Here is a 137,291-nt window from a genome sequence, read left to right as displayed (position 1 = left end):
AGCAGGGAGCCACGCGTCGGCGAACTTCGGCAGGTGCCGACCAGCCACCCTCTGGTAGGTGGATTCGGACGTCGTCCCCAGGCGCCAGGGCGGGAAGATCAGTTGCCCGTGTGTCATGTGCCACCTTCTGGCGAACGCGCTGCTGTCGCATCCTGTGCAGTACTGGAGCATAGTTGGTTGCGGGGACCAGAATGGATGGCACAGTGGTCCTGAGGGCACGACCCATCAACAGCTGGGCAGGTGAGAGGCCAGTGGCTAGTGGGGCCGAGCGATAGGCCAGCAGGGCTAAGCAGAAATTGGACCTGGCAGCAGCAGCCTTGCAGAGGAGCCGCTTGACGATGTGAACGCCCTTCTCCGCCTTTCCATTGGACTGGGGATGCAGAGGGCTGGACGTCACGTGTGTGAAGCCATAGGAAGCAGCAAAAGAAGACCATTCCTGGCTGGCAAAACAGGGCCCATCGTCTGACATGAAAGTAATCGGAATGCTGTGGCGAGCGAAGGTGTCTTTGCAGGCCCTTATGACAGCGAACGATGTCAAGTCGTGTAGGCGTTTAACCTCTGGATAGTTTGAAAAGTAATCTATGACGATTACGCAGTCCCTGCCGAGCGCATGAAAACGGTCCACACCCACCTTCGCCCAGGGGGGCGTCACCAGCTCATGGGGCTGAAGCGTCTCAGGAGGTTGCGCCGGCTGAAACCTTTGGCAGGTGGGGCAGTTGAGCACCATATTGACAATGTCATCACTGATGCCCGGCCAGTATACCGCCTTTCGGGCCCTCCGTCTGCACTTCTCGACCCCCAGATGGCCTTTGTGTAGTTGGTCGAGGACCAGCTTATGCATGCTGTGTGGAATCACAATCCGGTCCAGCTTTAGGAGCACACCATCAATGACGGCCAAGTCGTCCCGGACATTGTAGAACTGCGGGCACTGTCCTTTGAGCCACCCTCCCGTCATGTGGCACATCACACATTGTAGAAGGGGGTCAGCCACAGTCTACCGGCGAATAAGGGCCATACTTGAGTCATCAGCTGGCAGATTTGCCGATGTGAAGGCCACCTGCGCTTCGACCTGACAGACGAACCCCTCCGAGTCGGGCGGTGTGCTCACTGCTCTAGATAGGGCATCCGCAATGATAAGGTCCTTTCCCGGGGTGGAGACTAGTTGGAAGTCGTACCTCCTGAGCTTGAGTAGGATGCGCTGGAGGCGAGGGGTCATCTCGTTCAGGTCCTTATGTATGATGCTGACCAGGCGGTGATGGTCGGTTTCAACGGTAAACTGGGGGAGACCATGCACGTAGTCATGAAACGTGTCTATTCCGGTTAGCAAACCCAGGCATTCCTTCTCGATCTGCGCGTAGCGCTGTTCTGTGGGGGTCATGGCCCGCGAGGCATAGGCGACCGGGGCCCATGACGCAGTGACATCCCGTTGCAGGAGTACCGCCCCAATGCCGGACTGGCTGGCATCAGTCGAAATTTTCGTATCACGAGAGGTGTCAAGAAACGCCAATACCGGGGCTGTGGTGAGCTTAATTTTGAGCTCCTCCCATTCCTTCTGGTGTGCGGGCAGCCACTGGAACTCCGTGGACTTCTTTACTAGGTGGCGAAGAGCCGTCGTGTGGGAGGCAAGGTTGGGAATGAACTTCCCCAGGAAGTTGACCATGCCTAGGAAGCACTGCTTTCTTGTCTGCCGGCTGCGGCATGGCTGTAATGGCGCTAACCTTGTCTGCATCCGGACGTACTCCTGACCGGGATATGTGGTCCCCCAGAAACTTTAGCTCCGTTTGGCCGAAAGAACACTTGGCTCGGTTGAGGCGCAGGCCGTTTTCCCGTATCCGCGCAAAGACGCGCTGGAGACGACTGATGTGCTCCTGTGGTGTGGTGGACCAGATGGTGACGTTGTCAACGTGGACGCGCACCCCTTCGATGCCCTCCATCATCTGTTCCATGATCCTGTGAAATACCTCGGATGCCGAGATGATGCCAAACGGCATTCTGTTATAGCAGAACCTGCCGAAAGGAGTGTTGAAGGTGCACAGCTTCCGGCTGGGCTGGTCCAGTTGGATCTGCCAAAAACGCTTTGAGGCATCCAGCTTTGTAAAGATTTTAGCCCGGGCCATTTCGCTTGTTATCTCTTCCGGGTCAATGCAGATCCGGAGTTCGCCAGAGGGCTTCTTAACACACACCATGGAGCTGACCCATGGCGTGGGCTCCATGACCCGGGATAGCACCCCTTGGTCCTGGAGATCCTGCAGCTGCTGCTTGAGGCGGTCCCTGAGTGGCGCTGGGACCCTGCGAGGTCCGTGAATGACCGGGGTGGCGTCCGGTTTGAGCCGTATTCTGTAGGCATAGGGCAGTGTGCCCATGCCCTCGAATGCCTCCTGGTTGTGGGCGAGGAGCGAGTGGAGCTGTGCCCTAAATTCTGCATCCGGGAAGTCTGATGTGCCTTCTGGAGACAGAGCGTGGACCCGCTGCACGAGGTGGAGAACCTTGCATGCCTGTGCGCCTAGCAGGAGGTCCTTTGTTGATCCGACTATTTTGAAGGACAATGTGGCCGTGTATGTGTTGTGTCACCTGGAGCTGGCAGGATCCCATGGCCGGGATAACGTTTCCGTTGTAGTCGACCATCTTGCAACGGGATGGCCGAATTGGTGGTCTGACCTTCAAGGCGTAGAAGGTTGACCATGCTATTAGGTTGGCGGAGGCACCAGTGTCCAAACGGAATGTTATCGGTGATCGGTTGACCGTTAGGGTGGCACACCATTCATCACCCGGATTGACACTGTTCACTGGCATGGCTGGTGGGTCCTGCTTGGAGACATCCGGTTCCTATCAATGACCGCAACACGGAAGGCATCCCGGTCGTCTGTGTCACTGGTTTGGATATCGTCTGGGTACGACTCGTAGTACGGAGGTATGAATGGTCCGCACGTCCCTGCGAGGCTGTCGGAATTGGGGAGCGTTGGCAGGTTGAGCTGCTCGACAGCAGGCAGCGTAGTGGCCCATCTTGCCACAGCGGAGGCATTGTCGGTTCTTTGCCGGACATTGCCGCTTTAAATGTGCGGCTCCACAGTTACCGCACGTCGTGACGTCATGGCATTCATTGCGCCACCACGCATGCTGCAGTTCGGTCTTGCATCGGGCGCGCCTGCGCAACACGTCCCTCTGCGTCAACGGCTTTTTTGGCGCGCACAAACGCGGGAGGCCGCGGAAAGCGCGCGAAATGGCCTCCCTCGTCCGGGCCGCGGGCCGGGAGGAACTCGAACGCCTGGACCCGCTTGGCCTCGTAGGACCCCTGCCTTGCCGATTCGGCCGCGTAGGATCCCTGCCGTGCCGATTCGGCCGCTTGAAATTGGGCGTAGCGGCTGGTCGCGTTTTCATGAAGGGCGCAGGCTTCGATGGCGGAGGCTAGGGCGAGGCCTTTAATTTTGAGGAGCTGCTGGCGTAGGGTGCCCGAGGTAGCCCCAAAAACAATCTGGTCCCGAATCATTGAATCGGAGGTGGCGTCGTAACCGCAGGACTGCACGAGGATACGGAGGTGTGTAAGGAAAGATTGAAAGGGCTCATCCTTACCCTGCAGGCGCTGCTGGAAGAGATACCTCTCGAAACTCTCATTTACCTCGACGCTGAAGTGTTGCTCGAGTTTGAGAAGGACCGTCTTGTACTTGGTCTTGTCCTCACCTTCCGCGAACACCAGGGAGTTGTAGACATGGATGGCATGTTGCCCTGCCATGGAGAGGAGGAGGGCGATTTTCCTGGTGTCTGAAGCGCTCTCCCTTTCGGTGGCTTCCAGGAAGAACTGGAAGCGCTGTTTGAACAGCTTCCAGTTAACGCCGAGGTTTCCAGCGATTTGGAGCGGCTGCGGCGTGCTGACGGTGTCCATGGCGCAGGATGGCAGATTCCTTAGGATGCGTAGGTAGGTCTCACAGTTACCGGGTTCCAGTCCTGGTACTATGTCGTGTTGGGTGCTCTGCTACATAGACGAACCAACACGGTTGCAGATGGTACAACTCAGTTTTATTACTAACAATATTAACAATGGTAAACTGGTTACTGTGGTTCGTTCATTACCCTTGAATCTGTGGACCTAGCCCGAACACTATCTTGGAGAAGCACTCAGCACATGGTGAATGTCTGAGTCGCTTGCTGTGAGCTCTGTGCCCTGAGCTGTCTCCTGCTGGAATGAACTGGAAGTGTCGTGTTCCCCGTTTTATAGTGTGTATGCTCTTGCCTGTGATTGGCTGTGGTGTTGTGTGTGTATTGATTGGTCCGTTGATCTGTCCATCAGTGTGTCTGTATGTTTGTACCATGATGTTTACCTGAATATCATGACAATTGCTGTACATAATCTGCTGTGGGTTGACACTCTATTAATCTAAACTGATAACCTCTGTCTGGCTTGACCAGACGGGCTCTCTGTCACATGGAGACGGTGCTCACTGCACTGTGCACCCTGACTATCTCTGTAGCTGTATCCAGTGAGAAGAGGCAGAGTCTTGATGCTTCATGTGTTTTATGGTGGTGGTGTCCCCTGCAGTGTCCTGTCTGGTGATTGGTTGTTCTGTGTCCTGTGTGTTTATTGGTTATTCTGTGTGTCAGTCACTGCCTGTCTGTATCTCATTATATATATACATGAGTGGATATTATGACATCTCTCCTTTTTGAAATAAATTTTTGTTTTTTGAATGTGGCTGTATATACATGTATGACTATGTACAAATGGTGAGTGAATGAACATATGTACATGGGAAGGTGTCTAGTGTGCAGACACAGAGCAAACTGAACAAAATTTACAGGATTCAAGTCTATAGATTCAGTCTTTGTGGTTGGCGACGGATTCTTGTTGACCTCCTCAGAGGTGGAGGGGGGGGACGCCGGCACCTGGACAGGCGGGCTTGCTGCCAGATCGGTGGTGACATGCGGAAAGGTGTGGTCAGGTGGTGGGCAGGCAACATTGCACAGTGCTTTCCTGTTGCACCGTAGAATGGAGCCATCAGCCATTTGAACAACGAAAGACCTGGGGGCAGCCTGTCTGACGACAACAGCTGGGGCTGACCAGCCTCCCTCAGGCAACTGGATGCGAACAACATCTTCTGGAGCCAGCGCAGGCAAATCAGTGGTATGAGCATCATACGTGATCTTCTACTGGTCCCTGGATCGCTGCACTTTCTGCAGCACCGTGAGGTGGTCAAGGTCTTGAACATGGATGGCTGGAACAGTCATCCGCAGGGTGTGGTTCATGAGTAGCTGAGCCGGAGACAAACCAGTCGACAGAGGGGTTGCCCTGTATACCAACAGCGCAAGATGAAAATCAGATGTTGAGTCTGCAGCCTTGCAAAGCAGTCGCTTGACAATGTGGACCCCTTTCTTGGCCTTCCCGTTTGATTGCGGGTGATGGGGACTGGATGTGACATGCCTGAAGTGGTAGGATTGTGCAAAATTGAACCACTCTTGGCTGTAGAAACATGGACCATTGTCACTCATTACTGTGAGTGGTATACCGTGTCTGGCAAATGTCTCCTTGCAGGCCTTGATGACTGACTTTGACGTGAGGTCCGACAGTTTCACCACTTCCGGGTAGCTGGAGAAGTAGTCGATTAAAAGCACGTAATCACGCCCATTTGCGTGAAAGAGGTCTATCCCCACCTTAGACCACGGAGAGGTCACGATCTCATGCTGTTGCACTGTTTCCTTGGGCTGGGATGGTTGGAATTTTTTGGCATGTGGTGCAGTTGAAGACCATGTTTGTAATGTCTTGGCTGATGCCAGGCCAGTAAACTGCCTGCCAAGCTCTGCGTCTACATTTCTCGACCCCAAGGTGACCCTCATGGATCTGTTTGAGCACCATGGTTTGCATGCTTTGGGGAATGACGATTCTATCCAGTTTAAGAAGGATCCCCTCAACAACCGTTGACTCGTCCTTAACGTTGAAGAACTGGGGGCATTGCCCCTTTTGCCAGCCATGTGCGAGGTGCTGCATCACGCGCTGCAGTAAAGGATCTTTGGCCGTTTCTTCGCGTATTTGGACAACTCGTTCATCAGTGGCTGGTGTTGCTAACTTTTGCCTTAGTTTAATTGCTCTGTTTTATCACCTTTGCTCTTGAGTCGCCAGGTATCTTTATGATACCGCCACGTGGTTCAAGTCCAAGTAACGATCAATAATCCAATACACCGATTAGTAAGATTTAAATCAAAGCACATTTATTATACACAGTAATCACTACTCATGTACAAATTCTACGTCTAAGCTACTTCTACAGCTAACAGGCCAATACTTAACTTGGAACTGGCCCATCAGGTCAGGGAAACGAATGGTCTTTCGTTCGGGTTCTGAGCCTGCGGGATTCGAAGTTGGTACAGATTGGTAGCTAGGAGCGCCTATCTCGTAGCGAGCGTTGAAGTAAGACTTACAGTTTTTGAGCGGCTGTTGAAGAGTTACGAGAGCTGGAAGAGCGAGCGCCTTGTATCTGGGGCTCAATTCTTATAGTCCCCAGGGGCTTCCTGCCTTTCGGGGCGGATCCTGCACCTGGTCCCAAGTGATTGGACTTTGTCCCAATCACTTGGTTCGATTTTCTCCAATGCTGGAGCGGTCCCCTGATCGATGGGCGGTCTTGAGGTGGTTGTTCACCTCCCATTGTGTAGGCTTCTGCTGGCGCCGAAAAGTCTGGTTTTTCTTTATGTGTCTAAATGTTGCTCATTGTTCCCGGGAATTGCTCATTAATATGCAGATGGCTGGTGTTTTGTTATGCTGATGGTTGCTGGTATCGATCTTGTCTGGCCTTTCCAGAGGTAAATACACAGTCAACCTGCAGCTGCTCGTTTTTGTCCTGTTGGCCGATTTTCCCATCAGCCTTAGAACCTTAGTTAGGCCACACTTGGAGTATAGTGTTCAATTCTGGTCGCCACACTACCAGAAGGATATGGAGGCTTTAGAGAGGGTGCAGAAGAGATTTACCAGAATGTTGCCTGGTATGGAGGGCATTAGCTATGAGGAGAGGTTGAATAAACTCGGTTTGTTCTCACTGGAACGAAGGAGGTTGAGGGGCGACCTGATAGAGGTATACAAAATTATGAGGGGCATAGACAGAGTGGATAGTCAGAGGCTTTTCCCCAGGGTAGAGGGGTCAATTACTAGGGGGCATAGGTTTAAGGTGAGAGGGGCAAGGTTTAGAGTAGATGTAGGAGGCAAGTTTTTTACGCAGAGGGTAGTGGGTGCCTGGAACTCACTACCGGAGGAGGTAGTGGAAGCAGGGACGATAGGGACATTTAAGGGGCATCTTGACAAATATATGAATAGGATGGGAATAGAAGGATACGGACCCAGGAAGTGTAGAAGATTGTAGTTTAGTCGGGCAGTATGGTCGGCACGGGCTTGGAGGGCCGAAGGGCCTGTTCCTGTGCTGTACATTTCTTTGTTCTTTGTTGTTTGTTCGCCATTTTAAGACGTTCGCCATTTTAAATCGGGAGTTAGCCATTTTAAGTGGCTGCACTGGGAGGCTGCTGGCACACAACTGTACCTGTGCCTCAATGTGGTGAATGAAGTCAACCTGTTCACACGTCGTGGTGAATGATCAGGATAGGGCACCCACGATTACCAACTCCTTACCCGGTGTGTAGACGAGTTCAAAGTCATAACGGCGGAGATGAAGAAGAATTTGCTGAAGCCGAGGTGTCATATCGTTTAAATCCTTCTGGATTATGTGAACTAAGGGCCTGTGGTCCGTTTCCACCGTGAACTTTGGCAGACCGTATACGTAGTCATGAAACTTGACTATTCCTGTCGGGAGACCCAAGCACTCTTTTTCGATCTGGGCATACCGTTGTTCGGTCGGAGTCATGGCCCTGGATGCATATGCCACTGGAGCCCAGGACGAGGAGTCGTCTTTCTGGAGGAGCACCGTACCAATGCTGTCCTGGCTTGCGTCTGTGGATATTTTAGTATCCTTGGTCGGGTCAAAGACGCCAGTACTGGGGCTGTGGTGAGCTTCGCCTTCAGCTCAAGCCACTCCGCTTGATGCGCGGGAAGCCACTGGAATATTGTGGGCTTTTTTACGAGATGCCGGAGGGCTGTGGTGTGGGATGCCATGTTAGGAATGAATTTTCAAGACTTCCGGTTGCGGCTATGCGGAGCTAAGTCACACGTTCGGCAGCTCCCGCTAAAAACGGACTTTTGGGCTCTTTTTAGGGCCCGTAACGGCGCTTGTTTGACGTTTCCCGGTGTGGGAAGGGGACAGCAACATTTCCCCGATAGTGTATGGATTGGACCAGGAGCGGGGTGATTAGAAAAGTGGCATTGAAGCAAAGAAAGGTGCGAGGGAGGAGGACCAAGATGGCGGCAGGCGGAGACCAGGCAGCGTGGAGGCAGTGGGCGCAAGAGCAGCAGGAGCTTCTCCAGCGCTGTTTTAAGGAATTGAAAGCAGAGCTGCTGGAGCCGATGAAGGCTTCAATCGATAAGCTGCTGGAGACCCAGACGGCCCAAGGGGCGGCGATCCGGGAGGTCCGGCAGAACGTCTCGGAGAACGAGGACGAGATCCTGGGCCTGGCGGTGAAGGTGGAGGCGCATGAGGTGCTCCACAAGAAATGGCAGGCAAGGTTCGAGGAGATAGAGAACCGGTCGAGGCGGAAAAACCTGCGGATCCTGGGTCTCCCGGAGGGGCTGGAGGGATCGGACGTGGGGGCCTACGTGGTCACCATGCTGAATTCGCTGATGGGAGTGGGGGCCTTTCAGGGGCCCTTGGTGCTGGAGGGGGCCCACCGAGTGCTGGCGAGGAGGGCCACGCCCAGCGATCCGCCGCGGGCGGTGCTGGTGCGGTTTCACCGGTTTGCTGATCGAGAGTGTGTGTTAAGGTGGGCCAAGAAGGAGCGGAGCAGCAGGTGGGAGAACGCGGAGGTCCGGATCTACCAGGATTGGAGCGCAGAGGTGGCAAAGAAGAGGGCCAGTTACAACCGGGCGAAGGCAGTGCTGCACAGGAATGGGGTGAAGTTCGGTATGCTGCAGCCGGCGCGTCTGTGGGTCACCTATAAGGATCAACACCATTATTTTGAGTCCCCGGAGGAGACAATGGCCTTTTTTCAGGCCGAAAAACTGGACTCAGACTAAAGGTCGGGGACGAGGGGTCGCGGTGGAGGGATGGTTGGGGATTGTTGGCTTGTGTTTCGAGGGGGGGTTCTTTGTTTTTTGGGGGTTGATTGGGCATTGTTTTGTTTAGGTCCGCCGGGTGGGCTCGTGGGGGGGTAGGTAAACTGCTTGTGGGGTTGATGGTCGTTCGGGGAGATGGGCCCCCGCGGGGGGGGGGGGGGGGGGGAAGAGGCCTGAGTTGGGGGAAGTGGGACCGGGCCTGGAAAAGGAGCTGTGCCAGGGGAGGCGGGGCCGGGCGAGTGGAAAGCACGGGCTTTTTCCCGCGTTTAGGGATGAAGGGGCGGGGCCGGAGCTGGGAAGCGGGGGCTTTTTCTCCCGCGCTGGGAGTGGAATGGATGAGATCCTGCTGGTGGACAAGTGGGGGGAGGGGAAGTTCCACACTGGGGGGGGGGGTCCGATGGAGCGGCGGGAGTGGCCGAGGTCAGCAGGACTCAGCTGACTTACGGGAGTGCAATGGGGGGAGCAATGCAGCGAGGGGGGGTGATGCACGATCAATTGCACAAAGACTAAAATTGGGTACAACTGTGGCTTTATTACAGTCAGATGCGTGGCCTCCTGCTGCAGCTGGCGAAATGACAGGGCACTGGAGGTCATGCATATTTATACAGTTCTCTGTGGGCGGAGCCAGCCAGCAGGAGCTACCGGTGAACCTGTAGAGCAGGTCCGACCTTACATCTCCTATTACAGTGGTTCACCACATTCACCCCCTGTTAAAAATGAGTCCGGCGGGGGTGACGTGAAACTATATACAATTAGTGCAATTATGTACAGTGGTAGGGAAAGAAAAGTCCATGTTGACGGTCCTGAGTCCGTCAAAGGTTCAGCCGATCCGGTGCTTTGGTGCTTCGTTGGGAACGGCATAAGGTGGCGGCGAAGTCGGTTCTGGCGGTGGTGGAGGTGGCACCGATGGCGATGGTGGCGGTGCTGATGCTGGCCCGTCATCGGGGAACTCCGGGAGCATGCAGAAGTCCTCTTCGTCCTCTTGTGCGGAAAAGGGTGTGGTCTGGTGGGGTCAATATTGGCGGCGTGGTGGGAGGTGGGGGGGGGGTGCATTGGTGGGGGTGTGGGTTGAGGTGGAACCTGACGGTGCCAGGTCCCTGAGTGAGACAGTATCTTGGCGGCCGTCGGGGAACTCAACATAGGCATATTGAGGGTTGGCGTGGAGCAGGTGAACCCTGTCCACCAAGGGGTCCGCCTTGTGGAGTCGGACGTGCCTACGGAGAAGGACTGGTCCTGGAGCAGCAAGCCAAGTCGGGAGCGACACCCCGGATGTGGACTTCCTGGGGAAGGTAAAAACACGTTCATGGTGTGTGTTATTAGTGGCGGTGCACAATATTGACCGGATGGAGTGCAGAGTGTCAGGGCGGACCTCCTGCCAGCGAGAGACTGGGAGGTTCCTGGACCATAGGGCCAGCTGCACGGCCCTCCAAACCGTCCCATTCTCCCGTTCTACTTGCCCGTTTCCCCGGGGGATGTAGCTGGTCATCCTTCTGGAGGCGATACCCCTGCTGAGCAGGAACTGACACAGCTCATCGCTCATGAATGAGAATCCCCTGTCACTGTGGATGTAGGCGGGGAAACCAAACAGAGCGAAGATGGTGCTGAGGGCTTTGATGACGGTGGCAGACGTCATATCGGGGCATGGGATGGCGAAGGGGAATCTGGAGTACTCATCGACCACACTGAGAATGTACGTGTTACGGTCGGCGGAGGGGAGGGGCCCTTTGAAATCCATGCTGAGGCGTTCAAAGGGGTGGGAAGCCTTCACCAGGTGCGCACGGTCCGGCCGGTAGAAGTGTGGCTTGCACTCCGCACAGGCCTGACAGTCCCTGGTGACTGTCCTTACTTCCTCGACGGAGTAGGGCAGATTGCGAGCTTTGACCAGATAGGATCCCCGGGTGACAAAGGCTGTCGTGTAGGGCCCGGAGTTGGTCCACTTGTGCGCTTGCACATGTACCTCGGGAGAGGGCGTCTGGGGGCTCGTTGAGTTTACCGGGGTGGGATACCCTCAATTACGACTCAGGGGAGGAGTTCGATAATACAAAGGCTTTAATAACCAGAAAACCAGACAGCTGCCGAGAAGTGTGCTCACTGCACGCTGCCTACTGAACGTAACCTTATATACAGCTCCTGGGGGCGGATTCCCCCAGGGTGCAAACCCGGTCTTAAAGGGGCCTACGCATTAAAGGTACATATGTATACAGATATCATTCATCACATTCACCCCCTGTTTAAAAAAAATGCATAGTCCTTCGGGGGTGAAGTGGAATTACAAGTTCAGTCTTTTGGGTGGTCTGATTGCCCGTGTTGACCTTCTCAGCTCCGGCGGTAGTGCAGCGGATACGGTCGTCCTCGGTGGTGGTATATCCAGGAGCACGGTTGTCTGAGCCCGCGTTGGAGCAGGGGGGAGTATCCGGGGTGACTAGGGTGATTGGTGTCGGCGCCGGCTGGGGGGAGGAGGGCGCTATGGGGGGGATGCTGTCGGAGTCGACCGCCGGTGCGGGGAGGGGAGCATCGGTGGAAGGGGGAGCATCGGTGGGCGAGCCAGCGGGTGCCAGGTCTTGCACGGAAACGGTGTCCTGCCTGCCGTCGGGGTGCTCGACGTAGGCGTATTGAGGGTTTGCATGTAATAGTTGGACCCTCCCGACCAGTGGATCTGTCTTATGGCTCCTCACGTGCCTCCGGAGTAGCACTGGTCCCGGAGTCATCAGCCAACGTGGAAGCGAGACCCCAAAGGTGGACTTCGTGGGGAAGACAAACAAACGGTTGTGAGGGGTCTCGTTCGTGGCCGTACAGAGGAGCGACCTAATGGAGTGTAGGGCATCGGGTAGGACCTCCTGCCAGCGGGCGATTGGGAGACTTCTTGACCGTAGGACTACAAGAACAGCCTTCCAAACTGTTGCATTCTCCCTCTCCACCTGCCCATTTTCCCGCGGGTTATAGCTGGTCGTTCTGCGAGAGGCGATGCCCTTGTTGAGCAGATCCTGACGCAGCTCATCGCTCATGAACGATGTACCCCGGTCGCTGTGGATATGAGCGGGGAAACCAAACAGGGTGAAGATGCTGTGCAGTGGCTTGATTACGGAGGCCGAGGTCATATCGGGGCAGGGGACAGCAAATGGGAAGCGGGAGAATTGGTCGATGACAGTGAGGAAGTAGGTGTTGCGGTTGGTGGACGGGAGGGGCCCTTTGAAGTCCACGCTTAGTCGCTCAAAGGGCCCAGAGGCCTTTACCAGGCGAGCCTTGTCTGGTCGATAGAAGTGCGGTTTGCGCAGGCGTCAGCTGACTTACGGGAGTGATATGGGGGAGCAAAAAAACTAGACAGGGATCTAGCGGGGGGAGGGAAGGGGGGAGGGAGGGGGGGAAGGGGGGGGGGAAGGGGGGGGGGGGAAACAGGGTTGCTGCTGCACTGGCCGAAAGGGAATGGGACACAGAAGAGGTGGCCGGGACAGAGGTACCCCGGTTGGAGCCTGGAGGGTGAGGGAGACGCGGACACGGGATTGGCCCAGAAAAGGAGATGGCTAGTCGGCGGGGTGAGAGCCCCTCCAATCCGGCTGATAACGTGGAACGTGAGGGGCCTGAATGGACCGGTGAAGAGGGCTCGAGTGTTCGCGCACTTGAAGGGACTGAAGGTAGACGTGGCTATGCTCCAAGAGACACACCTGAAGGTGGCGGACCAGGTTAGGTTAAGAAGGGGATGGGTAGGACAGGTATTTCACTCGGGACTGGACGCGAAAAATAGAGGGGTGGCAATTCTGGTGGGAAAACATGTGTCATTTGAGGCCAAGACTATCGTAGCGGACAATGGAGGGAGATACGTGATGGTGAGTGGTAGGTTGCAAGGGACGTGGGTGGTGTTGGTAAATGTATACGACCCAAACTGGGATGATGCTGGATTCATGAAGCGCATGTTGGGGCGCATCCCGGACCTGGAGGTAGGAGGACTGATAATGGGAGGGGACTTTAATACAGTGCTGGATCCAGCACTAGACCGCTCCAGATCAAGGACGGGAAAGAGGCCGGCGGCGGCCAGGGTGCTCAGGGGGTTTATGGACCAGATGTGGGGAGTGGACCCATGGAGGTTTGCAAGACCGCAGGCCAGGGAATTTTCTTTCTTCTCCCACGTGCACAAGGCATACTCTCGGATAGACTTCTTTGTGCTGGGCAGGGCGCTCATCCCGAGGGTGGAGGGACGGAGTATTCGGCCATTGCCGTTTCGGACCATGCCCCGCACTGGGTGGAAGTGGGGCTGGGAGAGGAGAGGGACCAACGCCCGCTGTGGCGGTTGGATGTGGGACTGCTGGCAGATGAGGTGGTGTGTGGGAAGGTAAGGGGGTGTATTGAAAGGTACCTGGAGGCCAACGACAACGGGGAGGTGCGAGTGGGGGTGGTATGGGAGGCGTTGAAGGTGGTGATCAGGGGAAAGCTAATCTCCATCAGGGCTCTTAGGGAGAAGACAGAGGGCATGGAAAGGGAGAGGTTAGTGGGGGAGATTTTGTGAGTGGACAGGAGATACGCAGAGGCCCCGGAGGAAAGATTACTTGGGGAAAGGCGACGGCTCCAGACGGAGTTTGACCTGTTGACCACGGGGAAGGCGGAGGCACAGTGGAGGAAGGCGCAGGGGGCGACCTACGAGTACGGGGAAAAGGCCAGTCGGATGCTGGCACACCAGCTCCGTAAGAGGGCGGCAGCGAGGGAAATAGGGGGAGTCAAAGATGGTGGGGGAGCCATGGCCCAGAGTGCAACGGAAATAAACAAGGTATTCAAGGCCTTCTATGAAGAGCTGTACAGATCCCAGCCCCCAGGGGGGGAAGAGGGGATGAGAAGATTCCTGGACCAACTGCGGTTCCCGAGGGTGGAGGAACAAGAGGTGGCTGGTTTGGGGGCACCAATCGGGTTGGAGGAGCTGAGTAAGGGTTTGGGGAGCATGCAGGCGGGGAAGGCCCCGGGGCCGGACAGGTTCCCAGTGGAGTTCTATAGAAAGTATGCGGACCTGTTGGCCCCGCTACTAGTGAGGACCTTTAACGAGGGAAGAGAGGAGGGGATCCTGCCCCCGACAATGTCGGAGGCGACAATTTCCTTGATTCTGAAGCGAGACAAGGACCCACTGCAATGTGGATCGTACAGGCCGATTTTGCTCCTTAATGTGGACACTAAGCTATTGGCAAAAGTGCTGGCCACGAGGATTGACGACTGTGTCCCGGGGGTGACACATGAGGACCAGACGGGATTTGTAAAGGGCAGGCAATTAAATACAAATGTGCGGTGGCTCTTAAACGTGATAATGATGCCACCGGAGGAGGGAGAGGTGGAGATAGTGGCAGCCATGGACGCGGAAAAGGCCTTTGACCGGGTAGAGTGGGAGTACCTCTGGGAGGTGTTGCGTAGGTTTGGGGGAGGGTTTATTAGCTGAGTTAAGCTCCTTTACAGCGCCCCGGTGGCAAGTGTGGTGACGAACCGGCGGAGGTCGGAGTACCTTTGGCTGTACCGAGGAACGAGGCAGGGGAGCCCTCTGTCCCCCCTGTTGTTTGCATTGGCGATCCAACCCTTGGCCATATCACTGAGGGAGTCTTAATAAATGGAGGGGGGTGGTCCGCGGGGGAGAAGAGCATCGGGTGTCGCTATACGCGGACGACCTGCTGCTGTACGTGGCGGACCCAATGGAGGGGATGGTGGAGGTCATGCAGACTTTGAGGGAGTTTCGGGAGTTCTCGGGCTATAAGCTCAATGTAGGGAAGAGCAAGCTTTTTGTACTACAGGCAGGGGACCAAGAAAGAGGAATAGGGGACCTACCGCTGAAGAGGGCGGAGGGGAGTTTTCGGTATCTAGGGATCCAGATAGCCAGGAGCTAGGGGGCCCTACACAAATTGAATCTGACGAGGTTGGTGGACCAAATGGAGGTGGACTTCAAAAGATGGGACATGTTGCCGCTCTCGTTGGCGGGTAGAGTGCAGTCGGTCAGAATGGTGGTCCTTCCGAGGTTTTTGTTTGTATTCCAGTGCCTCCCCATCGTGATTACCAAGGGCTTTTTCAAGAGAGTAGGTAGGAGTATTATGGGGTTTGTGTGGGCGAATAAGACCCCAAGGGTAAGGAGAGGGTTCCTGGAACGCAGTAGGGACCGAGGAGGGCTGGCGCTGCCAAACCTAGGGAGCTACTTCTGGGCAGCAAACGTGGCGATGATCCGTAAGTGGGTTATGGAGGGAGAGGGGGCAGCATGGAAGAGGTTGGAGATGGCGTCCTGTAAAGGAACGAGCCTGGGGGCACTGGTGACGGCACCACTGCCGCTCTCGCTGTCAAAGTATACCACGAGTCCAGTAGTGGCGGCAACGCTAAAGATCTGGGGCCAGTGGAGACGGCACAGGGGTGCAATGGGAGCCTCGGTGTGGTCCCCGATCAGGGGTAATCACCGGTTTGTCCGGGGGAGGATGGACGGGGGGGTTTCAGAGCTGGCATCTGGCGGGGATTAAAAGAATGGGGGACCTGTTCATTGATGGGACGTTTGCGAGCCTAGGGGCACTAGAGGAGAAGTTTGAGTTACCCCCGGGAAATGCTTTTAGATACATGCAGGTGAGGGCGTTTGTGAGGCGGCAGGTGAGGGAATTCCCGTTGCTCCCGGCACAGGAAATTCAAGACAGGGTGATCTCGGGTGTATGGGTTGGGGAGGGCAAGGTGTTGGCAATATACCAGGAGACGAAAGAAGAGGGGGAAGCATTGGTAGAGGAGCTGAAGGGTAAATGGGAGGAGGAGCTGGGGGAGGAGATCAAGGAAGGTTTGTGGGCCGACGCCCTGGGTAGGGTTAATTCCTCCTCCTCATGTGCCAGGCTCAGCCTGATACAATTTAAGGTGGTTCACAGAGCGCACCTGACGGGGGCGAGGTTGAGTAGGTTCTTTGGGGTAGAGGACAGATGCGGAAGATGGAGCCCGGCGAACCATGCCCATATGTTTTGGTCATGCCTAGCACTGGAGGGGTTCTGGAGAGGAGTGGCGGGAGCAATATCTCAGGTGGTGAAAGTCTGGGTCAAGCCAAGCTGGGGACTAGCAATATTTGGAGTAGTGGACGAGCTGGGAGTGCAGGAGGCGAAAGAGGCCGGCATTCTGGCCTTTGCGTCCCTGGTAGCCCGGCGAAGGATCTTGCTAATGTGGAGGAGGCGAAGCCCCCTAGCGTGGAGGCCTGGACAAACGATATGGCTGGGTTCATAAAGTTGGAGAGGATTAAGTTTGCCTTAAGGGGGTCTGCGCAGGGGTTCTACAGGCGGTGGCAACCGTTCCTAGACTACCTCACGGAGCGTTAGAGGAAGGTCGGTCAGCAGCAGCAGCAACCCTGGGGGGGGGGGGGGGAAACGAGAGACTGCTTGAGGGGACGGATGAGTGGGGGATAACATGGAGGGAGGGGAAAACTGGCACGAATGGGCGAGAGCCAGTGTATAAAGCTATGTAAACATATCATCTTACCATGTATATTTCTTGCTCAGGGCGATTTTGTGTTATTTTGTTACGGGGGGGGGGGTTTATTGTTTGTAAGGGGAAAAAATTGTTTTGTTAAAAAACTTTAATAAATATATATATTTTTTAAAAGAAGTGCGGTTTGCACTCCGCACAGATCTGGCAAGCCTTGGTCATGGCCTTGACCTCCTCGGTGGAGTAAGGTAGGTTGCGGGACTTGATGAAATGGGCAAGCCGGGTGACCCCCGGGTGGCAGAGGTCATCGTGGATGGCTCGCAGATGGTCTTTCTGCAGGTTGCCGCACGTACCGCGGGAATGGGCATCTGGGGACTCGTTGAGCTTCCCCGGCCGATATGTAATATCGTACATGTAGGTGGAGAGTTCGATCCGCCACCTCAGAATTTTATCATTCTTTATTTTGCCCCGTTGTGCGTTATCAAACATAAAGGTGACCGACCGTTGGTTGGTGACGAGCGCGAACCTCCTACTGGTTAGGTAGTGCCTCCAGTGCCGCACAGCCTCCACTATGGCTTGTGCCTCCTTCTCGACTGCAGAGTGTCGGATTTCCGAGGCGGTGAGGGTTCGGGAGAAGAACGCTACCGGCCTGCCCGCCTGGTTGAGGGTAGCAGCCAGGGCGACGTCTGATGCGTCGCTTTCTACCTGGAAGGGAATGGTTTTGTCCACCGCGTGCATGGCGGCCTTGATGATATTGGCCTTGATACGACTGAAGGCTGACTGAGCCTCAGCCGTCAGGGGAAAAACCGTGGTCTTAATGAGTGGACAGGCTTTGTCCGCATATCTGGGGACCCACTGGGCATAATAGGAAAAGAGCTCCAGGCACCGTTTGAGTGCCTTGAGGCTACGGGGGAGGGGAAATTCCTTTAGGGGGCGCATGCGGTCGGGGTCTGGCCCTAGGACCCCATTTTCCACGACGTAGCCGAGGATGGCTAACCGGGTTGTGTGGAACACGCATTTCTCTTTATTGTAGGTCAGATTGAGGGCCCGGGCGGTCTAGAGGAACTTCCTCAGGTTTTCGTCATGGTGCTGCTGGTCATGACTGCAGATGGTGACGTTGTCCAAGTACGGGTATGTAGCCCGTAAGCCGTACTGGTCCACCATTTGATCCATTGCCCTTTGGAAAACGGAGACTCCGTTTGTGACACCAAAAGGGACCCTGAGGACGTGGAAGAGCCAACCGGCTGCTTCGAAGGCTCTATAGGGGCGGTCCTCTGGGTGGATAGGGAGTTGATGATAGGCCGATTTTAGGTCGACCGTGGAGAATACTCGATAATGGGCGATTTGGTTCACCATTTCTGCTATGCGGGGAAGTGGGTACGCATCGAGTTGCTAAAAGCAGCTATCGTCCACCACCATACGTTATTTTTCCCCGGAGCGGACTACCAGTACTTGTGCCCTCCAAGGGCTGTTGCTAGACTCTATGACCCCTTCTTTTAGTCGCCGCTGAACCTCTGACTTGATAAGTCATATCTTGGGCACTGTACCGCCGACTCCTGGGGTGGCGACGGGCTTACAGTCGGGGGTGAGGTTCGCGAAGAGGTGGGGTGTGTGCAACTTTGAGTGTCGCCAGGCTACATCCCGTGAGCGGGGGCAGGGGTTCGCCAAACTTCAGGGTCAGGCTTCGGTGGCTGCACTGAAAGTCCAGACCGAGCAGCAGGGGTCGCAGAGGTGAGGGAGGACATAAAGTTTAAAACGGGCGTATTTGGGGCTTGGATAGTGAGGTTCGCGACACAATACCCCGTGATTTGGACCGAATGAGACCCAGATGCGAGGGCGATAGTTTGGGAGGCGGGATAGGTGCGCAGGGAGCAGCGTCTTACCGTGTCTGGATGGATAAAACTCTCCGTGCTCCCGGAGTCCAAAAGGCAGGGGGTGTCGCGGCCGTTGATTTGAACCTGAATCATTGAGTTTCACAGGTGCTTCAGCCGAGATTGATCGAGCGTGATCGCTCCTAGTTACGGGCAGTCAGAGTCCTCGGTTGAATCGGACTCGCAAAATGGCCGCCGCCGTCGGTCGCACGTTTTGAGTTTTGAAGATGGCCGCCACCAAGATGGCTGCCCCCATGACTCGCACGAGGCCGATGACGCGTCGGAAGTAGGCGTGTCTGGCCGGCGCGCGGCCGCGTTGCAGGGCCTGTGGTCCCGGGAGTTCGATTTCTGGGCCCGATGAGACTTTTGTTTCTGGCCTTTGGGCCCAGCCAGGAAGACCTTCGCGAAGTGCCCCATCTTTCCGCATTCGCCGCAGATAGCGGAGCGGGCCGGGAAACGCTGGCGTGTGTGCTGGCCTTGCCCACAGAAATAGCATTGGGGGCCCCCGGTGTGAGCGGATCGCCACGCGGCGCAGGCCTGAAGCGTGGCCGAGTCTGGAGGGGATCGAGAGGGGTTCGCAAGGTCTGCGGAGTACGTGCGGAGATTATGGTGGGCCGCTTCCAGGGAGGTCCTTCGCTCTGTGTTCTAGGAGCCGCTGCCGGATGTACGTGGATCGGATACCGGACACGAAAGCATCACAAATATGTAAGTTTATGTGGACTTCTGCCGTCACCTCTTTATGGTCGCAGTTTCTGGCGAGCGCGGTGAGTCTCTCCAAGTATTCAACTAGCGTTTCCCCGGAACGCTGGCGACAGGTCAAGAGCAAATGTCTGGCGTGTACCTCGTTTATCGGCTTTACGAAACGCTTCTGTAGGATTTCGACAGCCGTTTCGTACTTCGTAGCTTTCTCGGTCACGGAGGATAGTCGGTGGCTCACCCGGGCATGTAGTAAGCTCAGCTTGCGAGGTCCGTCAACTTCAGTCTCTGAGGAATTCAGATAGGCCTCAAAGCACCGGAGCCAGTATTTAAAAATTTCAGTGGCTTCCGGCGACCGAGCGTCCAAATTGAGCTTCTCCGGCTTTAGACTGCTGTCCATCTTGATGTAGTCTGGTTATTAAATTGAGATACCCTCAATTCCGACTCAGGAGAGGAGTTCGATAATACAAAGACTTTAATAACCAGAAAACCAGACAGCTGACGGGAAGTGTGCTCACTGCACGCTGCCTACTGAACGTAACCTTATATACAGCTTCCTGGGGGCGGAGCCGGAGGCGGAGTCCCCCAGGGTTCCAAACCCGGTCTTAAAGGGGCCTATGCATTAAAGGTACATATGTATACAGATATCATTCATCACACGGGGCGATACAAGATCTCGTAATTATAGGTGGAGAGCTCGATTCTCCACCGCAAGATTTCATCATTTTTGATCTTGCCCCGCTGTGTGTTATTGAACATGAAGGCTACCGACCGTTGGTCCGTAAGGAGAGTGAATCTCTTACCGGCCAGGTAATGCCTCCAATGCCGCACAGCTTCAATGATAGCTTGGACCTCCTTTTCAACGGTTGAGTGTCGAATTTCCGAGGCATGAAGGGTGCGGGAAAAGAATGCCACGGGTCTGCCTGCCTGGTTTAGAGTGGCGGCAAGGGTGACGTCTGAAGTGTCGCTTTCTACTTAGAAAGGCAGTGACTCGTCCACTGCACGCATCCCGGCCTTGGCGATGTCTGCTCTGATGCGGCGAAAGCATGTTGTGCCTCGGCCGCAAGGGGGAATTGGGTGGACTGAATGAGTGGGCGGGCCTTGTCCACATAGTTTGGGACCCACTGAGCGTAGTAGGAAAAGAATCCCAGGCAGCGTTTGAGGGCCTTGGGGCAGTGGGGGATGGGAAGTTCCATGAGGGGGCGCATGCGGTCGGGGTCGGGCCCGAGCAGTCCGTTTTGGACTATATAGCCGAGAATGGCTAACCGGGTCGTGCTGAACACATAGAGTGGCAGTACGGAGGAATTTATTGAGGTTGGCATCGTTGTCCTGCTGGTCATGGCCGCAGATGGTGACATTGTCTAAGTACGGAAAGGTGGCCCGCAAACCGTACTGGTCGACCATTCGTTCCGTCTCTCTTTGGAAGACCGAGACCCCATTTGTGACACCGAAAGGGACCTTAAGGCAGTGTATGGCCGGTCCGACTTCCGGATGGGGAGCTGGTGGTAGGCGGATTTCAGGTCAATTGTTGAGAAGACCCGGTACTGCGCAATCTGATTGACCATATCAGATATGCGTGGGAGAGTGTACGCATCGAGCTGCGTGTACCGATTGATGGTCTGGCTGTAGTCCACGACCATCCTGTGTTTCTCCCCAGTTTTAACCACTACTACTTGGGCTCTCCAGGGGCTGGTGCTGGCCTCGATAATACCCTCCTTAAGCAGCCGCTGGACTTCGGACCTGATGAAGGTCTTGTCCTGGGTGCTGTACCGTCTGCTCCTAGTGGCAACGGGCTTGCAATCCGCAGTTAGATTAGCAAAAAGGAAGGGGGTCTCGACCTTGAGGGTCGCGAGGCCGCAAACGGTAAGGTGGGGTAAGGGCCCGCCGAATTTGAGGGTGAGGCTCTGGAGGTTGCACTGGATGTCCAGGCCCAACAGGAGTGCAGCGCAGAGATTAGGAAGGACATTGAGGCGGAAGTTACTAAATTCTACACCCTGGACCGTGAGGGTGACTGCACAAAAGCCTCAGATCGGGACGGAGTGGGATCCGGAGGCTAGGGAGATCCTTTGATTGGCAGGGTGGACAGCGAGGGAGCAGCACCTTACCGTATCTGGGTGAATGAAGCTTTCGGTGCTCCCGGAGTCCAGCAGGCACGAGGTCGCGTGGCCGTTGATTTTAACCGTTGTCGACGCGGTGGCCAGGTTGTGCAGGCGAGATTGGTCCAGCATCATCGAAGTGAGCTGCATGTAGCCATCGGATTCTTCGGGTGGCAAGCGTGTGTGGTTCCGATGTCGGGATGTCCGGAGACCCTGTGGGGGACAAGATGGCGGCGCCCATGGTGCGCACATTGCGGGGTCGGGACAAGATGGCGGCACCCATTGGTCGCACATGGACTCGGGAGGAGAAGATGGCGGCTCCCATTGTGCGTCTGGCGTGGGGGAGGGGGCGACTGCGCTGGCCTGGCACAGCGCCGCGAAGTGGCCCTTTTTACTGTAGGCTTTACAAACTGCAATGCAGGCCGAGCAGTGTTAGCGGGGTTCTTCTGCTGACTGCAGAAGTAGCAGCGGGGACCCCCGGGGTGCGCAGATCGGCGTGTGGCGCAGGCGTATTGGGAAGGCAGGGCCCCGGCTGAGGAGGTCGTCGGCGGGGTCCAGGAGGTGTAGGAAGGAGTAGAAGGGTGGGAAGCGCGGCGGGGAGGGTACGATTGTACATTACGGGATGCGACAGTCATGGAGAGTGCCAAGGTTTTCGTCTCCGCAAGTTCGAGCGTGGCCCCTTCCAGTAATCATTTCCGGATGCGGTCCGACGCAATCCCCGTCACGAAGGCATCGCGCATGAGATTCGCGTGTTCGGCGGCCATAACGGTCTGACAGTCACAGTCCTGGACGAGTGGAATTAGGGCCCGCCAGAAGTCTTCGATGGACTTACCAGGTAGTTGCGAGCGGGTGGCGAGTACATGCCTGGCGAAGAGCGTGTTCGCCTTCTGCGTGCAGTGTTCCTTAAGGAGTTCCATTGCTTTTGTGTAATTCGTGGCGTCTTGGATCAACGGGAACATGCTGGAGCTCAGTCTGGAGTACAGGACATTTATCCTCTGAGCCTCCGTTGGCTCGGGGTCCGCAGCCTTGATGTAGGCCTCAAAACATGCTAGCCAGTGAGTAAAGTCTTTTCTGGCGTCGGGCGAGTGTAGATCCAGCTGCAGGCGATCGGGCTTAATTCTGATATCCATTCTGTGGAAAATCTGACTGTAATAAATTGATGCACGATCAATTGCACAAAGACTAAAGTTGGGTACAACTGTGGCTTTATTACAGTCAGATGCGTGGCCTCCTGCTGCAGCTGGCGAAATGGCAGGGCACTGGTGACGAATGTGATATAAAATAGTTACTTTAGAGATATTTTAATGTAATGTAGAAATAAGCCACTTTGATTCTGGCAAGTAGAGACAAAGGATTTTAGACCGCATGGAAAAAGCAGGAAGAGGTGTGTTTATGAGAGTGATGCTGCATTGATAGGGGCCGGAGAAAGGGATTGGAAGTGAGCCAATCAGAATAGATCAAACAAGTCAGGAGGGACATAGGATGACCTATGGGTGTCGAGTATGTGAAACTTGATGCCATTTGAATGTATGAGTACTGATCTCTTTGTCTGGGACCTTCACTTAGTTCCCGGGGCTGCAGAAAGCAACATGTTATCTGTATCACTGTGGACTAGGTAGCTTGCAAGCTGAATAAAATAGCTTCTTTTTACTTGCAAATCCATCTCGACTTTTATTGAGGCCAGACTGACGGAGAAAGAAATTTGGGATTCAACACTGGAGGTCATGCATATTTATACAGTTCTCCGTGGGCGGAGCCAGCCGGCAGGAGCTACCGGCGAACCTGTAGTGCAGGTCCTACCTTACATCTCCTATTACAGTGGTTCACCACAGGGGGGACCTAGCTGGGGGGGGGGGGAGGACCGAGCTGCTGCTGGAATGGCCAAGAGGGAGCTGGAGTTGGTAGAGGAGGTCGGGGCTGGGGTCTGCCGCTGTGGGGAACGGGTCGTGCTGGGGGCGCAGGCATGTGGCTGGCCTAGGAAGGGCTATGGCTAGTCGGCGGGGGAGGGGGGTGAGTAGCTCCCTGATACGGCTGATAAGTTGGAATGTAAGGGGACTGAATGGGCCGGTCAAGCGGGCCCGGGTGTTCGCGCACCTGAAGGGGCTGAAGGCGGATGTGGTCATGCTTCAGGAGACGCACCTGAGGGTGGCGGATCAGGTAAGGTTGAGAAAGGAGTGGATAGGGCAGGTGTTTCATTCGGGTTTGGATGCAAAAAATCGGGTGGCGGCGATCTTGGTGGGGAAGGGAATGTCGTTCGAGGCGTCGAGCATTGTGGCAGACAATGGCGGTAGGTATGTGATGGTAAGTGGCAAGCTGCAGGGGGAGCGGGTGGTGTTGGTCAATGTATATGCCCCGAATTGGGATGATACGGGGTTCATGCGGCGTATGCTGGGCTGGATTCCGGACCTGGAGACAGGGGGCCTGATAATGGGGGGGATTTCAACACGGTGCTGGACCCGGCATTGGATCGCTCTCGGTCTCGGACGGGCAGGAGGCCGGCGGCGGCCGAGGAGCTGAGGGGGTTCATGGACCAGATGGGAGGGGTGGATCCATGGAGGTTTGCGAGGCTGGGGGCCAGGGAATTTTCATTCTTCTCCCATGTCCACAAGGCCTACTCTCGAATTGACTTTTTTGACATGAGCAGGGCGCTGTTTCCGAGGGTGGAGGATACGGAGTACTCGGCGACAGCCATTTCTGATCATGCTCCACACTGGGTGGACCTCGAGTTGGGGGAGGAGAGGGACCAGCGCCTGCTGTGGCTACTAGAGGTGGGGTTGCTGGCGGACGAGGAGGTGAGCGGGCGGGTCCAGAAGTGTATAGAGAAGTACCTGGAGGCTAATGACAATGGGGAGGTGCAAGTAGGGGTGGTCTGGGAGGCACTGAAGGCGGTGGTCAGAGGAGAGCTGATCTCCATTAGGGCACACAAGGAGAGGGGGGAGAGGAGAGAGAGGGAGATGTTGGTGGGGGAGATGGTGAGGGTGGATAGGAGGTACGCGGAGGCCCTGGAGGAGGGATTGCTTAGGGAGCGGCATAGCCTCCAGGCTGAGTTCGATTTGTTGACCACCAGGAAGGTGGAGGCGCAGTGGAGGAAGGCTCAGGGGGCGGTATATGAATACGGAGAAAAGGCAAGCCGGATGCTGGCGCACCAGCTTCGGAAGCGAGAGGCAGCTAGGGAGATCGGGGGAGTTAGGGATGGATGAGGGAGCACGGTGCGAAGTGCGGTGGGTATCAATGGGGTCTTCAGGGACTTCTACGAGAAACTGTACCGGTCTGAGCCCCCACTGGAAGAGGGAGGGATGGGTCGCTTCCTGGACTGGCTGAGGTTTCCGAGGGTGGAGGAGGGGCAGGAGGCGGGTTTGGGGGCGCCGGTTGGGTTGGAGGAGATGGTCAAAGGGATAGGGAACATGCAGGCGGGGAAAGCACCTGGGCCGGATGGGTTCCCGGTTGAATTTTACAAGAAGTATGTGGACCTGCTGGGCCCGCTGTTGGTAAGGACCTTCAACGAGGCAAGGGAAGGGGGGGGGCTCTGCCCCCGACGATGTCCAGAGCGCTGATTTCCTTGATCCTGAAGCGGGACAAGGATCCCCTACAGTGTGGGTCATATAGGCCAATCTCACTCTTAAATGTAGATGCAAAGTTGCTGGCAAAAATGTTGGCCATGAGGATAGAGGACTGTGTGCCGCAGGTCATACACGAGGATCAGACAGGGTTTGTGAAAGGGAGGCAGTTGAATACTAATGTTTGGAGGCTCTTGAATGTTATAATGATGCCGGCGATGGAAGGGGAGGCGGAGATAGTGGCGGCGATGGATGCGGAGAAGGCCTTTGATAGGGTGGAGTGGGGGGACCTGTGGGAGGTGTTGAAAAGATTTGGGTTCGAGGGGGGGGGGGTTCGTCAGGTGAGGCTGCTGTATGAGGCCCCGGTGGCGAGTGTGGCCACGAACAGAAGGAGGTCAGAGTATTTCCGGCTACACCGGGGGGCCGAGGCAGGGGTGTCCCCTCTCCCCCCTGCACTTTGCGCTGGCGATTGAATCCCTGGCCATGGTGTTGAGGGCGTCGAGGAACTGGAGGGGGTTGGTGTGGGGTGGGGAGAAGCAACGGGTGTCGCTCTATGCAGATGATTTGCTGCTATATGTGGCGGACCCAGTGGGGGGAATGCCGGAGGTGATGAGAATCCTTAGGGAGTTTTGTGAGGGTCACGAAGAATCCAGCACGAGTTTTAAGGATACAAAGTAATAACATTTATTTACAATAACATACATATATAACAGCAGCAGCAACTTCCCTTGCTGCATACTCCTTCCTGCTGCTTCCTAAACTGGCCAGCTTTATTTATACTAGGAGTTTACTAATGGTTTCTCCGCCCCCCTCATTGGGGAAGCTCATACTCCCACAGGATTGTGGGATTGTCATTAGTCCCCAGCCAATGGTAAGTCGGCAGGTTATAACATCCCTCCCCCCCCAAAGTCCAAGGAATCCACCGAAGATCCTGGCGAAGGAGGGTGTTGGACTCGTTTGGCCGCAGGCCGGACACCAATTGCACGCGACGCTGGATCAGGCGGCGTGTAACGAGACGGAGACCGGCGCTTCTGTGATGAACGGCGCAACGGTTGTACATCCACGGCCCGTGGACCCGAGGATTCCCCCTCTGATGCATCCTGTGTCTCCATCTCGGAGTCAGAGTCTGCTGCCTCCGTCATGTCAGCGTCTCTATCTCCATTCGGTTCTGTAACGACCTGCGCAGGCTTCGAGTGAGGCACCAGTGGAAGATTGTGAGGACTACCTTCCCTTGTCTCTGGTCTCTGCAGCTGTATAAATGAGCTCCGGGGGCGGGGAATCTTTTGAGGGGATAGTCTTCTGGACCAAACGTGGTCTACATATTTGCGCTGGAGACGACCCTGGGCTTGCACCTGGTAAGATATAGGGCCCGTTTGGCGAAAGATTACACCAGGAACCTATTGGGCACCACCAGCAAAATTCCGAACGAACACTGGGTCACCGGGCGCAAACTGCCGAATCGGCCGATGCCGGGAAAATCCTTGTCCCTGCCGTTCTTGTGTGCGGCGTACTTTTGCGCCAATGTCCGGGAAAACCATACTAAGGCGGGTGCGAAGTCTCCGGCCCATTAGGAGTTCTGCGGGAGCTACCCCAGTCACCGCATGGGGGGTGGTGCTATACGTAAACAAAAAGCGAGCCAGTCTCGTGTCCATTGATCCGGAAGACTGCTTCTTTAGGCCTCGTTTGAATGTCTGCACTGCGCGCTCTGCCAACCCATTTGAAGCCGGGTGGTAAGGGGCAGTGCGGATATGGCGTATGCCGTTCATCTTCGTGAACCTCGCAAACTCCTCACTCGTGAATGGAGTGCCGTTATCCGTGACCAGCACCTTGGGGAGGCCATGCGTACTAAACGACAAACGCATCTTTTCAATTGTTGCGCAGGACATTGTCCCCTGCATCTTATGCACCTCTAGCCATTTAGACTGGGCGTCAATTAATAGAAAGAACATGGAGCGAAATTCTCCATCCCCCCCGTCACATTTCTGCCCCGACCGGCCGGCGGGAGTCTCCGTTACACCGGCCGGTCAATGGGGTTTCCCATTGTGGGGCAGCCCCACGCCGTCGGGAAACCCCCGGGCGCCGGCAAAACGGAGACTCCCGCTGGCGGAGTATGACGCCCATGGATCCTTGAAAAGGGCCTGCAAAATCTGCATGCAAGCGTGCCCAAGGCCGCCCTGGCCATTCCCAGTGATGTAGGGGCGTGGCCGGTGGAAGCTTCTGATGCTCCTGGCAAATGGAGCAGTTTTGGGCCACCTTCTCAATGTCGGTGTCGAGGCCTGGCCCCCAAACATAACTCCGGGCCAACATTTTCATTTTGGTCACATCTGGATGCCCATTGTGCAAGTCTGTTAGTGTCAGCTCCTGGCCTTTTTCCGGGACAATCACACGCGTCCCCTACAAGAGGATGCCGTCTTCCACGCTGAATTCTGACAGCTTGGAGGAAAATGCCCGCAACTCGCCTGGGAGCTGTCTATGCTGCCCACCATACAGGACTATGTGCCGAACCTTTGACAGGACTGGCTCCGTCTGGGTCCACTCACGGATCTGTGATGCCGTGACAGGCAAGGTGTCCATAAAATTTAGGGTTGCAACCACCTCACCGGTCGTGGGGGTCGACATGGGGCCGGTCGATAAAGGCAATCGGCTCAGTGCGTCAGCATTTGCTATCTGCGTACCTGGTTTGTGCTCCAGAGAATACTCGTATGCAGCAAGCAACAAAGCCCAGCGCTGGATCCGTGCGGAAGCAATGGGCGGTATTGGCTTATCCTCTCTGAAAAGTCCCAGCAGAGGCTTATGATCAGTCATGATAGTGAAATGGCGGCCATACACGTACTGGTGGAAGCGTTTCACCGCAAAAACCACTGCCAGACCCTCCTTCTCGATCTTCGCGTACTTTTTCTCCGCTGCAGTCAATGTGCGGGAGGCAAAAGCTATCGGTCGCTCGGCCCCGTTCTCCATCTTGTGGGACAGGACGGCCCCAATACCATACGGGGATGCATCACATGTGACGAGCAAAGGCTTTCCAGGATCATAGTGGGTTAGTAACCCAGACGACGACAATTGTTGCTTTACCCGCCGGAAAGCGGTTTCTTGCGGCTGACCCCAAACCCAGGTGTGATTTTTCTTTAGCAGAAGGTGCAAAGGGGCCAGCGTAGTTGCCAGATTGGGGAGGAACTTCCCGTAATAGTTTACAAGACCGAGAAAAGAACGAAGATGCGAAGTGTCAGTCGGGGCGGGGGCATGTTGAATTGCACACACCTTCTCGCGGTCCACCCGATAACCTAGGTAGACTACTTCCTTTGCCTGAAATATGCACTTTGTGCGATGTAAACGGATTCCAGCCTCCGAAAAGCGTCTAAGGACAGCCTCCAGATTTTCCAAATGTTCCTGCTCCGACGTCCCTGTAATCAAAACGTCATCTAAGTAGACAGCAACACGTGGTAAACCTCTCAAAATGCCCTCCATAACACGTTGAAAAATTGCGCAGGCAGAGGATACTCCAAAGGGCAACCATGTATATTCATACAGGCCTCGGTGTGTATTAATCGTTACATATGGTCGGGAGGCAGGGTCCAGCTCCAACTGCAGGTAGGCGTGACTCATATCTAATTTTGTGAACGAGAGTCCACCTGCAAGCTTCGCGTAGAGATCCTCTATGCGAGGCATTGGATATCGGTCGAGTCGGGAAGCCGTATTCACTGTAAGTTTATAGTCGCCACACAAGCGAACTGTGGCATCTGGCTTCATTACAGGTACAATTGATGCTGCCCAGTCAGCAAAACGGACAGGCCTGATAATACCCAAACTCTCCAAACGAGTGAGCTCCCCTTCTACCTTCTCGAGCAAGGCGTAAGGCACCGGGCGCGCCCGGAAATAGCGCGGCGTGGCTCCTGGTTCGACTTGGATACGGGCTACGACCCCTTTTATTTTCCCCAAACCAGGCTGGAATACATCTGGGTATCGTCCTAGCACCTCAGCCAACCCTTCAGAAACTGTTTGGAGGATGTGCTGCCATTGCAACCGCAAATGGCGCAACCAGTCCCGACCCAACAGGCTGAGCCCATGGCCGCCCACCATGATAAGTGGGAAACGCCCCTCCTGGCGTCCATAAACAACAGGGGTCATTGTAGTTCCTGCAATGTCCAGTGGTTCCCCCGTGCAGGTGGCCAACCTGGCCTGTGAGTCGGTTAATGTAAGGGTCTGTATACCCTGCTTGATGCGGTCGAATGTCCTCTGGGCAATCACGGAGACCGCTGCGCCAGCGTCCAACTCCATCTCAAGCGGGTGGTCATTGACCCGTACTGTCACCTTAATGGGGGCCACACGGGGAGCTGCCACACAATGCAGCTGCAGGCAGTCGTCCTCCCTCTCCACGTCCTCAGGAGTAGTCGCCGCAGGTTCATCCACATGGAAGGTACGGCCCCTGGGCTGGTCCCAGTTACGGCCCCTGGGCTGGTCCCAGTTTCGGTTGGAACGACGGCGCCTCTGACGCCCCCAGGACCGCCGTCCGCGACGGGGTCGGCGCCTACAAGTCTGACACGGACATGGCTCCTCATCCATTGGTTCTGGAGAAGGCTCCCTTCGGGGAGGAATGTCCGACGGCCACTGGCGTCAGTCCGGATGTTGCCTCGCCCAAGGTACCGCAGGAGTGCGGGGGGACGTTTTCGGACGGAAGGGGTTGCGCCCCAAGGCATGCACTTCCGTTCCCTGTAACTCCTGCACTCCTCGTTCTGCGCTCTCTCGGGACAATACTATTTGAATGGCCTGTTGAAAAGTCAATGTTGGCTCAGCTAACAACTTTCTCTGGGTGGCCGCATTGTTAATACCGCAAACCAAACGGTCGCGTAACATCTCTGACAAGGTCTCACCATAGTCTCAGCCTCATACAATTTAAGGTGCTGCATAAGGCTCACATGACCGGGGCAAGGATAAGCTGGTTCTTTGGGGGCGAGAACAGGTGTGTTAGGTGCTCAGGGAGCCCAGCAAATCACACCCACATGTTCTGGGGTTGCCCAGCGCTGGAGGACTTTTGGAAGGGTGTAGCGAGGATGGTGTCGAGGGTGGTAGGTTCCAGGTTCAAGCCGGGCTGGGGGCTCGCAATATTTGGGGTGGCAGAAGAGCCGGGAGTGCAGGAGGCGAAAGAGGCCGGTATTCTGGCCTATGCGTCCCTGGTAGCCCGGCGAAGGATTCTTCTTCAGTGGAAGGATGCGAGGCCCCCAAGCATGGAATCCTGGATCAGCGATATGGCGGGGTTTATTAAATTGGAGAGGGTGAAATTTGCCTTAAGGGGATCGGTACAAGGGTTCTTCAGGCGGTGGCAACCGTTCCTAGACTTCCTGGCAGAACATTAGAATATGGTCAGCAGCAGCAGCAACCCCGGGGGGGGGGGGGGGGGGGGCGGGGTTCGTTTTTCTTGAGGGGACGTGCATTTTTGCCTTTATGTTGATGAAGGCTGTTAATTTATTATTTATGTATATGGGGGGGGGGGGGGGGGAGTTGTTCCTTTCTTTCTGTATTTTGTTGTTGATATTTTGTGAAAATTTGAATTAAAAATTTTTTTTTAAAAAAGGAATGAATTTTCCTAGAAAATTTACCATCCCAAGAAAACGTAGGACCGCCTTTTTGTCCTCTGGGGTCTTCACGGCATTGATTGCCAGTAACTTGTGAGCATCAGGTTGCACACCCTGCTGGGAAATGTGGTCACCCAGAAACTTGATCGCGCACCGACCAAATGAGCATTCGGCCCTGTTTAGCTGGAGGCCATTCTCGTGGACCCTCTGAAAAACCTGTCTGAGGCGAGCAATGTGATCCTCGGGTGTCGCGGACCAGATGATCACGTCATCCACATAGGCTCGCACACCCTCGATGCCCTCCATTATTTGCTCCATTATTCGATGAAAGACTTCGGAAGCTGTAATGACACCGAATGACATGCGGTTGTAACAATACCTGCCGAACGGAGTGTTAAATGTGTATAGCTTCCTACTGGACTCGTCCATTTGTATCTGCCAGAAGCCCCGTGAGGCGTCCAGCTTGGTGAAGAATTTGGCATGTGCCATCTCACAGGTTAATTCGTCCCGCTTCAGGATTGGGTAGTGCTCTCGCATTATGATGCGATTCAGGTCTTTGGGATCGATGCAAATTCGTTGTTCACCAGAGGGTTTCTTGATGCAGACCATGAAGCTGACCCAGTCTGTTGGTTCCATGACCTTTGAAATGATGCCCTGGTCTTGGAGCTCTCGCAGCTGCGTTTTTAGACAATCCTTGAGAGGAGTCGGCACCCGGCGTGGTGCATGGATGACTGGGGTGGCATTCGGTTTGAGTAGTATCTTGTAGCGATATGGGAGCGTGCCCATCCCATCAAACACATTGTCATATTGCGTAAGGATGTCATCTATTTCAGCCTGTAGATTCGCATTGGGTGAAGCAGTTGCAGGTGCAGAGGACATGGCATGGACTCGCTGGACCAGGTTTAGGAGTTCGCATGCGCGAGCACCGGGCAGGGATCCCTTGTCAGGCTGGACGATCTTGAATCTTAATGTCGCCTTGATTGCCTTGTGAGAGACACTTAGCTGACAGGAGCCACTAGCAGCTATGGCATTGGCATTGTAGTCAAGGAGCAGAAGGCTCCCTTCGGGTAGGAATGTCCGACGGCCACTGGCGTCGGTCCGGATGTTGCCTCGCCCAAAGTACCGCAGGAGTGTGGGGGGACGTTTTCGGACGGAAGGGGTTGCGCCCCAAGGCATGCACTTCCGTTCCCTGTAACTCCTGCACTCCTCGTTCTGCGCTCTCTCGGGACAATACTATTTGAATGGCCTGTTGAAAAGTCAATGTTGGCTCAGCTAACAACTTTCTCTGGGTGGCCGCATTGTTAATACCGCAAACCAAACGGTCGCGTAACATCTCTGACAAGGTCTCACCATAGTCTCAGCCTCATACAATTTAAGGTGCTGCATAAGGCTCACATGACCGGGGCAAGGATAAGCTGGTTCTTTGGGGGCGAGAACAGGTGTGTTAGGTGCTCAGGGAGCCCAGCAAATCACACCCACATGTTCTGGGGTTGCCCAGCGCTGGAGGACTTTTGGAAGGGTGTAGCGAGGATGGTGTTGAGGGTGGTAGGTTCCAGGTTCAAGCCGGGCTGGGGGCTCGCAATATTTGGGGTGGCAGAAGAGCCGGGAGTGCAGGAGGCGAAAGAGGCCGGTATTCTGGCCTATGCGTCCCTGGTAGCCCGGCGAAGGATTCTTCTTCAGTGGAAGGATGCGAGGCCCCCAAGCGTGGAATCCTGGATCAGCGATATGGCGGGGTTTATTAAATTGGAGAGGGTGAAATTTGCCTTAAGGGGATCGGTACAAGGGTTCTTCAGGCGGTGGAAGAATTCTAGGTTGGTCTTGGATGCTGCCGAGGTCTGACTGGGATATGAGATTCGCAGGCGCGCCAGTGTCCAATTTGAATCGGATGCGACACTGGTTGACTGTGATGACAGCACACCATTCGTCGTCAGGATCCCCACTTAGGATTGAAAGGCATTTTGCAGGAGCGGAGGAGACCAGCTCGCATGTGGTGATGATGCCCACCCATATGGAGACTCGAGGCAGTCAGCATCGGGGTCCGTTGGGCTTTCGGAATCGGAATCCTGCATGCCTTGTTGTATGCAGGGGACACGTCTGCGCTGCAGCTGGGACCGCTGGCTGTTGATCAGTGGAGCAGACCTGCATAAGGCCGCATAATGCCCAGGCTTGCCACATTGTAGATATCGCCTTCCTTTGGCTGGACATTGCCGCTTTAAATGGGCGGAGCCACAATTTTGACACGTCATGACGCTGACGTCAGCGCGTTCCGTGTGCCTTCGCACATGCGCAGTGCAGTCGGCCGATGTTCGCACATGCGCAGTAGAGTTTTCGGCCTCATCGTCCTCCCGGTCGTGGGGCGCATGAGTAGGAACCCGGGAAAAGCGCGCTAAATGGCCACCCTCCGCGATGTTCAGGCCTTGCATTCTGGCAATGGCCTGCACCCTTTCTGCCTCGTGGGAGGCCAGTTTTGCATTTTCTGCCACCTTGATGCAGGAGTATCGATTGCTGGCAAGCTCATGGACAACGCACGTTTCGATGGCAACGGAAAGGGTCATCCTTTTGATTTTGAGGAGCTGCTCCCGCAGGGAGTCGGAATGGACCCCGGAAACGATCTGATCCCGGATCATGGAATCAGCAGTTGAGTCATAATTACATGACTACGCCAGGATGCGGAAATGGGTCAAAAGGGATTGAAAAGGTTCATCCTTACCCTGAAGCCTCTGTTGGAAGATGTACCATTCAAAACTCTCATTCACCTCGACTTCACAGTGGCTGTCGAATTTCAGCAGAACTGTCTTGAACTTCGTCTTGTCTTCGCCATCGGCAAACGTGAGTGAGTTAAAGATGTGGATGGCTTGATCCCCCGCAGTCGACAGGAACAGCACAATCTTCCTGGCATCTGATGCTGCCTCAAGGTCGGAGGCCTCGATATGCAGGAGGTACTTCTGTTTGAAGACCTTCCAGTTGGCACCGAGGTTGCCAGAAATCCGGAGTTGCGGAGGGGGCTGGATCTTTTCCATGCCGCTGGATGGTTGCTTGCTGGTCGTTGCAGATTCACTCAAGGTAGGTTCGTTAGAATTAATAATTTCCTGGTACCATGATGTGTTATATGAGTTGGTTCAACACTGACTACAACTGGATGCAGTAAGACGAGAGACAGGCTTCAGACACAGGAGATGATTCAATACTGTTTTATTGAACCTGCTGATTGCTGTACATAATCTGCTGTGGGTTGACACTTTATTAATCTAAACTGATAACCTCTGTCAGGCTTGACCAGACGGGCTCTCTGTCACATGGAGACGGTGCTCACTGCACTGTGCACCCTGACTATCTCTGTAGCTGTATCCAGTGAGAAGAGGCAGAGTCTTGATGCCTCGTGTATTTTATAGTGGTGGTGTCCCCTGCAGTGTCCTGCCTGGTGATTGTTGTTCTGTGTCCTGTGTGTTTATTGTTTATTTGGTGTGTCAGTCACTGCCTGTCTGTATCTCATTATATACATGAGTGGATATTATGACAGCCTGTTCAACATGGTGGTGGAATCTGATAGGCTAGGATATCTGACAGGCCTGTTCAACAGGGAGGGATCTGATGGGCCAGGATATCTGACAGGTCTGTTCAACATGATGGTGGAATCTGATAGCCTAGGATATCTGACAGACCTGTTCAACATGATGGTGGAATCTGATAGGCTGGGTATCTGACAGCCTTGTTCAACATGGTGGCCGAATCTGATAGGCTGGGATATCTGACAAGCCTGTTCAACACGGTGGAAACCGATAGGCTAGGATATCTGACAGCCCTGTTCAGCATGATGGAATGTGATAGGCTAGGATATCTGTCAGGCCTGTTCAACATGATTGTGGAATCTGATAGATAGGATATCTGACAGGCCTGTTCAACATGATGGTGGAATCTGATAGGCTAGGATATCTGACAGGCGTGTTCAACATGATGGTGGAATCTGATAGGCTAGGATATCTGACAGGCGTGTTCAACATGGTGGTGGAATCTGATAGGCTAGGATATCTGACAGGCGTGTTCAACATGGTGGTGGAATCTGATAGGCTAGGTTATCTGACAGGCCTGTTCAACATGATGGTGGAATCTGATAGGCTAGGATATCTGACAGGTCTGTTCAACATGGTGGTCACAGTAAGAAGTCTTACAACACCAGGTTTAAGTCCAACAGGTTTGTTTCAAACACCAGCTTTCGGAGCACGGAAGGAGCAGTGCTCCGAAAGCTGGTGTTTGAAACAAACCTGTTGGACTTTAACCTGGTGTTGTAAGACTTCTTACTGTGCTCACCCCAGTCCAATGCCGGCATCTCCACAACATGGTGGTGGAAGCTGATAGGCTAGGATATCTGACAGGCCTGTTCAACATGATGGTCGAATCTGATAGGCTAACATATCTGACAGGCCTGTTCAACATGGTGGAATCTGATAGGCTAGGATATCTGACAGGCCTGTGCAATGTAATGGAACTTGAAAGGCTGGGATATCTGGCAGGCATGTTCAACATGGTGATGGAATCTGATAGGCTAGAATATCTGACAGGCCTGTTCAACATGATGGTGGAATCTGATAGACTAAAATACCTGACAGGCCTGTTCAACATGGTAGTGGAACCTGATAGGCTAGGATATCTGTCAGGCCTCTTCAACATGGTGGTATCTGATAGGCTAGGATATCTGACAGGCCTGTTCAACATGGTGGTGAAATCTGAAAGGCCAGGATATGTGACAGGCCTGTTCAACATGGAGGGATCTGATAGGCTAGGATATCTGTCAGGTCTGTGCAACCTGATGGTGGAATCTGATAGGCTAGGATATCTGACAGGCCTGTGCAACGTGATGGTGGAATCTGATAGGCTAGGATATCTGACAGGCCTGTTCAACATGGTGGTGGAATCTGATAGGCTAAGATATCTGACAGGTCTGTTCTACATGATGGTGGAATCTGATAGGCTAGGATATCTGACAGGTCTGTTCTACATGATGGTGGAGTCTGATAGGCTAGGATATTTCTGCTCTGTTCAACATGATGGAATTTGATAGGCTAAGATATCTGACAGGTCTGTTCAACATGGTGGTGGAATCTGATAGGCTAGGATATCTGACAGGCCTGTTCAACATGGTGGTGGAATCTGATAGGCTAGGATATCTGACAGGGTGTTCAACATGATGGAATCTGATAGGCTAGGATATCTGACAGGCCTGTTCAACATGGTGGTGGAATCTGATAGGCTAGGATATCAGACAGGCCTGTTCAACATGGTGGTGGAATCTGATAGGCTAGGATATCTGACAGGCGTGTTCAACATGATGGAATCTGATAGGCTAGGATATCTGACAGGCCTGTTCAACATGGTGGTGGAATCTGATAGGCTAGGATATCTGACAGGCCTGTTCAACATGGTGGTGGAATCTGATAGGCTTGGATATCTGACAGGCGTGTTCAACATGATGGAATCTGATAGGCTAGGATATCTGACAGGCCTGTTCAACATGGTGGTGGAATCTGATAGGCTAGGATATCTGACAGGCCTGTTCAACATGGTGGTGGAATCTGATAGGCTAGGATATCTGACAGGGTGTTCAACATGATGGAATCTGATAGGCTAGGATATCTGACAGGCCTGTTCAACATGGTGGTGGAATCTGATAGGCTAGGATATCAGACAGGCCTGTTCAACATGGTGGTGGAATCTGATAGGCTAGGATATCTGACAGGCGTGTTCAACATGATGGAATCTGATAGGCTAGGATATCTGACAGGCCTGTTCAACATGGTGGTGGAATCTGATAGGCTAGGATATCTGACAGGCCTGTTCAACATGGTGGTGGAATCTGATAGGCTTGGATATCTGACAGGCGTGTTCAACATGATGGAATCTGATAGGCTAGGATATCTGACAGGCCTGTTCAACATGGTGGTGGAATCTGATAGGCTAGGATATCTGACAGGCCTGTTCAACATGGTGGTGGAAGCTGATAGGCTAGGATATCTGACAGGCGTGTTCAACATGATGGAATCTGATAGGCTAGGATATCTGACAGGCCTGTTCAACATGATGGTGGAATCTGATAGGCTAGGATATCTGACAGGTCTGTTCAACGTGATGGTGGAATCTGATAGGCTAGGATATCTGACAGGTCTGTTCAACATGGTGGTGGAATCTGATAGGCTAGGATATCTGACAGGCGTGTTCAACATGATGGAATCTGATAGGCTAGGATATCTGACAGGCGTGTTCAACATGATGGAATCTGATAGGCTAGGATATCTGACAGGCCTGTTCAACATGATGGTGGAATCTGATAGGCTAGGATATCTGACAGGTCTGTTCAACGTGATGGTGGAATCTGATAGGCTAGGATATCTGACAGGTCTGTTCAACATGGTGGTGGAATCTGATAGGCTAGGATATCTGACAGGCCTGTTCAACATGGTGGTGGAATCTGATAGGCTAGGATATCTGACAGGCCTGTTCAACATGGTGGTGGAATCTGATAGGCTAGGATATCTGACAGGTCTGTTCAACATGATGGTGGAATCTGATAGGCTAGGATATCTGACAGGTCTGTTCAACATGATGGTGGAATCTGATAGGCTAGGATATCTGACAGGGTGTTCAACATGATGGAATCTGATAGGCTAGGATATCTGACAGGCCTGTTCAACATGGTGGTGGAATCTGATAGGCTAGGATATCTGACAGGCCTGATCAACATGATGGTGGAATCTGATAGGCTAGGATATCTGACAGGTCTGATCAACATGATGGTGGAATCTGATAGGCTAGGATATCTGACAGGCGTGTTCAACATGGTGGTGGAATCTGATAGGCTAGGATATCTGACAGGCCTGTTCAACATGGTGGTGGAATCTGATAGGCTAGGATATCTGACAGGTCTGATCAACATGATGGTGGAATCTGATAGGCTAGGATATCTGACAGGCCTGTTCAACATGGTGGTGGAATCTGATAGGCTAAGATATCTGACAGGCGTGTTCAACATGATGGAATCTGATAGGCTAGGATATCTGACAGGCCTGTTCAACATGATGGAATCTGATAGGCTAGGATATCTGACAGGTCTGATCAACATGATGGTGGAATCTGATAGGCTAAGATATCTGACAGGCGTGTTCAACATGATGGAATCTGATAGGCTAGGATATCTGACAGGCCTGTTCAACATGATGGAATCTGATAGGCTAGGATATCTGACAGGTCTGATCAACATGGTGGTGGAATCTGATAAGCTAGGATATCTGACAGGTCTGATCAACATGATGGTGGAATCTGATAGGCTAGGATATCTGACAGGCGTGTCCAACATGATGGTGGAATCTGATAGGCTAGGATATCTGACAGGCGTGTTCAACATGATGGAATCTGATAGGCTAGGATATCTGACAGGCCTGTTCAACATGGTGGAGGAATCTGATAGGCTAGGATATCTGACAGGTCTGATCAACATGATGGTGGAATCTGATAGGCTAGGATATCTGACAGGCGTGTTCAACATGGTGGTGGAGTCTGATAGGCTAGGATATCTGACAGGCGTGTTCAACATGATGGAATCTGATAGGCTAGGATATCTGACAGGGTGTTCAACATGGTGGTGGAATCTGATAGGCTAGGATATCTGACAGGTCTGTTCAACATGATGGTGGAGTCTGATAGGCTAGGATATCTGACAGGTCTGATCAACATGATGGTGGAATCTAATAGGCTAGGATATCTGACAGGCCTGTTCAACATGGTGGTGGAATCTGATAGGCTGGGATATCTGACAGGTCTGATCAACATGATGGTGGAATCTGATAGGCTAGGATATCTGACAGGCCTGTTGAACATGATGGTGGAATCTGATAGGCTAGGATATCTGACAGGCTTGTTCAACATGGTGGTGGATTCTGATAGGCTAGGATATCTGACAGGCCTGTTCAACATGATGGAATCTGATAGGCTAGGATATCTGACATCCCTGTTCAACATGGTGGCGGAATCTGATAGGCTAGGATATCTGACAGGCCTGTTCAACATGATGGAATCTGATAGGCTAGGATATCTGACAGGCCTGTTCAACATGGTGGTGGAATCTGATAGGCTAGGATATCTGACATCCCTGTTCAACATGGTGGTGGAATCTGATAGGCTAGGATATCTGACAGGCCTGTTCGACATGATGGTGGAATCTGATAGGCTAGGATATCTGACAGGTCTGATCAACATGATGGTGGAATCTGATAGGCTAGGATAACTGACAGGTCTGATCAACATGATGGTGGAGTCTGATAGGCTAGGATATCTGACAGGTCTGTTCTACATGATGGTGGAATCTGATAGGCTAGGATATCTGACAGGTCTGTTCTACATGATGGTGGAGTCTGATAGGCTAGGATATTTCTGCTCTGTTCAACATGATGGAATTTGATAGGCTAAGATATCTGACAGGTCTGTTCAACATGGTGGTAGAATCTGATAGGCTAGGATATCTGACAGGCCTGTTCAACATGGTGGTGGAATCTGATAGGCTAGGATATCTGACAGGGTGTTCAACATGATGGAATCTGATAGGCTAGGATATCTGACAGGCCTGTTCAACATGGTGGTGGAATCTGATAGGCTAGGATATCAGACAGGCCTGTTCAACATGGTGGTGGAATCTGATAGGCTAGGATATCTGACAGGCGTGTTCAACATGATGGAATCTGATAGGCTAGGATATCTGACAGGCCTGTTCAACATGGTGGTGGAATCTGATAGGCTAGGATATCTGACAGGCCTGTTCAACATGGTGGTGGAATCTGATAGGCTTGGATATCTGACAGGCGTGTTCAACATGATGGAATCTGATAGGCTAGGATATCTGACAGGCCTGTTCAACATGGTGGTGGAATCTGATAGGCTAGGATATCTGACAGGCCTGTTCAACATGGTGGTGGAAGCTGATAGGCTAGGATATCTGACAGGCGTGTTCAACATGATGGAATCTGATAGGCTAGGATATCTGACAGGCCTGTTCAACATGATGGTGGAATCTGATAGGCTAGGATATCTGACAGGTCTGTTCAACGTGATGGTGGAATCTGATAGGCTAGGATATCTGACAGGTCTGTTCAACATGGTGGTGGAATCTGATAGGCTAGGATATCTGACAGGCCTGTTCAACATGGTGGTGGAATCTGATAGGCTAGGATATCTGACAGGCCTGTTCAACATGGTGGTGGAATCTGATAGGCTAGGATATCTGACAGGTCTGTTCAACATGATGGTGGAATCTGATAGGCTAGGATATCTGACAGGTCTGTTCAACATGATGGTGGAATCTGATAGGCTAGGATATCTGACAGGGTGTTCAACATGATGGAATCTGATAGGCTAGGATATCTGACAGGCCTGTTCAACATGGTGGTGGAATCTGATAGGCTAGGATATCTGACAGGCCTGATCAACATGATGGTGGAATCTGATAGGCTAGGATATCTGACAGGTCTGATCAACATGATGGTGGAATCTGATAGGCTAGGATATCTGACAGGCGTGTTCAACATGGTGGTGGAATCTGATAGGCTAGGATATCTGACAGGCCTGTTCAACATGGTGGTGGAATCTGATAGGCTAGGATATCTGACAGGTCTGATCAACATGATGGTGGAATCTGATAGGCTAGGATATCTGACAGGCCTGTTCAACATGGTGGTGGAATCTGATAGGCTAAGATATCTGACAGGCGTGTTCAACATGATGGAATCTGATAGGCTAGGATATCTGACAGGCCTGTTCAACATGATGGAATCTGATAGGCTAGGATATCTGACAGGTCTGATCAACATGATGGTGGAATCTGATAGGCTAAGATATCTGACAGGCGTGTTCAACATGATGGAATCTGATAGGCTAGGATATCTGACAGGCCTGTTCAACATGATGGAATCTGATAGGCTAGGATATCTGACAGGTCTGATCAACATGGTGGTGGAATCTGATAAGCGAGGATATCTGACAGGTCTGATCAACATGATGGTGGAATCTGATAGGCTAGGATATCTGACAGGCGTGTCCAACATGATGGTGGAATCTGATAGGCTAGGATATCTGACAGGCGTGTTCAACATGATGGAATCTGATAGGCTAGGATATCTGACAGGCCTGTTCAACATGGTGGTGGAATCTGATAGGCTAGGATATCTGACAGGTCTGATCAACATGATGGTGGAATCTGATAGGCTAGGATATCTGACAGGCGTGTTCAACATGGTGGTGGAGTCTGATAGGCTAGGATATCTGACAGGCGTGTTCAACATGATGGAATCTGATAGGCTAGGATATCTGACAGGGTGTTCAACATGGTGGTGGAATCTGATAGGCTAGGATATCTGACAGGTCTGTTCAACATGATGGTGGAGTCTGATAGGCTAGGATATCTGACAGGTCTGATCAACATGATGGTGGAATCTAATAGGCTAGGATATCTGACAGGCCTGTTCAACATGGTGGTGGAATCTGATAGGCTGGGATATCTGACAGGTCTGATCAACATGATGGTGGAATCTGATAGGCTAGGATATCTGACAGGCCTGTTGAACATGATGGTGGAATCTGATAGGCTAGGATATCTGACAGGCATGTTCAACATGGTGGTGGAATCTGATAGGCTAGGATATCTGACAGGCCTGTTCAACATGGTGGTGGAATCTGATAGGCTAGGATATCTGACAGGTCTGATCAACATGATGGTGGAATCTGATAGGCTAGGATATCTGACAGGCTTGTTCAACATGGTGGTGGATTCTGATAGGCTAGGATATCTGACAGGCCTGTTCAACATGATGGAATCTGATAGGCTAGGATATCTGACATCCCTGTTCAACATGGTGGCGGAATCTGATAGGCTAGGATATCTGACAGGCCTGTTCAACATGATGGAATCTGATAGGCTAGGATATCTGACAGGCCTGTTCAACATGGTGGTGGAATCTGATAGGCTAGGATATCTGACATCCCTGTTCAACATGGTGGTGGAATCTGATAGGCTAGGATATCTCACAGGCCTGTTCGACATGATGGTGGAATCTGATAGGCTAGGATATCTGACAGGTCTGATCAACATGATGGTGGAATCTGATAGGCTAGGATAACTGACAGGTCTGATCAACATGATGGTGGAGTCTGATAGGCTAGGATATCTGACAGGTCTGATCAACATGGTGGTGGAATCTGATAGGCTAGTATATCTGACAGGTCTGATCAACATGGTGGTGGATTCTGATAGTCTAGGATATCTGACAGGTCTGATCAACATGATGGTGGATTCTGATAGGCTAGGATATCTGACAGGTCTGATCAACATGATGGTGGAATCTGATAGGCTAGGATATCTGACAGGTCTGATCAACATGGTGGTGGAATCTGATAGGCTAGTATATCTGACAGGTCTGATCAACATGGTGGTGGATTCTGATAGGCTAGGATATCTGACAGGTCTGATCAACATGATGGTGGATTCTGATAGGCTAGGATATCTGACAGGTCTGATCAACATGATAGTGGAATCTGATAGGCTAGGATATCTGACAGGCGTGTTCAACATGGTGGTGGAATCTGATAGGCTAGGATATCTGACAGGCCTGTTCAACATGGTGGTGGAATCTGATAGGCTAGGATATCTGACAGGCGTGTTCAACATGGTGGTGGAATCTGATAGGCTAGGATATCTGACAGGCCTGTTGAACATGATGATGGAATCTGATAGGCTAGGATATCTGACAGGCCTGTTCAACATGATGATGGAATCTGATAGGCTAGGATACCTGACAGGCCTGTTCAACATGGTGGTGGAATCTGATAGGCTAGGATATCTGACAGGCGTGTTCAACATGATGGAATCTGATAGGCTAGGATATCTGACAGGGTGTTCAACATGGTGGTGGAATCTGATAGGCTAGGATATCTGACAGGTCTGTTCAACATGATGGTGGAGTCTGATAGGCTAGGATATCTGACAGGTCTGATCAACATGATGGTGGAATCTAATAGGCTAGGATATCTGACAGGCCTGTTCAACATGGTGGTGGAATCTGATAGGCTGGGATATCTGACAGGTCTGATCAACATGATGGTGGAATCTGATAGGCTAGGATATCTGACAGGCCTGTTGAACATGATGGTGGAATCTGATAGGCTAGGATATCTGACAGGCATGTTCAACATGGTGGTGGAATCTGATAGGCTAGGATATCTGACAGGCCTGTTCAACATGGTGGTGGAATCTGATAGGCTAGGATATCTGACAGGTCTGATCAACATGATGGTGGAATCTGATAGGCTAGGATATCTGACAGGCTTGTTCAACGTGGTGGTGGATTCTGATAGGCTAGGATATCTGACAGGCCTGTTCAACATGATGGAATCTGATAGGCTAGGATATCTGACATCCCTGTTCAACATGGTGGTGGAATCTGATAGGCTAGGATATCTGACAGGCCTGTTCAACATGGTGGTGGAATCTGATAGGCTAGGATATCTGACAGGTCTGATCAACATGATGGTGGAATCTGATAGGCTAGGATATCTGACAGGCCTGTTCAACATGGTGGTGGAATCTGATAGGCTAGGATATCTGACAGGTCTGATCAACATGGTGGTGGAATCTGATAGGCTAGTATATCTGACAGGTCTGATCAACATGGTGGTGGATTCTGATAGGCTAGGATATCTGACAGGTCTGATCAACATGATGGTGGATTCTGATAGGCTAGGATATCTGACAGGTCTGATCAACATGATGGTGGAATCTGATAGGCTAGGATATCTGACAGGTCTGATCAACATGGTGGTGGAATCTGATAGGCTAGTATATCTGACAGGTCTGAGCAACATGGTGGTGGATTCTGATAGGCTAGGATATCTGACAGGTCTGATCAACATGATGGTGGATTCTGATAGGCTAGGATATCTGACAGGTCTGATCAACATGATGGTGGAATCTGATAGGCTGGGATATCTGACAGGCCTGTTCAACATGGTGGTGGAATCTGATAGGCTAGGATATCTGACAGGTCTGATCAACATGATGGTGGAATCTGATAGGCTAGGATATCTGACAGGTCTGATCAACATGGTGGTGGAATCTGATAGGCTAGGATATCTGACAGGCCTGTTCAACATGGTGGTGGAATCTGATAGGCTAGGATATCTGACAGGTCTGATCAACATGATGGTGGAATCTGATAGGCTAGGATATCTGACAGGTCTGATCAACATGGTGGTGGATTCTGATAGGCTAGGATATCTGACAGGTCTGATCAACATGATGGTGGAATCTGATAGGCTAGGATATCTGACAGGCGTGTTCAACATGGTGGTGGAATCTGATAGGCTAGGATATCTGACAGGCCTGTTCAACATGGTGGTGGAATCTGATAGGCTAGGATATCTGACAGGCGTGTTCAACATGGTGGTGGAATCTGATAGGCTAGGATATCTGACAGGCCTGTTGAACATGATGATGGAATCTGATAGGCTAGGATATCTGACAGGCCTGTTCAACATGATGATGGAATCTGATAGGCTAGGATACCTGACAGGCCTGTTCAACATGGTGGTGGAATCTGATAGGCTAGGATATCTGACAGGTCTGATCAACATGATGGTGGATTCTGATAGGCTAGGATATCTGACAGGTCTGATCAACATGATGGTGGAATCTGATAGGCTAGGATATCTGACAGGTCTGATCAACATGGTGGTGGAATCTGATAGGCTAGTATATCTGACAGGTCTGAGCAACATGGTGGTGGATTCTGATAGGCTAGGATATCTGACAGGTCTGATCAACATGATGGTGGATTCTGATAGGCTAGGATATCTGACAGGTCTGATCAACATGATGGTGGAATCTGATAGGCTGGGATATCTGACAGGCCTGTTCAACATGGTGGTGGAATCTGATAGGCTAGGATATCTGACAGGTCTGATCAACATGATGGTGGAATCTGATAGGCTAGGATATCTGACAGGTCTGATCAACATGGTGGTGGAATCTGATAGGCTAGGATATCTGACAGGCCTGTTCAACATGGTGGTGGAATCTGATAGGCTAGGATATCTGACAGGTCTGATCAACATGATGGTGGAATCTGATAGGCTAGGATATCTGACAGGTCTGATCAACATGGTGGTGGATTCTGATAGGCTAGGCTATCTGACAGGTCTGATCAACATGATGGTGGAATCTGATAGGCTAGGATATCTGACAGGCGTGTTCAACATGGTGGTGGAATCTGATAGGCTAGGATATCTGACAGGCCTGTTCAACATGGTGGTGGAATCTGATAGGCTAGGATATCTGACAGGCGTGTTCAACATGGTGGTGGAATCTGATAGGCTAGGATATCTGACAGGCCTGTTGAACATGATGATGGAATCTGATAGGCTAGGATATCTGACAGGCCTGTTCAACATGATGATGGAATCTGATAGGCTAGGATACCTGACAGGCCTGTTCAACATGGTGGTGGAATCTGATAGGCTAGGATATCTGACAGGTCTGTTCGACATGATGGTGGAATCTGATAGGCTAGGATATCTGACAGGCGTGTTCAACATGATGGAATCTGATAGGCTAGGATATCTGACAGGCCTGTTCAACATGGTGGTGGAATCTGATAGGCTAGGATATCTGACAGGGTGTTCAACATGATGGAATCTGATAGGGTAGGATATCTGACAGGCCTGTTCAACATGGTGGTGGAATCTGATAGGCTAGGATATCTAACAGGCCTGTTCAAAATGGTGGTGGAATCTGATAGGCTAGGATATCTGACAGGGTGTTCAACATGATGGAATCTGATAGGCTAGGATATCTGACAGGCCTGTTCAACATGGTGGTGGAATCTGATAGGCTAGGATATCTGACAGGTCTGATCAACATGATGGTGGAATCTGATAGGCTAGGATATCTGACAGGCGTGTTCAACATGGTGGTGGAATCTGATAGGCTAGGATATCTGACAGGCGTGTTCAACATGGTGGTGGAATCTGATAGGCTAGGATATCTGACAGGTCTGATCAACATGATGGTGGAATCTGATAGGCTAGGATATCTGACAGGCCTGTTCAACATGGTGGTGGAATCTGATAGGCTAGGATATCTGACAGGTCTGATCAACATGATGGTGGAATCTGATAGGCTAGGATATCTGACAGGTCTGTTCAACATGATGGTGGAATCTGATAGGCTAGGATATCTGACAGGCCTGTTCAACATGGTGGTGGAATCTGATAGGCTAGGATATCTGACAGGGTGTTCAACATGATGGAATCTGATAGGCTAGGATATCTGACAGGCCTGTTCAACATGGTGGTGGAATCTGATAGGCTAAGATATCTGACAGGTCTGTTCAACATGATGGTGGAATCTGATAGGCTAGGATATCTGACAGGTCTGTTCAACATGATGGTGGAATCTGATAGGCTAGGATATCTGACAGGCCTGTTCAACATGATGGTGGAATCTGATAGGCTAAGATATCTGACAGGTCTGTTCAACATGATGGTGGAATCTGATAGGCTAGGATATCTGACAGGCCTGTTCAACATGGTGGTGGAATCTGATAGGCTAGGATATCTGACAGGTCTGTTCAACATGATGGTGGAATCTGATAGGCTAGGATATCTGACAGGCCTGTTCAACATGGTGGTGGAATCTGATAGGCTAAGATATCTGACAGGCCTGTTCAACATTATGGTGGAATCTGATAGGCTAGGATATCTGACAGGCGTGTTCAACATGATAGAATCTGATAGGCTAGGATATCTGACAGGTCTGTTCAACATGATGGAATCTGATAGGCTAGGATATCTGACAGGCCTGTTCAACATGGTGGTGGAGTCTGATAGGCTAGGATATCTGACAGGTCTGATCAACATGATGGTGGAATCTGATAGGCTAGGATATCTGACAGGTCTGATCAACATGATGGTGGAATCTGATAGGCTCGGATATCTGACAGGCGTGTTCAACATGATGGAATCTGATAGGCTAGGATATCTGACAGGTCTGATCAACATGATGGTGGAATCTGATAGGCTAGGATATCTGACAGGTCTGATCAACATGATGGTGGAATCTGATAGGCTAGGATATCTGACAGGCGTGTTCAACATGGTGGTGGAGTCTGATAGGCTAGGATATCTGACAGGCGTGTTCAACATGATGGAATCTGATAGGCTAGGATATCTGACAGGTCTGATCAACATGATGGTGGAATCTGATAGGCTAGGATATCTGACAGGCCTGTTCAACATGGTGGTGGAGTCTGATAGGCTAGGATATCTGACAGGCCTGTTCAACATGGTGGTGGAGTCTGATAGGCTAGGATATCTGACAGGCGTGTTCAACATGATGGAATCTGATAGGCTAGGATATCTGACAGGTCTGATCAACATGATGGTGGAATCTGATAGGCTAGGATATCTGACAGGCCTGTTCAACATGGTGGTGGAGTCTGATAGGCTAGGATATCTGACAGGCGTGTTCAACATGATGGAATCTGATAGGCTAGGATATCTGACAGGTCTGTTCAACATGATGGTGGAGTCTGATAGGCTAGGATATCTGACAGGTCTGATCAACATGATGGTGGAATCTGATAGGCTAGGATATCTGACAGGCCTGTTCAACATGGTGGTGGAATCTGATAGGCTAGGATATCTGACAGGTCTGTTCAACATGGTGGTGGAATCTAATAGGCTAGGATATCTGACAGGCCTGTTCAACATGGTGGTGGAGTCTGATAGGCTAGGATATCTGACAGGTCGGATCAACATGATGGTGGAATCTGATAGGCTAGGATATCTGACAGGCCTGTTCAACATGGTGGTGGAATCTGATAGGCTAGGATATCTGACAGGTCTGATCAACATGATGGTGGAATCTGATAGGCTAGGATATCTGACAGGCCTGTTCAACATGGTGGTGGAATCTGATAGGCTAGGATATCTGACAGGCCTGTTCAACATGGTGGTGGAATCTGATAGGCTAGGATATCTGACAGGTCTGTTCAACATGATGGTGGAATCTGATAGGCTAGGATATCTGACAGGTCTGTTCAACATGGTGGTGGAATCTGATAGGCTAGGATATCTGACAGGCCTGTTCAACATGGTGGTGGAATCTGATAGGCTAGGATATCTGACAGGCCTGTTCAACATGGTGGTGGAATCTGATAGGCTAGGATATCTGACAGGTCTGTTCAACATGATGGTGGAATCTGATAGGCTAGGATATCTGACAGGTCTGTTCAACATGGTGGTGGAATCTGATAGGCTAGGATATCTGACAGGTCTGATCAACATGATGGTGGAATCTGATAGGCTAGGATATCTGACAGGCCTGTTGAACATGATGGTGGAATCTGATAGGCTAGGATATCTGACAGGCATGTTCAACATGGTGGTGGAATCTGATAGGCTAGGATATCTGACAGGCTGTTCAACATGGTGGTGGAATCTGATAGGCTAGGATATCTGACAGGTCTGATCAACATGATGGTGGAATCTGATAGGCCAGGATATCTGACAGGCGTGTTCAACATGATGGTGGAATCTGATAGGCTAGGATATCTGACAGGCGTGTTCAACATGATGGAATCTGACAGGCTGGGATATCTGACAGGCCTGTTGAACATGGTGGTGGAATCTGATAGGCTAGGATATCTGACAGGTCTGATCAACATGATGGTGGAATCTGATAGGCTAGGATATCTGACAGGCGTGTTCAACATGGTGGTGGAGTCTGATAGGCTAGGATATCTGACAGGCGTGTTCAACATGATGGAATCTGATAGGCTAGGATATCTGACAGGGTGTTCAACATGGTGGTGGAATCTGATAGGCTAGGATATCTGACAGGCCTGTTCAACATGATGGTGGAGTCTGATAGGCTAGGATATCTGACAGGTCTGATCAACATGATGGTGGAATCTGATAGGCTAGGATATCTGACAGGCCTGTTCAACATGGTGGTGGAATCTGATAGGCTAGGATATCTGACAGGGTGTTCAACATGGTAGTGGAATCTGATAGGCTAGGATATCTGACAGGCCTGATCAACATGATGGTGGATTCTGATAGGCTAGGATATCTGACAGGTCTGATCAACATGATGGTGGATTCTGATAGGCTAGTATATCTGACAGGTCTGATCAACATGGTGGTGGATTCTGATAGGCTAGGATATCTGACAGGTCTGATCAACATGATGGTGGATTCTGATAGGCTAGGATATCTGACAGGTCTGATCAACATGATGGTGGAATCTGATAGGCTAGGATATCTGACAGGTCTGATCAACATGGTGGTGGAATCTGATAGGCTAGTATATCTGACAGGCCTGATCAACATGGTGGTGGATTCTGATAGGCTAGGATATCTGACAGGCCTGTTCAACATGGTGGTGGAATCTGATAGGCTAGGATATCTGACAGGCCTGTTGAACATGATGATGGAATCTGATAGGCTAGGATATTAGACAGGCGTGTTCAACATGGTGGTGGAATCTGATAGGCTAGGATATCTGACAGGCCTGTTCAACATGGTGGTGGAATCTGATAGGCTAGGATATCTGACAGGCGTGTTCAACATGGTGGTGGAATCTGATAGGCTAGGATATCTGACAGGCCTGTTGAACATGATGATGGAATCTGATAGGCTAGGATATTAGACAGGCGTGTTCAACATGGTGGTGGAATCTGATAGGCTAGGATATCTGACAGGCCTGTTCAACATGGTGGTGGAATCTGATAGGCTAGGATATCTGACAGGCGTGTTCAACATGGTGGTGGAATCTGATAGGCTAGGATATCTGACAGGCCTGTTCAACATGATGATGGAATCTGATAGGCTAGGATACCTGACAGGCCTGTTCAACATGGTGGTGGAATCTGATAGGCTAGGATATCTGACAGGTCTGTTCGACATGATGGTGGAATCTGATAGGCTAGGATATCTGACAGGCATGTTCAACATGATGGAATCTGATAGGCTAGGATATCTGACAGGCCTGTTCAACATGGTGGTGGAATCTGATAGGCTAGGATATCTGACAGGGTGTTCAACATGATGGAATCTGATAGGCTAGGATATCTGACAGGCCTGTTCAACATGGGGGTGGAATCTGATAGGCTAGGATATCTGACAGGCCTGTTCAACATGGTGGTGGAATCTGATAGGCTAGGATATCTGACAGGGTGTTCAACATGATGGAATCTGATAGGCTAGGATATCTGACAGGCCTGTTCAACATGGTGGTGGAATCTGATAGGCTAGGATATCTGACAGGCCTGTTCAACATGGTGGTGGAATCTGATAGGCTAGGATATCTGACAGGTCTGATCAACATGATGGTGGAATCTGATAGGCTAGGATATCTGACAGGCGTGTTCAACATGGTGGTGGAATCTGATAGGCTAGGATATCTGACAGGCGTGTTCAACATGGTGGTGGAATCTGATAGGCTAGGATATCTGACAGGTCTGATCAACATGATGGTGGAATCTGATAGGCTAGGATATCTGACAGGCCTGTTCAACATGGTGGTGGAATCTGATAGGCTAGGATATCTGACAGGTCTGATCAACATGATGGTGGAATCTGATAGGCTAGGATATCTGACAGGTCTGTTCAACATGATGGTGGAATCTGATAGGCTAGGATATCTGACAGGCCTGTTCAACATGGTGGTGGAATCTGATAGGCTAGGATATCTGACAGGGTGTTCAACATGATGGAATCTGATAGGCTAGGATATCTGACAGGCCTGTTCAACATGGTGGTGGAATCTGATAGGCTAGGATATCTGACAGGGTGTTCAACATGATGGAATCTGATAGGCTCGGATATCTGACAGGCCTGTTAAACATGGTGGTGGAATCTGATAGGCTAAGATATCTGACAGGTCTGTTCAACATGATGGTGGAATCTGATAGGCTAGGATATCTGACAGGCCTGTTCAACATGATGGTGGAATCTGATAGGCTAAGATATCTGACAGGTCTGTTCAACATGATGGTGGAATCTGATAGGCTAGGATATCTGACAGGCCTGTTCAACATGGTGGTGGAATCTGATAGGCTAGGATATCTGACAGGTCTGTTCAACATGATGGTGGAATCTGATAGGCTAGGATATCTGACAGGCCTGTTCAACATGGTGGTGGAATCTGATAGGCTAAGATATCTGACAGGCCTGTTCAACATGATGGTGGAATCTGATAGGCTAGGATATCTGACAGGCGTGTTCAACATGATGGAATCTGATAGGCTAGGATATCTGACAGGTCTGTTCAACATGATGGAATCTGATAGGCTAGGATATCTGACAGGCCTGTTCAACATGGTGGTGGAGTCTGATAGGCTAGGATATCTGACAGGTCTGATCAACATGATGGTGGAATCTGATAGGCTAGGATATCTGACAGGTCTGTTCAACATGATGGAATCTGATAGGCTAGGATATCTGACAGGTCTGATCAACATGATGGTGGAATGTGATAGGCTAGGATATCTGACAGGCGTGTTCAACATGGTGGTGGAGTCTGATAGGCTAGGATATCTGACAGGCGTGTTCAACATGATGGAATCTGATAGGCTAGGATATCTGACAGGTCTGTTCAACATGATGGTGGAGTCTGATAGGCTAGGATATCTGACAGGTCTGATCAACATGATGGTGGAATCTGATAGGCTAGGATATCTGACAGGCCTGTTCAACATGGTGGTGGAATCTGATAGGCTAGGATATCTGACAGGTCTGTTCAACATGGTGGTGGAATCTGATAGGCTAGGATATCTGACAGGCCTGTTCAACATGGTGGTGGAGTCTGATAGGCTAGGATATCTGACAGGTCGGATCAACATGGTGGTGGAATCTGATAGGCTAGGATATCTGACAGGCCTGTTCAACATGGTGGTGGAATCTGATAGGCTAGGATATCTGACAGGTCTGTTCAACATGGTGGTGGAATCTGATAGGCTAGGATATCTGACAGGCCTGTTCAACATGATGGAGGAGTCTGATAGGCTAGGATATCTGACAGGCCTGTTCAACATGATGGTGGAGTCTGATAGGCTAGGATATCTGACAGGTCTGATCAACATGATGGTGGAATCTGATAGGCTAGGATATCTGACAGGCCTGTTCAACATGGTGGTGGAATCTGATCGGCTAGGATATCTGACAGGTCTGTTCAACATGGTGGTGGAATCTGATAGGCTAGGATATCTGACAGGCCTGTTCAACATGGTGGTGGAATCTGATAGGCTAGGATATCTGACAGGTCTGTTCAACGTGATGGTGGAATCTGATAGGCTAGGATATCTGACAGGTCTGTTCAACATGGTGGTGGAATCTGATAGGCTAGGATATCTGACAGGCCTGTTCAACATGGTGGTGGAATCTGATAGGCTAGGATACCTGACAGGCCTGTTCAACATGGTGGTGGAATCTGATAGGCTAGGATATCTGACAGGTCTGTTCGACATGATGGTGGAATCTGATAGGCTAGGATATCTGACAGGCGTGTTCAACATGATGGAATCTGATAGGCTAGGATATCTGACAGGCCTGTTCAACATGGTGGTGGAATCTGATAGGCTAGGATATCTGACAGGGTGTTCAACATGATGGAATCTGATAGGGTAGGATATCTGACAGGCCTGTTCAACATGGTGGTGGAATCTGATAGGCTAGGATATCTGACAGGCCTGTTCAAAATGGTGGTGGAATCTGATAGGCTAGGATATCTGACAGGGTGTTCAACATGATGGAATCTGATAGGCTAGGATATCTGACAGGCCTGTTCAACATGGTGGTGGAATCTGATAGGCTAGGATATCTGACAGGTCTGATCAACATGATGGTGGAATCTGATAGGCTAGGATATCTGACAGGCGTGTTCAACATGGTGGTGGAATCTGATAGGCTAGGATATCTGACAGGCGTGTTCAACATGGTGGTGGAATCTGATAGGCTAGGATATCTGACAGGTCTGATCAACATGATGGTGGAATCTGATAGGCTAGGATATCTGACAGGCCTGTTCAACATGGTGGTGGAATCTGATAGGCTAGGATATCTGACAGGTCTGATCAACATGATGGTGGAATCTGATAGGCTAGGATATCTGACAGGTCTGTTCAACATGATGGTGGAATCTGATAGGCTAGGATATCTGACAGGCCTGTTCAACATGGTGGTGGAATCTGATAGGCTAGGATATCTGACAGGGTGTTCAACATGATGGAATCTGATAGGCTAGGATATCTGACAGGCCTGTTCAACATGGTGGTGGAATCTGATAGGCTAAGATATCTGACAGGTCTGTTCAACATGATGGTGGAATCTGATAGGCTAGGATATCTGACAGGTCTGTTCAACATGATGGTGGAATCTGATAGGCTAGGATATCTGACAGGCCTGTTCAACATGATGGTGGAATCTGATAGGCTAAGATATCTGACAGGTCTGTTCAACATGATGGTGGAATCTGATAGGCTAGGATATCTGACAGGCCTGTTCAACATGGTGGTGGAATCTGATAGGCTAGGATATCTGACAGGTCTGTTCAACATGATGGTGGAATCTGATAGGCTAGGATATCTGACAGGCCTGTTCAACATGGTGGTGGAATCTGATAGGCTAAGATATCTGACAGGCCTGTTCAACATGATGGTGGAATCTGATAGGCTAGGATATCTGACAGGCGTGTTCAACATGATAGAATCTGATAGGCTAGGATATCTGACAGGTCTGTTCAACATGATGGAATCTGATAGGCTAGGATATCTGACAGGCCTGTTCAACATGGTGGTGGAGTCTGATAGGCTAGGATATCTGACAGGTCTGATCAACATGATGGTGGAATCTGATAGGCTAGGATATCTGACAGGTCTGATCAACATGATGGTGGAATCTGATAGGCTCGGATATCTGACAGGCGTGTTCAACATGATGGAATCTGATAGGCTAGGATATCTGACAGGTCTGATCAACATGATGGTGGAATCTGATAGGCTAGGATATCTGACAGGTCTGATCAACATGATGGTGGAATCTGATAGGCTAGGATATCTGACAGGCGTGTTCAACATGGTGGTGGAGTCTGATAGGCTAGGATATCTGACAGGCGTGTTCAACATGATGGAATCTGATAGGCTAGGATATCTGACAGGTCTGATCAACATGATGGTGGAATCTGATAGGCTAGGATATCTGACAGGCCTGTTCAACATGGTGGTGGAGTCTGATAGGCTAGGATATCTGACAGGCCTGTTCAACATGGTGGTGGAGTCTGATAGGCTAGGATATCTGACAGGCGTGTTCAACATGATGGAATCTGATAGGCTAGCATATCTGACAGGTCTGTTCAACATGATGGTGGAGTCTGATAGGCTAGGATATCTGACAGGTCTGATCAACATGATGGTGGAATCTGATAGGCTAGGATATCTGACAGGCCTGTTCAACATGGTGGTGGAATCTGATAGGCTAGGATATCTGACAGGTCTGTTCAACATGGTGGTGGAATCTAATAGGCTAGGATATCTGACAGGCCTGTTCAACATGGTGGTGGAGTCTGATAGGCTAGGATATCTGACAGGTCGGATCAACATGATGGTGGAATCTGATAGGCTAGGATATCTGACAGGCCTGTTCAACATGGTGGTGGAATCTGATAGGCTAGGATATCTGACAGGTCTGATCAACATGATGGTGGAATCTGATAGGCTAGGATATCTGACAGGCCTGTTCAACATGGTGGTGGAATCTGATAGGCTAGGATATCTGACAGGCCTGTTCAACATGGTGGTGGAATCTGATAGGCTAGGATATCTGACAGGTCTGTTCAACATGATGGTGGAATCTGATAGGCTAGGATATCTGACAGGTCTGTTCAACATGGTGGTGGAATCTGATAGGCTAGGATATCTGACAGGCCTGTTCAACATGGTGGTGGAATCTGATAGGCTAGGATATCTGACAGGCCTGTTCAACATGGTGGTGGAATCTGATAGGCTAGGATATCTGACAGGTCTGTTCAACATGATGGTGGAATCTGATAGGCTAGGATATCTGACAGGTCTGTTCAACATGGTGGTGGAATCTGATAGGCTAGGATATCTGACAGGTCTGATCAACATGATGGTGGAATCTGATAGGCTAGGATATCTGACAGGCCTGTTGAACATGATGGTGGAATCTGATAGGCTAGGATATCTGACAGGCATGTTCAACATGGTGGTGGAATCTGATAGGCTAGGATATCTGACAGGGTGTTCAACATGGTGGTGGAATCTGATAGGCTAGGATATCTGACAGGTCTGATCAACATGATGGTGGAATCTGATAGGCCAGGATATCTGACAGGCGTGTTCAACATGATGGTGGAATCTGATAGGCTAGGATATCTGACAGGCGTGTTCAACATGATGGAATCTGATAGGCTAGGATATCTGACAGGCCTGTTGAACATGGTGGTGGAATCTGATAGGCTAGGATATCTGACAGGTCTGATCAACATGATGGTGGAATCTGATAGGCTAGGATATCTGACAGGCGTGTTCAACATGGTGGTGGAGTCTGATAGGCTAGGATATCTGACAGGCGTGTTCAACATGATGGAATCTGATAGGCTAGGATATCTGACAGGGTGTTCAACATGGTGGTGGAATCTGATAGGCTAGGATATCTGACAGGCCTGTTCAACATGATGGTGGAGTCTGATAGGCTAGGATATCTGACAGGTCTGATCAACATGATGGTGGAATCTGATAGGCTAGGATATCTGACAGGCCTGTTCAACATGGTGGTGGAATCTGATAGGCTAGGATATCTGACAGGCGTGTTCAACATGATGGAATCTGATAGGCTAGGATATCTGACAGGGTGTTCAACATGGTGGTGGAATCTGATAGGCTAGGATATCTGACAGGTCTGTTCAACATGATGGTGGAGTCTGATAGGCTAGGATATCTGACAGGTCTGATCAACATGATGGTGGAATCTGATAGGCTGGGATATCTGACAGGCCTGTTCAACATGGTGGTGGAATCTGATAGGCTAGGATATCTGACAGGTCTGATCAACATGATGGTGGAATCTGATAGGCTAGGATATCTGACAGGCCTGTTGAACATGATGGTGGAATCTGATAGGCTAGGATATCTGACAGGCCTGTTCAACATGGTGGTGGAATCTGATAGGCTAGGATATCTGACAGGCCTGTTCAACATGGTGGTGGAATCTGATAGGCTAGTATATCTGACAGGTCTGATCAACATGGTGGTGGATTCTGATAGGCTAGGATATCTGACAGGTCTGATCAACATGATGGTGGATTCTGATAGGCTAGGATATCTGACAGGTCTGATCAACATGATGGTGGAATCTGATAGGCTAGGATATCTGACAGGTCTGATCAACATGGTGGTGGAATCTGATAGGCTAGTATATCTGACAGGCCTGATCAACATGGTGGTGGATTCTGATAGGCTAGGATATCTGACAGGCCTGTTCAACATGGTGGTGGAATCTGATAGGCTAGGATATCTGACAGGCCTGTTGAACATGATGATGGAATCTGATAGGCTAGGATATTAGACAGGCGTGTTCAACATGGTGGTGGAATCTGATAGGCTAGGATATCTGACAGGCCTGTTCAACATGGTGGTGGAATCTGATAGGCTAGGATATCTGACAGGCGTGTTCAACATGGTGGTGGAATCTGATAGGCTAGGATATATGACAGGCCTGTTGAACATGATGATGGAATCTGATAGGCTAGGATATCTGACAGGCCTGTTCAACATGATGATGGAATCTGATAGGCTAGGATACCTGACAGGCCTGTTCAACATGGTGGTGGAATCTGATAGGCTAGGATATCTGACAGGTCTGTTCGACATGATGGTGGAATCTGATAGGCTAGGATATCTGACAGGCGTGTTCAACATGATGGAATCTGATAGGCTAGGATATCTGACAGGCCTGTTCAACATGGTGGTGGAATCTGATAGGCTAGGATATCTGACAGGGTGTTCAACATGATGGAATCTGATAGGCTAGGATATCTGACAGGCCTGTTCAACATGGGGGTGGAATCTGATAGGCTAGGATATCTGACAGGCCTGTTCAACATGGTGGTGGAATCTGATAGGCTAGGATATCTGACAGGGTGTTCAACATGATGGAATCTGATAGGCTAGGATATCTGACAGGCCTGTTCAACATGGTGGTGGAATCTGATAGGCTAGGATATCTGACATCCTGTTCAACATGGTGGTGGAATCTGATAGGCTAGGATATCTGACAGGTCTGATCAACATGATGGTGGAATCTGATAGGCTAGGATATCTGACAGGCGTGTTCAACATGGTGGTGGAATCTGATAGGCTAGGATATCTGACAGGCGTGTTCAACATAGTGGTGGAATCTGATAGGCTAGGATATCTGACAGGTCTGATCAACATGATGGTGGAATCTGATAGGCTAGGATATCTGACAGGCCTGTTCAACATGGTGGTGGAATCTGATAGGCTAGGATATCTGACAGGTCTGATCAACATGATGGTGGAATCTGATAGGCTAGGATATCTGACAGGTCTGTTCAACATGATGGTGGAATCTGATAGGCTAGGATATCTGACAGGCCTGTTCAACATGGTGGTGGAATCTGATAGGCTAGGATATCTGACAGGGTGTTCAACATGATGGAATCTGATAGGCTAGGATATCTGACAGGCCTGTTCAACATGGTGGTGGAATCTGATAGGCTAGGATATCTGACAGGGTGTTCAACATGATGGAATCTGATAGGCTCGGATATCTGACAGGCCTGTTCAACATGGTGGTGGAATCTGATAGGCTAAGATATCTGACAGGTCTGTTCAACATGATGGTGGAATCTGATAGGCTAGGATATCTGACAGGCCTGTTCAACATGATGGTGGAATCTGATAGGCTAAGATATCTGACAGGTCTGTTCAACATGATGGTGGAATCTGATAGGCTAGGATATCTGACAGGCCTGTTCAACATGGTGGTGGAATCTGATAGGCTAGGATATCTGACAGGTCTGTTCAACATGATGGTGGAATCTGATAGGCTAGGATATCTGACAGGCCTGTTCAACATGGTGGTGGAATCTGATAGGCTAAGATATCTGACAGGCCTGTTCAACATGATGGTGGAATCTGATAGGCTAGGATATCTGACAGGCGTGTTCAACATGATGGAATCTGATAGGCTAGGATATCTGACAGGTCTGTTCAACATGATGGAATCTGATAGGCTAGGATATCTGACAGGCCTGTTCAACATGGTGGTGGAGTCTGATAGGCTAGGATATCTGACAGGTCTGATCAACATGATGGTGGAATCTGATAGGCTAGGATATCTGACAGGTCTGTTCAACATGATGGAATCTGATAGGCTAGGATATCTGACAGGTCTGATCAACATGATGGTGGAATCTGATAGGCTAGGATATCTGACAGGCGTGTTCAACATGGTGGTGGAGTCTGATAGGCTAGGATATCTGACAGGCGTGTTCAACATGATGGAATCTGATAGGCTAGGATATCTGACAGGTCTGATCAACATGATGGTGGAATGTGATAGGCTAGGATATCTGACAGGCGTGTTCAACATGGTGGTGGAGTCTGATAGGCTAGGATATCTGACAGGCGTGTTCAACATGATGGAATCTGATAGGCTAGGATATCTGACAGGTCTGTTCAACATGATGGTGGAGTCTGATAGGCTAGGATATCTGACAGGTCTGATCAACATGATGGTGGAATCTGATAGGCTAGGATATCTGACAGGCCTGTTCAACATGGTGGTGGAATCTGATAGGCTAGGATATCTGACAGGTCTGTTCAACATGGTGGTGGAATCTGATAGGCTAGGATATCTGACAGGCCTGTTCAACATGGTGGTGGAGTCTGATAGGCTAGGATATCTGACAGGTCGGATCAACATGGTGGTGGAATCTGATAGGCTAGGATATCTGACAGGCCTGTTCAACATGGTGGTGGAATCTGATAGGCTAGGATATCTGACAGGTCTGATCAACATGATGGTGGAATCTGATAGGCTAGGATATCTGACAGGCCTGTTCAACATGGTGGTGGAATCTGATCGGCTAGGATATCTGACAGGTCTGTTCAACATGGTGGTGGAATCTGATAGGCTAGGATATCTGACAGGCCTGTTCAACATGGTGGTGGAATCTGATAGGCTAGGATATCTGACAGGTCTGTTCAACGTGATGGTGGAATCTGATAGGCTAGGATATCTGACAGGTCTGTTCAACATGGTGGTGGAATCTGATAGGCTAGGATATCTGACAGGCCTGTTCAACATGGTGGTGGAATCTGATAGGCTAGGATATCTGACAGGCCTGTTCAACATGGTGGTGGAATCTGATAGGCTAGGATATCTGACAGGCCTGTTGAACATGATGGTGGAATCTGATAGGCTAGGATATCTGACAGGCCTGTTCAACATGGTGGTGGAATCTGATAGGCTAGGATATCTGACAGGGTGTTCAACATGGTGGTGGAATCTGATAGGCTAGGATATCTGACAGGTCTGATCAACATGATGGTGGAATCTGATAGGCTAGGATATCTGACAGGCATGTTCAACATGATGGTGGAATCTGATAGGCTAGGATATCTGACAGGGTGTTCAACATGATGGTGGAATCTGATAGGCTAGGATATCTGACAGGGTGTTCAACATGATGGTGGAATCTGATAGGCTAGGATATCTGACAGGTCTGTTCAACATGGTGGTGGAATCTGATAGGCTAGGATATCTGACAGGCTTGTTCAACATGGTGGTGGATTCTGATAGGCTAGGATATCTGACAGGCCTGTTCAACATGGTGGTGGAATCTGATAGGCTAGGACATCTGACAGGCGTGTTCAACATGGTGGTGGATTCTGATAGGCTAGGATATCTGACAGGCCTGTTCAACATGGTGGTGGAATCTGATAGGCTAGGATATCTGACAGGTCTGTTCAACATGGTGGTGGAATCTGATAGGCTAGGATATCTGACAGGTCTGATCAACATGGTGGTGGAATCTGATTGGCTAGGATATCTGACAGGTCTGTTCAACATGGTGGTGGATTCTGATAGGCTAGGATATCTGACAGGCCTGTTCAACATGGTGGTGGAATCTGATAGGCTAGGATATCTGACAGGCTTGTTCAACATGGTGGTGGAATCTGATAGGCTAGGATATCTGACAGGTCTGATCAACATGATGGTGGAATCTGATAGGCTAGGATATCTGACAGGCATGTTCAACATGATGGTGGAATCTGATAGGCTAGGATATCTGACAGGGTGTTCAACATGATGGTGGAATCTGATAGGCTAGGATATCTGACAGGTCTGTTCAATATGGTGGTGGAATCTGATAGGCTAGGATATCTGACAGGCTTGTTCAACATGGTGGTGGATTCTGATAGGCTAGGATATCTGACAGGTCTGTTCAACATGGTGGTGGAATCTGATAGGCTAGGATATCTGACAGGTCTGATCAACATGATGGTGGAATCTGATAGGCTAGGATATCTGACAGGCTTGTTCAACATGGTGGTGGATTCTGATAGGCTAGGATATCTGACAGGCCTGTTCAACATGGTGGTGGAATCTGATAGGCTAGGATATCTGACAGGTCTGTTCAACATGGTGGTGGAATCTGATAGGCTAGGATATCTGACAGGTCTGATCAACATGATGGTGGAATCTGATAGGCTAGGATATCTGACAGGCCTGTTCAACATGATGGTGGAATCTGATAGGCTAGGATATCTGACAGGTCTGATCAACATGATGGTGGAATCTGATAGGCTAGGATATCTGACAGGCTTGTTCAACATGGTGGTGGAATCTGATAGGCTAGGATATCTGACAGGCTTGTTCAACATGGTGGTGGAATCTGATAGGCTAGGATATCTGACAGGCCTGTTCAACATGGTGGTGGAATCTGATAGGCTAGGATATCTGACAGGTCTGATCAACATGATGGTGGAATCTGATAGGCTAGGATATCTGACAGGCCTGTTCAACATGGTGGTGGAATCTGATAGGCTAGGATATCTGACAGGCCTGTTCAACATGGTGGTGGAATCTGATAGGCTAGGATATCTGACAGGTCTGATCAACATGATGGTGGAATCTGATAGGCTAGGATATCTGACAGGTCTGATCAACATGATGGTGGAATCTGATAGGCTAGGATATCTGACAGGCCTGTTCAACATGATGGAATCTGATAGGCGAGGATATCTGACAGGTCTGATCAACATGATGGTGGAATCTGATAGGCTAGGATATCTGACAGGTCTGTTGAACATGATGGTGGAATCTGATAGGCTAAGACATCTGACAGGTCTGTTCAACATGGTGGTGGAATCTGATAGGCTAGGATATCTGACAGGTCTGTTGAACATGATGGTGGAATCTGATAGGCTAGGATATCTGACAGGGTGTTCAACATGATGGAATCTGATAGGCTAGGATATCTGACAGGCCTGTTGAACATGATGGTGGAATCTGATAGGCTAGGATATCTGACAGGTCTGATCAACATGGTGGTGGAATCTGATAGGCTAGGATATCTGACAGGCGTGTTCAACATGATGGAATCTGATAGGCTAGGATATCTGACAGGTCTGTTCGACATGATGGCGGAATCTGATAGGCTAGGATATCTGACAGGCGTGTTCAACATGATGGAATCTGATAGGCTAGGATATCTGACAGGTCTGATCAACATGATGGAATCTGATAGGCTAGGATATCTGACAGGTCTGTTCAACATGATGGAATCTGATAGGCTAGGATATCTGACAGGCCTGTTCAACATGATGGAATCTGATAGGCTAGGATATCTGACAGGTCTGATCAACATGATGGTGGAATCTGATAGGCTAGGATATCTGACAGGTCTGTTCAACATGGTGGTGGAATCTGATAGGCTAGGATATCTGACAGGCGTGTTCAACATGATGGTGGAATCTGATAGGCTAGGATATCTGACAGGTCTGTTCAACATGGTGGTGGAATCTGATAGGCTAGGATATCTGACAGGCCTGTTCAACATGGTGGTGGAATCTGATAGGCTAGGATATCTGACAGGCCTGTTCAACATGATGGAATCTGATAGGCTAGGATATCTGACAGGCCTGTTGAACATGATGGTGGAATCTGATAGGCTAGGATATCTGACAGGCCTGTTCAACATGGTGGTGGATTCTGATAGGCTAGGATATCTGACAGGCCTGTTCAACATGATGGAATCTGATAGGCTAGGATATCTGACAGGCCTGTTGAACATGATGGTGGAATCTGATAGGCTAGGATATCTGACAGGTCTGTTGAACATGATGGTGGAATCTGATAGGCTAGGATATCTGACAGGTCTGTTCGACATGATGGTGGAATCTGATAGGCTAGGATATCTGACAGGCCTGTTCAACATGATGGTGGAATCTGATAGGCTAAGATATCTGACAAGTCTGTTCAACATGATGGTGGAATCTGATAGGCTAAGATATCTGACAGGCCTGTTCAACATGGTGGTGGAATCTGATAGGCTAAGATATCTGACAGGTCTGTTCAACATGATGGTGGAATCTGATAGGCTAGGATATCTGACAGGCGTGTTCAACATGGTGGTGGAATCTGATAGGCTAGGATATCTGACAGGCGTGTTCAACATGGTGGTGGAATCTGATAGGCTAGGATATCTGACAGGCGTGTTCAACATGGTGGTGGAATCTGATAGGCTAGGATATCTGACAGGCCTGTTCAACATGGTGGTGGAATCTGATAGGCTAGGATATCTGACAGGCCTGTTCAACATGGTGGTGGAATCTGATAGCCTAGGATATCTGACAGGCCTGTTCAACATGATAGTGGAATCTGATAGGCTAGGATATCTGACAGGCCTGTTCAACATGGTGGTGGAATCTGATAGGCTAACATATCTGACAGGCCTGTTCAACATGATGGAATCTGATAGGCTAGGATATCTGACAGGCCTGTTCAACATGGGAATTACTTTATTTGCTGTGCCCAGGGATGTTGTGGAGAAATCCTGGGGTTTGATTGGCCGCCTTGTGAGGAAGCTGATTGATTGGCCGGGCCGCCAGGCAGTCTGTTGTTCACTCAGGCAATATGGCGGCCACAACCGATGGGAAGAAATTGGTGCGCAGCCCAAGTGGACTGCGCATGGTGCCGGAGAACGGCGCCTTCAGCAGCCCCTTCTCTCTCGATGAGCCTCAGTGGGTCCCGGACAAAGAGGTGCGTGGTCGAGTGTGGGCACTGGCGGCTTGTTTCGATGAGCAAAGAGTGTAATTGGGCTGGGCAGCAGCTTGGTGTGCAGCAGCTCTCCGCGGGTGCCGCAGATTTTGTTTTAATTTGGGTTCTTGGGACGCGAGCGCCTTCGGTGAGACGTGTGTGTTGATGTGGAATGAGCCGCCGAGGGCGGGCGGTGCAACTGAGAGGCATCGCGGAGTAAGAGTCCGCCTTGTTGGCGTGTTTAAAAAACGTTGGGTTTAAATCCAGACCAAATTGTCGTGGATGAGGTGGCGGTCATTCCTATCGGACCAGCTTTTGAATCCAGTTTATTTGTCTGTTCGTGTTTCTCGGGTTTACTGCTTTGTGTGAGAAAGAGGGATTCATGAAAAATGTATTGTCACCTGGAGCTCACACCGTATAATTGTACCAGTTCAGCCGTAGTTGTTGAAGTTTATTTGTTCCAGTTCAGTATGCTTGTTAACACAAACTATTTCTCAGTTTATTAACCACGGAATACAATCAGCGATTTGGCGAACACTTGTTTTTGTGTCCGTTGTATCCAGTAGTCCCATGTCTGTTTTCACTTGGTTCTCAAAGTTTTTTTTTTTCTTAACCCCACCCTGAGGATCCCATTCTGCGCCAGTGTTTATTTTACGCAACTGTCTCGATGAGCTGTTGTCAGTTTGTCTCTTAGCCAGTCACACGTGGGCAGTTCTGTTTGCTCTCTGTGACCAATACTTTATAGAAACTAGGTGAAAACAATCCAAGCTCAACTCAAATCTTTAGCTGGGAAAGAGAGAAAAATTGTATCGTGCCAGTTTTGTCTGGATTTGGGCACTCGTAAACTCCAAGCACAATCCATTTCCTATCTCTGCGTGTGTTTATTCCCACTTTTGCAGCCACCTGGAACACCTGTTGGCCGGTAGCATTGTAGTTTTGCTGTGCAGGTGTACAGATAAAATGTATAAATGAATATACTGTGGTTAACTATTAGATTTCTCACTTCTAGGTATCTAAATTCCATATATTGACTCCTTATTTCAGATACTTTTTGCTTTTTTAATGCTATTTTCATTTATCTGATGATTTTCATTAAAGTGTAAACAAAGGTTTGTCTTAATTGTGTTTCTATATCAATAATAGATTCCAAGTGATGTACCAGCTCAAAGTTTGGGCAAATATTGTTCAATTAACAACATGTAATAAAGTATCCGCTTTACCCTTGCCTGATATTACCACTGTCTCAGTTGTGTAACTCAATCACTTCCCTGTTGTTTGCAATCTAAAATTTGCAATAAATTTAATATAACCTTCGCCCCACCAACCTCCGAACAGTTCTGTTTGCAATAAACCATTTTTAAAATTGCTAATCTTTATAGAATGTAGAACATTACAGCGCAGTACAGGCCCTTCGGCCCTCGATGTTGCGCCGACCTGTGAAACCACTTTAAAGCCCATCTACACTATTCCCTTATCGTCCATATGTCTATCCAATGACCATTTGAATGCCCTTAGTGTTTTTTTTTTTTTTATAAATGTTTTATTGAAATTTTTTTCCCAAACAACAATTTTTCCCCTCTTACAAAGCAAACGCAACAATAACAATACAGAAATTTTAAACAATACACAAGTAACAAAACCCCTTTATCTTTGACCTAAACTAAACCCCCCCTCCCCCCCCCCCCCCCGCCTCCCCCTGGGTTGCTGCTGCTGGTCATCTGTCTTCCCTCTAACGTTCCCCTAGGTAGTCGAGAAATGGCTGCCACCGCCTGGTGAACCCTTGAGCCGATCCTCTCAGGGCAAACTTTATCTGCTCCAGTTTAATGAACCCCGCCATATCATTTACCCAGGCCTCCAGTCCGGGGGGTTTTGCCTCCTTCCACATGAGTAGGATCCTGCGCCGGGCTACTAGGGACGCAAAGGCCACAACGTCGGCCTCTTTCGCCTCCTGCACTCCCGACTCTTCCGCAACTCCAAATAGAGCTAACCCCCAGCCTGGTTTGACCCGGGCCTTCACCACCCGCGAAATCACTCCCGTCACTCCCTTCCAATACCCTTCCAGTGCCGGGCATGCCCAAAACATATGTGCGTGGTTTGCCGGGCTCCCGCCACACCTCCCACATTTGTCCTCCACTCCAAAGAACCTGCTCAATCTTGCTCCCGTTATGTGTGCTCTATGTAGCACCTTAAATTGAATCAGGCTAAGCCTGGCGCATGAGGAAGAGGAATTTACCCTGCTTAGGGCATCAGCCCACATACCCTCCTCTATCTCCTCCCCTAGTTCTTCTTCCCACTTTCCTTTTAGTTCGCCCACCGACTCCTCCCCCTCTTCCCTCATCTCTCGGTAAATCCCTGACACCTTGCCCTCTCCGACCCACACCCCTGAAAGCACCCTGTCCTGTATCCCCTGTGTCGGGAGCAATGGAAATTCCCTCACCTGTTGTCTAGTAAATGCCCTCACCTGCATATATCTCAAGAAATTTCCCCGGGGCAACTTATACTTTTCCTCCAATGCTCCCAAGCTCGCAAAAGTCCCATCTATAAATAAATCTCCCACCCTCCTAATTCCCAACTGGAACCAGCTCTGAAATCCTCCATCCATTCTTCCTGGGGCGAACCTATGGTTGTTCCTGATTGGGGACCCCACCAGGGCTCCCCGCACCCCTCTCTGTCGCCTCCACTGTCCCCAGATATTCAATGTTGCCGCCACCACCGGGTTCGTGGTAAACTTTTTAGGTGAGATCGGTAGCGGCGCCGTCACCAGCGCCTCTAAACTCGTCCCTTTACAGGACTTTCTCTCCAGTCTTTCCCACGCCGCTCCCTCACCCTCCATCATCCATTTACGTATCATTGCCACATTGGCGGCCCAATAGTAATCGCCCAAGTTCGGTAGTGCCAATCCTCCTCTGTCCCTACTACGCTGAAGGAACCCCCTCCTTACTCTCGGAACTTTCCCTGCCCACACGAAGCTCGTGATGCTCCTGTCTATTTTATTAAAAAAGGTCTTAGTGATTAGTATAGGGAGACATTGAAATACAAATAAGAACCTCGGGAGGACCATCATCTTAATTGCTTGCACCCTGCCCGCCAGCGATAGAGGCTGCATGTCCCACCTCTTGAAGTCCTCCTCCATTTGTTCTACCAACCGTGTCAGATTAAGTCTGTGCAAGGTTCCCCAGCTCCTAGCGATCTGAATCCCCAGGTATCGGAAGTTTCTTTCCACTTTCCTTAGAGGCAAGCCTTCTATCTCTCTACTCTGGTCCCCTGGATGTATCACAAATAATTCACTCTTCCCCATGTTTAGCCTATACCCCGAGAAATCCCCGAACCCCCTCAAAATTCGCATAACCTCTATCATTCCCCCCGCTGGGTCCGACACGTATAACAATAGGTCATCCGCATATAACGAGACTCTGTGTTCTTCTCCCCCTCTAATCACCCCTCTCCATTTCCTGGAGTCTCTCAACGCCATGGCCAGAGGTTCAATTGCCAACGCGAACAACAATGGAGACAGCGGGCATCCCTGTCTTGTTCCCCTATATAGTCGGAAATACTCCGATCTATGTCGACCTGTAACTACGCTTGCCGTTGGAGCCCCATAAAGAAGTCTAACCCAGCTAATAAACCCGTTCCCAAACCCAAACCTCCTTAACACTTCCCATAAATACTCCCACTCCACCCTATCAAATGCCTTCTCTGCGTCCATTGCCGCCACTATCTCTGCCTCCCCCTCCACTGGGGGCATCATTATCACCCCTAATAGTCGTCGCACGTTAACATTCAGTTGTCTCCCTTTTACGAACCCTGTCTGGTCTTCGTGCACCACCCCCGGGACACAGTCCTCTATCCTCGATGCCAGTACCTTTGCCAACAATTTGGCGTCCACGTTCAACAATGAAATGGGTCTATAGGACCCGCACTGCAACGGATCTTTATCCCTCTTCAAAATTAACGATATCGTCGCCTCCGACATCGTCGGGGGTAGAGTCCCCCCTTTCCTGGCCTCATTGAACGTCCTCACCATCAACGGGGCCAACAAGTCCACATATTTTCTGTAATACTCCACCGGGAACCCGTCTGGTCCTGGGGCCTTCCCTGCTTGCATGCTTCCCAGTCCCTTAATAACCTCGTCCACCCCAATCGGTGCCCCCAGGCCTACCACCCCCCGCTCCTCCACTTTCGGGAACCTCAATTGGTCCAGGAACTGCCGCATCCCCTCCTCTCCCTCTGGGGGTTGAGACCTATACAGTTCCTCATAGAAGGTCTTGAACACCTCATTTATCTTTCCTGCCCTTCGCACCGTGTCTCCCCTTTCGTCTCTAATTCCTCCTATTTCCCTCGCTGCTGCCCTCTTTCGCAATTGATGAGCCAACAGGCGACTCGCCTTTTCCCCATATTCATACCTCCTCCCCTGTGCCTTCCTCCACAGTACCTCCGCCTTTCTGGTGGTCAGAAGGTCAAATTCCGTCTGGAGTCGTCTCCTCTCCCTGTACAATTCCTCCTCCGGGGTCTCTGCAAATTCCCTATCCACCCTTAAAATCTCCCCCAGTAATCTTTCCCTTTCCTTGGCCTCTGTTTTCCTTTTGTGGGCCCCAATGGAGATCAGCTCTCCTCTGACCACCGCTTTTAGTGCTTCCCATACCACTCCCACAGGGACCTCGCCGTCGTCATTGACCTCCAGGTATCTCTCAATACACCCCCGCACTCTTGCACACACTCCCTCATCCGCCATCAGTCCCACATCTAATCGCCAGAGTGTTCTCTGCTCCCTTTCCTCTCCTAATTCCAGGTCCACCCAATGTGGGGCATGATCCGAAACCGCTATGGCTGAGTACTCAGCTTCTTCCACCCTAGAGATCAACGACCTTCCCAAAACAAAAAAATCTATCCGGGAGTACACTTTATGGACATGGGAGAAGAAGGAATACTCCCTAGCCCTAGGTCTAAGAAATCGCCATGGATCCACTCCCCCCATTTGGTCCATAAACCCCTTAAGTACCTTGGCCGCTGCCGGCCTTCTTCCGGTCCTTGAGCTGGATCTATCTAGCCCCGGGTCCAGCACCGTATTAAAGTCCCCTCCTAAAATCAAGTTTCCTACCTCCAGGTCCGGTATACGCCCCAGCATCCGTCTCATAAATCCCGCATCGTCCCAGTTTGGGGCATACACGTTAACCAACACGACCTCCATTCCCTCCAGCCTGCCACTCACCATTACATATCTACCTCCGCTATCTGCTACGATGTTCTTTGCTTCAAATGCGACCTGTTTCCCCACCAAAATGGCCACCCCTCTATTCTTTGCGTCCAGTCCTGAGTGGAACACCTGTCCCACCCATCCTTTCCTTAGCCTAACTTGGTCCGCCACCTTTAGGTGCGTCTCTTGGAGCATAACCACGTCTGCCCTTAGTCCTTTCAAATGCGCGAGCACTCGGGCCCTTTTTATCGGTCCGTTCAGGCCTCTCACGTTCCACGTGATCAGCCTCACTAGGGGGCTACCTGCCCCCCTCCCGTGTCGACTAGCCATTACCTTCTCTAGGCCAGTCCCATATCCCGCCTCCGCGCTCCCGCTCGCTCCCCCAGCGTCGCACACCATCCCCGCCCACCCACTCTTTAGCCATTTCCTTTTGGATTTCCGCAGCAGCAACCCAGTTGTCCCCCCCCCCCCTTCTCCCTCCCTCCTCCCCTCCCCGCTAGATCTCTTTCTAGCTTGATTGCTCCCCCCATATTACTTCCGTAAGTCAGCTGACTTCAACTGACCCCGGCTACTCCTGCTCACTCCTCGACCCCCCCCATGTGGGGAACTCCCATCCGCCTTGCGCCTGTCTTCCCGCCTTATTCTTTCTGGTGCGGGAACATCCCTTTACCTGACCCGCCTCTTATGGCGCAGCTCCCTTTCCCCTCCCCCTCCCCTTCCCCATTCTCCAACTATGTCCCGTCTTTCCCCCCTCACCGGCGCCCACATTTCCCCAATGTCTCCCCCCTTCCCTGTTTACTTCTCAATTAACTTCCACCGTAACATTAACAATAACATTTCCTGCAGCATCAGTCCCTCAGTTCCGATCCAATTTCTCTTCTTTGATGAAGGTCCATGCTTCCTCCGCCGTCTCGAAATAATGGTGTCTCTCCTGATACGTGACCCATAGTCTTGCCGGCTGCAGCATCCCGAACTTCACCTTCCTTTTATGCAACACCTCTTTGGCTCGGTTGAAGCTCGCCCTCCTTCTCGCCACCTCCGCACTCCAATCCTGGTATACCCGTACCACTGCATTCTCCCATCTGCTACTCCGCACCTTTTTAGCCCATCTCAGGACCTCTTCTCTATCCTTAAGGCGGTAAAATCGCACGATTATCGCCCTGGGTGGTTCTCCCGCTTTTGGTCTTCTCGTCGGAATCCGATTTGCCCACTCCACCTCCAAGGGGCCCGTAGGGGCCTCAGCACCCATCAGTGAGCTCAGCATCGTACTTGCGTACGCTCCACAGTCCACTCCTTCCACACCCTCAGGGAGACCCAGTATCCGAAGGTTCTTCCTTCGCGCTCCATTTTCTAGGGCTTCGATCCTTTCAGTACACTTTTTATGAAGTGCCTCGTGCGTCTGTGTCTTAACCGCCAGGCCCAGGATCTCGTCCTCAATATCTGTCACCTTCTGCTCCACCACACGGAGCTCTGTCTCCTGGGTCTTTAATGTCTCCTTGAGCCCCTCAATTGCCTGTAGCAACGGGGTCAGCACCTCCCTCTTCAGCAGCTCCACGCACCGTCTCACAATTTCATGCTCAGGCCCCCATGTCGCCTGCGCTTTCTCCGCCGCCATCTTGTACTTCTCTCTTTCTGACCCTTTGGTCGACGATTCCTCGCGCTGCAGCCGCCGCCGCCGGTTTTTTCCTCCTTCGTTTGGGGGGGACTCCCTTCTCACATACCCTACACCGGGTTGCGTCGTCGAAAAATTCCCCGTTGGGGCTCTTAAAAGAGCCCGAAGGTCCGTCGGAGCTGGAGCCGCCGAAGCGTGCGGCTAGCTCGGCATCACCGCAACCGGAAGTCCCTTCAGTGGCCTTGATGAGGTCTTTTCACAGTTGTTCCCCCTGCTGCTAGAATTCACCTTTGATACAGGCCCTCAGGTCAGCTTGCAGCTTTAAGCTTGCCCTTCCCCCGCCTGCATGCTGGAAGAGGCCCTGTTTATCCTGTAGTTGCAGCCAAATCTTTCACTGTTTCTGCGTGTGTCTGGCAACCAAGAGACATACCCTTCCTGGGGGACACTGTCGGGGGAATATTGCCGCCTTCTTCCCACACCGGGAAATGTCAAACAAATGCCGTGGGGGCCCTGTAAAAGAGCCCAAAAGTCCGTTCCAAGCAGGAGCTGCCGAATATGCGACCTAGCTCTGCATAGCCGCACCCGGAAGTCCTGAATGCCCTTAGTGTTGGCGAGTCCACTGCTGTTGCAGGCAGGGCATTCCACGCCCTTACTACTCTGAGTAAAGAACCTACCTCTGACGTCTGTCCTATATCTATGTCCCCTCGTGCTAGACATCACCATCCGAGGAAAAAGGCTTTCGCTGTCCACCCTATCTAATCCTCTGATCATCTTGTATGCCTCAATTAAGTCACCTCTTCACCTTCTTCTCTCTAACGAAAACAGCCTCAAGTCCCTCAGCCTTCCCTCATAAGATCTTCCCTCCATACCAGGCAACATTCTGGTAAATCTCCTCTGCACCCTTTCCAATGCTTTCACATCCTTCCTATAATGCGGCGACCAGAATTGCACGCAATACTCCAAATGTGGCTGCACCAGTGTTTTGTGCAGCTGCAACATGACCTCATGGCTCCGAAACTCAATCCCTCTACCAATAAAAGCTAATACACCGTACGCCTTCTTAACAACCCTTTCAACCTGGGTGGCAACTTTCAGGGATCTATGTATATGGACACCGAGATCTCTCTGCTTATCCACACTACCAAGAATCTTACCATTAGCCCAGTACTCTGTCTTCCTGTTATTCCTTCCAAAATGAATCACCTCACACTTTTCTGCATTAAACTCCATTTGCCACCTCTCAGCCCAGCGCTGCAGCTTATCTATGTCCCTCTGTAACTTGTAACATCCTTCCGCACTGTCCACAACTCCACCGACTTTAGTGTCATCTGCAAATTTACTCACCCATCCTTCTACGCCCTCCTCCAGGTCATTTATAAAAATGACAAACAGCAGTGGCTCCAAAACAGATCCTTGTGGTACACCACTAGTAACTGGACTCCAGTCTGAACATTTCCCATCAACCATCACCCTTTGTCTTCTTCCAGCTAGCCAATTTCTGATCCAAACTGCTACATCACCCTGAATCCCATGCCTCCGTATTTTCTGCAGTAGCCTACCATGAGGAACCTTATCAAATGCTTTACTGAAATCCATATACACCACATCAACTGCTTTACCCTCATCCACCTGTTTGGTCACCTTCTCAAAGAACTCAATAAGGTTTGTGAGGCACGACCTACCCTTCACAAAACCGTGTTGACTATCTCTAATCAAATTTTTCCTTTCCGGATGATTATACATCCTATCTCTTATAAACCTTTCCAAGACTTTGCCCACAACAGAAGTAAGTTACCGGGGTTGTCTCTACTCCCCTTCTTGAACAAGGGGACAACATTTGCTATCCTCCAGTCTTCTGGCACTATTCCTGTAGACAAAGATGACTTAAAGATCAAAGGCTCAGTAATCTCCTCCCTAGCTTCCCAGAGAATCCTAGGATAAATCCCATCCGGCCCAGGGGACATACCTATTTTCACACTTTCCAGAATTGCTAACACCTCCTTATGAACCTCAAGCCCTTCTAGTCGAGTAGCCTGAATCTCAGTATTCTCCTCGACAACATTGTCTTTTTCCTGTGTGAATACTGGCGAAAAATATTCATTTAGCACCTCTCCTATCTCCTCGGACTCCACGCACAACTTCCCACTACTGTCCTTGACTGGCCCTACTCTTACCCTAGTCATTCTTTTATTCCTGACATATCTATAGAAAGCTTTAGGGTTATCCTTGATCCTATCTGCCAAAGACTTCTCATGTCCCCTCCTGGCTCTTCTTAGCTCTCTCTTTAAGTCCTTCCTAGCTAACTTGTAACTCTCGAGCGCCCTAACTGAACCTTCATGTCTCATCTTTACAGAAGCCGCCTCCTTCCTCTTGACAAGTGTTTTGACTGCTTTAGTAAACCACGGTTCCCTCTCTCGACCACTTCCTCCCTGCCTGACGGGTACATACTTATCAAGGACACGCATTAGCTGTTCCTTGAACAAGCTCCACATTTCCATTGTGCCTATCCCCTGCAGTTTTCCTCCATCCGATGCATCCTAAGTCTTGCCTCATCGCATCATAATTGCCTTTCCCCCAGATATAACTTGCCCTGCGGTATATACATATCCCTTTCCATCACTAAAGTAAACGTAATCGAATTGTGGTCACTATCACCAAAGTGCTCACCTACCTCCAAATCTAACACCTGTCCTGGTTCATTACCCAGTACCAAATCCAATATGGCCTCTCCTCTCGTTGGCCTATATACATACTGTGTCAGGAAACCCTCCTGCACACATTGGACAAAAACGGACCCATCTAAAGTACTCAAACTATCACGTTTCCAGTCATCATTTGGAAAGTTAAAGTCCCCCATAACAACTACCCTGTTGCTTTCGCCCCTATCCAGAATCATCTTTGCAATCCTTTCCTCTACATCTCTGGAACTTTTCGGAGGCCTATAGAAAACTCCTAACAGGGTGACCTCTCCTTTCCTGTTTCTAACCTCAGCCCATACTACCTCCGTAGACGAGTCCTCATCAAATGTCCTTTCTGCCACCGTAATACTGTCCTTGACTAACAATGCCACCCCTCCCTCTCTTTTACCACCTTCCCTGAGCTTACTGAAATATCTAAACCCGGGCACCTGCAACAACCATTCCTGTCACTGCTCTATCCATGTCTCCGAAATGGCCACAACATCGAAGTCCCAGGTACCAACCCATGCCGCAAGTTCACCCACCTTATTCCGGATGCTCCTGGCATTGAAGAAGACACACTTTAAACCACCTTCCTGCCTGCCGGTACACTCCTGCAACTTTGAAACCTTACTCATGACCTCACTACTCTCAACCTCCTGTATACTGGAGCTACAATTCAAGTTCCCAATCCCCTGCTGAACTAGTTTAAACCCTCCCGAAGAGCATTAGCAAATTCCCCCCCCCCCCAGGATATTGGTACCCCTCTGGTCCAGGTGTAGACCATCCCGTTTGTAGCGGTCCGACCAACCCCAGAATGAGCCCCAATTATCCAGAAATCTGAAACCCTCCCTCCTGCACCATCCCTGTAGCCACTTGTTCAACTCCTCTCTCTCCCTATTCCACGTCTCGCTAGCACGTGGCACGTGTAACAACCCAGAGATAATAACTCTGTCCTAGATCTGAGTTTCCACCCTGAATTCCTGCCTTACATCCCCATCCCTTTTCCTACCTCTGTCGTTGGTACCTATGTGGACCACGACTTGGGGCTGCTCCCCCTCCCCCTTAAGGATCCCAAAAACACTATCTGAGACATCACGAACCCTGGCACCTGGGAGGCAACACACCAACCGCGAGTCTCTCTCGATCCCACAGAATCTCCTATCTATCCCCCTAACTATGGAATCTCCAATGACTAATGCTCTACTCCTCTCCCCCCCCCCATCCCTTCTGAGCAACACGGACAGACTCTGTGCCCGAGACCTGTACCCCATGGCTTACACCTGGTATGTCGTTCCCCCCCAACAGTATCCAAAGCGGTATATTTGTACTAAGGGGAACGACCACAGGGGATCCCTGTACCGCCTGCTTCCTCCCAGCCCCTCTCACCGTCACCCATCTATCTTTATTCTTTGGAGTAACTACATCCCTGAAGCTTCTATCTATGACCACCTCTGCCTCCCGAATGATCCGAAGTTCATCCAGCTCCAGTTCCCTAATGCGTTTTCTGAGGAGCTGGAGATGGGTGCACTTCCCACATGAAATCAGCAGGGACACTGACGGCGTCCCTCACCTCAAACATTCTGCAGGAGGAATCTATCTTCTGTGAAGGTGTAAATTCCTTGTTGTGATATATTTTGTCAGGGCTGGGTGCTTATACTATACCTCAGCATTATTTACATTTGAATATTAACAGGCAATTTGACTCTAGAGTGCTTTGTTGCTCGTTTTAGCCTTCGTTTAATTGCTTTTGTTCTGTCACCTTTGCTCTTGAGTCGCCAGGTATCTTTATGATACCGCCACGTGGTTCAAGTCTGAGTAATGATCAATAATCCAACACAATGCTTAGTAAGAGTTAAATCAACGCCCATTTATTATATACAGTAATCAATACTTATACATTAATTCTACTTCTAAGCTACTTCCTACAACTAAAAGGCCAATACTTAACTTTGGAAATGGCCCACCAGGTCAGGGAAACGAATGGCCTTTCGTATGGGTTCTGTGCCTGCGGGATTCAAAGCTGGTACAGGTCGATAGTCAGGAGTGCCTATCTCATAGCGAGTGTTGGAGTAAGACTTACGCTCTTGCGGTTGTTGTAGAAGGTCAGCAGAAGGGTCTCCAAAGTTGCGGAGAGGAGAAGAAGGGTGAAGAAGGGTCGATTTGAACTTGGCCCCTATTCTTATAGTCCCCAGGGGCTTCCCGCCTCTCGGGGCGGATCTTGTACCTGGTTCCAAGTGATTGGACTGGGTCCCAATCACTTGGTTCGATATTCTCCAATGCTGGAGCGATTCCTTGATCGAGGGGTGGTCATTCACCTCTCTTTGTGTAAGCTCCTGCTGGCGCCGAAAAGTCTGGGTCGGCTTTGTGTTACTAATTTGTAGCATATTGTTCCTGGGATTGCTACTTTATAGATTATCATAGAATTTACAGTGCAGAAGGAGGCCATTCGGCCCATCGAGTCTGCACCGGCTCTTGGAAAGAGCACCTTGCCCAAGGTCAACACCTCCACCCTATCCACATAACCGAGTAACCCCACCCAACACTGAGGGCAATTTTGGTCACTAAGGGCAATTTATCATGGCCAATCCACCTAACCTGCACATTTTTGGACTGTGGGAGGAAACCGGAGCACCCGGAGGAAACCCACGCACACACGGGGAGGATGTGCAGACTCCGCACAGACAGTGACCCAAGCCGGAATCAAACCTGGGACCCTGGAGCTGTGAAGCAATTGTGCTATCCACAATGCTACCGTGCTGCCCTAAATGCTTCACTTTAACCAAGTGCTGTTACACTGCCTGCCTCTCTAGTCCCCAGCAAAGAATTGCAAAGACAGGGTGGGATTCTCTGTCCCGCCAACTCTGTTACTATGCAGATGGCTGGTGTGTTGTGTTGATGGCTGCAGGTATCGATTCGGTCTGGCTTCCCCAGAGGCGAATACACTGTTTTACCTGCAGCTGTCTGTTTGAGTCCTGTTGGCTGATTTTCCCATCAGCCTCTTCCGTTCGCCATTTTAAATTGGGGTTTGTCCATTCTAATCGGGAGGTAGCCATTTTACATGGCTACAGCTTCTAGCTGAACTCGATTCAAAATCTGTTGTTTAGCAGTTTATATACCGACAGAGATTACTGGGTGGTGACCAGTTGAACTCTGGGCCAGTTATTCCCTTTGCTTGATACGGGGCACTATCGAAGGCAAGCTTCTGTATCATTGTCTTATCTAAGATCAGCAAATTGCACAGACTAGAGACTGAATCGTAAAAGCCTGGAAGTCCCAGATTCAGTTATTCACTGGATATATTTGGTCAATTGTGGCAGCTTCCGATATAGATAGGTGATGTGAACACTCTTGCATCATTGAACTTTTCTGTTTTGTAACATGCGTGTCTTTCTACTTTCCATATGTTTGTACTTCTATTTAATCAACTGAATTCTAGAAAATTTCAGCATAAATCACACAAAAAAAAATCACTGGTGATAACTATTGTAATGTTTTACATACAACAGTTTATAGTCCACTCTTATTACAAGTTCCCTGTAATGAAGCATAAAAACAGTGTAATATTGTATATCAAATACTTGTGTTTTCAAACACATTTATTTTATACTAAACTATCTGCAGTTTATGACAATCTAACTATATCACCGATAATTAAATAAGTAGTTTCAGTTTTTACATCTGTGATTTAAGTAGTTCTTTTGTTCATGTGGCTGGCTTGATTCTGCACTTTTGCTTTTATTTGAAACCTGTGAAGATTGTAGCTTTATAGGTGCTGAATAGAATATCTAATTCCGGCTTCTTTCCAAAATAACAAACTTCCTACAGTTGTATTAATTACAAAGTAATTTTAAAGTTTATTCAGTGAAGTGGTCTGTGAATTATATGGCCATGACTGGAACTGCATACTTCTATCAGACTGGAACCTGTGCTGTTCAATATATTGGGGCTGGTTTAGCACACTGGGCTAAATCGCTGGCTTTTAAAGCAGACCCAGCAGGCCAGCAGCACTGTTCAATTCCCGTACCAGCCTCCCCGAACAGGCGCCAGAATGTGGCGACTAGGGGCTTTTCACAGTAACTTCATTGAAGCCTACTTGTGACGATAAGCGATTTTCATTTCATTATTTGCAAATTGTCACCATGCTGATTATTTTTATGTTAAGGCAAGGGAAGACCGTAATGCTGATTTAATAATCTTTATTGTCACAAGTAGGCTTACATTAACACTGCAATGAAGTTACTGTGAAAAGCCCTGAGTCGCCACATTCCGGCGCCTATTCGGGTACACAGTTGGAGAATTCAGAATGTCCAAATTACCTAACAGCGCGTCTTTTGGGACTTGAGAGGAAACTGTAACACCTAGAGGAAACCAATGCAGACACAAGACAAACGTGCAGACTCCACGCAGACAGTGACCCAAGCCTGGAATCCAACATGGGACCCTGGCATTGTGAAGTAACAGTGCTAACCGCTTTGCTGCCCTACTAAGGCAAGTGTTTTTCAGTTGGTGCTCAAGATGCCCTGTGGGATAAAACTAACCCACACTAGTGCAGCTGAATATAGAGACTATGAAGGTCACCCAAAATAGCCAATAAGAGAGTATAAGAGTAGAAAGCAGCAAACTCAAAAGGGAACCCAAATTTTATAAAAACAAAGATTAACAAAAATTCAAAGGCAGCATGGGGCTAATTAAGGATTTTAAAAAAACTGCTGTAGTGGCAGTGGCTAGGGCAAAGGTGTTAAATGAGTACTTAAAAAAAATTTAACATACCCAATTCATTTTTTCCAATTGAGGGGCAATTTAGCGTGGCCAATCCCTGAACATCTTTGGGTTGTGGGGGCGAAACCCACGCAAACGCGGGGAGAATGTGCAAATTCCACACGGATAGTGACCCAGAGTTGGGCTTGAACCTGGCGCCTCGGCGCCGTGAGGCAGCAGTGCTCACCACTGTGCCACCATGCTGCCCCACTTTGCATCTCTTAAGAGATACTTTCAATGTAGCAGTAAAGGGAGGATGAAGTAGTGATATTTGGTAGCATAAGAATGGATAAACTAGATATTTGATAGGTTGGCAGTACTCAAAGGCAATGGGATAGGGCAAAGTCAGGATGGGATGTACAGAAGGCAATAGAATGGGCCCCTAACCATGATTCATGCCTATAATGCCAAACAATTGTAGTAAACTATAAACGGTTGGACTTTTGATGGCGGCCATGGAGGAGTAGGTCGCACATTTGATAGCTCCTGCCTGTGACGGACTTTTGGACCTTTTTCTCCCGTTTTTTCCCGGTTTTTATTGGATGAATCGGTGGAGAGTGAGACGGTGAGGAGAAATCCCCCTCCAGTGTATGGAGAATTGGACCAGAAGTGGCCGTGTAAGAAGATTCTACAAGAAAGACAGGAGCAGAGCTGGCAATGCGGGAAAGCATGGCGGAGAAGGAGGGCCGCGGAGAGATGGCACAGTGGTCGACCGAGCAGCTGGTGAAGTTTTTTGAAGATTGCTTCGCTAAGCTGAAGAAGGACACGCTGGACTCGATCAAGGCTTCGACTGATCAGGTGGTGCAGAATCAAGACATACATGGACGTGCGATCCAGGAGGTGGAGAAAAAGGTATCCGAGCACGAGGAATACATAACCGTGCTGGAGACCAAGGTGGAGATGATGAATGACCGCCAGAAAAGAATGCAAGAGAAGCTGGAGGACTTGGACAACAGGTCCAGGAGGCAGAACCTGAGAATCGTCGGCCTCCCTGAGGGCAGTGAGGGATCGGATGCAAGGACCTATGTGACGAACATGCCGGAGAAGTTGATGGGGCTGAGGCATTCCCTCGGCCCCTGGAAGTGGATGGAGCGCACAGAGCCCTCGCGAAAAAGCCATGAGCGAATGAGCCGTCAAGGGCGACGGTGGTACTTTTGCACCGGTTCCTGGACAAGGAACACATTCTGCGTGGGTCAAGAAAGAACGGAGCAGCAGGTCGGAGAATTGCGAGCTGCGCATTTATCAAGACCTGGTCACGGATTTGGCCAAGAGGTGGGTTTAATCGGGCAAAATCGTCCCTCTTTAAGAAAGGGATAAAGTTCGGGATGTTGTACCCAGCGCGTCTGTGGGCCACAAATGAGGACTGGGAATTTTACTTCGAAACAACCGGACGATGCATTGCCTTTCATCAGGGCAAAAAGACTGGATGTGAACTAAAGACACTGAATCCTTGGCGAGTGTATTGCAATGGCGATTTGTTGACTATCACTTTTGTGCTGGTTTGAATAAGTAGTGTTATGTGCAATAAGGGGTTGTTTCGATGGCTAAAGTTATCTTTGTCTTACTTGGAGGGGGGTGGGTTTCTGTGGTTGTTTTTCCACTGTTTTTTCTGCTGTTTGTTTACTGGAGAATGTGATGCTTTGAATATGTATGTCCAAGTTGGGGGCCGGGGGGGGGGGGGGGGGGGGGGGGGGGGGGGGGGGGGGGGGGGAGGAAAGAGAACAATAGGGAGACAGTCTGTCTGGTGCCATGGGTGGGAGCTATCAGGTCAGTTAGGTAAGCTGCCTCACGGAAGCACAGTGGGGGGCAAGCAGGTGATAAGCTTGATATGGGGGGTTGGGTTTCTGGTGCTGTTACCGGGAGGGAGGGGGGAGAGCTGCTTTGCTGACAGGGGAGGAACTGTTACTAGGGGACAACTGGGAGGTTGGTGATGGCGGATGTCCGAGGGCGGGCTTGAGGAGGCCGGGGACGCGAGCTGGAGTGTTCGCTCATTTGAAGGGGTTGAAGGCAGATGTGGCGATGTTACAAGAGACACACCTCAAGTTACAGACCAGACTAGATTGAGAAAGGGGTCGGTTGGCCAAGTATTCCACTCTGGGCTAGACTCAAAGACCAAGGGGTGTAGCGATTTTGATTAATAAACGAGTGGCATTCGAGGCAGGGAGAATCGTGTCAGACAATGGGGGCAGGTATGTAATGGTGAGTGGGAAGCTGAAGGGGGTGTGGGTGGTACTCGTGAACGTATATGCTCCGAATTGGGACGATGTGGAATTTATGAGACGGGTGTTGGGTAAGATCCCAGACTTAGAGTCACATAACTTGATCACGGGGGGAGATTTTAACACAGTCATTGATCAGGAATTGGACTGGTCAAAATCTAGGACAGGAAGGGTGCCAGCTGCGGCAAAGGAATTGAAGGCGTTTATGGAAGAGATGGAGGGAGTAGACCCATGGAGGTTTGCACAGCCAAGGGCGAAGGAGTTTTCTTTTTTCTCCCATGTCCACAAGGTATACTCTTGGATCGACTTTTTTGTTCTGAACAGGGCTCTAATACCAGGGGTGGTGGATACTGAGTACTCGGCAATTGCAGTGTCGGATCATGCACCACATTGAGTGGATCTACGGGTTAGTTTGGAGAGAGGACAACACTCGCTAAGGAGGCTAGATGTGGGGTTGTTAGCAGACAAAGCGGTCTGTGGGCAGGTGAACAAGTCCATCCAGAACTACCTGGAAACAAATGATACGGGGGAGGTCTCTGCAGCAACGGTCTGGGAAGCTTTGAAGGCAGTGGTCCGAGGGAAATTAATCTTGATACATGCCCACAGAGAAAAGGTGGAACGGGCTGAGAGGGATAGGTTAGTTGAGGAGATACTCCAGGTGGACAGGAGATACTCGGAGGCCCCGGACGCGGGGCTACTGAGTGAACGGCGGAGGTTACAGGTGGAGTTTGGGCTGTTGACTACAGGGAAGGCAGTGGAACAACTGAAGAAGGCAACCGGGGGGCGATCTATGAGTATGGGAAAAAGTAACGCAGAATGTTAGCGCACCAGCTCAGAAAAAGGGAGGCGACCAGGGAGATAGGAAGAGTAAAGAGTAGAGGTGGGATCACGGTCCTAGATCCAGTGGGGGTGAATGAGGTGTTTAAGGACTTTTACAGGAAATTATATGAGTCTGAACTCCCGGCTGGGGTGGAGGGGATGAGGCAGTTTTTGGGGTGGTTGAGATTCCCGAGGGTGGATGAGGATCTGGTGGAAGGGCTGGGAGCCCCAATTGAAATTGAGGAAATAATGGAGTGGCTGGAGGGCATGCAGTCGGTCAAGGCCCCAGGGCTACCCGGTGGAATTTTATAAGAAGTTTTCGGAGATATTGAGACCACTGCTGGTGAGGGCATTTAAAGAAATAAGCGAGAAGGGAGTCCTCCCCCCAACAATGTCGTAGGCCTCGATTTCATTGATCATGAAACGGGAGAAGGATCCGGAGCAATGCGGGTCATACATGCCAATTTCTCTACTGAATGTGGATGCCAAACTGCTGGCTAAGATACTGGCCACAAGGATAGAGGACTGTGTCCCAGGGGTGATGGGGGAAGACCAGACGGGATTTGTAAAGGGCAGGTAACTCACGGCCAATGTTCAAAGGCTTTTAAATGTTATTATGCCCTCAGAAGGAGGGGAGATAGAGGTGGTGGGTGTGATGGATGTGGAGAAGACTTTTGATCGGGTGGAGTGGGATTACCTGTGGGAGGTGCTGGGAAGGTTTGGGTTTGGTGAGGGCTTCATTGACTGGGTGCGGTTGCTCTATCAGGCACCAGTAGCAAGTGTACGTACGAACTGTTTGAGGTCGGGGTATTTTAAACTACACCGAGGGACAAGGCAAGGGTGTCCCCTCTCCCCGCTGTTGTTTGCTCTGGGCATTGAGCCATTGACTATGGCATTAAGAGCCTCTAGGAACTGGAACGGGCTGGTTCGGGGGGGTGTTGGGGTACCGGGTCTCGCTTTACGCAGATGACCTCCTCTATATTTCAGACCCGTTAGAGGGGATGGGGAAGTAATGCGGTTCCTAGGGGAATTTGGTAATTTTACAGGATATAAATTGAACATGGGGAAAAGCGAGATGTTCACGATACAGGCAAGAAGGCAGGAGAAGAGACTGGGAGAGCTGCTGTTTCGAATGGTGGGAAGGAGCTTTCAATATCTGGGAATCCAGGTGTACCGGGAATGGGAGGCACTGTGATGCACGATCAATTACTATTAAAGACGAGGTAGTAACATAACTGAAGGCTTTAAGAGACTAGATCTGTTCCCCAGCAGCTTTGGTACAGAATGAGGGCTTCTGGGACGGCACCGGTTCTTATACCCTGCCTGTCAGGGCGGAGCTACATACCAAACAGCCAACGGTAAACTCCTAGGTTTACCCAATGTTCTACAGCCTCTCGGGTACTGCAATACCTGATAATACCACATTCACCCCCTGTTAAAAAAAGAGTCCGGCGGGGGTGGTGGCCAGTGGTTACAATTGCATTTAACATGGTATGATCAGATATGGAGGTACCGTGATACCTCCTTACAGGGTTGTGGAGAATATTTACAAGCGTGGAAGATATATACAGTCAGTGTTCATTTACAGTTACAGTGAAGCAATCAGTCGGTCAGGTGGCCTGGTCGTCCTCCTGGATTGTCTGAGCCTCAGTGGTGATTCTGGTGGGGGTCCGGGCGTCTGCGGCTCCGGGAGCGTGACTTCGGCCTCATGGCAGCTTTGTCACCCCTAGACTGCGCTGGTGGGGCAAACGGTTGACACAGAAGGGGGCGCCTGAAGGGGGCGTCAGTGGGTGGGAGGGCCTAGGCAGAAGCGGCGGGAGGACTGACCCTCCTGTGAGGTGCTGTGGAGGGGGGATGGGGGTAATGGTTCGGGTGGGCGTGGGGTACCGGCGGGCGCCAGGTCCCGAAGGGAAACTGTATCTTGCCGGCCGTCAGGGAACGCGGAGGGGAGGGGGCCTTTGAAGTCCATGCTGAGGCGTTCAAAGGGACGGGAAGCCTTTATCAGATGCGCCCTCTCTGGCCGGTAGAAGTGGGGTTTGCACTCCACACAGATTTGGCAGTCCCTGGTGGCTGTCCTAACCTCCTCGATGGAGTAGGGCAGGTTGCGGGTCTTAATGAAGTGGGAAAAAACGAGTGGCCCCCGGGTGGCAGAGGTCCTCGTGGAGGGCTCGGAGGCGGTCCACTTGTGCGGTGGCACATGTGCCACAGGACAGGGCATCAGTAGGCTCGTTTAGCTTCCCGGGACGATACAAGATCTCGTAGTTGTAGGTGGAGAGTTCTATCCTCCACCGCAAGATCTTGTCGTTTTTTATCTTGCCCCGCTGTGCATTATCGAACATGAACGCCTCCGACCGTTGGTCAGTGAGGAGAGTGAATCTCCTGCCGGCCAGGTAATGCCTCCGATGTCGCACAGCTTCTACTATGGCTTGTGCCTCTTTTTCGACCGAGGAATGGCGAATTTTGGAAGCATGGAGGGTACGGGAGAAGAAGGCCACACGTCTGCCCGCTTGGTTGAGGGTGGCGGCCAGAGCTACGTCGGGCGCATCGCTCTCAACCTGGAAGGGTAGGGACTCGTCGATGGCGCGCATTGTGGCCTTTGCAATGTCTGCTTTGATGCGGCTGAAGGCCTGGCGGGCCTCCGTCGACAGGGGGAAAGTTGTGGACTGGATTAGGGGTCGGGCGTTGTCTGCGTAGTTAGGGACCCACTGGGTGTAATAGCTGAAAAACCTGAGGCAGCGCTTCAGGGCCTTGGGGCAGTGAGGGAGGGGGAACTCCATAAGGGGGCGCATGCGTTCAGGGTCGGGGCCTATAACTCCATTTCGCACTACGTAGCCTAGAATGGCTAGACGGTCGGTGCTAAATACGCATTATCCTTATTGTACGTTAGGTTAAGGATCTTTGCGGTCTGGAGGAAGTTTCAGAGGTTGGTGTCATGGTCCTGCTGGTCGTGGCCGCAGATGGTGATGTTATCAAGACACGGGAATGTTGCACGTAAGCCGTACCGGTCAACCATTCGGTCCATCTCGCGTTGGAAGACCGAGACCCCGTTAGTGACACCAAAGGGAACCCTTAAATGATAGAGCCGCCCATCTGCTTCAAAGGCAGTGTATTTGCGGTCACTAGTACGGAGGGGCAGCTGATGGTAGGCGGACTTTAGATCCACCGTGGAGAAGGCCTTGTATTGCGCGATCCTGTTTCCCAGGTCGGATATGCGGGGGAGAGGGTACGCATCCAGCTGCGTGAACCTGTTGATAGTCTGATTGTAGTCAATGACCATCCTATGTTTCTCCCCGGTCTTTACCACCACTACTTGAGCTCTCCAGGGACTGTTGCTAGCTTCAATGTCCCCTTCCCTCAGGAGCCTTTGGACCTCTGACCTGATAAAGGCCCGGTCCTGGGCACTGTACCGTCTGCTCCTGGTGGCGACGGGTTTGCAATCCGGGGTTAGGTTCGTAAACAGGGAAGGCGGGTCGACCTTAAGGGTCGCGAGGCCGCAGACAGTACAGGGCCGCCAAATTTGAAGGTCAGGGTTTGCAAGTTACATTGGAAGTCCAACCCCAGGAGTGTAGCCGCGCAGAGGTGCGGCAGAACATAAAGGCGGAACTTGTTGAATTTCCTGCCTTGGACAGTTAGGTTTGCTAGGCAGAACCCCTTTATCTCCACCGAGTGTGACCCGGAGGCCAGGGAGATTCTTTGGTTTACAGGGTGGGTAACAAGTGAACAGCGCCTTACCGTGTCGGGGTGTACAAAGCTTTCCGTGCTCCCAGAGTCGATCAGGCAGGACGTCGCGTGGCCGTTGATGAAGACCGGCGTCGTTGCTGTTGCGAGTGTCCGAGGTCGATTTTGGTCCAGAGTCACCGAGGCCAGATGAAGTAGTTGCATGTTTTAATCGGGCAGCGTGTAGGGTCCTGGGGCCCCATCCAAGATGGCGTCTCCCAGGGGTCGCACATGGTGGTCGGGGATGGACAAAATGGCGGTGGGGGTGGACAAAATGGCGCCACCCATCCGTCCAGCGTGGTGTCCGAGGGGCAAGATGGCCACACCAGTGGGTCGCACGTGGCCCTAGGATAGGGGGGTGGCCGTGAGTGCTGGCCGCCTGGGGCCCGAAGAGAAGGTTGCCGCGGCGGTCTGGAGTTGCTGGAGACCGCGACCACGGCTTGTGCCTGGCAGACTCCCACAAAATGGCCCTTCTTGCCGCACCATTTGCAGGTGGAGGTGCGGGCCGGGCAGCGCTGGCGGGGGTGCTTCGCCTGCCCGCAGAAGAAACAGCGAGGCCCGACGGAGTTCGCAGGCCGTATTGCAGCGCAGGCCTGCGGGGACACGGGGAAGGTCTGTGGGGCTGCCGCTGCGGGATGCCACGCAGCCCAGGGGGCCACCGCGTGGTCGGGCGCGTAGGATTGCGCATTTCTGGAGGCAACATCCATGGACCCTGCCAGGGCCCGTGCCTCTCTAAGTCCCAGGGTGTCTTTTTCTAAGAGTCTTTGGCGGATCTCTGAGGAGCTCATACCTGCTACGAAGGCATCCCGGATTAGGAGTTCCGTGTGCTCGCTCCCCGAAACTTGCAGGCAGCCACAGTTTCTCCCCAGCACCAGTAGCGCACGGTAGAACTCCTCCAACAATTCCCCGGGGCTTTGCCGTCTAATTGCAAGCAGGTGACGTGCGTAGACCTGATTTACAGGGCGGATATAATGTCCGTTTAGCAGTTCGATTGCAGCATCGAAGTCCTCCACCAATGTGAATTAGTTTCTTTTCAGTCCGGATGAAATGATCAATCGAACACCAAGCTACTTCAACGTATGTTTATTCACGGCCGGGACTTGAGCACTGTACATCAGAGTGTCTACAGATGCAAGTCAAAGTTAATACAGCAGATAATTACTTATATAATAAAATGACAATGTTTCCTTCCCAAGGACAGCTCCTTTAGAGGAGGCCTGAGAAATACAGCATTCTGTGGCTCTCAGCTAAAATATAGTTATCTGTAGAATTAGAAATGATTCCCAAGGCCGTGTTTTGTTACTGCAACTGTCTAGCGCAAAAACATAAGAGATAACATAAATTCCATTAGACCAAAAGTTCTTTTTGACATTTCATTTTCCCATCAAGCTTGATTCTAGATCCAGACTAAAACTCTGTTTGACATTCTATAGCTTGAGCCATATTCTCATTCCCCCCTTTTATCATTTCATAACTTCTAATCCATAGCCAATCATCTCAGTCTCTCCCATTCTATCTGTACTTCTATCATTTTCTTACGTTCCTCTGCACTTTCTTTCACATCCATTAACTCTTCAAGGCGCACTTCATGTTGCTGCATTAACTGTTGAGAAATTACTGCTGCACTGACACTTTTACACAAGCATTTAATTAGGAAGCTAAACAATTATTACAAGTATTACAACTACCAGGATTATCAATCCATGCACCAGGTAAGACCCCCATGATCCGGCAAATAACCAAATCTAACCAACCATCCCTTGATGTTTCATGCAGTTTCTTAACCTCTTTGTGGATATGATCCACGAGGTGAGTGATGTTCTCCGAACTATCGGGGATGTAGGTGCAACATTCCGAACCGATCATGGCACAAGTCCCACCTTTGTTTGCAAGGAGGTAATCGAGGGCCATTCGGTTTTGTAGGGCTACGGTTCCTATTGCCACCATTTCATTATTTATCTGTCAATGCTTCAGTGGTGTTGTTTGCTACCTCCTCCAGGATTTTTGCTACCTCCCTTATTTCCTCCATTGCAAGAGCTACCCCGATGGGGGAAGCAGGATCCCAAAGTATCGTTGCGTTTTGGTTATTTCTCTCTTTTGTCGCTTCATCATTTGGTAATGGTCGCCTAAATTGGCGAGGTGGTGTATAAAGGGGACTACAAACCCCAGATAACAGGATCCCGTCCAATCCTCTGGCAGCCAGTGATATGCCTTGTGGCACAAATAAAATACGTCCCATTGTACGAAGTGAGTTTGTCCACATCAAACCCTTCAGCCATCAAGGAGTACTTGAAGGTACCTGTCCCATTTGCGTATGGGACGTCCAGTGTACACCCATAAAACTGAGGAGACGTGTATACGGGATAGACCTCTGATATGTTGGCCACCACAAATCTGTGCTCGCATTGACTCGCACCTACAAATATCTCTTTAACCACATTTCTTACTAAACATATTCCCAGTCGTCTTCCCATGTTGGTGGTATTAGTGAGGGTAAGAAACGGAGGCTGGTGGGATTTGTTATAACTTGGTTGGTACCACATCTCAAAGGTGTTCATTGGATAGCCCCCCTTTTTCCAAGGTCTTGGGGATATGGGGAGAAACGATAAACTAGAAGCTGCCCCGCCGTCTGGGTGTCTTCCCATAGATGCAATTCTTATAGTCCTGGGGGATTGACGAGTACCATTCTGGTAAATATACCATTCCACTGTTTCTGACAGGTTAAGAGGAACAGGTCTGAGGGGGATCCCTCCCTTAGCATGGGTCGGGATGTGTGTACATACCCAGCAACCAGAAACATTCATGTCCTTTGCGTACACATGACATATACAGATATGTGTTTACATGTAATTCCTTTTTTTTTCGCAGCCTTACCCTCCCTTGGTCAACGCATCCCAAGGGTAAAGTCTTTTTTTTTTGTTTCTGCAGCTATAGTCCCATTTACAGTTGACCTGATGACAGGGTAGGTTGCCCTTAGTCACTCCACTGATGAGTATGGTCCGATTGCATCGTTGTACGTAGGCCGAACATCTGTCCGCAGGGGTTGCGTTCCAAGGTCCTTCTCCTGGGCCTTGACTGGTGCATTGTAAGGTGTCTCCTCGACAGAGGTGATGTCCGTCTTCCCATGGGGCCACAGGTTCTTCGCTTTGCCTCTCCTCCAGTTTCCAGAAGTCCTAGCAGGGTTCCGATAATAAGTGTGGCCCTCATCCTAGAAGTGATGTCGGAGTTATTACCTAGGGCTCGAAACAGAGGGTTATTCTCTATTGCATTTTCACAACCTTACAATGGTGGATGTGGATCCAGGCATTTCTGCCTTCCACTTTTACAGCAGTGGGAGTAGTGAGTAGGACCTGGTGTGGTCCTTCCCATCGGGGTTCTAATCCTTTCCTAACCCAATTACGAATCAGAACATACTCCCCCGGATTAATAGTGACAGAACTGGACAAGGGAGGTATCTCCTCATAAGCAGCTCGTACCCGTGAATGGAGGCCTTTTAGTACTTTAGTCAAGGCTATCACATAGTTGGCCATTTCAGTGGTCATATGGTGAAACTGTACTTCCTTATGTTTCTCTTGATCCCAAGGAGTACGCAAGGGTCTTCCGTATAAAATTTCGGCGTGGCTCAGTCGCGTCTTTCCAGCTGGGGTTGCACGTATTTGGAAGAGGCAATAGGCAATAATTTGAGCCAAGTGGTTCCAGTCTCTGCCTGTAGTTTTGCCAGTTTTGTTTTAAATGTCTGATTAGCTCTTTCTATCATTCCCGCTGCTTGGGGTCGGTATGCGCAATGTAATTGTTGTTTTATTCCCAGCTGAGTACAAAATTCCTCATTGATCTGTCCCACAAAATGAGGTCCATTATCAGAGCTTAATCGATATGAAATCCCAAATCTAGGAACAATTTCTCGCATTAAAACCTTTACTACCGTGGAAGCTTTATTATCTACAGTGGGGTAAGCTTCTATCCATTTACTAAATACATCAACAATAACCAATACATGTTTATAACATTGGCATCTTTCCAACTCAATGTAATCCATCTGGAGTGTCTCAAAGGGACCTTCCGGTAGTGGGGTTTTACCCATTTCACAGGGTATTGCTTTACCAGGATTATACTGCTGACATACTAGGCAACGACTGCTAATGTTTTGCGCTATGTCCTGCAGTCTTGGATGCCACCAAGTCTTGAGCAATACATCACCCGTAGCTCGCGCACCACAATGAGTTGCAAAGTGAACACATTCGGTGACCCAGGCTGCTAATGCATCGGGCATACATGTTTGCCCTGCCGGGGTGACCCACAATTTGTTTACAGGATCATAACAACATCCCAATTCTTCCCATAGTCTTTTTATACAAGCAGGAGCGTCCTCCTGTAACTGAATGACGTCGGTGATGGTCGGCATTGGCTTTTCAGAGGGAGACTGACCCTTAAGAGCTTTTAGCCTGGCTCATCATTTTTGGTACCACCATGTCTTTTAAGTGAGAAGCCTCTTTGGCTTGGTGGTCCGCTTGCCAATTACCCACGTCCACCAGTGTTTTGCCTGTCGTATGGGCAGCGCACTTTATTACGGCTATTTGTTTAGGGAGCATTAAAGCCTGTAGTAATTGTGAAACTAACTGTTTGTGGGATATCTGAGTGCCTGCAGATGTAAGAAATCCCCTGTTCTTCCATAATTGACCGAAGTCGTGTGTGACTCCAAATGCGTATCTGGAGTCTGTGTAAATGTTTATTTTCTTATTCTCTCCTAACACGCACGCTCGGATAAGTGCAAATAGCTCGGCTTGTTGGGCGGAGAACGGTGTTTCAAATGCTGCTGCTTGAAGGGTTTCTCCCTGCTGATTAACTATAGTGTACCCTGATAATCTATCCCCCCTTTCGCCGACGGAAGCACTGCCGTCGGTGAAAACAGTTAAGTCTACATCGGGCAGGGGAGTGTCAGTGAGATCATCGCGCACGGAGGTTTCCTCTCTGAGGAGCGTCAGGCAATCGTGGCCTGGCTGTGAGCATCATGGTGCAGTGGCGAAATTGGAGCTTGGGATTATTCAGGAGATAAATCTCGTATGGAGGCTATTGTAAATAGAAGCAAGGATCTGAGTGCAGGCGGGATAGTCAAGAACTGTCAACTTAAGAGAACTGCCATTATTCTGAATATTGCTTTATTAATTTTAAGAAATTAACATATCTTGTTAGTCGTGCTTTCTTTAATAGAATCGACAAATTCATCTACAGAAAACCAAGAGACAGCATAAGATTGGTTCAGTTATGTATGTTTAATAAGTTATTGTGTTTGATATTTTAAAATAAATGTTTAGAATTAGCCTGGGAATTAAAACTTCAAACAATGTGGAAGCTGGTTTTTAAAAAAACAAAACAACTCAGATTAGAAAGAACAGATCGTTCAAAGACATTTGATAACGGGAATTTGGCAGCAATCCAACTTTAATTCCCAGTCCATCTGAGTGACAAATATATTTAAAAAAAAAAAAGTTTAGAGATGCGAATGGCATCATTCCAAGCTATACGCCTCTTTTTATCTCTGCAAGAAAATTAACCCTTTCAACAAGCTTTTGTGTACAATCCAGAAGATGTCAAAGTGCAGAATGTTGCACTTTCATTTCCAGTAACACTAAAGAAGTTAAAGATTTGGCATTACATATCCAAAAAGAAATCAAAAAACTTGATCCACCCCAATTTATCTCTCTCTGGGATAAAATTTGTGGGTGGCTTGGACACACTGGAATGTCCACAATAAGAATAATCCTATTCTCCTGTGTAGCTGTATTCATCATTTAGAACATAGAACGATACAGCGCAGTACAGGCCCTTCGGCCCACGATGTTGCACCGAAACAAAAGCCATCTCACCTACACTATAGAACATAGAACGATACAGCGCAGTACAGGCCCTTCGGCCCACGATGTTGCACCGAAACAAAAGCCATCTAACCTACACTATAGAACATAGAACGATACAGCGCAGTACAGGCCCTTCGGCCCACGATGTTGCACCGAAACAAAAGCCATCTAACCTACACTATAGAACATAGAACGATACAGCGCAGTACAGGCCCTTCGGCCCACGATGTTACACCGAAACAAAAGCCATCTAACCTACACTTTACATAACGTACAAATGTGCTAAGTGCATAAAAAAACTATTCGCTAAACGCAGGGGACCAACTATTATAAGAACATAAGAACTAGGAACAGGAGTAGGCCATCTGGCCCCTCGAGCCTGCTCCGCCATTCAATGAGATCATGGCTGATCTTTGTGGACTCAGCTCCACTCTCCGGCCCGTACACCATATCCCCGAATCCCTTTATTCTTTAGAAAGGTATCTATCTTTTTCTTAAAAAGTTTAAAGAAGGAGCCTCAACTGCTTTACTGGGCAAGGAATTCCAGAGATTCACAACCCTTTGGGTGAAGAAGTTCCTCCTAAACTCGGTCCTAAATCTCCTTCCCCTTATTTTGAGGCTATGCCCCCTAGTTCTGCTTTCCCCGACCAGTGGAAACTACCTGCCCGCATCTATCCTATCTATTCCCTTCATAATTTTATATGTTTCAATAAGATCCCCCCGCATCCTTCTAAACTCCAATGAGTACAGTCCTGGTCTACTCAACCTCTTGTCATAATCTAATCCCCTCAACTCTGGGATCAACCTAGTGAATCTCCTCTGCACTCCCCCCAGTGCCAATATGTCCTTTCTCGGGTAAGGAGACCAAAACTGAACACAATACTCCAGATGCGACCTCACCAACACCTTATACAATTGCAGCATAACCTCCCTAGTCTTGAACTCCATCCCTCTAGCAATGAAAGACAAAACTCGATTAGCCTTCTTAATCACCTGTTGCACCTGCACACCAACTTTTTGTGACTCGTGCACCAGCACACCCAGGTCCTTCTGCACAGCAGCATGTTTTAACATCTTACCGTTTAAATAATAAACCATTCTGCTGTTATTCCTCCCAAAATGGATAGCCTCACACTTGACAACATTGAATTCCATCTGCCAGACCCTAGCCCATTCACCTAACCTATCCAAATCCTTCTGCAGACTTCCGGTATCCTCTGCACTTTTTGCTTTACCATTCATCTTAGTGTCGTCTGCAAACTTTGCCACATTGCACTTGGTCCCCAACTCCAAATCACTTGGTCCCCAACTCCAAATCATCTATGTAAATTGTGAACAACTGCGGGCCCAACACTGATCCTTGAGGGACCCCACGAGTTACAGGTTGCCAACCAGAGAAACACCCATTTATCCCCACTCTCTGCTTTCTGTTAGTTAACCAATCCTCTACCCATGCTACCACTTTACCCTCAATGCCATTCATCTTTAGTTTATGCAGCAACCTTTTGTGTGGCACCTTGTCAAAAGCTTTCTGGAAATCCAGATATACCACATCCATTGGCTCCCCGTTATCTACTGCACTGGTAACGTCCTCAAAAAATTCTACCAAATTAGTCAGACACGACCTATCCTTTATGAACCCATGCTGCGTCTGCCCAATGGGACAATTTCCCTCCAGGTGCCCCGCTATTTCCTCCTTAATGATAGATTCCAGCATTTTCCCTACAACCGAAGTTAAGCTCACCAGCCTATAATTACCCGCTTTCTGCCGACCTTTTTTAAACAGTGGTGTCACGTTTGCTACTTTCCAATCCTCTGGGACCACCCCAGAGTCTAGTGAATTTTGATAAATTATCACTAGTGCGTTTACAATTTCCCTAGCCATTCCCTAGAATGATTCAAACTAACTGTACCCCCCAATCGATGAATTTGAGCTGAAATACTATTATTGAAATGTTACTGATCAATCAACTGTTTGACTGTATTATTAACATATTGTATAATTCATTAATACTGAATCAGTAGTATCAAATTTGATTAATTTATTCATTATAATAATTATTTTGAAATGCCTGGTTGTTGGGCCCCGGGGGTTGGCAGGGTTGTATGCTATATTGGGAACTTGCTGGACGGGGAACTGACACTGCGGCTGATAATCGCCTGGGTAATCAGGGAAATCCACCTCTGGTGCCCCCTCTTTTCCCAGGACTAACTCTTGATTCATATGTGGGAATTGATTAGCATGGGTTTTAGAACGAGTGCGAGTCGCCGGACCTCCTTGCGACGGTGGAGGTGGTGGTGGGAGCGATGGATAAAGGGCTTGAATGTACACATCTTTAATGTAATTTCTAACGTGGTCACACCAGAGGAACAAAGAGTTTTTTGTCTGAAACATCATTTGTTTTAGAACAGTTTAAACTACAATCAGAACCCTGGTAATGTAAGGTAGAGGCGGTCGTAGTGGCGGTGTAACGGTCGGTCGTCCCCTATATTGCCAATTTTCAGGGTCATCCTCATCGTCTCCCTCGGTCAAGGCAAGGCCGGCCATTTGACCGTACGGTCCTGATTTAGAAATGGGGGGTTTTACAGACTTGGGTCTTTTTCTATGGTGGGCACATTCCTTTTTCAAAACCTCCGCAGTCTTAACAATTCCCCTTCTGTTAATTCAATACCCAATTTTAAAGCGTTAGCCTGCCAACTGGCCAATAAAGATGTATATTTTAATTTTTTTGCAGTACTCCCGCCATAACTCAATCAATTTCTTAGCCGTGGAGCTACGGTTATGTTGCCAAATAATCTGCTGTGCCTCTATAACCGTAGGCAAATCTTTTGATCCTCCCAGGGGCCATTTCCCCTTTCCCAATTTCTTATGCAATTCTCCCGATAACTGCCGCAGCTGCTGAGAATGTTCCGGATACTGTTCACAAAGAGTCTGAAGCGTGCTTCCACTATCAGAGGTGCTATCCAGAGTATTACCCATTATCTCCTATCCTCGGATGATCCTTGTGGTTACCTATTTAATTTTGGTAGCGATCCTAAATCGCCTATTCAATCAAGAATTTAAACGGGTTTATCCTGCCCCGTTACACAATCAGGAGGCTGAGGCAATTGTTCGAAAGTGACCTTTAGAAGGTCAAAGTCTGGAAATGAAACATGAAAAGAGAGAGAGAGGACTGATTAAAACTGACTGACAGACTCAGGGAATCAAAGACAGAACAACAGACAGACAGACTCAGAGAATTAAAGACAGAACTAACAGATTTAAGAAATTGTTCGAGTGTTCCGACAGGGTACGCAACGGTGAAACCCTGGTTATTGTGGAGTTTAAGGTGTCATCCGCACCTGGTGAGAAGTACTATAATTTAGACTGAGTTATCCGTTCTCCGCTGTAGCCAATAGTCAACCCGGAGTGTCAAACAAGTCGAGACACTGGTTGAGACAATCACTTGTTTTAAGGGCAACCTTTTATCGCGAAGGTATCAAGCAACCAGAAGGATCATCAACAGCCAAGCACCTTTAGAATTTGAAGAGGACTCTAACCTCTTATGGGACTCCAACCCAGAATTTGAGGAGAACTCTTTTTTAAAAAAAAATATATATTTTTTATTAAAGGTTTTCATAAAATATCAATAACAAAATGAGAAAGAAAAAAGAACCCAACAGGGTTAAGTACAAAACACAATCTAAAAAAGCGAACCCCCAAACCCCCCCCCCCCCCCCGTACATAAAGCAACCCCCCAAACCAATGTCTATCGTTCTGCCAGGAAGTCTAAGAACGGTTGCCACCACCTAAAGAACCCTTGTACCGACCCTCTCAAGGCGAATTTCACCCCCTCCAATTTAATGAACCCTGCCATATCGCTGATCCAGGATTCCACGCTTGGGGGCCTCGTATCTTTCCACTGAAGGAGAATCATTCGCCGGGCTACCAGGGACGCAAAGGCCAGAATTCCAGCCTCTTTCGCCTCCTGCACTCCCGGCTCCTCTGCCACCCCAAATATTGCAAGCCCCCAGCCCGGTTTGACCATGGATCCTACCACCCTCGACACCGTCCTTGCTACGCCCTTCCAAAATTCCTCCAGTGCTGGGCATGCCCAGAACATATGGGTGTGATTTGCTGGGCTCCCTGAGCACCTAACACACTGTCCTCACCCCCCAAAGAACCTGCTCATCGTTGTCCCGGTCATGTGTGCCCTGTGCAGCACCTTAAACTGTATGAGGCTGAGCCTCGCGCACGAAGAGGAAGAGTTCATAGGGCATCTGCCCACGTCCCCTCTTCGATCTCCTCTCCCAACTCCTCCTCCCACTTACCTTTCAACTCCACCACCGAGGCCTCCTCCTCCTCCTGCATCACCTGGTAAGTTTCCGAGATCTTTCCCACCCACCCCCCCGAGAGCACCCTGTCCTGTACTGTGTGTGGCAGTAGCCGTGGGAATTCCACCACCTGCCGCCTGGCAAACGCCCTTACCTGTAAGTACCTGAAGGTGTTCCCCGGGGGGAGCCCATACTTCTCGTCCAGCTCACCCAAGCTGCTGTCAAATAAGCATAATTAGAGCCAGTTCCCAATATTTGCTTTTGAATTGCATAATGTACCCCAGATCCGGTCAAGACGAAAGTAAGCTAAGCTTTGCTGTACGTGATATTAGTTTTTAACTCCTTTGATAGTTTTAATGAAGTCAGTACCATAATGAATCTTAGAAAACATATTGTGTTCTGCATATAAAAATAAACATTTTGTACCACATGCAGACACCTGAAAGAGAACCTACTGGAGCCACAATTCCTAATTAGCTGCCTCGCAAACAATGCCAAGGTTCTAATTTCTAGTCTGAGTGGCGGTTAGCAGTTTAATTAATTTCCCCCTGTCTACTTGACAGTAGGTAGACCTTTAGGCTTATTGGGGAGCATGGGGAGCATATCCTCAGCAGCAAAATAATACTGTGGCCCAGAATGTGTTTGGAAAAATGACATATTAATGACAGCCTGAATGTGTAAATTGTTCAGCAATTTAAAAAAACAAATCCAGTTAAGTGCAATTTAGCGTGGTCGATCCACCTAAACTGCACATCTTTGGGTTGTGTGGGTGAGACCCAAGCAGACACTGGGAGAATGTGCAAACTCCACACGAACAGTAACCCGGATCCTCGATGCCATGAAACAGCAGTGCTAATTATTCAGCTGCCTAATTGTTCTGTAACTTGCCCCAAGAAAGAGACCCTGTGAACTATGAATCATGACAAGTTGGTGGACAGTTTGCGTTGCCAGCTCATTAGCTTCATGAAAATGGCTCCTCAGCTATAACCACCCGTGACTTTCGTGAAGTTTCTGCATTTGCCCAGTAAACTCGCACAGAAAGTGCAGCAATTAATAGAATGTGTACCTTCAGCAACCCAAAAATGATTAATGACCGCCAATCAACCTTTCATGCCCAAAAATATCAACAGTTTGACAAAATGTCATCCAAACTCTCAACATTAACTCCGTTCTCTCTCCCCAGTTGTTGTCAGACCTGCTGAGATTGTCCAGTATTTTCTGTTTTTGTTTCAGATTCCAGCATCCACAGTAATTTGCTTTTATGAACAGTTAGAGCTATGGAATCTCATTGATTCAAGTTCTGAATTGTTGAAAATTTTAATGTCAAATTAACTGAAAATCTTGCCTGATTGACATTAAATTCACCTTCCTCCTCCATTCTTTCTATATTGGTGTTTACCAAGATCCTAGATACCCTGTTGTCCTTGCTGCATCATTACCAATTTGGACTTCAAGCCAAAAAATTTCACATTAACATGCTTTCCCAAGACTAACTGGCAAGCTGCAAGATACCCCGCTCCAACAAAACATTGTCTATTATATTATTTGGTGCAAAATATTCCTGTTAGAAAATATTGTATCCTTTATCTTACAGTGGGCAACACAAAAGGAAATTTGCCAGTTTATCAATTCAGATTACTCCTAGAAGAAGGCATTTGCTAATGAATTTGTCATGTGTGTACAATGTAAATTTTACTAAAGCTTCATTCAGGAATATAAATACTCGTTAACTTCTGACATTACGATTATTTCTCATAGCAACTGTATTTCTTCTCCTAGTGTCCCAGGTGTATGCAGTGCGAAGCAAAATTTGACTTTCTCACCAGAAAGGTAAGATACAGTATTCTACATTTCTTTACATTTGTTAAATTGAATACATTTATTTATCTTGATTTAATTCTATTAAAGGTTCAACATAAAAATTCTGATTCTTTTACACACTGAAGGGAAATTAATGCACAACCAAGGAATGCAGTAAATTTGAAATCATTTTAGTATCTTTAACCAGAAGCATTGAATCAACTGTTATGAAATAGACCTTGGATTCACAGTGAGAGCTGCTTGCTGATCTTTTTCACCTTATGGAGAAATGGTTCTCGAGACCTGCGTCTGTAAATCACTAGTGTGCAATTTCTCGGTTTAAGATCCTTTTTGTCGTCAATGAGCAACCCACTAAACAAAAGAAACCATTATGGCAGTTTGCCAGAGGGAACATAAATTGAAGAGGTTGTTAGGCCTGGACTGTACCCATTTGTAGCTGGTGTTCAAATGTTATCAGGATGGTCTGCCCATGCATATAGACCAGATGAACGAAACAGAAACTAACCAGGAAGAGGAAATATAACATTTTTAATTTGCACTTAATGATTTCTGTTTTTGAATAGATTCATTGTCTCTTACTACATTGAAATATCTTTTGATTAAAGCAACCTGCTACAATTTTAATAATGTATTGAATGATGCTACAAAATAATTTCTGTTTCCTGCTGATAATTGTACTGTTTGAATTGCTCTGTTATCTCCCCATATCTTTAAAAGAGACATCGTCAAGAAGCTAGATATTGTTTGAATACATTTCTAGTTTAAATTTTCCGTTTTTTGTGAATTTGTTTAATGCTGTTGTATGAATTCTAGTACAATTTTTGATTTTGCCTTTTTTCTCCCAAAAATACTCAACTATTCTGAAATTGTAGCATCACTGCAGGAGATGTGGAAAATGCTTCTGTGACAAATGTTGCAGTAAAAAAGTACCTCTTCCACGAATGTACTTCATAGATCCAGTGCGACAATGTGCAGAATGTGCTCTGGTCTCTCAGAAGGAATATGAGTTCTTTGACAAACAGATTAAGGTGCTCATAAATGGTAAGCCCTGCGTTACTTGTTATCTCCATTACTTGTCTCCAAACATGTTTACTTTTTATTAAAAATTTAGAGTACCCAATTCATTTTTCAATTAAGGAGCAATTTAGTGTGGCCAATCCACCTAGCCTGCACATTTTTGGGTTGTGGGGGGGCGAAACTCAAGAAAACATGGGGAGAATTTACAAACTCCACACTGAAATAACCCAGGACCGGGATTGAACCTGGGACCTTGGTGTTGTGAGGCAGCAGTGCTAACCGCTGCCTCCAAACATGTTTAAAAGGTGTTTATAACAGTGGTGGGCAATCTGCGGCCCATCAGGGTTCTGAGCATAAGACTTTCTTACCCATTGCCCACGTGCAGGGTTGCCAGATTCTACTGGTCACAATGAGAACCATACTCTCCCTCAGAATCCAATCAGTGTGCTGCTATTACCTTCCAATTAGCACACCCTACAAATTCCAGATATGCAAGTACAGTTAGCAGAGTTGCCCTATTTCAGGAGACTAGCTTGGTTACGACACTGGTGGAGATGAGGTTGCACTTTTTGTACTTTCAGTAAGATAAGTGTAAATATTAATTTTGTTTTTACCATTTGAAGTTGACAGAACCATTCATGTATTAGTAGAACTAAGATGATTTGTATAAATTGAGTGAGTGGGCAAATATATGGCAGATGCAGCATAACTTGGATAAATGTGAGGTTATCCATTTCGAACGGAGAAACAGAATGGCAGTGTATTGTTTAACTGGTGATAGATTGGGAAATGTTGACGTACAAAGTCACTGGAAGAAGCATGCAGTAACAGCAAGCAGTTTGTGGGACACAAGGAATGTTGGCCTTCATTACAAAAGAATCAAGTACAGGAGTAAGGATGTCTTACAGGGGCTTGGTGAGACCACAGCTGGAGTATTGTGTGCAGTTTTGGTCTCCTTATCTAAGACGGGATATACTTGCCGAAGAGGGAGTGCAGCGGATGTTCACCAGATTCCTGAGATGGCAGGATTGTAGTACGAGGAGAGATTGGGTTGACTGGGTCTGTATTTACAGGAATTTAGAAGAATGAGATGAGATCTAATTGAAATGGATAACATCTGACCGGGCTGGACAGAGTGGATGCAAGAATATTGCTTCCTCTGGCTGGGGGAGTCTAGAACAAAGGGTCACAGTTTCAGGATATAGGGTAGGCCATTTAGGACTGAGATGAGGAGAAACATCTTCACTCAAGAGGGTGGTGATCCTGTGGAATTCTCTACCAACGAAGACTGGAGGCCGAGTCACTGAATCTATTTAAGAAGGAAATAAATAGATTTCTGGAATCTAAAGGTGTTGAGGGCTATGGGGAGAGCACTAGAGGATGTTGTTGAAATAGAGGATCAGTGGTGACCAATGAATGGTAAGAGCAGGCTCGAGGGCCAAATTTTTCTAAGCATTTTCTATAACTCGTTGTGAAATATTCAGCATGTGTTAAACATATTTAATCTTATTCATGGTTAGTGAACAAGCCTGATTTCAATTTTGCGGCCCACTGAGATGAGCGGCCGCTCATGTGGTCAATACTAGCCTCCGTTGCCCATCACTGGTTTATGACCTATATCTCAATTAAAATGTTTTAGATAAATATAACTCCATGATTGTGACATCTGTTAAAATCCTGTTGTGATATGAATTAAGGTACAGTAATGAATCGACTTGCTAAAAAACGCAAGTTAAAATAATTTGAAATATAGGTCAATCTGACATTTCTGGCAATCATGTTCGAGGCTCAAACATAATACCTTCATTTGTCAGGTAGTTGCTATTCATGTGTGACAGTGAATATCTACGATTATTGAGATCCAAGATAGAAATGCCTGGCCCAGCCCTTGCTGACAACCGAACATGCACACTTCCAGCAAAGGGTTTCTCAAGAGATAAAAGGAGCTTATTATCATTTTACTTAACCCAAGAGTCCCAAGACCATTAGTTGCTGCTCCAGTTGAGTTCACCTCACGCGCATAGACACAATTTGGGGCTTAACTACTCACTGGTTGAAGTTATTGGGGATGCTGGTATTAGTTTTATATAATTAAATAAAAAATAGGTTTTAGATATTTACTAATAATTCGCAATTTAAATCTGTCTTTTAAGTCAAACAAATTGAGGTGTAGTTGCACCCATTTTGTAGCCAGCAACTAAAGGCCATCACATGCTATTCATCACACACATCTAGACTTTATTTAGAATTTTGTACTAGACTTGCAGTAATGAGAAACCTTTTTCAATGCAGCATACCCTACAAGGGATATGGGACTTGCGAACAGTACAAACAACCATGTATCTCCTTAACAAATCAGATTGAAGAATACTTATTGAAATACATTGCTCTGGAATATTTAACTCAAAGCCGCATCATGTACAGAAAACAAAACAGAGAAGGGGAAGAAAGATGGAATTCAGAGAGAGGAAAACAAAGTGAGATGAAAAACCTAATTAAATAAAAGCAAATTACGGCAGATGCTGGAATCTGAAACCAAAGAGAAAATGCTGGAAAACCTCAGCAGGTCTGGCAGCACCTGTAGGAGAGAAAAGAGCTAATGTTTTGAGTCCGCGTGACCCTTTGTCAACCCCTTTGTGAAAAACCTAATTTTTTTTTTTAGCGTAATGAAAATCTGAAATATTGAGATGATGAGGCTGATAATTTCATGGGGAGTTAAATTGATCTAGAAATACCTGAGCACCATAATGGTAAATGACGACCTACTCTTGGAGAACCGTGCTGTGGCCTGATGATGCATGCTGTGGGTTTTTTTTGTCCTTTGTGTTGTGCACACTTAATTTTCAGTACCAGAGAGGATGTTTGGAAGTGATTAAGGCATTATTAGATTTGAATGAACAACTTATAATTTTTTTCTGGAGAGTTTAGGTAAGTACCATAACTTTCCGCTGTTCCATGTATTGCAATGCTGAGTCACTGAGTAAGATGCCAGTGCAGTGTAGCATTAGGAGGACTGAGGCTTCGTTAATTGCAACTTGCAGATTTTCATGTTTAACTACATACCGCCCAGAGTGCAGACCATCTTTCTCTTTAACATTCTGCTCTATTATTTTTAACCACAAAATCTAGGCAGATATATGTTTAATGTTGGACAGATGCAGGTAACAGATGACAGTTTGTGAAGTCTAGTTGCATTAATTGTATTTTTTCCCCTTTTATTCTTGCTCAAACTGTTGTCCAAGTATTTGAACTTTTTTTCACCTCTAATGTTTCCATTCACATTTTAACTGTTTGTTGCCAAGGGGCTACATTCCTTGTAACTTCGGGTTCCTTGGAGAAAGGTGAAACAATGAGTTGTCGACTGTCAAACAACCACAGGTAGGTACAATTTTTATTTTGAATGTTTTGGTATTAGAATGTCTTGTGTGAATATGGTTTACACAGTTCATGCATTTTTAAAAAATTTACAGCGCTTTTGGAAGTTCAGGAGACAATACTTAAAGCAAGCTGATAAAACTCATTATAGTAAAGAATGGGGAGAGAGTGAGGCAGTAAAATGTTCCACAGTTCTTCACATGTGCATTATAAAATAAAGTACAACACTGAACCACATGAGCAGATATTGGGTCAGAAACACACAAAATTTGATTGACCACATATGTTTTAAGGAATGCCTTAAAGGGAGGAAGATTTTGGGAAGGAATTCCAGAGTTGGGCATTTGAAGGCGCAGCCACCAATTATGGAGCGATGAAAACCATGGATTCGCAAGTAGCCAGAATCTGGAAAGTACAAATATCTCGAGGGTTGTTTGGACCGGTGGAATTAGAGATTTGGGGCGGGGCTTGGATCGAAACTACAGGGCTTTGGATGGCATCAAGTTTACCCTTTTGGTTTTGCTGAATGATGACCGTTTCATCTGTGAAGAATTGCCTGATGTAAAAAATTGTTTCTTCTCTGAAATAGTGGCTGCAGAATAGGTTCATAGAATTTACAGTGCAGGAGGAGGCCATTCGGCCCATCGAGTCTGCACCGGCCCTTGGAAAGAGCACCCTACTTAATCCCACGCCTCCATCCTATCCCCGTAACCCTCAAACCTTTTGGACACTAAGGAGCAATTTAGTGTGGCCAATCCACCTAACCTGCACATCTTTGGAATGAAACCAGAGCACCTGGAGGAAACCCACGCAGACATGGGAGAACGTGCAAATTTCACATAGACAATCACTCGAGGCTGGAATTGAACCGAGACCCTGGAGTTGTGATGCAGCAGTGCTAACCACTGTGCCAGCATGCCACCCAAAAAATGAAGGTTAAATAAAGATGTAGCAGAACTGCAAATTCCCTTAAAAAGAGTTCAACTCTGTGCAGTTCCTGTTCCGCAAACTATCTGGGAGGAGAGGTATGAAGGTTGATGATGTTATCATTTTTTTTTTTTTTTAAATCACATTTATTTGCAGCACATCCATTTTTAAAAATCTGAGAGCATTTTTATTTCATTTTTAAGCAAATGAGAGCGGCACGGTGGAGCAGTAGTTAGCACTGCTGCCTCAGAACTCCGAGGATCCGGGTTGGATCCTGGCCCCTGTCCATGTGGAGTTTGCACATTCTCCCCATGTCTGGGTGGGTCTCAACCCCACAACCCAAAGATGTGCAGGGTAGGTGGATTGGCCAAGCTAAATTGCCCCTTAATTCGAAAAAAAAAATTAAGCAATGCACTAAATTCACATTTATGGTAAGATGAGCAAAAGTTAGACAAATAGGTTGTACTACACGATATTAGCCTTGGTTTTGTTGCTTCACATTTTAAGCAATTTCTCTTTTATTAATTTGCAAAGCTAACAAATGTTTTCGCAATTTAGCAACTTCCACTGATATCAAATAACGGCTTTATTTCGCCATCACATCAAGATCTCGATGTTCCTCTTTTTTTCTCTCTTTCTCTCTCTCTCCCCCCCCCCCCCCCCCCCATTTCAATTAACCCACACACATCTTTTATCTCTTGCAAAGTTGCAGACAGTTCCCCTGACGCTTAAGCCAGATAATTGCAGATGGTGAAGGGTAAAGTCCTAACATCGATCCCTGCAGGATTCCACCAGGAACTGGTCCCAAAGGAGATTTTCTACATTAATAGTTACCTTCTGTCTATAAGAGTGCAACCAGTTCCTTATCTACCAATTCCATGAAATTTAACCTCATTTGGCAGTCATTTGTGCAAATGTTTCTAATTCAAGATGCACAGCACATACTTAAAAGAGTCTATTATGGGAAAATAAAATGTTTGTTCCTTCAAAGTGCTACAGACTGGAGCTAAGCAATGTGTTTCCTGAAGCACCCAGCTTGTGGATTGGGCACTAAGAAGGTTGTTAGCATATTCTAGAGGATGAATTAGCTGCTCCCAACAACAGATAATCAGATTAAGAACATTTCCTACACAAGTACAACATAGCAATCCATAAAAACACATGTGAATTTACTGATTCAAATGGAAACACAGACCTTTTTCCTGGCAAGTAAAGGCTATATAAAGCATACCGTGGTTGTTTACAAGTAAACCAAAATTATGTTTTGGTGACTTACTACAAGTAATGTGTATTAATATTTAGTAATAACTACATTACTGGAACATTTTAAATTCAAAATAAAAACAATTTGAGCCTGTGCATTTCTTTTTTCTTCAAATGATGTTTGCTTTGAATTGTTAAAATAGAAGAAATATGCACTGATGATCGCAGTTCCAGTTGCTGGATGTTTTTTTCATTCTCCCTATTTTTAATGTTGGATAATAGAAGCTTAATTAGATGAGCCTTGTAATATGTGCACAGTAGCTTTGTCCAGACTTTTTCTTTAACAAAGATTTTCCTTGTTCTGAAATATCAAACAGAATTAGTTTTTTCATCTTCCCATTGTCTTGATGAGCCCTAACCACTAATTGACAAATTTTCACAATGAGGAAGCTGCCAGGTTTAATCTCTGATCTGTGCTGAGTTAGTTGATCTCGGCTGGAGTGTGGTAAGGCTGCTGCAGTAGGCATCAGTGCCTTTTTTAAAGTGGGGAAGAGCAAAATTGGCCTGGCTGCTTGCTCCCGCTGCAAAATCACCATGTAGGGTTGTGAGGACTACATTGTAATTAGACAAGATGTTTCACATGGTGGAATAATTGAAATCTCATGACACATCGTTTCATGTGTGAAGTATAGCCACTTCAGTGAAGTGTTGAGGATTGGTGGTGCCAGTAACAGTCAGTGATACAGAAATGGTGAAGGGCTTGTGGGTAAAATCTCTATTTAAGACAAAACAAAAAAACTGAGAAAAATGTATAACTGGAGTATTCGTGGAGTATTCAAACGTTATTACTTTGAAACATTTCTCCTGAAATAATAACTTTAAAATTTTTGCTAGGTATCTGTACCTGGATGGAGAAGATCACTTTGAAATTGAGGTTCCCAGAATTATAAGTGTTCAAGTGCTAACTGAAGGTTTTACTCCTGGAGGTAAATTTGTTAAGTAGATGCTGGTTGTACAAGTAACTGATGTCAGCAGTAACTGTATAAAAAAAAAAAAAAAAAAAATTAATAGTAGAAGAAATACTGCCTTAAGATTATTGGGTCATAAAAATTAGTGCCAGAGTGGACCATGTACAGTAAATGGCAGAGTATTCCAAAGGAGTTGCCATGGGTTTAAGTCCCAGCATCGGCTGGATAGATAAGTGTTTGTTTTTGTCTGGACAAGTTGAAATACCTCCTAGGAAGAAAAGTTGTTTCTATTACTCAATTGTGGGCAACATTGGGAATCAATAGCCTGGAGTAATCTTCCCAATTGAAGTATGCACTGAGATTGGATTTTTGTTTTCAATTAAATTTGGTTAGCTACTTTTACAGAAATATTATAATGTAGTTAGTGGTATTTGTGTATTGAATTAGATGGTGGAGCTCATATTTTTCCTGATAGAATGGCCTGAAACTAATCCTTCTTTTCAATGCCTGCTGCTGCCTATCGTCTTGGTACAGAGAAAGATATTCACACTTACACCAGCCTACTGGAGAACCCGTACATTACAGAAGGTTAGAAGAATGATTGTCATCTTTGCCAACAGTTCATCATGTGCCAATCTCCTTACATATGGCCCTTAGGAGCTTGGCTTGTCATTTACTGTATATTGGATGCCTTGCTGAATTATGCTTTTTTTGTGAGCACGGGAGTTAAGTTTATGTTGAATTGAGTTGTCGTTAGTGCTGATTTTGATGCATTTGTAAATTGCAAGGCAAACTCCTCAAAATCCTTCAGTGTGTTTTCCTTTCTTTGTTTGCTTTAGATTGCATGTGTTATTTGCTAACCGTCTGAAATGACAGCATTCTACTTTCAAATATATCATCTGTGCTTTACTTACTCTGTTTCCATTTAGTCCATCATCCCTTTTGTATATAGTGTTGCCAAAGACTGATGGCTTTGCAGTTATTTTAGGCTATTTGAAACTGTTCTAATAGTGGAACCAATTATGATTTGCATAACTGGAAAGCATTTTCAAATGATCTTAGGATAGTATGCTTTTTGTAGGTTGAGATGTAGTTCAGTGGGTATATGTGCAATGTGATGTGCTGAGTTGCATGGACCATAAAAGTCCCAGTTTCCACCTTTGCTTTGTGCTGAGTTAGCCACTTTCCAGTGAAGGTGACCGTTACCTTCATAATCGGATTGGGAAGGAGTGAGGGAACACATACGGTTCCCATTGCTGATTGATTGCTACGAATAGAGTGAATACTGGGTGAGAAAATGGTGGAAACATTTCTGACAACCTTCAGTCAAAAACCCCATTGAACTCACTCTCCACATTTAAACCAGAGTGTCCACTTGGAACGATATTAAAAGGTTGCCCATTGTTTTTACACATGTGTAGTCCTTTATCTGGGAAAGATCTATTCCAGTATTGATGGAAAAATTGGTTTAAAAAATGTTTTACTGAGATGACAAAAAGAGTGTGCTCCTCCTTGTGTACGTTTATGTGGTCTGTCTATCCAATAAATTCAGTTGTACATAGTTATTCAGATACCAGATACCTCCATTAAACTGAACAAATGATCCGTATTGTATGTAACATCTATTCGGTACGCTAATCATATTTTGTTCTGAATTATGGCTGATTCATTGAAAATGATTTCTTCCAAAATCATTGGACTGCTCACACTTATTTTGGCTCTCTCAGCCACCCATACCAAACAGAAATTGGATCACAGGAAGCGGGTCTACTGGCTTTCCCATCTGTTATTTCTATTTCTTTTTTTTAACCTAATATTGTGTTTCTAGGGAAAATAAAAGTCAAAATACGTAAAGCAGTTATTCATGGAATTAGAAGTACTATTTAGCTGAAAGGGAATCTTCAGGAAAGTTATGTTATCTTGTGAAAGTGAGTATTTGGGGAAAATTGCTAGGCGAAATGATGCAAAAAAGTATAGTTTGCCGTTAACCAAATTTTAATGGTGTTTGTTTTATCTGTACAATTTCAGGAGGTAATACACGTGCCACAGGAATGCTGATCCAGTACAAAACCTTGGCCTCCCAGGAACCAAGGCAGCTGAAGTTAAGTGCGTCTGACGATTTTAACAGCAACAAGAAAGTGTCTGTTGGCTGGTTGGCAGCCATGCATAAGGTAATGTCTAACAGATCTGTAAAGAGTTTGTCATCAAAGTACTTTTTAGAATCTGCTGGAGAATCTTCCTTCAATCTGAAAAGTTGTTCTTCACTATAGCAAATTAAAATGTAACTTTAAATACAGTCTATTTGAATGTAAAATAAGCTTACACAAATGCTAAAATCAAGAGACACAGGCACATGACTGTCTTTGAGATGGGATTGTTTGAATATATCCAGAACTGCTATCTTAATTCTTGGGGTGCATGCTCAGGAAGTGAAAAAGAATGACCATAACCTAATTAAGTTTGTACTGAAAATAAATAAGAGCAGCAAAACTAAAGTTCTTGTACTGGAAAATAGCCTATTTCAGTAGAAAGGAAGCCGATCGAGGCCAAATAATAGCGGAGCATAATTAGGCTAGTTGGCCCCTATGGCCTATAGAAGGTTTATGGCACAGAAAGAAACCATTTGGTCTATTGTGTCTGCCATCCAATAAGATCATGGTTGATCCGATTGTAGCTCCTCTTTCCCCCCCCCCCCATAACCCTTGTAGATCAAAAATCTGTCAAACTCGGGCTTGAATATATTTAATGACCCAGCCTCCACTGTTCTCTGGGATAGAGAATTCCAAAGATCCCCGACCCCCCGAGAGCAAAATTTCTTCCTCACCTTCATCGTCAATGAGCAACCCCTTATTCTGAAACTGTGCCTCCTAGTTTGAAAGTCCCGTGCAAGACCGCACTTTCTCTCAACATCTATCCTCTTAAAGCCCCTCAAAATCTTAATAAGGTTCCCCCCTCATTCATCTGAACTCCAATGAATAAAGGCCCAACTTGATCAATTTTTCCCCTTTAAGTCAGCCCTTCATCCCAGAATTCAACTTAGTAAAAGTTCTCTGAACTGCTTCCAATGTAAGTACCTCCTTAAATAAGGAGATTAAAGTGGTGCAGAGCACATGGTGTGGTGTCACCAATGCCCTGTACGGAGTAAGGTTTTCATATTTTATTATCCATTTACCTTCCTACTTACTTGCTGTTCCTGCATGCTAACATTTTTGTGTTGTGTATATGGACGTGACCTGGAGATCCCTCTGTACGGCAGCATTCTGCGGTCTGTCTCCATTTAAATAATATTTTACTTTTTATTTCTTCTTCCCTAAGTGGACAATTTTACATTATCCCACATTATGCTTCATCTGCCAAATGTTTGCTCACTTGTTTAACCAATCCATATCGTACTGCAAATTCTTGGCCTCCTCACAGCTTGCGTTTCCAACTACCTTTGTATTGTTGAAAAATTTGGCTACGATACATTTGGTTCCTTTATCCAGGTCATTAAAATAGATTGTGAATAGTTAAGACCCCAGCACTGACTCCTGATTTTCTGTTTGTTAGCCAATCCCCTATCCATATTACCCCCGACACCATGAGCATCTTGTGCAGTAATCTTTTATGTGGCACCTTATCAAATGCCTTTTGGAAATCCAACAACACCCCATCTTCCAGTTCCTTTTTTATCTACCCTGCTTAGGAATTCAAGAAATTTGTCAAACACTATTTCCCTGTCATACAATCAAACATAGCATGATTTTTATTATTTTCTAAATACCCTGCGACTCATTCCTTAATATATTCTAACATTTTCCCAATGACAAATGTCAAACCAACTTGAATATCGTTTCCTGCTTTCTATTGCTTCTTTCCTGAATAGGAGTATTGCATTTAAGGCTTTCCAATCTACCAGAATTCTGGGGATGCAAGCCATTGGACCAGGGGCTTGCCAACCTTTCATCCTATTAGTTTAAATGTTACTTTTTCTCTGGTGATTGTTTTAAATTCCTCCATCCCTTTTGACCACTGATTTTACACTACTGTTGGGATGTTTGTGACTTTTTGCCATGAAGACAGATGCAAAATATCTGTCTGAAGTCTCCACTGTTTCCTCGTTTACCATTTATTAATTCTCCAGTTTCTAAGGGACTAATGTTTACTTTTTATATACTTGTAGAAGCTCCCTGACCTTTTTTTATATTTACTCCTTTTTCTCCCTCTTTTTAATTTTCCTACTTATCCTTTCTTAGTTTCTAAAATAGTTCCATCTTCTGGCTACCATTAAACTTCACAATATTGAATACTTTTTCTTTTAATTTGTTGCCATCCTTAACTTCCCTAGTTAGCCTTGGATAGTTAATTAATCCATCTCATAAGACTCTTTCTCATTTGAATATATCTTTGACAATTATGAAATATTTACTTAAATATCTGCCACTGCTTGTCAAAAGCCATGGGCTGGATTCTCCGTTCCTGAGACTAAGTGTTGTCGCCAGGGCAGGATTCGTGGATTTTCACAACAGCAAAACTGATGCCGAACCTGGACTGATTCAGCGACTGTGGAGGGGCCAGCACTGGCGACATGTGGAACACAATCAATTCTAATGAAAAATGGTGCAAGATTCAGCGGGTCCGTGATTGACACTCAGGAGGCTGACAAGCTGCATCCTCATATACATATTACAATCCCCACACACACTCATCCCAGCCAACAAGGTGGCACTGGTTGTGCTGGACTGCACCCATCCTGCTGATGGGCTGGCTGGGGCCAGAGGGCACCTTTGGGAGGGGGTTTCCCTGGGATGACACCTATACGACCTGTGGCCCCAAGTTAACTATGGGCTGTCTGCGGCATGCATGGCTGCCTTTCCGGCTGTGGCAATGGCGTTCCGTGCCCATCCACTCCGACTCCACAGCCCACCTCTCTCCCCCCCCCCCCCCCCCGGGCCAGTGGCGCAATTGTCAACAAACCATGGCGATGTTGGATGCTTTCATACCCCCCTCTCTCTACCTCAGCAGCCATGGTGCTGGTTTCACAATTTTTAAAAGCACAAGTGAACCGCATTGTCGGGAACTTGGCCCATCGGAGAATCACAGAGACCCCGGAGAATATCGGGTCAGACCTGCTAATGATATGCAAATGGTGTTTAATGTACATATGTTCCAGACTGCATTGACTCCGCTCGAGGTGACAGTGAGAATTACGATTTGGAGTCAAATTGGCACCTGCCGTGATTTTGCCATCGGAACCTATTCTCTACCCAATCACATTGCCTGATTCCGGCTTCAATCAACGGAGAATCCCGCCCCTTGTCTGTAAATCTGTTTACCAGTCACTGTAGCCAGCTGTGCCTTCATCAAGGTTTTCTGGCAAAGTCCCATCTTCACATTGAAGATGCCCTCTATCATGTGTTATGCTACCAGCATACTAAATGGGATAGATTTCGAACAGATCCAGCAACTGAAAACTGGGCATCCATGAGGTGTTCTATGCCATCAACAATAACAGGATGTATTCATAATGTGTAACCTCATGCCCTGGCATGTACCCCATTCTACGGTTACCATCAAGCCGAGGGGGTCAACCCTCGTTCAATGAAGCGTGCAGGAGGGCATGCCAGGAGCAGCACCAGGCAAACATACAAATTATATGTCAACCTGGTGAAATTACAACATTGGGCTACTTGTGTACCAAACAGCATAAGCAGCAGGTGATGGTGATAAGTAGCTCCACAATCAATGGATCAGATCTAAGCTCTGCATCCCTGCCACATTCAGCTGTGAATAGTGGTGAACAATCAAACAACTCCTCAAGGAGGGGGCTCCATAAATATCCCCATCCTCAATGATGGAGGAGCCCAGTACATGTGCAAAAGACAAGGCTGAAGCATTCACATCAATCAGCACGGTAGCATTGTGGATAGCACAATTGCTTCACAGCTCCAGGGTCCCAGGTTTGATTCCGGCCTGGGTCACTGTCTGTGTGGAGTCTGCACATCCTCCCCGTATGTGCGTGGGTTTCCTCCGGGTGCTCCGGTTTCCTCCCACAGTCCAAAGATGTGCAGGTTAGGTGGATTGGCCATGATAAATTGCCCTTAGTGTCCAAAATTGCCCTTCGTGTTGGGTGGGGTTACTGGGTTATGGGGATAGGGTGGAGGTGTTGACCTTGGGTAGCGTGCTCTTTCCAAGAGCCGGTGCAGACTCGATGGGCCGAATGGCCTCCTGCATTGTAAATTCTATGATAATCAAGTGCTAAGCGGGTGATGCATCTCCGCCTCCTCCGAGGTCCCCAGAATCACATGGCATTCTTCAGCCAATTCAATTCACCACGTGATATCAAGAAAGGGCTGAAGGCACTGGATATTGCAAAAGCTGTGGGCCATGACAATATTCTGGGAATGGTACTGGAAGACTTGTGCTTCAAGTCTCTGCTGCACCCCTAGCCAAGTTGTTCCAGTACAGTTACAACACTAGCATCTACCCAGCAGTCTGGAAAATTGCCCTGGTGCATCTTGTACATACAAAGCAGTACAAATGCAACCTGACCAATTACTGCCTCATCTGTTTACTCTTGATCATCAGTAAAGTGATGGAAGGAGTCATCAACAATGCAATCAAGCAGCATTTACTTAGCAATAACCTGTTCACTGATGCTCTGTTTGGGTTCTGCCAGGACCATACAGCTGTGACCTCATTACAACTTTGGTTCAAACATGAAAGAGCTGAACTCCAGAGGTGAGGGTGACTGCCCTTGACATCAAGGTCGCATTTGACTGAGTGTGGCATCAAGGAGTTTTTGTAAAAACTGAAATATATTGGAATCGGGGGACAACTGTCCATTGTTTAGAGACATTCCTAGTACAAAGGAATATGCTTGATTGTTGGAGGCCAATTATCTCAGTTCTTCAGGGTAATGTCCAAGGCCCAGCTATTTTCAGCTGCTACATCAATTACCTTCTTTCCATCATTGGAGAGACAAAATAAAATAAGAGGTAAATTTCTTGGGGCATAGGGACCTGGATGTGCATAGATCATTGAAGGTGGCAGGGCAGGTGGAAAGAGCAATTAATGCAATTAATTACAGCAGGCGAGGATGAGGTTTTTCCCTCTTATTGGCTCCCTCACCACCTGCCGCACACCCAGTCTAGCAACTATGGACTTTTACGACTCTGTCTGTAGTTGTGCCACTGAGCCACTCTTAGTGATGTACATTGAAATCCCCACCCAGAGTACATACTTTGGGTAGAGTATGTGTTGCGATCACTCTTCCTTACGGGATTATCCTGTCTCATTGCATGTTACCAGACCTAAAACAGCCTGTACCCTAGTTAGTTCCATCATGTATTTTTCTAAGAAACTGTTGAGTACAGTCTATGAAACCGTCCTCCAGACTGCCTAGCCTAGATAGCAGGCTTATAGATTACTCACACTAATTAGTTTTTTTCCTCTTGCTGTTTCCACTCAAACTGATTTTACATCTTGATCTTCTGAACCAAGATAATTTCTGACTGCTGTACTAAGTGGGGGAAAAGTGTAGTAAAAGGTATTTAGGCATAATACAGTAAACACATTTTTGGGCAGGTGTAACATGTCTGTAGAAACTATGGTACAAAAAAGCCAGTGTGCAATTACTTCATTCAAATATTACCATCCTATATTTGAGAATGAAAGAATGGCTGAGACAATTTTAAATATTATGTTTTACAGAGTAGGTAAGTGAGAGCATGAATGTGAAAGGGCAGCTCATTAATTGGCCGAGATGCTAAAAATGTGAATGGCACTGAAATTTTGAAAACGTTTTCAAATTTTGATGGTATGCATCTTGATGACACTAGAGAACATGGAGGCACTAACCATGGTTCAAAAAAAAAATCTTTGGAAATAAGAATTTTGCTGGTGTAACAGTGAGACAAATATATCCTTTCCTTTCGATGAGTGCCATGGAATCTTTTCTATTCACCCAAGCAAGCAAATGTGACTCCAGATTAATACCTCCCCCGAAAGATAGTGCAGTGCTCCTTCAGTGCTTCACTGGAGATTTTTGCACTCAAGCCCTGGAGTGGGAGTTGAACCTAGAACCTTGTGACTCAAAAATGAAATCAATGGAGTCATGGCTGCTGCTTCGATGATTGAAAAATGTGAGTGTGAAGCAACCCAACTGGGTTGGTGTGTTTGTCCCAATGGAAAGATCCACATTTGAGCAGGGAAAGGGAAGTTTTGTTTATTTTAAACCGGGGCAACTGGTGAGGCGTAACCACTTCTCCAAAGAAGGTTGATGTATTGTTTTGAGACATTTATTGAGATGGACACTGGAGTTTGCCTTGTCTAATAAACTGGTGGATGTGATATGTATAATTTTCCATTTTTATTCTTCCATACTGGAAGTAGTCTACATACAGCTGGGGTGGGGTGCCTGGAGATCACCAATATTTTCCACCCATTCAGGTTGGACTGAGATGTGGGCATTTTTTTTTTTTTAAGTCCTTAAATTATTCTTTCAGTTGATAGTGTATTGTAATGCAACTGATTCCATTGCATATTGAACATATAAAACCTTGCAGATGCTAGCTTTCTGTTGAATATTTGATCTAGCTTCAGAACTGCATATACTTGTGGATTTTTGTGCAAAATGTTATTTTTGCTATAAATGCAAATCAAAACCTCCAGTCGTCCCAAAGTACTTTTGACATGTTGCAATGCAGGAAATGTGGCAGCTAATCTTCATACAGCAAGCTCACAAGGTAATCTGTTTGTGCTATTTCTCAACATCATTTATCTTGTTGCTATTTCTGGACCAGAAAACTGTTTCTTCTTCACTGTCGATACTTTAACAAGAATTTCATTGATGGGGAAGTACTTGAGAAATCTTCTGCCCCAGGCAAATGTGTTAGCTGTGGCTTGTTGTTAGCAATCTGTTGAATCCACGTTTGTGGATCAAAGCCCCATTCTAGAGGCTTCAGCACAAAATTCTAGGTGGATGTTCCACCGAGGCAGTGCTACACTCAAAGGTACCTTCTTTCAGATGTGGCATTAAACCATGGCCCCATGTGAGTGTTTAGCAAGATATAAAAGATCCCACAGCACAATTTCAAAAGAGAGCAAAGATATTTTTCAGCAAATAGTATCACTTTTGAATATCTGTTCTTCACACAGCAGTCAATTTGTAAATATGAAGCTCCCCCAACGTTTCCTACATTATTACAGTAACTACACTTCAAAAGTACTTAATATGCTATGAAATATTTTGGGATATCCTGAGGTCATGAAAGGTGCTATATAAATGCCAACTATCTTCCACGTACTTAAAATCTAGGTATACATGGGTAGCCGAAGGATAAAGTTGAACTATAATCTCAGGAGAACATTTGTATTGCACCAAACTACATCATAACCATTGTCTGTCCTGTACTTTGAATGAGAGTGCTAATTTGTACTCAACTGTGAACACGTGCTGTGAGCCTGTGACTGTTATTGTAAACTGTACAAACTCATTCCACATGGGATTCTTTACTGCCATCAGAATGGAAACATTCATTTCAGCAGTCTTGGATGGATTTAAACAGAAATGTCAAAGGAAGGAAGGAACAATGTGGGAATGCATGATGCTGTGTACTCTCATTTGTACCAAAATAAAAATGGAACAACATTAACAACAGAGCTGTGTTTTCTTGCAGACCACAGTAAAACAGACAATGCGCACTGTATAATGATTGAAAATTAATGTGTTTATTGTCCCTCATTTTCATTTCCTACCCCCACCATCCATTCCAAATCCATAGGCTGCCAAGCTTCTATATGAATCAAAAGACCAATAACTATTTGAGTTCCTGAAAAATATCAAGACCATGTCAAACTGAAGAAAAATGGGAAGAAACAACTTTTTAAGCCAGTTTTACTCAGTTTTTTTCTGCTCACTGCTTTGATATACAGTGAGGTTTTCTTAATACTTTTTGTATTAAACTAATTTTCTGAAAACACTTCTTAGAATGCAACAAATGTTTCAGGAATATTTTTGGCACATTGAAGTATTCTCAAAGTATAGTGCAATATGTAGAATTTACAATGTTTTAAATGTAACCTTTCACATTTAAATTGAACTTTGCTAAGTATTTTTGTTAAATCTTCCTATTTTTATCACTAACTGCAGTGCAAGGCTGCTAAAATAAAAACACCTTTGTTACGGAATGCACTTCTGATGTAGATCGCTTTATTTTATTACATTATCGATATGAAGTATATAAATTTATAATTGTATTGAGAAAAGTGGGAAATAAGTACAATTTGCATTAATCTTGAAGTTTAGACTCCAGCTCTGTATTCAGCAGGTGATTTTTGCCTATAATGACTGAGGAAGAAAATGTTTACATTTTAATTTCTTGATGGGAAGTGCTCAAGTCAGTATGAATGAATATCACCTTTGGTTTCAATTAAAACTTCAGTGTTGCTCGCCTTTTCCCTCAGTGAAATTTCATTTTGGTATACCAAAGGAAATAACTACATGTACATAGTAAATACTTTGCATAACCATGTTTGTTCCTGTGCTCATACTGCTACTCTATTAGTGCTAGAGGATGATGGGCAGGGGACCACTTTTATGATTGTAGATCGTCTTAACATATTTGGTAATCACAATGAATATAATTGGATGTAGTGTGCAAAAAATATAAAGCAGCTATGCCCACTGTATGTTCATAAAACTACTGTGTAACTGGATTATAAAATTTGTTTACACAGGAAACCCGTTGAATTTAGTGAATCGCCAATAAATGTAAAGATGGAAATGGCCTGTAATAATGTTGGATAGCTCTGAGAAATTAAATTAGCATCAGTTTTCCAAAAATGTAATGCTGATCTTTTCTGTTCTTGCATTGAAATAATTCAGAAAATAGTAGCAATGTGATTTGAGAAAGGGAGTACAAGATGTTACACATTCCGTTTCCTGGACCAACTGGGTGTGAAACTTCTGGCTATGTAGCAGATTGATCTTAATTGAAATATTGCATTGTCAGTTCCTGTATTCCTGTTTTATGGATATCTCAGATCAATGTAATTTGAGCACCTTGTATGAAATGTATCCATATTCAATAAAATATAAACTTCTGTACATGTGATGTCCCAGATGGGTTTCTATTATAATAAATAATGCAATAGAAACATCTTCATTTAGAACCTGGAGGGATTTATAGCTACAGGATGGACTGAGGCCTTTGTTCTTTTTAACTTTCTTAAAAATCTAGGTTCACACCAAACTAAAGCCCCTGATTTGGAGGGATACCAAAGGTTGATGGGATTGGAGAGATTAAGTCTGAAAGTGAATAGCAAAAAGCCCTTTCCTTCAGTTCATTAATTTTAATTTTTTTTCCCAAGGGGTAACTTAGCAGCCAATCCACTGACCCTGCACATCTTTGGGTTGTGGGCGTGATGCCCACACAGGTATGGGGAGAATGTGCAAACTCCATACGGACAAGTGACCCGGGCTGGGATCGATGCAGCAGTGCTGACCACTGTGCCATCATGCCGCCTGCTTCAGTTCATTCTTTAGTGCCTTGAGAACCTTTTCTCAACAATCCTATTTGAATGACTCATCACCTTGTAGATGGCTAAACTCCTAATGGAACACAGGCATCTGGAAGAGATTGATTAATGTTTTTTAAATGTCAGCAATTCTTCATTGGAGATTTCAAAGGAGAAAATTAAAACATGACTCTCAGAAAATTCAAGTTTGAAACACCAGGTTATTTTTTCTTTCCCCTTCTTGGACCCACATTGTACCCTTAATCTGAGAATGGCAGTCATTCCTTTGCACATCTAGAAGGATAGGAAAGTAAAAATTGGAGTAAATACAATTCAATAAAATGTAAATTACTTCATGGGCAGTGACCTAGTGGTAATATCAGTGAGCTATTAATCCACAGGCTTAGGCTATGCTCTAGAGTCATGGGTTCAAATCCCACCATGGGATTTAAATGGTGCAATTTAAATTCAATTAATAAATCTGGAATTGAAAACTAGCCTCTAATGATTGTAAGAACCTCACTAATCCTGGTCTGGCCTCACTGACTCCTAACCTACAGCAATGTGGTTCACTCTTTACTGCCCTATGAAATGGCCCAGCAGCAACTCGAAGGGCAATTAGGGATGGGTAGCTAATGCTGGCCTTGTGATGCCCACATTCCAAAACAAATAAAAATAATGGTTGGATTTGAACTACCTAAATCTTCAGTCTAGATATAAGTGTAGTATTTCTGATGATTTTAGCATACTATTTCTAAGCAGTATTGATGAAAATACACCAATTGTTGCAGATAATGGACTCCATCAGAAATAGATTTAAAACTCAAACAACTGCTGCTAGACAAGGCTCAGAATCCAGCCCACCCTGTGCCAAATAAAAGTAATCTAGTTTTTTTAAAAAAGTTAGAAATGCGACTGCTTAAGGCAGCACGGTGGCGCAGTTGGTAGCAATGCTGTCTCACGGCGCGGAGGTTAGAGGTTACCTTCTAAGTGGTTCTCAAGCTGCATTTGCTCTCTAATGTGAAAAGACTACATTGAAACAGCGAATACAGTATTGAATGTTCAAGTAAAGTGCTGTTTCACCTGGATTGATTTTTGGGGTTGTTGGATAAGGGCACCCAGGCACATGGGAGGGTGCTGTGGGAAGGGGAGGGGTTTTAGAAGTAGTGGAAGGAATTAACTCTTTCCTCTGATTTTCATCTCAGAAATGCGGCCTGACCGACCACATATAGTGTATTGTGATTGTAAGTATTGTTCAAAGAACAAAGAAATGTACAGCACAGGAACAGGCCCTTCGGCCCTCCAAGCCCGCGCCGACCATGCTGCCCGACTAAACTACAATCTTCTACACTTCCTGGGTCCGTATCCCTCTATTCCCATCCTATTCATGTATTTGTCAAGATGCCCCTTAAATGTCACTATCATCCCTGCTTCCACCACCTCCTCCGGTAGAGAGTTCCAGGCACCCACTACCCTCTGCATAAAAAACTTGCCTCGTACATCTACTCTAAACCTTGCCCCTCTCACCTTAAACCTATGCCCCCTAGTAATTGACCCCTCTACCCCGGGGAAAAGCCTCTGACTATCCACTCTGTCTATGCCCCTCATAATTTTGTATACCTCTATCAGGTCTCCCCTCAACCTCCTTCGTTCCAGTGAGAACAAACCGAGTTTATTCAACTGCTCCTCATAGCTAATGCCCTCCATACCAGGCAACATTCTGGTAAATCTCTTCTGCACCCTCTCTAAAGCCTCCACATCCTTCTGGTAGTGTGGCGACCAGAATTGAACACTATACTCCAAGTGTGGCCTAACTAAGGTTCTATATAGCTGCAACATGACTTGCCAATTCTTATACTCAATGCCCCGGCCAATGAAGGCAAGCATGCCGTATGCCTTCTTGACTACCTTCTCCACCTGTGTTGCCCCTTTCAATGACCTGTGGACCTGTACTCCTAGATCTCTTTGACTTTCAATACTCTTGAGGGTTCTACCATTCACTGTATATTCCCTACCTGCGTTAGTCCTTCCAAAATGCATTACCTCACATTTGTCCGGATTAAACTCCATCTGCCATCTCTCCGCCCAAGTCTCCAGACAATCTAAATCCTGCTGTATCCTCCGACAGTCCTCATCACTATCCGCAATTCCACCAACCTTTTGTGTCGTCTGCAAACTTACTAATCAGACCAGTTACATTTTCCTCCAAATCATTTATATATACTACAAAGAGCAAAGGTCCCAGCACTGATCCCTGTGGAACACCACTGGTCACAGCCCTCCAATGAGAAAAGCATCCTTCCATTGCTACTCTCTGCCTTCTATGGCCTAGCCAGTTCTGTATCCACCTTGCCAGCTCACCACTGATCCCGTGTGACTTCACCTTTTGTACTAGTCTACCATGAGGGACCTTGTCAAAGGCCTTACTGAAGTCCATATAGACAACATCCACTGCCCTGCCTGCATCAATCATCTTAGTGACCTCCTCAAAAAACTCTATCAAGTTAGTGAGACACGACGTCCCCTTCACAAAACCGCGTTGCTTCTCACTAATACGTCCATTTGCTTCCAAATGGGAGTAGATCCTGTCTCGAAGAATTCTCTCCAGTAATTTCCCTACCACTGAAGTAAGGCTCACTGGCCTGTAGTTCCCGGGATTATCCTTGCTACCCTTCTTAAACAGAGGAACAACATTGGCTATTCTCCAGTCCTCCGGGACATCCCCTGAAGACAGCGAGGATCCAAAGATTTCTGTCAAGGCCTCAGCAATTTCCTCTCCAGCCTCCTTCAGTATTCTGGGGTAGATCCCATCAGGCCCTGGGGATTTATCTTCCTTAATATTTTTTAAGACACCCAACACTTCGTCTTTTTGGATCACAATGTGACCCAGGCTATCTACACCCCCCTTCTCCAGACTCAACATCTACCAATTCCTTCTCTTTGGTGAATACCGATGCAAAGTATTCATTTAGTACCTCGCCCATTTCCTCTGGCTCCACACATAGATTCCCTTGCCTATCCTTCAGTGGGCCAACCCTTTCCCTGGCTACCTTCTTGCTTTTTATGTACGTGTAAAAAGCAGTGTAGTGGAAGATATACAACGACCCAGAGTAAAACATTTCTGACAGGAATAGCACCCTGGATTATTTCCCTGCAGGCTGAGAGCAATGTTTTTGAATGACATTTGTGCTGCTGAAGGTTTTGGTATTTACAACTGATGAATGTACAATTTTCTCATTTCAGACATCCTGGGCGGGATTCGCCGGGGGATGGCGTGAATCCCGCCCCCGCCGGTTGCCGAATTCTCCGGCACCGGCGCACCCCCCCCCCCCCCCCCCCCGGGCGATTCCCCGGCCCAGATTGGCCGAAGTCCCGCTGCTGGAATGCCTGTGACGCAGGCGTGGATTAAACCACCTCTCTTACCGGCGGGACAAGGCGGCGCGGCTGGGGTCCTGGGGGGGGGCGCGGGGTGATCTGGCCCCGGGGGGTGCCCCCACGGTAGCCTGGCCCGCAATTGGGGCCCACCGATCCGTGGGAGGGCCTGTGCCGTGGGGGCACACTTTTCCTTCCGCCTTCGCCATGGTCTCCACCATGGCGGAGGCGGAAGAGACCCCCTCCACTGCACATGCGCGGGGATGCCGTGAGCGGCCGCTGACGCTCCCGCGCATGCGCCGCCCGGCAAAGTCAGTTTCGCGCCAGCTGGCGGGTCACCAAAGACCTTTCACGCCAGCTGGCGTGCTGAAATCAGTCCGGCGCGGGCCTAGTCCCTCCAGGTTAGGGCAGGGCCGCTCAAGATGCGGAGACTGCCGCACCTTTGGGGCGGCGCGATGCCAGACTGAATCGCGCCGTTTTTGCGCCGGTTGGCGGACATCGCGCCGATTGCGGAAAATTCCGCCCCCTAGATCAGTCATACTCCCTTCTTTGATATAGTGACTGCAGAATAAAATTTAAATGCAAAAGCAAAATACTATGGATACTGAAAATCCAAAAAACTAAATGCTGAAAATAATACGCAGGTCAGGCACCATCTGTGGAAAGAGAAACAGAGTTAATCTTTAGGTTAATTACTTTTTGTTAGAACTGGAAAAAGTTAAAGATGTAACCAGTCTTTTCTTCGCTTTGCCACCACTGCCAGCGAGAATGGAGAATTTGACGCTCAGCCAAAACTCCATTGCAACGGGACCAGACTGGAGTGAATGGACTGAGAATTCCAGCCTTTAACTGACAAGAGTAAACGCTACAGATACTGGAAATCTGAAATCAAAGTAGAAAATTGCAACTACTCCGCAGGTCTGCCAGCATTTGTGCAGTGTGTTTCAGATCAGTTCTAAGAAAAAGCTGTTGACTTTAAACTTTAACTCACTGCCAGAGATTAAGTGACAACGGGAATGATATAGTGCAAGGCAAAAGGGGTTGGCCAAGTAAAGAAATTCAAAGCATAAATATCACCAATAGCTGCTGAATTTAAAAAAACTGGAGGTAGAAGTGGAGTTGGGGAGTGACTGAGGAATGGGCCCAATGTCATGGAGGGAACTGGCATCACCCCTGAGGTGGTGACGTGGAGGATGAAGCATTGAATACTAGGCTGGTGGGCTGGAAGGTAAGGACAAGCATCATCATAGACAGTGTTAATGGCCCGGTCAACTATGCTGGTGGGGAATCCTTGGTTGAGGGAATAAATGAAAAACAAAAGCACTGTTATAGAAGGTGGCATTGTCAGATGAAGGCAATGGAAACAGAAACTGGAAGAGTGGAGTAGAAAGCAGGGTACAACTTAGTACAGTCAAGACAACTATGGTGGGACTCAAAGGGCTTATAGCAGATAATGGTTGATAGCCTATTCCCAGAAATAGAGAAACAAAAGTCAAGGAAGGGAAGAGGCAGAGATGGATTACGTGAAGGAAAGAGTGCAAATTGGAGAAACATTGATCAAACATTCCAATTGAAAGAGAAGGAAATGGCACCAATACAAATATCAATGTACTGGAAAAACAAGTAAGGGAGGGGACCCGAGTATTACAGAAACAAAGGATGTTCTATATATACACACATATATGTATATCATGATAAGGCAGACATGTAGAGGAAAGGATGGCGAGGATGATCCTGGATAAGAGCGAAAGTAACAGGGTAGTTATTATGGGAGACTTTAATTTTCCAAATATTGACTGGAAAAGATATAGTTCGAGTACATTAGATGGGTCGTTTTTTGTACAGTGTGTGCAGGAGGGTTTCCTGACACAATATGTTGACAGGCCAACAAGAGGCGAGGCCACGTTGGATTTGGTTTTGGGTAATGAACCTGGCCAGGTGTTGGATTTGGAGGTAGGAGAGCACTTTGGGGACAGTGACCACAATTCGGTGACGTTTACGTTAGTGATGGAAAGGATAAGTATACACCGCAGGGCAAGAGTTATAGCTGGGGGAAGGGCAATTATGATGCCATTAGACGTGACTTGGGGGGGGGGATAGGTTGGAGAAGTAGACTGCAAGTGTTGGGCACACTGGATAAGTGGAGCTTGTTCAAAGATCAGCTACTGCGTGTTCTTGATATGTACGTACCGGTCAGGCAGGGAGGAAGGCTGAGAGCGAGGGAACCGTGGTTTACCAAAGAAGTGGAATCTCTTGTTAAGAGGAAGAAGGAGGCCTATGTGAAGATGAGGTGTGAAGTTTCAGTTGGGACGATGGATAGTTACAAGGTAGCGAGGAAGGATCTAAAGAGAGAGCTAAGACGAGCAAGGAGGGGACATGAGAAGTATTTGGCAGGTAGGATCAAGGAAAACCCAAAAGCTTTCTATAGGTATGTCAGGAATAAGCGAATGACTAGGGTAAGAGTAGGAGAGTAGGACCAGTCAAGGACAGGGATGGGAAGTTGTGTGTGGAGTCTGAAGAGATAGGCGAGATACTAAATGAATATTTTTCGTCAGTATTCACTGAGGAAAAAGATAATGTTGTGGAGGAGAATACTGAGACCCAGGCTATTAGAATAGATGGCTATGAGGTACGTAGGGAAGAGGTGTTGGCAATTCTGGACAGGCTGAAAATAGATAAGTCCCTGGGGCCTGATGGGATTTATCCTAGGATTCTCTGGGAGGCCAGGGAAGAGATTGCTGGACCTTTGGCTTTGATTTTTATGTCATCATTGGCTACAGGAATAGTGCCAGAGGACTGGAGGATAGCAAATGTGGTCCCTTTGTTCAAAAAGGGGAGCAGAGACAACCCCGGCAACTATAGACCGGTGAGTCTCACGTCTGTAGTGGGTAAAGTCTTGGAGGGGATTATAAGAGACAAGATTTATAATCATCTAGATAGGAATAATATGATCAGGGATAGTCAGCATGGCTTTGTAAAGGGTAGGTCATGCCTCACAAACCTTATCGAGTTCTTTGAGAAGGTGACTGAACAGGTAGACGAGGGTAGAGCAGTTGATGTGGTGTATATGGATTTCAGTAAAGCGTTTGATAAGGTTCCCCACGGTAGGCTATTGCAGAAAATACGGAGGCTGGGGATTGAGGGTGATTTAGAGATGTGGATCAGAAATTGGCTAGTTGAAAGAAGACAGAGGGTGGTGGTTGATGGGAAATGTTCAGAATGGAGTTCAGTTACAAGTGGCGTACCACAAGGATCTGTTCTGGGGACGTTGCTGTTTGTCATTTTTATCAATGACCTAGAGGAAGGCGCAGAAGGGTGGGTGAGTAAATTTGCAGACGACACTAAAGTCGGTGGTGTTGTCGACAGTGTAGAAGGATGTAGCAGGTTACAGAGGGACATAGATAAGCTGCAGAGCTGGGCTGAGAGGTGGCAAATGGAGTTTAATGTAGAGAAGTGCGAGGTGATTCACTTTGGAAGGAATAACAGGAATGCGGAATATTTGGCTAATGGTAAAGTTCTTGGAAGTGTGGATGAGCAGAGTGATCTAGGTGTCCATGTACATAGATCCCTGAAAGTTGCCACCCAGGTTGATAGGGTTGTGAAGAAGGCCTATGGAGTGTTGGCCTTTATTGGTAGAGGGGTTGAGTTCCGGAGTCAGGAGGTCATGTTGCAGCTGTACAAAACTCTGGTACGGCCGCATTTGGAGTATTGCGTACAGTTCTGGTCACCGTATTATAGGAAGGACGTGGAGGCTTTGGAGCGGGTGCAGAGGAGATTTACCAGGATGTTGCCTGGTATGGAGGGAAAATCTTATGAGGAAAGGCTGATGGACTTGAGGTTGTTTTCGTTGGAGAGAAGAAGGTTAAGAGGAGACTTAATAGAGGCATACAAAATGATCAGGGGGTTAGATAGGGTGGACAGTGAAAGCCTTCTCCCGCGGATGGAAATGGCTGGCACGAGGGGACATAGCTTTAAACTGAAGGGTAATAGATATAGGACAGAGGTCAGAGGTAGGTTCTTTACGCAAAGAGTGGTGAGGCCGTGGAATGCCCTACCTGCAACAGTAGTGAACTCGCCAATATTGAGGGCATTAAAAAATTTATTGGATAAGCATATGGATGATAATGGCATAGTGTAGGCTAGATGGCTTTTGTTTCGGTGCAACATCGTGGGCCGAAGGGCCTGTACTGCGCTGTATTGTTCTATGTTCTATCTCACATTCATCCTTTTATTTGAAGTGTGCAGAGTGAAAGGAGAGTTGGTTCAACACAACAAATTCAGCCAGGCCCTGGAGGGTGGGGGGGTTGATAGGGACTCGTTGTGTCTCCAAGGATGTTGTGAAGAGTCTTTAAACCATCCAAGTGGGGATGGAGGTTTAGAGGGATTGGAGGTCCTTGGTGAAAAACTGATGGTTAGGGCTAGGCAACTGGAAACAGCTACAAGATGCCAGAAAAGTCTCAGATGGAGATGGGATTAGCCTGGACAAGAGGAGTGAAGATAAGAATAAATCAGAGGAATTTCTAGCAGGGAGAGAAGTACATTCACTTTTTAAAAAAATATATTTTTATTGAAATATTTGTAAATTTTTATAACAAAAACAGAAAAGGAACAATAGGCGTTAAACATTAACATAGCGCAAAAATAGATTTTTCCACGAACGGCTCTGTCTTCACAGGCCACCGAAAATAACAAAAAACAAACACAACACTAGCCCCCCTACCCCTCCCTCGGAAAGTTGCTACTGCCGACATTTTAAATTAAATTTCCCCAAGAAAGTCGACGAACGACTGCCACCTCCGGGAGAACCCCAACACTGATCCTCTTAAGGCAAACTTTATTTTCTCAAAGCTGAGAAACCCAGCCATGTCACTAACCCAGGTCTCTACACTCTGGAGCTTCGAGTCCCTCCACATTAACAGGATCCGTCTCCGGGCTATCAGGGAGGCATAGGCCAGAATGTCGGCCTATGTTCACTCCCTGAACTCCCGGGTCTTCCGACACTCAAAAGATCATCACCTCTGGACTCGGCACCACCCTCGTACCTAGCACCTTGGACATTGCCCTGGCAAACCCCCGCCAGAACGCCTCAAGCATGCCCAAAACATATGGACATGGTTTGCTGGGCTCCCCGCAAACCTCGCACATCTGTCTTCTACCATGAAAAACTTGCTCATCCTCACCGCCGTCATGTGTGCCCGGTGGACCACCTTAAGTTGTATGAGACTGAGCCTGGCACATGGTGAGAAGGAATTGACCCAACTTAGGGCTTCCGCCCACAGTCCCGGCTCTAACTCCCCTCCTAACTCTTCCTCCCACTTGCCTTTAATCTACTCCACCAGGGTTTCCTCCGCCAGCTCCTGGTAGATATCCGACACCTTCCCCTCCCCCACCCAGGTACTGGGCACTACTCTGTCTGGTATTCCCCATGGCGGCAGCAGCGGGAAGGCCACCACCTGTTTCCTCAGGAAGGTCCGCACTTGCAAACATTTAAAGCCGTTCCCTGGCGGCAATTTAAACTTGTCCTCTAGCGCCTGCAGGCTGGGAAAGCTCCCATCTATAAACAGGTCACCCATCCTCCTAATACCCACCCTCTGCCAGCTCTGGAACCCGCCATTCATCCTACCCGGCAGGAACCTGTGGTTGTTACATACCGGGGTCCAGACCGACGCTCCCTCCACCCTCGTGTCTCCTCCACTGCCCCCAGATCTTCAGAGTTGCCACCACCACCGGACTTGTGGAGTAGCGGGCCGGCGAGAACGGCAGAGGTGCTGTTACCAGCGCTCCCAAACTGGTACCTTTGCATGACGCCGCTCCCTCCCCCAATACCCACATCCTGATCATGGCAATGTTGACTGCCCAGTAGTAGTTGTAAACGTTCGGCAGCGCCAACATCCCCCACCCCCCGCCACACCCCCGACTGCATTCCAGCAGCGCTCTCTTCACTCGCGGGGTCTTGTTCGCCCACACAAATTCCGAGATGATCTTATTAACCCGCTTGAAAAAGGCTTTAGGGATGAAGATGGGAAGGCACTGGAATACAAATAAGAACCTGGGGAGGACAGTCATTTTCACAGTCTGTACCCTCCCAGCCAGAAGTGCAGCACATACATGCTGTGGTACAACAGGTAGAGGTAGGAACCCCCCGAGGGGACAGATGGTTGGAGGGCAGGCCGACCCCAGGCACAGCAGTCCAGGAGGGCTTTGCGCTTCTGGAATGGACGGTCCCATCGATTGTGGAGATGCAGTCGCAGAGCCAGGGACGACATGAGGGGTTGTCAGCGAGCATCCAGCACCTGCAGGCACAGGTGATTGAATGCAACCGTGTGCAGGAGGAGGTGGTGCCAACAATGTGTGCCAGCCAGCCAACACCGTACTGGTGGAGTCCACGGTGGAGGCCTTCGGGACGAAGGTTTCAGCCAAGGGTCCACATGTACAAGGCCTGGGCAATCTGTGCAGGCGGTGGCCAAGGCCCAGGACGGGGCTGCCCTATCATAGGCAAGTACCAGAGCCACCTAGACATTGCAGCAATGCTCCAGAGCGTGTAGCCCAGTTACAGTGGGCCATGGTTGAGAGCGTCTGCGGCATTGCCCAGGCGCTGGCTGACATGGCACAGACTCAGAGGGAGGTGGCCCAGTGCCGGAGGGAGGTGGCAGAGTCACTGGCTGATGTGGTGCAGTCCCAGACAGAAGTGGTCCACTCCCTGCGCTCCATGGCCGCAAGCAAGCAGATCCTGATTGAGGCGAGAGCGGGCCTCAAGAACTGACAGTTCCAGGTGGCAGGGGAGCCTCCGCTCGCACCCCCATCCCGTGGAGTAGCCTGGGTCCATCGGGCACCTAGAGGGAGAAGATGATGGGGCCCAGACCGGTGACGCAGTTAAGTTGGAACTGGTGCAGGGCACAGGATAGCGTTGGGGCGAGGGCACAAAGCTTATATATTTGTGCACGTTACAACTTACCTCGGTGCTCTGTCAGAAGGGTGTGAGGGATAGGTTGGTCTGGGCTTGCCGCAGATGGGGTGCATTGGAGGGTGGACGTTGTGGTGGGTTGGCCCAGAGACAGCAGTTCAGCCAGCGCTCATCGCCCCTGTGTTCACCCCCCCCCCCTCCCCACCCCGACCAATCAATTCGATGGGACCATGTGATGGGAATGTCAGCTTGCATGCAAGGTTCACGCAGGTGGATGGTGGGTGGAAAGTGCTACCATGGGCAGGAAGGTCACCATTGCTGGTCGTATTCCAATATCCACTGATGGCAGGGGGTGAAAGGCCGACGTGTTAGCATGGTCCGTACCTCCGAACCCAACAAGGTCCAATGGGCTACATGGTGGCCCCGGTTGGCATTGCGGATTCTGCTCCCATATGTCACCCCCATCCGGCACCCCCCTGTAGGGCTACTGGGAGCATTGCCCTTGGGAGGCAGCATGATGTCCCACCGGCGGGTGGTGACTGGTTTGAGTGGGGGGGGGGGGGGGGGGTGGTATGGCAGAGGCGGGGGCTGGATATAGGGGCACCCATAAGGCCGGTGTCACTCTGCAGAACCACAGGCAAGGAGGGTGGACAGATGGATGCACAGCAAGGTGGATGCCTTGCAGGCCACTGCAATAGCGGTACATGCCTGCCCCCCCCCCTCCCCCTCCCTCCCCCCCAAGCAGGGCCTGTTATCCCCCACCCCCACACAGCCAGTGTCAGGAGAACTGCCCACGGTCACGCCTCTGCATGTCCTACCTCCTCTCTCCCTCATCAGCCACAGCGTCCATTTCCTAATTTTTAAAAGCACAAGTGAACCTCGCCGTCAGGATTACCCCCCCCCCCCCCCCCCCCCCCCCACACGTGCGGAGAATACCGGGTCAGGCCCGCCAATGATATGCGAACGGCATTTACTGTAAGTGCAGAGTGGAACGTATTGACGCCGCTGTTGAAACACCGGAGAACTTTATATTTGGCGTGAACCCAGCACCTGCCACAATTTCGGCATCAAGACCTATTCTCTCATTCCATTTAGAGAATGGAATGCTGCAATAGCGCAAGCGAGGGGAGCAAAGAAAGAGACCACCAAATGTCACAAACAGTTCTTAAGGTAAACATAAAGAGAGGGTTGAAGCGCTTCCGGGTGCGGCGATGACCAGCTAGGTCGCACGTTTCGGCAGCTCCCGGTGAAACGGACGTTTGGGCTCTTGATAGGAGCCCCAACGGCAATTTTGACGGCTAAAAACACTGTGCGGTAAACCAGAAGGGAATCCCCCCTGGATACGGATGAAAAAAGGAGGAGAAAGTGGCCGGATTGCAGTGGATCCTTTAGAACAGCGGCAAGGAAGGCAAGCAAAAACCAAGATGGCGTCGGAAGGTGGCAGTTTAACATGGGGCCCTGAACAACAAGAGTTCTTGAAATGCTGTGTGGAAGAGCTCAAAAAGGAAATGAAGAAAGAGCTGTTGGCCCCGATACTACAGGCGATCGAAGGGCTAAAGGAGGAACAAAAGACCCAGGAGCGGGAGCTTCGGGTCGTGAAGGCAAAGGCAGCCGAGAATGAGGACGACATACAGGGCCTGGTGGTGAAGACGGAGACGCATGAGGCACATCAGAAACGATGTGTGGAAAGGTTGGAGGCACTGGAGAACAACGCAAGGAGGAACAATCTGAGGATTCTTGGTCTTCCTGAAGGTGCGGAGGGAGCGGACGTCGGGGCATATGTGAGCACGATGCTGCACTCGTTAATGGGAGCGGAGGCCCCGGCGGGTCCGTTGGAGGTGGAGGGAGCATACCGAGTGATGGCGCGAGGACCGAGAGCAGGAGAAATTTCCAGAGCCATAGTGGTGAGATTCCTCCGTTTTAAGGATAGAGAAATGGTCCTTAGATGGGCAAAGAAAACTCGGAGCAGTAAATGGGAGAAAGCGGTGATCCGCGTTTATCAAGACTGGAGTGCGGAGGTGGCGAGAAGGAGGGCGAGCTTTAATCGGGCCAAGGCGGTGCTTCATAAAAAGAAGATAAAATTTGGAATGCTGCAACCGGCAAGACTGTGGGTCACATATCGAGGAAGGCACCACTACTTTGAGACGGCGGATGAAGCGTGGACTTTTATTGTGGAAGAAAAACTGGAATGAGCGGGTTATTAAAAAGAACGTTTGAACAAAGTGGTGGGGCGAATGTGGGGGGCGAAGAGGGGGGTTAAAAAGGGGGGAAAGAGGAGTTTTATGTACTAATCCTGCGATGTGGTAACTTTTCTCTCTTCCACAGGTGGTGATGGGGGGAGGAGGGGAGGTGGAGGAGATGGGGCGTTGGCCATTGGGGACGGGGCCAAGGGAGAAGCGCGGGCTTGGTTCCCGCGCTATGATAATCATGGCGGGAATAGAGAAGCAGGAAGGAGGGGGCGTCGCACGGTGCGAGCCGAGGTCACGGGGGGAAGCCGAGGTCGGCCAGAGTTTGCTGACTTCTGGGAGCAACATGGGGGGAGTAATTACGCTAGCGGGGGGGGGGGGGGGTGGGAAGGGGGAATTACTGGGTTGCTGCTGCTGGGGAGAGGGGGGAGCTGGTATGGGAGGGGATGGGCGGGGGGGCACTGCCTGGGGGAGATACAACTGCGTGGGAACCGGGTGAGGAGCTGGAAAAAGGGGATGGCTAATCGACAAGGGGGGGGGTAGGAAGCCCCCCACCCCGGCTGATCACGTGGAACGTGAGAGGGCTGAATGGGCCGATAAAGAGGGCACGGGTATTCGCACACCTTAAGAAACTTAAGGCAGATGTGGTTATGTTACAGGAAACGCACCTGAAACTGATAGACCAGGTTAGGCTACACAAAGGATGGGTGGGGCAGGTGTTCCATTCGGGGCTAGATGCGAAAAACAGGGGGGTGGCTATATTAGTGGGAAAGCGGGTAATGTTCGAGGCAAAGACTATAGTGGCGGATAACGGGGGCAGATACGTGATGGTGAGTGGCAAACTACAGGGGGAGACGGTGGTTTTGGTAAACGTATATGCCCCGAACTGGGATGATGCCAATTTTATGACGCGGATGCTAGGACGCATTCCGGACCTAGAGATGGGAAAGCTGATAATGGGGGGAGATTTTAATACGGTGTTGGAACCAGGGCTGGATAGGTCGAAGTCCAGGACTGGAAGGAGGCCGGCAGCAGCCAAGGTACTTAAAGATTTTATGGAGCAAATGGGAGGTGTAGACCCGTGGAGATTTAGCAGACCTAGGAGTAAGGAGTTCTCGTTTTTCTCCTATGTCCATAAAGTCTACTCGCGAATAGACTTTTTTGTGCTGGGAAGGGCGTTGATCCCGAAGGTGAGGGGAACGGAGTATACGGCTATAGCCATTTCGGATCACGCTCCACACTGGGTAGACTTGGAGATAGGGGAGGAAACTGGAGGGCGCCCACCCTGGAGAATGGACATGGGACTAATGGCAGATGAGGGGGGGTGTCTAAGGGTGAGGGGGTGCATTGAAAAGTACTTGGAACTCAATGATAATGGGGAGGTCCAGGTGGGAGTGGTCTGGGAGGCGTTGAAGGCGGTGGTTAGAGGGGAGCTGATATCAATAAGGGCACATAAAGGGAAGCAGGAGAGTAAGGAACGGGAGCGGTTGCTGCAAGAACTTTTGAGGGTGGACAGACAATATGCGGAAGCACCGGAGGAGGGACTGTACAGGGAAAGGCAAAGGCTACATGTAGAATTTGACTTGCTGACTACGGGCATGCAGAGGCACAATGGAGGAAGGCACAGGGTGTACAGTACGAATATGGGGAGAAGGCGAGTGAATGGAGTGTTCAAGACATTTTATAAAAAATTATATGAAGCTCAACCCCCGGATGGGAGGGAGAGAATGATGGGCTTCTTGGATCGGCTGGAATTTCCCAAGGTGGAAGAGCAGGAAAGGGTGGGACTGGGAGCACAGATCGAGGTAGAAGAAGTGGTGAAAGGAATTAGGAGCATGCAGGCGGGAAAGGCCCCGGGACCGGATGGATTCCCAGTCGAATTCTATAGAAAATATGTGGACTTGCTCGCCCCGGTATTGACGAGGACCTTTAATGAGGCAAAGGAAAGGGGACAACTGCCCCCGACTATGTCTGAAGCAACGATATCGCTTCTCTTAAAGAAGGAAAAGGACCCGCTACAATGCGGGTCCTATAGACCTATTTCCCTCCTAAATGTAGATGCCAAGATCCTGGCCAAGGTAATGGCAATGAGAATAGAGGAATGTGTCCCGGGGGTGGTCCACGAGGACCAAACTGGGTTTGTGAAGGGGAGACAGCTGAACACGAATATACGGAGGCTGTTAGGGGTAATGATGATGGCCCCACCAGAGGGGGAAACGGAGATAGTAGTGGCGATGGATGCCGAGAAAGCATTTGATAGAGTGGAGTGGGATTATTTGTGGGAGGTGTTGAGGAGATTTGGTTTTGGAGAGGGGTATGTTAGATGGGTGCAGCTGTTGTATAGGGCCCCGATGGCGAGCGTGGTCACGAATGGACGGGGATCTGCATATTTTCGGCTCCATAGAGGGACAAGGCAGGGATGCCCTCTGTCCCCATTATTGTTTGCACTGGCAATTGAGCCCCTGGCGATAGCGTTGAGGGGTTCCAAGAAGTGGAGGGGAGTACTTAGAGGAGGAGAAGAGCACCGGGTATCTTTGTATGCGGACGATTTGTTACTATACGTGGCAGACCCGGCGGAGGGGATGCCAGAAATAATGCGGATACTTGGGGAGTTTGGGGATTTTTCAGGGTATAAATTGAACATGGGGAAAAGTGAGTTGTTTGTGGTGCATCCAGGGAAGCAGAGTAGAGAAATAGAGGACCTACCGTTGAGGAAGGTAACAAGGGACTTTCGTTACCTGGGGATCCAGATAGCCAAGAATTGGGGCACATTGCATAGGTTAAATTTAACGCGGTTGGTGGAACAAATGGAGGAGGATTTCAAGAGATGGGATATGGTATCCCTGTCACTGGCAGGGAGGGTGCAGGCGGTTAAGATGGTGGTCCTCCCGAGATTCCTCTTTGTGTTTCAGTGCCTCCCGGTGGTGATCACGAAGGCTTTTTTTAAAAGGATTGAAAAGAGCATCATGGGTTTTGTGGGCCGGGAAGACCCCGAGAGTGAGGAAGGGATTCTTACAGCGTAGCAGGGATAGGGGGGGGGGCTGGCACTACCGAGCCTAAGTGAGTATTATTGGGCCGCTAATATTTCAATGGTGAGTAAGTGGATGGGAGAGGAGGAGGGAGCGGCGTGGAATAGATTAGAGAGGGCGTCCTGTAGGGGGACTAGCCTACAGGCTATGGTGACAGCCCCATTGCCGTTCTCACCGAGGAACTACACCACAAGCCCGGTGGTGGTGGCTACACTGAAGATTTGGGGACAGTGGAGACGGCATCGGGGAAATACTGGAGCCTTGGGGGGGTCCCCGATAAGAAACAACCATAGGTTTGCCCCGGGGGGAATGGATGGGGGATATGGAATGTGGCAAAGAGCAGGAATAACGCAACTGAAAGATCTGTTTGTGGATGGGAAGTTCGCGAGTCTGGGAGCGCTGACCGAGAAATATGGGTTGCCCCAAGGGAATGCATTCAGGTATATGCAACTGAGGGCTTTTGCGAGGCAACAGGTGAGGGAATTCCCGCAGCTCCCGACACAAGAGGTGCAGGACAGAGTGATCTCAAAGACATGGGTGGGGGATGGTAAGGTGTCAGATATATATAGGGAAATGAGGGACGAAGGGGAGACTATGGTAGATGAACTAAAAGGGAAATGGGAAGAAGAGCTGGGGGAGGAGATCGAGGAGGGGCTGTGGGCAGATGCCCTAAGCAGGGTAAACTCGTCGTCCTCGTGCGCCAGGCTAAGCCTGATTCAGTTTAAGGTATTACACCGGGCGCATATGACTGGAGCACGGCTCAGTAAATTTTTTGGGGTGGAGGATAGGTGTGCGAGGTGCTCGAGAAGCCCAGCGAATCATACCCATATGTTTTGGTCATGCCCGGCACTACAGGGGTTTTGGATGGGGGTGACAAAGGTGCTTTCAAAAGTAGTGGGGGTCCGGGTCGAACCAAGCTGGGGGTTGGCTATATTGGGGGTTGCACAAGAGCCGGGAGTGCAGGAGGCAAGAGAGGCCGATGTTTTGGCCTTTGCATCCCTAGTAGCCCAGCGCAGGATATTGTTAATGTGGAAAGAAGCCAAGCCCCCGGGGGTGGAGACCTGGATAAATGACATGGCAGGGTTTATAAAGCTAGAGCGGATTAAGTTCGTTCTAAGGGGGTCGGCTCAAGGGTTCACCAGGCGGTGGCAACCGTTCGTCGAATACCTCGCAGAAAGATAGATGGAATGGAAAAAAGAAGGCAGCAGCAGCAGCCCAGGATCGGGGGGGGGGGGGGGGTGGGGGGGTGGAGGAGGAACCAGAAGGACTCTCAGGGTTGTTAATATATACTGGATAATATGTATAGGTCGTTGCGACAGATAATTATATATTGGACTGTTAAATTATATTTTTGGAGAGTGTTACTTGTGATAAGGCAGTTGCCAATTAGGGTTAGTTTTCATTTTTGTTATTTATTATTTATTCATTTTTTGTTTATAAAATAGGTCATTGTTATTTGTGTTGTTATAATATTGTGTAAAGGATGCACAATGTACTGTGTTGGTTGACCAAAAATTTTCAATAAAATATTTATAAAAAAAGAGAGGGTTGAAGCCACGGGGAGGTAGGTGTCAGAATACTGGAAAAGGATAATAGGGAACATTGTGCAGGAAGACGTATGGCCAAAGAAATGGGTGCGGAGCTAAATGAAATTGAAAAGTTGCTCCATGTTGTGCCAAGCTTGATATTAGAGGCAGAAAGGCAAGAGATTAAACTGAGACTTTTGCTGAGGACTAATCACTTGGTAGAGAGAAGGCCACAACTGACTGCGAAAAGCCAACAAGGTCTAAGATTGATAGAACAGATGTGAAGAGGAAGAATCCAGTGGGTTGTAGGCATCCACGAATCATGAATCTTGTGATCATCGCCACCTGAAAAGAAGAAAATACATTTTTGGTTGAAGGATCAGATGAGGCAACGGGTGAAATATAGCTACAGACCTGGGCAGCTTTGAGATGGAGTCAGTCAATATTGGTGATGAGTGATGTTGAGAGTTTGAATGTAGCGGCACAAGGTATTAGCGGAAACTTCAGGACGTGGTGAGAGTTGCGGTTCAAGAAATACTGAATATTTCATAAAGAATATGAGGTTTACTCCTTGTGATATGCAAAATGTATTTCCAAGTAACCTCTGCCTGTTCATTTATTTCATCAGGATTAAGGGAAGTTGCACAGACATCTGTCTAGGTTTCTAATCTGCTGTGTTTTAAGAATTTTGCTTGGCAATTCAAGTTGCCCTAAGTATAGCATAGGTGCACACACATTCTGCATCTTCGTTGCTTTCAGGTCACTTTAATAATTATAAATTCCTTCTTTGGGTAAAAAGATTAACACGGATAATGTAGTTCCAGCATTTGTAATTAGATATTTCTCCATAGATGTTTTGAGTATCTCTACCGTCTTCATACTTCAGCATTGCTACACATATCATTGGCAGGTGACATGAACCCATCTATCATCCAAATAGTCAGTTTATTTTTAGATTTGTTTGCGGCCAGCGTCAATCATTGCAGAATGAACCATCAAATCAGTAAGCATGGTCAGGCTGCACAACTGTAGAGGATATTACAACCAAACCTGATCCAACCCATCCACACCTCGAGATAGCATCAAAATAGTTCCCAGACTGGTTTCCTCTTTGTTTCTTTTGCGTTGAAACATTTTTTCACATGGGTGACATCAGCTAGCTGAATAAAGATCAGGGATAAAACCGGAATGGTCCTTGTCTGAACAGCTCAGTGCCACATAATGGTGGTGCAATTGTTAGTTTGATGCAGTGTTCACACTATTTCCTTGGAGCTGGAAATTTATGTTCCACTCTAGAGCAGAAATATGTAAATCTATACTAACACCTCACTGCATTGTTAGGTGTCAACATTAACGGAGGTCCTTTCTGCATTTTTAAGGAGATGCAAAAGATTTTGTTGCATATTTCTGAAAAGTAGGGATCATTCCCAGTGTCCCAATCAGGAGTTCTCTCTTAACGATCACCAACACAAAAAGGGTAACTTATCACATTTATTGTATTGCTATCTTGAGACCTTGCTGTGTGCAGGTTAGCTGCTATGTTGCCAACAATGCCTACACTTCAAATAAGAAATGTGTTGGTTGCGAAGCATCCGGGATGCCTCGAGCACATGAATGGTGCAATAGAAATAGAAATGATAGCCTTTTAAAAAACGTTTGAGAGATAGATTTCCCAAGGTCAGTTGTTTTGTTGGGAGGAGGTTATGAAGTGGAGATCAGTCACAATATACAAGCAGCACCTGTGGCAGAACTGTAGAGGATATTACAACCAAACCTGATCCAACCCATCCACACCTCTGATAGCATCAAAATAGTTCCCAGACTGGTTTCCGCTGTTTCTTTTGCGTTGAAACATTTTTTCACATGGGTGACATCAGCTAGCTGAATAAAGATCAGGGATAAAACCGGAATAGTCCTTGTCTGAACATCTCAGTGCCACATAATGGTGGTGCAATTGTCCACTAAATCATTGAGGATGCCTTAAGGTATTAAGGAAAAGTTTTAAAACATTAAATCTTGTCATGTTATCCTTTCAACTTTGAACTGGAAGTTTGAATTACTTTTTCCTAAGTTATCAGTCTCTAAAGGGATCCATAACACCAGAATTGAATGTTAATACCCCTGGCCGACTTGGAGAGATTTGAAGTGGGGCAGATGCTCAATTTTTAAATGTAAAAAAAATTTTTTTATAAAAGGTTTTCATAAAATATCAATAACAAAATGAGAAAGAAAAAAGAACCCAACAGGGTTAAGTACAAAACACAATCCAAAAAAGGAACCCCCCAAACCCCTCCCCATGTACATAAATAATAAATTAACATTAAGACCCCGACTTAACACAACAGGTGTATACACCCCCTCAGACCAGCCAGTGTAAATGACAAACAAAAATAAAGTAACCCCCCCCCCCCCGAGCTGCTGCTGCCATTGACCAATGTCTATCGTTCTGCCAGAAAGTCTAAGAACGGTTGCCACCGCCTGAAGAACCCTTGCACAGACCCTCTCAAGGCAAATTTCACCCTCTCCAATTTAATGAACCCTGCCATATCGCTGATCCAGGATTACACGCTTGGGGGGCCTCGCATCTTTCCACTGAAGGAGAATCCTTCGCCGGGCTACCAGGGATGCAAAGGCCAGAATTCCAGCCTCTTTCGCCTCCTGCACTCCTGGCTCCTCTGCCACCCCAAATATTGCGAGCCCCCAGCTCGGTCTGACCCTGGATCCTATCACCCTCGACACCGTCCTCGCTACTCCCTTCCAAAATTCCTCCAGAGCTGGCCATGCCCAGAACATATGGGTGTGATTTGCTGGGCTCCCTGAGCACCATACACACCTGTCGTCACCCCCAAAGAACCGGCTCATCCTTGTCCCGGCCCTGTGCAGCACCTTAAACTGTATGAGGCTGAGCCTCGCGCACAAAGAGGAAGAATTCACCCTCCCTAGGGCATCTGCCCACGTCCCCTCTTCGATCTCCTCTCCCAACTTCTCCTCCCACTTACCTTTCAACTCCACCACCGAGGCCTCCTCCTCCTCCTGCATCACCTGGTAAGTTTCCGAGATCTTCCCCACTCCCACCCCCCTTGAGAGTACCCTGTCCTGTACTGTGTGTGGCAGTAGCCACGGGAATTCCACCACCTGCCGCTGGCAAATGCCCTTACCTATAAGTACCTGAAGGTGTTCCCCCGGGGAGCCTGTACTTCTCCTCCAGCTCACCCAAGCTAGCGAACCTCCCGTCCACAAACAGGTCCCCCAACTTTCATATCCCTGCCCTGTGCCACCCTGAAAACCCTCCACCTGTTCTTCCTGGGGCGAACTGGTGGTTCCCCCGTAATGGGGATCACGCCAAGGCCCCAACTTCCCCCCATGCCGCCTCCACTGCCCCCAAATTTTGAGGGCCGTCACCACCACCGGGCTTGTGGCATACCTCCTTGGAGGGAGCGGCAGCGGCGCCGTTGCCAGCGCCCCCAGACTCGTACCCACACAGGACGCCTCCCCCTCCATCACCCACTTGCGCACCATCGTCGCATTGGCGGCCCAGTAGTACCCAGAGGTTGGGCAGTGCCAGCCCCCCCCCCCTATCTCTACTCTGCTCCAGGAACACCCTTCTCACCCTCTGAGTCCCTCGTGCCCACACAAACCCCATTATACTCTTGTTCACCAGCCTGAAAAAAGCCTCCGGGATAAACACGGGGAGGCACTGGAACAGGAACAAAAACCTTGGGAGCACCGTCATTTTGATTGACTGCACCCTACCCGCCAAGGACAGCGGCAACGCGTCCCACCTCTTGAACTCCTCCTCCATTTGCTCCACCAGCCTTTTAAAGTTAAGCCTATGCAGGGTCCCCCAGCTCCTGGCCACCTGGACCCCCAAATATCTGAAGCTCCTCGCCGCCCTTTTTAGTGGGAGCTCGCCAATCCCCCTCTCCTGGTCCCCTAGCTGAACTACGAACAGCTCGCTCTTCCCCATATTGAGCTTGTACCCCGAAAAGTCCCCGAATTCCCTAAGGATCCTCATTACCTCTGGCATTCCTCCCACCGGGTCCGCCACATACAGCAGCAGGCCGTCCGCATAAAGCGACACCCTATGCTCCTCCCCACCCCGCACCAACCCCCTCCAGTTCCTCGACTCTCAGTGCCATAGCCAGGGGTTCAATCGCCAGTGCGAAGAGCAGGGGGGACAGGGGACACCCGTCTCGTCCCTCGGTGCAACCAAAAGTACTCGGACCTCCTCCTATTTGTGGCCACACTCGCCATCGGGATCTCATACAACAGCCTAACCCACCTGACAAACACCTCCCCAAACCCGAACCTCTTCAGCACCTCCCACAGGTACCCCCACTCTATCCTATTGAAGGCTTTCTCAGCGTCCATCGCCACCACTATCTCCGCCTCCCCCTCCCTCGCCGGCATCATGATAACGTTCAAAAGCCTCCACACATTCGCGTTCAACTGCCTCCCCTTCACAAACCCCGTCTGGTCTTCATGGATGATCTGCGGCACACAATCCTTAATCCTCGTGGCTAAGACCTTCGCCAGCACCTTGGCATCTACATTTAGCAAGGAAATCGGTCTGTAAGACCCACATTGCAGGGGATCCTTGTCCCGCTTCAGGATCAAGGAGATCAGTGCCCGGGACATCGTCGGGGGTAAAGCCCCCCCCTCCCTTGCCTCATTAAAGGTCCTAACTAACAGCGGGCCCAACAGGTCCATATATTTTTTATAGAACTCGACCGGGAAACCGTCCGGCCCCGGTGCCTTACCCGCCTGCATGCTTCCTATCCCTTTGATCAGCTCCTCCAGCCCAATCGGGGCCCCCAGTCCTGCCACCAGTCCCTCTTCCACCTTTGGAAACCTCAATTGCTCCAGGAAACGGCCCATCCCTCCCTCCTCCCGTGGGGGCTCGGATCGGTACAATTCCTCGTAGAAGTCCCTGAAGACCCCATTGATGCCAACCCCACTCCGCACCACGCTCCCTACCCGGTCCTTAACTCCCCCGATCTCCCTAGCTGCGTCCCGCTTCCGAAGCTGATGCGCCAGCATCCGGCTTGCCTTTTCCCCAATACTCGTAGACCGCCCCCTGGGCCTTCCTCCACTGCACCTCCGCCCTCTTGGTGGTCACCAGGTCGAATTCGGCCTGGAGGCTGCGCCTCTTCCTCAACAATCCTTCCTCAGGCTCTTCCGCATACCTCCTGTCTACCCTCACCATCTCCCCCACCAGCCTCTCCCTCTCCCCCCCGCTCCTTGTGGGCCCTAATGGATATCAGCTCTCCCCTCACCACCGCCTTCAGTGCCTCCCATACCATCCCCACTCGGACCTCCCTGTTGTCGTTGGTCTCCAAGTACCTCTCTATACTTCCTCGGACGCGCTCGCTCACCTCCTCGTCCGCCAACAGCCCCACCTCCAAGCGCCACAGCGGGCGCTGGTCCCTCTCCAAGTCCACCCAATGCAGGGCGTGGTCCAAAATGGCTATTGCCGAATACTCGGTATCCTCTACTCTCGCTATCAGCGCCCTACTCAAAATGAAAAAGTCGATTCAGGAATAAGCCTTATGGACATGTGAGAAGAATGAA

The 137,291-nt window shown here is 48.6% G+C and overlaps 1 protein-coding gene across 2 annotated transcripts; it reads left to right on the top strand.

Annotated features, from left to right (window-relative positions):
• Positions 1–62,566: 62,566 nt before the first annotated feature.
• Positions 62,567–114,293, top strand: zfyve21 (zinc finger, FYVE domain containing 21). Of its 2 annotated transcripts, XM_072490028.1 has the most exons (8): positions 62,567–62,727; positions 95,673–95,723; positions 96,587–96,755; positions 100,034–100,109; positions 103,131–103,222; positions 103,739–103,792; positions 105,233–105,375; positions 112,969–114,293. In XM_072490028.1, the coding sequence occupies exons 1-8, from the start codon at positions 62,602–62,604 to the stop codon at positions 113,002–113,004; spliced, it is 747 nt and encodes a 248-aa protein (XP_072346129.1). In that variant the 5' UTR covers positions 62,567–62,601; the 3' UTR covers positions 113,005–114,293. The 2 variants fall into 2 exon arrangements, with proteins under 2 accessions (XP_072346129.1, XP_072346139.1); XM_072490038.1 differs by lacking the exon at positions 103,739–103,792.
• Positions 114,294–137,291: the final 22,998 nt, after the last annotated feature.

The sequence above is a fragment of the Scyliorhinus torazame genome, chromosome 2, assembly GCF_047496885.1.
Source record: "Scyliorhinus torazame isolate Kashiwa2021f chromosome 2, sScyTor2.1, whole genome shotgun sequence".
NCBI lineage: Eukaryota > Metazoa > Chordata > Chondrichthyes > Carcharhiniformes > Scyliorhinidae > Scyliorhinus > Scyliorhinus torazame.
Note: the sequence above shows the minus strand (reverse complement) of the source record. Positions and strands in the feature narration are given on the sequence as shown.

Bases quoted from the DNA above. Each gene is read 5' to 3' on its own strand.
- zfyve21 (XM_072490028.1), top strand. From the start codon at position 62,602: ATGGCGGCCACAACCGATGGGAAGAAATTGGTGCGCAGCCCAAGTGGA. The intron at 62,728-95,672 runs GTGCGTGGTCGA...TTCTTCTCCTAG, and splicing joins AGTGGGTCCCGGACAAAGAG to TGTCCCAGGTGTATGCAGTG. The intron at 105,376-112,968 runs GTAATGTCTAAC...CCAAATCCATAG, and splicing joins GGTTGGCAGCCATGCATAAG to GCTGCCAAGCTTCTATATGA.